We start from the raw sequence: 141886 nt of genomic DNA on the forward strand, positions 1-141886 counted from the left end.
ACTTAGGGACCTATATAGTCATGTGTTCATGCCATTATTTAATTGTACATAAAATCTTTTGAAACTTTTTTATTCATTGTTCTAGCCCATAAAGTAAAGGTTTTAAATGCAGTATTTTTATTAAAAAAAAAAATCTTCACCCTAAATTTATTTTGTATAATCTTGTGAATATTAACCTTTTTTGGAGTCAGGATACTCTGATTATTTGATTTTATTATTTTATAACTACTCCCTCATGGAAAATTACATATTTTTAAAATAAAAATGCAATTAATTTAGTTTTGAGAATTTTCCTATAATAATTGGAGTCTCTGGAGTCTGAAAGTGGTGATTGGTAATCACTTATATTTTGACTTTAAACACATGATGCAGTCAGTTACCTTCATTTCATAAAATGTAATAGTAAAAATGCATAGTCAAAGAATAACCCATAAGTCTTACAAATTTTTACCTGCCTTACCATCACGGACAGTCATTTTTTTCCCCATCTTTATACTGATTTATCAACAGTTAATTCAGGAAAAAGTGTAATGAGTTAAAATATGTGTAACACTGGTGCAGTTGTTTTCCATCACTAATTCCTTTCCAGTAAGAAATGGTAAATTTTTCTAGCCACCAGGGGCTGGAGGCAAATTGGGGCAGGAAAATTTTTTAAAGGAGAGGTTTACAAGAAGTGATTTATTTATTTTATTTTTTTTGTATTTTAAAAAAGTAACAAGCTTACATGTTTTTTGTTTGTTTTTTACTTTTAAGATAACAGAAACCTCTAAAAACACAAAGAGCAAACACTTTAAGAAGACATGTTTTTGTATTACAATAAGATCATCTATTGTCTTTAAAATAAATTGATATAGGAAAAAGTATTACTCATTCGTTGTGTTGTATCTCCACCCTCCCTCCATCTTACTTATTTTAAGCTGGATTACTGTGCAAGCTTGAAGAATCTTGAAACCATTTCTAACAAACAAAACTACAAATTTATACAGGTATGAAAGTTTCTTATAATTATATAATTGTTATACTGTACCTCTTTAGTGGTTCAGACATATCTTCCTACTTTACAAACTTGTGAAATATGGGTTTGGAAAGCATGCTAATTAAAGATCTTTTCAGTTTCCTGTAGTACCACATGATGTAGAGAATACTACTTTTATATTGATACCATATATAAAGTTACATGTGCTTTTTGTTGCCGTGGCAGATCTGTGAGTAGCTGATTGAATTTACATACATGGTTTGTGATTTTTAGGTCCTCACTATCTTTCTTAATAAGGCCTTGCTGGGATTTACAAGACTGGTATAAAGTGGGGTGTGACTCAGGCCAGCAACAGCCAAAAAGGCTACCATACAGCCCATGGGATAGTTTTCTCCCATGAAAGTTGATTGATTGGCTCTGGAAGACCGATTCTTACTAACCACCCTTAGAAGAGTTTAAAGTATAAACCAGAGAGCCAGGTTATTAATTTGCAAACGGAAATTTTAATGTCAGCTATTTGTTTTATGATTTGTGGGTTTTTTAAAAAAGTAATTCTAGAAACTCTCTTTTTAACCACAAATCTCAAAGAATATACTAAGCAAATATTTCATAATTCTCTTCTTCCGTATGAAAGTGTTTCCTTCTGTCACCAAAGAATTGTTGAGAATACATACTTTTAGAAATAAATATATATGTAACATCAAAAGTACTCGTAAGTTTACTTAATTGTGATTAAATACATTTTTCAAAATGTCATTCCAGTTCTTGCACTTACTTTAAATGTATTTCAGTAATGGTTATCTTAAACTTTTAAAAATATGTTTAAAATTTTTCCTGTTAGCATAGTGACCTTAGATTGTCAAGAATGTTGTCATTTTTTTCCTTCCGGTTTTTGTAAGTCCTTTATATATTCTGGATTCAAGCCTTTTACCACTACCTTTTTTCAATCTGTGGTTTGCCTTTTCACTTTCTTAATGATATCCTTTAATCTTATTGGTAGTTGGGGCTCAATAAAATACTATTTCAGACATTTATTTGCAAAATAATATTTTAATTTGGATATCTTATATTCTTGGATGCTGGAGAAATTCATCATTACTGTATTTGACCCCTTGGTTGAATTTTCAAGATATTCTCTATTAAACTTGGGGGGGGGGATTAATTCTTCTTACCGTTTTTTGTTGTTGTTCATATAGTAAAATGGTTCTTATAAATGGGAATACTCATTCAAACTTAGTTTTTTCATGTTTGCTTCTGATATAGGGTGACATATGTGATTCTCACTTTGTGAAACTGCTTTTTGAAACAGAGAAAATAGATATTGTACTACATTTTGCTGCACAAACACATGTAGGTAAGCATTGTTTTATGTTACAGTTATGATGGGCAAATTTTTATTTCCAGTGGCTGACTAGCCTAAATCAAAGTCCAGTAATGGAGTTGAATGGGGTTGGTACTTAATATATGTCTTTGAAAGAGCATATACCATGCTCTACCAGAAAAACAAGCCTGTGGTCATTCTGTCATCAAAATACTTGGAGCTTTTTGGGTCACTGTTATTCATGTGGGTTGGAATGTAACCTTGGGTGCTGTTTTAAAACTTTGAGTTTAACCAAATTCAGAATAGTGATTTCTGCTTTCTTCTGAGGAGATGAATGTATTTAAAATGTATTTTTTATGTTGTTTTGCTTAAGCTGGCTCTTGGCTACAAGGTGGAACATTATATTATTATATGTATTGTTTTGTCCATCTGATACTTTAACATTTTATATTGTGCAATATAACATATATTCAGAAGAATTTAGAAGTAAAGTTAAATGAATGCTGATACTGTGAATAACCATGTAACCATCACGTAAACAAAAGATAGAATGTTGCTGAACACTCTTTAGTAGCAGTAGTATTACTACTGCCTTAACCTAATTTTTTTTTTTTTTTAAGATTTTTTTATTGGGGAAGGGGTACAGGACTTTATTGGGGAACAGTGTGTACTTCCAGGACTTTTTTCCAAGTCAAGTTGTTGTCCTTTCAATCTTAGTGGTGTCAATCTTAGTTGTGGAGGGCGCAACTCAGCTCCAGGTCCAGTTGCAGGGGGCACAGCCCACCATCCCTTGTGGGAGTCAAACCGGCAACCTTGTGGTTGAGAGGACACGCTCCAGCCAACTGAGCCGTCCAGGAGGCAGCTCAGCTCAAGGTGCTGTGTTCAATTTTAGTTGCAGGGGGCGCTGCCCACCATCCCTTGCGGGAGTCGAGGAATTGAACTGGCAACCTTGTGGTTGAGAGCCCACTGGCCCAATCCAACCGGCAGCCTTCGGAGTTAGGAGCATGGAGCTCTAACCACCTGAGCCACCGGGCTGGCCCCCTTAACCTAATTTTGAAGTTACAATTTCCTTTCGTGTAATCTACAGTTTCACTGTCTATATATAGTATTTATCCCTAAACAGTATAAGTTAATTTTACCTGTTTTTATATTTTATAAAAATGTATATGTAACGTGTAGGTTTTTTGGTGTTGCTTTTCATCCATATAGATTCATCCATGTAGTTGGGTATAGGTATGATTTGTTCATTGTGACATACAATATTCCATTCCAAGTATATACCACAATTTGTGCAGCAGTTTTACTCTTGATGGACATTTGGATTGTTTACACTTTAAGCGCTTGTGAACAACACTACCATGAACATTCTTTCACATGTGTCATGGTACACATAAGCATACATTTCTCTGAGTATATTACTAGAATCATAAGATTTGCACACTTCAACATTGAGATAACGTCCAACTATTTTCTAAAGTGATTGTACCAGTTTCTATTCCTCTAAGGGTATCAGATACCTGTTGCTCCAGATCTCACCAAAGCTTAGTTTTCTCAGACTTTTCCATTTTTGTCAGTCTGTGTGTAGCGCTATCTCATTGTGGTTTTAATTTGATTTCTCTGATTACTATTGAAGCAGTGTACCTTTTCTATGTATATTGGCAATTTAGATTTCCTCTTTTGTAACACGCTGTTGAAATCTTTTGCTCTTTTTTAAAAATTGGGTTATTTACTTTTTTTCTCATTGATTTGTAGCAGTTTTGTATATATATTCTGGATACCAGTCCTTTGTTATGTGTGTTACATATATCTTCTCCCACTCTGTGGCTTATCTTTTCATGTTTTTTTCTAGTGTGTTTTGATGAACAGGTGTTCTTAATTTTCATGTAGTTGAATTTATATATTAGGTTGGTGCAAAAATAATTGCAGTTTTGCAATTATTTTTAACCTTTCAAACTGCAATTACTTTTGCACCAAACTAATATCTTTTCCTTTATGTTATGGTTAATGGTTCTTGGGTCTTAAGAAATTCTCTGTTGTCCCAAGGTCATGAAGATAATCTCCTATATTATCTTTGAAAAGCTTGATAGTTTTGCTTTTCACATTTAGATTTGTAATGCATCTGAAATTGATTTTTATATACAGTATGAGATAGGAGTCCAGTTTCTCATCTGGAGTCAGACATGCTTCCCTTGCGCCACAACGTGCCTGATAGGAATCCAATTTCATTTTTTTCTATTTGGATACCAGTTGGACCTCTACCACTTATGGAAAAGTTCGCCAGTTTCCACTGCCCAATCATATATCAAGTATCTTTATATGAGTATCTGTTGAGTCTTTATCTGTTTGTTTCTACCTTTGCTGATTACACAATTTATGGATTACTAATATGGTGCTTTGAAATCTGGTAGAGCAAATCCATCTACTTGGTTGATGATAAAATAGTTGTATATTCCTCCTAGCAATTATGAACTGCTTACCAACGTTTGCTATTGTTAATATTTTGTGGTTTTGTTTTATTTTTCCCTGATTACAAATGAGGTTAAAAACTTTGTTTATTGGACTATTCTCCCCCTTTTCTAATTTGTATGTCTTCTTTGGAAAGTTTCTATTTAAGTCTCTTCACCGTTTTCTAGTGGGTTGTCATTTTTATCCTCAGAGTTTTTGTAAGTCCTTTATGTATTCTGGGTTCAAGCCTTTTGCCATTACCTTTTTCCAATCTGTGGTTTGCCTTTTCACTTTTTTGGGGGGAAAGGTATGGGGTGGGGAATAAAATCTTTATTGGCTCCATATGAAATTACATAAACTCTACTCCCCTACATACTTAACAGCTTAATGTTCCTTATGTTTCATTTCTTCAAATACATCTTAAGTTGCTTATTTACACAATAAAAACAATGTCCCACATCAAAAGACATACTTCTCTAGTTTAAAACTATTGGAATTAGTCTCAGAAGAGCTCACTTAATTGAACTTGATATTAGATCTTTCTCAGATTATTCTGTGGCATCTCCCAATTTTGCATGATACTTGCAGTACCCTTAAGCTGTCGATCAGTTCTTCTGGTCTTTATTTAAGGTCCAAAGAAAGAAGATGGAAATGGACTGAGATAAAAAGGATAGTTTTATATATGTTCATGTAGTGGATACATTCAAGACATAAATGTGAGAGAAAAAGTATCTCTGCAACAAACTGTCTCTGCTCTGGGTTATTAGCTCACCTCTCTGAGCCTTGATTTTCTTATCTCTAAGACAGACACATCCTAGAATCTTTCTGGCTCTCTTTTTATTCCTATGTTCTACAGTTTGGTTTTAATTTAAGATGCACAACCTGAAATGCCTTTTCACTTTCCTAATGGTGTCTTTTATTCAATTGAAGTTCATTTCGATGAAGTAAGGCTTATCAACCTTTTTCTTTAGGATTAGTGCTCTTTCCTACCTCCAAGATCATGGAGAGATTCTCTTTTATTCTCTTCACATAAAAGTTACAGTTTTGTCTTTTACATTCAGATTTCTTCTCCATATCAGTATAAGTTTGACTCAACACCATTTATTGAAATATTCAACCTTTCCCCCGCCCCCTTTATTGTGGATGGAGTGCCCATTGACTCATGGTTCTATTTCTGGGCTCCTGTTCTGTTCCACTGGTTTTTGTCTGTCCTTACGCCATTACCACACTGTGTTAATTACTGTAACTTTATAATAATGCTTGATACAAGCAAAGCAAACCCACCTTTTTGTTGTTACAGAAAATATCTTTGACTTTGTTGATCTTTTCTATTATATGCTTGTTTTCAACATAATGAATTTCTACTCTTAAAACTTCATTGTTTCATTATTTCTAGTTCATTTAGATTTTTTCTCTATCTTCTTGTGATAATATTTCACTTATTTTCAGCTTTTCTCTAATACATACATTTTAGACTACAAATTTACTTCTAAATACCACTTTATCTGAAGCCCACAAGTTTCATGTGCATTATTTTCATTTTTTTTTTTTTTTAGGAATTGATTTCTTTTTCAATCCATGGGTTTTGTAGAAGTGTATATCTTAATTTCCAAACACGTATGAATTTTCTTGTTACCTTTTTATATTGATTTCTAGCTTAATTATAATGCTTAGATAACATACTGTATGATTTCAGTTCTCTGTGCTGCAACTTGCTTTTTGGCTTAATGTATGGTCAATTTCTGTAAATATTCCATGTGTGTTGTAAAGTATGTGTACTCTGCAAATGTTGGGTATGTTGTTTTTTACACATACATTAGGTTAAATAAAGTTGGTTAATTGTGTTCTTTAAATCTCCTGTATATTTCTGGTGAATTGAACCTTATGAAGTGATCTTTCTTCCTTGGTGATGTGTGCTGCCTTGCAGTCCATTTTGTTTGACATTCATATAGCTGTGTTGTTTGGTTTTTTTTATGAAATGTCTTTTTCTGTAGTTTTATTTCCAACCTCTCCCTGGCTTTATGGTTTAGCTGTGTGTCTTATAAACAACCTGTGTTTGGAATTTCTTTTTTTTTTAATCCAGTCTAACCATCCCTGATATTTACCCTAAGCATTGAGTTTGTTGATATAGTTGGATTTATTTCTACCATCTTACTATGTTGTTTCTATTTTTCTCACCTGTTCTGTTTCTTTAAAAAAATTAAAAAAAAAAAATCTTTCTTGCCTTTTAAAAAAATTCCTTTTAAAAAAATCCTTGCTTGCTTTTCTAAGGGCTTGACTAAGGAACTTTTCTTATTCAATTTTTCTTCTACTAGTTTGGAAGCTATATATTCTGTTTGTATTCTTTCAGTGGTTACCCTAGATATTATTACAAGCATAATTAGCTTATCAAAGTCTAAAGTCCACAAAACCATTGCCTTCTTCCAAAATGATTTCAAGGATCTTAGACACTTTAACTCCACTTATCTATTCCCAACTCCTTTTATCTAGAATTTGAAGTCTGTCTTGTTTATTTTCTGTTCCACTGGAAATCATGATTTCTATTTTATATAGTCAATATTAATTTGTATTAGGGGTTTGCAAAAATGATGCTATTCTAATTATGTGATACATTCTTCATTTATTAGCTGGAATCCCTAATAAAAGCAAATTTTCCTTATAAATTGTTGGGTTACCCTGAAATTGAATTGATGCAGAAAAACCAGGTAAAATGCTTGATGCTTTTTGTTTACTTACTAAGTTTTATTATAACAAACTGGTTTCCTAGCATCCCTTTTCTTTTTTTTTTTAGTATCATTATGAATTCATAGATTTTTACACATTTAATCTATTGTGGTTATTGTTATTTATGTCCAAATTGACCCGCTATTGGCCATTGAGAACCTCTTCTAGTGGTTTCCTAAGTCCTTGGGGACCCAGCCTTAATCGTCTTTGATAGTCGTCTTATTCTCTGGTGTGGCAGGTGGCTCATCTTCAATTTTTCTTCCCCGGATCTGGTATCAGCCCCTTCTCTACAGAACCCTAGCTCCTTTTTGGTGGGAAATGCTATTTACATTATAAACGCTTGTTACCTCTTATTGGACATAGTTTCTAGGCTTTTTCAGTGGACAGAACTAGGCACTCTGTATTTATTTGTTTATTTATTTAAGATGAACTATATCGTGAGTTTATATAGAGAGATCCAATTCATATTCAGTTTTTTTAACCTCATTGACCTTAACATTTATATCTTTTTTCCCTTACCCTAAAAACTGTGATACTCGATAGCACCATCATAAGTACTTATTTTACTTTATCCCACAACACACACAGTAGTACACGAATGACAATACCAACATTATGTCTAGCTAATTTTTTTTTTTAACTGAAAATCCTTTCGAGAATTGCAGGGAAGTGGGGGGTTGTTCTTAAGTAGTTTCCCACCAGGTATATGGTCAAAATAGTTTGTTTTAAAGTAACTTGAAATACTTCTTCTCTGCATGGTTATATAACCAAATAAATACACAGCTTTATTTGTCTCTTTTTGCTTCTGATTTTTAGAATTGCTTTTCTTCTTCTTGATTTAACTTTTTTAATTATGCAAAATACGTACATAGTTCTAAAGTTAAATTTACCAAACAAGGTATATTTAGAAGAGTCTAGTTTTTGTCCCTGTCCTTTCCACTGTGTTCTCCTCCTTTTTCCCCTATAGATAATTTTAAATGCTTTATTTTACAGTTTGTCTTTCTTTTTAAAAAAGATGTATAATCTACTGCCCTTCTAAGAGAAAGGTAGCCTACTATACACATCTTTGTCCATCTTTCTATATAATACAGTATATCTTAGGAGATCATTCCATAACAGAATGTAGAGATACTCCACGTTCTTTTTTCTTTTCATCTTACTCCATTGTGTGGATGTATGATAATTGGGCTGATTTCCTACAGTTTGCTATTTTAAATAGTGCTGTAGTGGATAGGTTTGTGGGTGTCTTTTTGTATTTTTTTCAGTTGTTGTTGGGAGAGATTTCTAGAAGTGCGATTGCAGGGCATATTTGTTTGCTAGTGCAGCCATTACAAGATACCGCAGACTGGGGGCTTAAACAGCAGACATTTATTTCTCAGTTTTAGAGGCTGGAAGTCCAAGATTAAGGTGCCAGCAAGGTTGGCTCTTTTCTCAGGCTTCTCGCCTTGGATTGCAGATGGCCATCTTCTCATTGTGACCTTATATGGTCTCTGTGTGTCCCTAGTTTCTCTTTTTGTGTCTAAATTTCCTCTTTTTTTAAAGGGCACCAGTCACATTGGGTTAGGACCCACCCTAATGGCCTTATTTTAACTTAATCACCTAATTAAAGGCCCTGTCAATATATATCCACATTCTGAGCTACTGGGGGTTAGGGCTCCAACATGAATTTTGAGGGAACTCAATTCAACCCCGTTACCTTGGGTTAACGGGTAAAAGCATATGTAATTTGCCGAGATATTGGGAAATTTTCTTCCTTAGGGTTTGTAAACATTTTGTATTTTTACTTCCAACATATAAAATATTTTTTTCCTCGTAGCCTCACAATAGAATGTGTCAATTTTCTTTTTGTTTTTTTAATTTTTGCCAATCTGATATGTAAGAAGTGGCATCTATGAGTTTCTAATTTGGATTTTTCTTATGATCAGTATTAGCATCTTAAGCTTAAGGAACTGTGTATTTCTTGTCTAAACTATTTGTTTATGTCTCCTAACATTTTCCTATAGGGTTGTTCCTTTTTATTTTTTATAACTTCTTTATAGATTGACTATATTAACCCTTTGTTTCTGAAAAATTCAAATATTTTTCCGTTTGTCATTTGTCTTTTTACTTTGTAGTTTTTGTCTGTGTGGTTTTCTTTCTTTTTTTTTTTAACCATGCAAGAACTTTTATGTAGTCAAATTTATCAATTTCTTTTCTTTTGCTTCTGTATTATGAGCCATAGTTAGGAAAGTTCCCTTCATTCCAAGATTTTATAGAATTGATTCTTTAAAGTGAATTTATTTTACAGTAATTTAACAACAGTTATTATTGTTTTCAGCAATAACAGATTGAGTTGAAAAGCCTAGCACCCTATTAGCAGAAACTGGAAGTTTCAAAATTTTTTAAATTTAGGAACATTTTAAATTTAGAGGTATCATTTGTTTTTTCCTTCATAGAATTAAAAGTGTTTCCTACAGATTTAGCACTGATAGTTTTCTAGATTCTAAGAATTTCCATGTACTGTGTAATTTAGGCTTAAATAAATCATAAATAGCAATGTGTTTTTATGTTATTTTAAAAACTTGCAGTTATGAATGAAGAGAAGTGAACAGAGCTTTCCTTAATCCTGAGTCTACCCTTAGGTATTTGTTTTGTCCCTTGGGTGGAATTGTTCTAGTTTTTTTCTCCTTTTTTCAGATCTTTCCTTTGTACGAGCCTTCGAATTTACGTATGTTAATGTTTATGGCACTCACGTTTTGGTAAGTGCCGCTCATGAAGCCAAAGTGGAGAAATTTATTTACGTTAGCACAGACGAAGTATATGGAGGCAGTCTTGATAAGGTAAGCTTTAAAAGAATGTCTATTTCACTTACTTAACCATAGACCACGTAGCAAATCTGTCTTATTAAAACCAATAAAAAATCAAGTAGTTTGCAAGCAACTTACATTGAGGAAAAGCTGACCCTGACCCCTTCTCTTCAATCTGCAATCCCCACTTCTGAGAATCAGCCATTTGCAATTCTCTTTGCCGTTTTTATGAGGTTAACTTCTTTCTTCTTGTACCCCTGTCACCCTACTGTGTCAGACATGACACAGCCAGAGTGATTTTTAAAAACATTCCTGAGGCCTGCAGTCCCAGAAGCAGAGAACGCGTGCAGCAGAGGTCACACTGTGGGGAATATCTCTCCTCCCCATGTGATCAAGAAATTACAACCAACAAAAACATACTAGAGAGAGAAAACTGAAAAGTGTAATCTGGAGAGTGAAACGATCCGGGAAGAATCTCTCTTTAGTTCTTTGGAAGAAGGTGGAAAAAAGAAACGTCTTTAAAAATGGCAGTGGTATCAATTCCTCAAGTGGGCATGGTTTATTGAAAAAGAAGAGCAGGAATACCTTAAAACTGAAAGGAGAAAGGTCACCCCAGGTCCGCAAGTGGGCTCCTATCCTGGCCACAGTCCATCCTCGGATGTTGCTGCCGTGCCTAAAACAATAACAAGTAAATAAAGGTGTGAATGAAGCAACCATCACTGATGTTCTGACTAGGAGAAACAATGCACACCGTCACCAGATCAAAGTAGCATGTGTCCAGGAAAAAGGCAAGCCCCTGGATGAAGCTCTGAAGAAAGCCCTTCCAGGTCACCGCAAGGACTTTCCTTCGGCTCTGCTAAATACTCCAGCCCGGTTGGATGCTCATGAACTTTGTGCTGCCTTGATTTAAATGAAGTGAAAATAGAAATATAGTATGCATATGGAAAAATTAGGAAATTCAAGACAATTTCAGAAATAAGGATAAAAATAACAAAGTCTCTGTTTTGAGCTTCACAGACATAATGTAGGTTAACAGTATATAATGGGAACTTTTTTTGTTTGATAAAATAGAAATTTCATATATTCCCTCTCCCCCAAACCCCACAAAAAAAAATGTGAGATCATGAGATTATTCTTCGCAAAGCCTGTTAATGTCTGGACAGTGGCCTTGACATGTGGACAGGTTCCACACGTCTCTGGCCTCCCTCCCTCAACCTCACCTCCCATTTCTCTTCCCTCTCACGAAGCTTCTTGTAGCTCCTTTGAACACACTTCTGTCTCTGGGCCTTTGCACTTGCTGTTCCTCTCTGCCTCCTGCCTTAGAGGGTTGTTGTAAACTTTAAAGAAGTTACTACATATAAAGTGCTTAGAAAAATGCTAGGCACATAGTTGGGGTTTAATAAATGTCTTGTTTTTTAAATGTGATTAAGATTTTAAGTTTGTAATGTTTTCTGACTTTTCTACTTAGAAAGTGCTATGCATAATGCTTACTTTTTTTTAAATTTATCTTTTTTAAATTAGGAATTTGACGAATCTTCACCCAAACAACCTACAAATCCTTATGCATCATCTAAGGCAGCTGCTGAGTGTTTTGTACAGTCTTATTGGGAACGATATAAAGTAAGAACTGATTTTTAAAAAAATTGAGTCATTTTTCTTTGGACTTAGGTGTTAAAATTCCAAGTTAGCATTAGCTACATTTCATTTTTTTGAGTAGAAGACATAGATTGAGAATAGTTATCTATTAAGGAATTTAAAAAAAAAACTGATTTCCTATAGTGTGTGGACAACGTAGGACCTACTTCTTGTTGAGTTCATCATTTGAAGGAATGCTTTGTGTGGATATTTTTCCTACTTCAGTAACATGTAGAGTGTTAACAGCTGTTGTGAGAAGCCCTGTTGGAATATCCTGGTTCCCAGGAATCGTCTGAGTGAAGGAAGTCAGGGAGGGCAGATTCCCTTGTCTGCTGCGCACGCCCCTCTGTGTGAGTCAGCTCTCTTGGCTCTCATGAATGGGAGGTAGACGTCCCCAGGTGGCTCCCACAGTGTCAGTGCGGGAGTCTTACCCAGCCTGACTCATCACCTCGAATCCCCTGGAATTGGCTTCCCATTGATCTTCTTTTCGAGTTACTAGAGACTGGGTCAGAAAGACCAGCCTAAGAATGACTTACGATTCTCTTGACTTTTGTGTTCCAGTAGCATTGGTCCCTTTCTCTTTCATTAAGTCTTTTTATTTGTAAGGATTGGTACAGTAGAGAAAGCCAACTTGAAGTTTAACATCTAACCAAACCCAGAGTCCTAGAGGTGGTCTCTGAAATAGTCAGGTGGAAATTTCCTTAATTTTCTTCTATCAAGCCTACAAACCTGCCTACATCTATATTTATCCTCCTCTTATCCCAATAAAGAAAAAATTCCTCTTCTTCCTTTTGGAGCCTCTGCCTTTATCTGAATCCCATCCTCTCCTGTCTTTTCAGGAACTTTACATTAGAAAAAAAAAAAAATCCCTTTGCTTCTTTTCTTAAGGTGTGTGGAATTGTTTAACCAGAAGTGCCCATATTTTAAAACTGCTTATCTTTAGATAATCATTATTATTGGACCTTTCCATTGTCTCACTATCGGATACTCTTTAAGTTTCCAGTTGTCATCACAAGAAGCAGTAATGTTTATGGACCACATCAATATCCTGAAAAGGTACATTTTACTTCTGAATTTGTAGGATGTTTTCATGATTGTAATTTATTATTTAAAATAATCTCTCTTCAGTTATTTGTCCAACGTTTATGTTGTAATTATACAAAATTTATAAATGCTATATTGGCCACAGGCAAATCTCTTCTGGTTTAGAGATTGAAGGCTTGAGCTCACGTCTCAACCTGGTAATTCACCAGCCGGCATGACCTTAGCCCTTTCAGCATCATTTTTAAATTGAGGAGTAATGACAATATTAGAAAGGATTGTGAAGGATCCAGTGAGATGATATATGTGAAAATGCCTGGTCCTTTGCAGGATTCTCAGGCACTATGGAGTACTCCCTTCACTACTGTCACGCTGCAGTTTAGACTCCTGCTTTGCAGTCAGACCAGTATGTCAGACTATACAGAAATGTAAAAGCTAGTTAGAGAGTGATGCAGGAAGCTTGTGCAGAAATTTGTCTTACAGTCAGCTGGCTAATGGTTCCTTAGCTCCTCTTTATTGTTGCAGGCTTGAATGTCTTCCAGAAAGTAGTACAAGTAGTGAATAAAGAAATGCACTGAAAAGCCTGAAATTGCCTTTTGGTTGGTTCTGTATCATTAGGCCTAGTTTTAAGTAACTATTTCTCTCTCTCTCTCTCTCTCTCTCTCTCTCTCTCTCTCTCTCTTTCTCTCATTTTTTGGAATATCTTGAACAGGTTTACTATAAATGTAGTAACTTACCTTGCCCTGTTTAACATAAATTTTCTTTGAATCCAGTGGCACTGGAATTTGCTTTTTATTAATTTCACCAGCACTTACTGGTTAGGTATTATATGTAAAGCAATAAGTAAGATAAGATTCCTGTCCATATAAAATCAAGACAGAGATAAGATTTGTGATGAAAGCAAATTGTTCACAAAGACTTTTTCTGAATGTTCCCACTGTTTATATTGTTTTATTTTCATATTTTTCTAGCTGATAACTTGTTTTTGTGAAATAGGAAGATATCGTAGAGTTCTTTTACTTATCCAAGTTCTAATAGGTTTTTTTCTTGAAATCCTGATAAGAATTGGAATATATCCATATGTATAGTTCTTAACAATAATAATGTAACCTTATAAATTCAGATTCATATTAATGAGCAAAGTTCCAACGTCTGAAATTGTATTTAAATATTCTTTTAGGTTATTCCAAAATTTATATCTCTACTACAACACAACAGGAAATGGTATGTTATTATTTACCTTTGTACCCATGTTTGTCTGGTATGTTCATAGTATTTGGTGACAGTCTTTCTTGACCATCGTAAAGTCTTAGAGTTGGAGGCCATAGAATTGAATGTCTCAACAAATTTAAGAACTCCTTGTATAATCGATGTAATAGTTTTTTAAAGTAATTATAATCTATTTCATCTTTATAATTTACTTACTAAGATAATTTTAATTCTTAAATGATTTATTCTAAAACTTTGAGATATAGCATGAAATTTACCATCTATCTTTATATAACTGCTTTTTCAAAGGATTTATTTAATTCAAAGAACTATAGATATTTCCTCAAAATGAATTTAAGATATAAAATTGATGAATTAAGTATTTCTCAGGGTCACTTACATGTTTGCTATGTTCCTACTAAGTACCTGCAGGAGGCTTGGAGGTCATTCAGGAACTATGGATGAAATTTAGAAAAGTCATGAGAACTTGTGTTTTCAGTAAATATTTCTAGGATTGCCATGGGAATTGGCTTCTCTGGAGTTGTACCCATTTGTTGTGTTACCCTGGCTTGGGAGAACTTACTTTTTTACATTTTATGATTCCCTTTTATTTAATCTTTTTAAAGCTGCATTCATGGATCAGGGCTTCAAACAAGAAATTTTCTTTATGCTACTGATGTAGTGGAAGCATTTCTCACTGTCCTCAAAAAGGGGAAACCAGGTGAAATTTATAACATTGGAACCAATTTTGAAATGTCAGTTCTCCAGCTTGCCAAAGAACTAATACAACTGGTATGTATATGTTGTGAAAGGATAGTATTTTCAAAATTATCACTAAATTAGTGACAGTCATCACTAATTTAGTCAAAGTTAACAATTTACAGCTTAGTGAATTGAAGTGAATGAGGAATAAATAAAATTCGTAATTATGTATACAATATATATGCCATTTATGTCACTTGAAATTACATCACTCATTTAGTAACAGTTTTTCAGGAAAAAAATCCTAATACATTAAATGTACATACCTAATAAATGACACACCTCAATTTCAGAAATGTAAAGTATGTCTAGAATCAAGGAACAATGATATATAAATAATTATAGTTATGAGTGTATGTATATATTAGTGAACATCAATTATACATTCCAGGATTTAGTAGAAAGGGAGACTGAGTGTGTGAAAAAACTTTTGTTTTCCTTTACACTACTCTCAGAATACTCTACTCCAAATGTGTCGATTTTCCACACCAAGCAATTCTCAGACACCAGCTGGGTGTCCTACAATTTAACTGAATTTTCATACTATCTACCTGGAGATAGCATCAGATCCCAGAGGTTAAGGGATCAGTCCCACAGACTGCCCTCGCTTCACATGCCAATTTTAAGACCTGCTCATTACCTGTGCTTCTGACCAACCAGCTCTAAATCAGGTAATTTGCGAGAGTTGCTCACAGAACTCAGGGAAGCAGTTTAATTTCCGGCTTACCAGTTTATTACACAGGGTATAACTCAGCAGCAGCCCGATGGTATGAGGGAAGGGGTGTGGCATGTCTGGGCCCTCTCCGGGCATGCCATTCTCCCAGCATCTCCATGTGTTCAGCAGAAGTTCTTCAAACCATGTCCTCTTGGGTTTTTATGGAGGCTTCTTTAAGTAGACATGATTGATGAACTCATTGGCCATTGGTGATTAATTCTACCTTCAGCCCCTCTCTCCTTTCCCCTCCCCAGCTCTCACATGATTAGTTCCCCTGTCAACCAGCCCCGATCCTTAGGGGCTTTCCAAAATCTCTTAACGTAAACTCTGGTGTGGTTGAAAGGGGCTTGTTTCATATAGCAAAAGACACCTTTGTCTCTCATCACTTAGGAAATTCCAAGGGTTTTAGGAACTCTGCGCTAGGAACAGGGATGATGACTAAATATATATCTTATTATACATCACAGTATCACAATGAGTAATAACCAAAAGCCAAAAAACTTATTTTCTGCCACAGTGTACAATGTGTATTCTTTTTGAACTTCAGATAGAATTTGGGTTACATAGTATAGAACGTGTTACTAAAATGCTGTTCATTTTAGCTGTCTTCCCCACTTTGAGGAGGTTGGTTGTCTTATCTTTTGAATCAGCTATTGAATGTCATTGTTATTCTCTGGTCCCATTTTATCATTTGACTCAAAAGCCTTCTCCATGTTGACAGATCAAAGAGACCAATTCAGAATCTGAAATGGAAAACTGGGTTGATTATGTTAATGATAGGTGAGTAACAAGTTAAAACACTGGGGAAAGATTGTAAAATCTTAGATACTTATAAAATTATCAGATATATGGACTTAACAAGAAACTACTTTATCAATTTTGAGTTTTCTGCGAAAATATTTTTTCCTAATTATAAATGTCATAAGAATAAAATGTAGCATTTTTACTTACTAGCTGTGTGACTTAAAGTTATTGACCCTTTCCAAGGCTGAGGCATCTTTGAGAAATAATATCTTCCTTTTAAAAAGTATTTTATGGTTTAATTGTAATGCATATAAAGTACCCAGCCCAGGGTGTAGAGCACAAGAGTCTTAATAAGTTTATGTGTATTCATTTATTCATTCATTAAACATTTAGGTGTGATGTGCTGCATTCATACCTAGATTGTGGCTGAAATAAGAAAAGGATAAACCACACAGAGGGTTCGGCATCTGGGATGATAGATGATTTTTAAAAAATATACACTTTATTTTATAAATTTTCTGTAATCATGTTGTCAGGGAGAATTTTTTAAAGGAAAACTTGAATTATGGTAAAGATGAATGGACACACATTTTTTTCTTAGTATTTAAATCTGTAAATAGGTATCCACAATGTCGTTTCAAATCTATTTTGTTTTCCAAGACCTACCAATGATATGAGATATCCAATGAAGTCAGAAAAAATACATGGCTTAGGATGGAGACCTAAAGTGCCTTGGGAAGAAGGAATAAAGAAAACAAGTATGTAGTGAATTGGTCATTTGGTAGGGGGGTTCAGAAAAAGTTAAAGCACACTTTTATTTTCAGAACACTACAAATTCAGCAGAATAGTGTGATAAATCATTTTTACTTTTCAAATTGTTACATTTAATATAGTTCTAGCAATAGTAATATATTTCCTAAGCATCTTGAATTTCATAGACTAACTTCTGATCAGTCTTCCTATATCTTATTAGCATTTATCAGATACCTATTTCATTTATTCTCAGATGCACATTGTTTTACTCTTTTCATATCCTTGAAAAGTATGTATTTTATAATCCCTAGTATCTTAAAATTTTATGCAGCTTTATTCTTTTTTAGTGGTACGTTAAATAATAATCCATCTTAAGATCAGTGGCATCTTAGATATGATGAAATATAGACAGTTTCAGTCTTTGAGTGTCTTGAGTCTTTTTATATTGAAACAAACAAGTAGAAAGCAAACTGACTATGTACAGAAATATTTATTAAAATAAGTGTCTGTACAATCTCTGTATCTGTTAAAGTTCTATTTAGAAATGTATTCATGAGAAAAAATATGCCCAAACATAGAAAAAAAGTCCTGATTCACAGCTTAAAATGTAAAATACTAGTGTTGAATTTTAAAAAGCATATTCAAAGATAATTTATATTTGATTTTGCAAATAAAATAATTTCACGTTAACAGAAGGAAACACATCATCTCACTATGCCTATAATGCAGTATTGCTACGTTTACATGAATAAAATATTATGCTTATTTTCTATAACTTTAAAACCAGTGCAAATCCTTTCCCCCTAAATTCCTTAAAATCAGAGTGTCTTTTTTTTAAAATTTTTTTAAATTGGGAAATATTGGGGAACAGTGTGTCTTTCCAGAACCCATCAGCTCTATGTCAAGTTGTTGTTTTCAATCTAGTTGTGGAGGGTGCAGCTCACTGGCCCATGTGGGAATCAAACCGGTGAGCTTGGTGTTATGAGCACTGAGCTCTAACCACTGAGACAACCAGTGGCCCTAAAATCAGAATGTCTTAAACACTTATACTAGCAAATTCAATATGAAAAAGAAAAAACAGTTGATTTTAAAATCTGAATTAAAATTTAATTAATGGATGTTTAGTGTTTTATTTTTGATTTTTGTCTTCTGTTTTTTCCTTTCAGTTGAATGGTATAGAGAGAATTTTCACAACTGGAAGAATGTGGAAAAAGCATTAGAACCCTTTCCAGTACAGCCACCATTTGTATAGTCAGGACAGTTTTTGGAAAAAGAAGAAAATTTTCCTACCTCGACAAGTGATGTATCATCAAGGGACCAAATGAAGTGTCTTTTCATTTGGAATTACATTTGTGACTTTTTGTACAAAGTCCAAATGCAATATGCCTCAATATTTAGAAGAGTTTTAGTATTGGCATAGAATTTAAATGTCAAAATTCTTTCAAAAACCTTTTCTCCTGACAATGTGGAACCAGTAGAAATAGAAAGACTCTTCCATAGGAGTAGACCAGGAAGGGGGAAATCTCCTGGTTCTCAGAACAAGGACAAATAATAGCTCTGGGCAGCTGACAGCTTTGCTGGCATTGAACTCAGCTTCCCAACCTTTCCCGTTGCCTGGAAGGTCTCTAAGTTTTCATTTTTAGGCGACATAGGAAGAGCCTTATGGCCTCATTCATCTTTTTAGAAGGTATGGTATTGTGCTACAATTGCTTTAAAAATGGAACAAAGTCAGAGCACTTTTTAACTTTTGATAATTTTGTAAAACCGATTAAGTTAAATTTTTTTTAAAGAAGGACATTGTTTTTGTATTTTCAAAATCAGTCATTTAACTATGTATAACCTCGTATCAGAGAAATTCCATCATGTATTTACTGTTTAAAATGATTTTATTTATAAAATTATCAGTATTTTAATGTATTTAATATAGATTATGGCTTTTTTTTAGTAATGTATGTTTTCATTTCACTGTAGAAAAAGTTTTAAAATACTTGATTATATAGTTTGAAATCCTCTTTCCCCTAAAGAGTTTAAGACGATTTGAAAAAGTAACTGATAGGATACTGCATTGAGAAATGTAAAAGAGACAAAGATTATGCCCAGCTTTCTGGCTTCAGAGCATGACTGATGGCTTGTTTTCTCTGTAAAGTGGGAAGCAAGGTCAGTAACTCAGGGGTGGTTGAGGGAGGGGATGGCAGTAGAGTAAGGATCTTGAGGCTGTGGAGATTGGGAAAAGAGTAAGCAGATCCAAAATTAGAGGATGTGCCAAACAGGAATGAAGCGCAAACTGAACTTGAACACTGTAACTTCAAAATTCTGAGATGTAGTAAAAATAGTCTAGATTGAGCTAGAATTGGACATAGTGTGCATCAGGAGGGACAGAAGGACTAGAGGGTGAGATTAACTAAAACGGTGCTCCATTGGTCTTAGTTGTGCAGGGAAGAAAATGCCTCTTGGAGGTAGCCTGTAGCTCTAGAGAAAATGGAGACGGGGAGTGGGCATAAGGGAGGGCAGGGGAGAGCTCCGGGAGGCTAGGAAGTTACAGGCAGAAAATGGGACCAACTGAGAGCAAATGGTCTTTGGTGGAATTTGGTCATTGAAGTTAGATGACAAAATAAAAACACTCTATGTCATTTGTTCTGTGTCATATTTTTGGGTACACTTTTATTTCCAATTTTAATATACTGTATGATTTACCTTTATTGTTAGACTGATCTCAGGAGATGATCTTGACAGGCATTAGGAACATATGGAAAACCAGTTTGTTAAAAAAACAAAACAAAAAAAACACAACTTTATGCAAAAAATATATATATATAAAAATAATGGGGCACAGGGAAATGTAAATTAGAACAACAGTGAGATACCACTACACACCTATTAGGAAAGCCAAAATCTGGAACACTGACACCACCAAATGCTGAAAGAATGTACAGCAACAGGAATTCACATGCATTGCTGGTGGGAATGCAAAATGGTACAGCCACTTTAGAAGACAGTTTGGCGAGTTTTTACAAAGCTAAACATGCCATACAATCCAGCAATCGCATGCCTTGGCATGTACCTAAAGGAGTTGAAACTACGTCCACACAAAAACCTGCACAAAGATATTTATAGCAGCTTTATTCATAATTGCCAAAATTGGAAGCAACCAAGATGTCCTTCAGTAGGTGGATGGATAAACAAACTGGTCCATCCAGACAATAGAGTACTTACTAAGCTCTGAAAAGAAATGAGCTGTCAAGCCATGAAAAGACAAGAAGGAAATGTAAATGCATATTACTTAATGGAAGAAGCCAATCTGAAAAAGCTACTTACTGTGTGATTCCAATACTCTAGACAAGGCAAAACTATGGAGACAATAAAAAGATCAATGGTGGCCAGGGGTGGGGAGGGAAGATGAAGAGATAGGGCACAAAGGAATGTTAGGGCAGTGAAAATACCCTGTATGATGATATAATGATGGATATATGTCATCATACATTTGTCCAAGCCCATAGAGTGTACAACACCAAAAATGAACCCTAATGTAAACTATGAACTTGGGGTGATTATGATGTGTCAATGTGGGTTCATCCTTGGTAAAAAAAAAAAAAAAAGTACCACCCTTTTGAGTGATGATAATGAGGGAGTCCATGAATGTGTGGGGACAGGGAATATATGGGAAATTTCTATCTCCCTTTCAATTTAGTGGTAAACCTCAAACTGCTCTAAAAAAATAGTTTAAAATAAAAATTAAGAGCAACCTTAGAAATAAAGAAGGTTGAGTTATAGTGAAAGTTTTGGTCTCAAAGAGGCCTTTGAAAGCTAGCTCTCTCATCACTTGCTTTATACTCAACTTGCTGCTATATGGCTTCCATTCCACCTCTACTGCAGGAGTTCTCCCTATTGTCACCAGTGTCAAAGACCTGTCCTGAGAAATGTCATCTAATACCAGGGCTTCAGTTACCACCTTTTTTTTTTTTTTAACTTCAATTTTCTTTTTAATCTCCAGCCAAGATCTCTTTTCTGAGCTAATCTCCAGTTTAAAAATCTCATATATCCAATAGCCTACTCGATATTTGCAAATTGATGCCTTTGGAGCACTTCAGTCTCAATATGATTCTAACCCCTGGTGGTTCCTGTTTTAATAAATGAAACCTGGTAGTCATTCTTGGTATTTTCGTCTTCTTCATAGCCTTTTTTTCCATCATCCTAGCCCCTCCCCCATTCTGGCTTATCCTTTTGTTTTTAAATGGCACGCTTGTATTGCTTTTATTATAAACTTCTTGTAATAGGTGAGGATTTAGCTCTCTTGCATACCCCCTCAACTTTCCGTTCTCTTCCAATACTCCCAAAGCATTTAAACATCATTGAATTTTAATTAATTAACAGTATTTTATGTTTTTTGCATTATAGAGTCAAGAAGTGTGCTATGATGATAATTCCTATCTCGTAAAATTTTGTTTTTTCCTGGAGTTAGTAACTGTCTCATTTTTCTTTTCACTGCTTTATGTGCTATCCTTAATTTTTCCATCAGGTCTCTCATATTATTATATTCCTTCCTAAAGGCTCAAATATTTCAGATAATCTATGGATTTCATTTTATTCTTAGGGGCTTAACTCTCGGAGCCCTATATCCTCCAATCTGACTGATCAAATTTAATTGATACCAACATCCACACTTCTGCACTATTCAACATTTCTGAAATCAGGAAATCTATAATGGTTTAGGATAATTTTTAGTGTGTTTTTCCTTTGGTGGTTTGTAAAATAATTGTACTGCTTCAAACTGATGGTGTCATATATTTGATAGAATACAGCAGTTGCATTTTAGGCCTGGTGTAGAGCTGTTACGTAACCGGCATATCATTAGTGCCACAAAATCCCGCGCTGGACAGAAATGTCAGGTGCCCTTTGTGCTCAGTCATGGGCTGGAGGCTGCTCAGAAAGCACTGAAGTGAATCCTGAAGACTCTGCAGGCAGATGCTGTGAGTTAACTGCACTCTTGGCAGCTGAATGGCAAGCTCAATCTTTTTTTTTTTTTTAAATTAAATTTATTGGGGTGACAATTGTTAGTAAAATTACATAGATTTCAGGTGTACCATTCTGTATTACATCATCTATAAATCCCATTGTGTGTTCATCACCCAGAGTCAGTTCTCCTTCCATCACCATATATTCGATCCCCCTTACCCTCATCTCCCACCCCCCACCCCCACCCTCCTTACCCTCTGGCAACCACCAAACCATTGTCTGTGTCTATGAGTTTCTGTTTCTCATTTGTTTGTCTTGTTCTTTTGTTGTTTTTGGTTTATATACCACATATCAGTGAAATCACATGGTTCTCTGCTTTTTCTGTCTGACTTGTTTCGCTCAGCATTACTCTCTCAAGATCCATCCATGTTGTCACAAATGTTCCTATATCATCTTTTCTTACTGCCGAATAGTATTCCATTATGTATATATACCACAACTTCTTTATCCATTCATCTATCGAAGGACATTTTGGTTGTTTCCATGTCTTGGCCACAGTAAACAAAGCTGCAATGAACATTGGAGCACACGTGTCTTTATCTCTAAATGTTTTCAGATTTTTTGGGTAGATACCCAGGAGAGGGATTGCGGGGTCATATGGCAATTCTATTCGTAATTCTTTGAGGAACCTCCACACTGCCTTCCATAACGGCTGCACCAGTCTGCATTCCCACCAACAGTGTATGAGGGTTCCTTTTTCTCCACAGCCTCTCCAACATTTGTTACTATTTGTCTTGTTGATGATACCCATTCTGACTGGGGTGAGGTGATATCTCATTGTGGTTTTGATTTGCATTTCTCTGATGATTAGTGATGTTGAGCATTTTTTCATATGTCTATTTGCCATTTGTATGTCCTCTTTGGAGAAATGTCTCTTTAAGTCCTCTGCCCATTTTTCAATTGGGTTGTTTGTTTTTTTGTTGTTGAGTTGCATGAGTTCCTTGTATATTCTGGATACTAGCCCCTTATCGGAGGCACTGTTTGCAAAAATCTTCTCCCATTCAGTTGGTGGCCTCTTTATTTTGTCAATGGTTTCTTTTGCTGTGCAGAAGGGCAAGCTCAATCTTGAAGGGGAAATCCAAGTGGTGGGACCTCTGTAGCTTCCACTTGGCTGTTTGCCATGGGGGAGGGGGTATTGGAGCTCATCAGCTCCTTGTACGGACTTCAGACCAAATCACTTGCTTTTCGTCCAATGTCTCACTCTCCCCACGCCCCAGGCCCACCTTCCATAGAGGTACCTGGTACTGCTGAGTCTCTTAGGGCTTCTGGGAGGTCAACTAGCCCAACCTAGAGGTTCTGAGAAGACTTTTCTGGAGATGACGTTTGAATTGTGTCTTATATGGTGAGTCAGAGTAAGTAGAGGAAACAGGACGATTCCAGGTAGAGAGAATAGCAGAGTGAAAGCACCAAGTCTTAAATAATACTGTGTTCAGGGCACTACAGGTCATTATTATTACTCTAGTCATTCTCACAATGCATCCCCTGTCTGTTAGGGAAAAGCAAATAAAAACTATAATGAGATACCACTTCACACCCATTAGGATGACTATTATTTTAAAAAGTAGAAAATAACAAGTGTTGGTAAGGATGTGGAGAAATTGAACCCCTCATGCATTTCTGGGAGGAATGCAAAATGAGGCAGCCACTGTGGAAAACAGTATGGGTCCTCAAAAAGTTAAACATAGAATTACCATATGATCCAGCAATTCCACTTCTAGGTATATACCCACAAAAAATTGAGAGCAGGATCTCAAACAGATTCTTGTACAGCAATGTTCATAGTAGTGTTATTCATAATAGCCAGCAGGTGGAAACAACCCAAATGTACGTGTACAGATAGATAAGATGCGGTATATACAAACAATGGAATGGTTAGATTCCACTTATATGAGGTTCCTCGAGTAGGGAAATTCATACACACAGAAAGTAGAATAGAGGTTTACCAGGGGGTGGGTGGAAGGGGGCAGTGGGTGTTACTGTTTAATGGGTACAAAGTTTGGGATGATGAAAAAATTCTGAAAGTAATGTGATAGTTGCACAACATTGTGAATGTACGTAATGCCACTGAATAGTACACTTAAAAATAGTTAACATGGTCAGTTTTTTGTTACGTACATTTTTTCACAATAATAACTTTTAAAAATGTGTCCCCAGACCAACAGTATTGGCATCAGTTGTTAGAAATGCAAATTCCTGGACCCCACCCCAGACTTACAGAATCAGAAACTGTGGGTGGGGCTCACAGGTTCTGATGCACCCTAAAGTTTGAGAACCACTGCTCTATAACATCCAACTGGGAGATTAAGCTAGAGAGGAATGTGGTAGCCAGGTTACGGAGACCTTGTCCACCGTGGAAAAAAAATGCTTGGACTTCGTCCTGCCAGCAGAGAGCTACCTCAAGATTTTACAGAAGAAATTGATATTGTTAGATTTGTGGGTTTTATCTATTTCCCGATTACAATAATAATATGTGCTCATGGAAAACTAAATCAATTAAAAAAAGAAAATCACCTACGATCTACCACTGGAAGATAGCCCCTATGAATATTTAGATGGATGTTCTTCATTTCATTTCCTGGCACGTATACATACATTTAAATAAAACAATTATGAGATCATAATGGGCATACTCTTTTACAGTCTGCTTTTTTTCACTAAACAATATATCGTGGATGTTTTTAAAGGTTATGAGATCTTTTGCCATTTTTATTGACTGAATTTAAGGAAGATGAATTTAAGGAAGGCAAGAATGAGCTCCCGCAGGGATCCAACTTATGAAACTGTTGCAGTCAAACAGGCTGTTGATGACAAGGCCTAAAGCACAGCAGTGCAAACGGGCAGTCGCGGGGACAGATGTGAGAACTCTTTAGATTAAAGAACTTGATTGATTATATGTGGGACGTGCACTTTCTTGACTTGGGTGGTATTTTAAGGTTTCAAATGTTGCATTGGAAAGAGTGGAGAAGGGTAAATTACACTTGGGAGATATTGAGCATTAGAAATCTGTGGGATACCCAAGGGAGACATCTAACAACAGGCAAACATATGAGTCTGAAGCTCAAATTGGGGGCACGGCTCGAGATCTTCAGATACACATATAGGAGTTAAATATGGCTATTAAATAATGGCTATTAAAATCCTGAGAGTGGATTAAAAGCTTCCAAAGATCACCCAAAATGACATCATTGATGGTGGGGGGTCATGATTCACAGACAAGCCATGGGAAACACCAAGGTTTAAGTTCCAGGCAGAAGAGCCAGTGGGAAGTTTAAGAACAAATGTTTTTTGTTTGTTTGTTTGTTTGTTCTTTTTTAAATGGTCAGAAGGGTGAAAGAGAACTACAGGGGGAAATAATACCACAGCAGCCAAAAGGATAGACATTCAATAACAAGCAGGTGGCCCTCTGAAGTTCAGTAAGTGAAAGATTTTAAAAGCATCTGTTGGTTTTGGCAATATCCAGGCAAAGTTTCTAGAACCATTTTAGTGGAGTGTGGTTGAGTAGGGCTTAGGGATCTAGAAATGAAGTGTGGACAAAAACAGGGGCCATGTACTAAACCTGACAAGCTCAGGGGAGGCCAGTATGGTGGGTCTTATAAGCTCAGAGGCTGACAATAACCACATAGGATGGTCTGAACAAGAAAATTCCTAACTAAAAGTGGGTCATGGCAGGTAGTCACATCCTGCGCCTGTAGCTTCCTTGACAGAGGTCAATCTGTGCCTTAAGTGAGCCTGTCTGTTGTCTTTCTGTATCTAAGATAACAAACCTTTGGAATGTCAGAGTAATCTTCTTTTCCAGACCCCTCATGTCACAACTGCCTGAACAGTGCAAGCAACCACAGAACCCCTCACTGTTATTTTTTTCCCTACATCCCATCTCTATGTGGTATAAATGTTAATTATTAACTATACTGTACCCTCCAATGGAAAATAAGTGTTTTTCTATTTTGCCTTTTTATCCAATCCTAGAGGTCCCCCCTACCTTAGCTTTCTCCCGCCCCTTTAATCTACCGCCAGTGGATTTCATGTAACCCTCCTTATGTCTCTTCCTTTGATTTTAATATATAAAATAAGCCATAAAACTGCCATTCTCTGGGGCATTTTCTTAATCTGTTGAGATTTTGCTTTCTGGAAAGGGTCATAGTTTTGGCTCAAATAAACTCATTCAAATTCTCTACAGGTTTGAATGTTTCTTATATCAACACTATTCTAAATCGAAGACTGGGCAATAGAGAAGGAAAGATTGATGATGGTCAGGCGTGGGTCCTGCAAAGTACTGGCTTTGGTGGAATGGAATGGGTAAGGTTCACCTCATCCTCTTGGACCAACAAAGGCAGGAACTGGGATGAGTTTGGATATAGAGACTTTGGGGAAGGAACATGAGGGAATTCACCATGGCCTTAATTTCTTCTTGAGTGGTGGGGGTGACAACTGAGGAGGAAGTGAGAGTTTTGAAGAGTCACAGAGGAATATGAAAGCAAAACTTGACTACTGCCAAAGTGCAGACACAACCAAGCCTGAAGGCCATGAATTAATAGTGGCATCTGTTATAGCTATTGAAAAAAACTGCTGCATTGAACGTCTCTGAATGTACCTAGCTGCACATTCTTGCAGATCTGTGTTTCCCCCTGGTAAGTTTCTCTACACCCTGAAGAAATTCCTTTAGCATTTCTTATGGAGCAGATCTACTGACTATGTATTCTCTTGGTTTTCCTTTGTTTGAGAATCTCCTTATTTCATCTTCATTCCTGAAGGATATTTTTATTTGAGATACAATTCTGGGTTGATAGTAATGTTCTTTCAGTACTTTAAAGATGTTGCTGCTATCTTCTTGCTTCTCTGGTTTCCGATGAGGAATCTGTAGTCATTTCACTTTCACTTTTCTGTGTTTAATTTGTCAGTTTTCTCTAGATGTTTCAAGATTTTTCTCCCTTATCTTTGGTTTTCAGCAGTTTTGTTATGATGTCTCAAAGTGTGGTTTTCTTTGTGTTTATCCTTTTTGGAGATACTGATCTTTCTTGGGGGTGGGAACACGGATCTTGAATCTATAAATTTATGTTTTCACCCAGTATGGGAATTTTTCAGCTATTATTTCTTCAAATATTTTTTCTGCTCCATTCCCTTTCCTTTGTTAATCTTGAACTCCAATTACATGTTAGACCTTTTATTATTGTCCCTCAGGTTTTTGGTGCTCTTTTTTTTAAATCTTTTTTTTTTTCTGTATTTTCTTTAGAAGGGATAATTTCTAGTGTTCTATATTTATCTATATACTTCCTTTGTCATTTCTATTCTGTTGCTGAGCCCATTAGTGAAGTTCTTTTTTCAGATATTATATTTTTCTGTTTAAAATTCTTTCCTTTTGGTCTTTCTTTTCTTTTTCAAATAGTTTCCACTTCTTTGGGAAGAATTTTTATGCTTTGTTTATTTCAAATGTATTTTACCTCATGGAACACAGTTATGGAAACTATTTTCAAGTCTTCGGTAATTCCAACATTTGGATCACATTTCTGAGGGATTGATATCCATAAATGCTATTTTTGGGGCTAAAAGCACATGCACTTAAAATTGGGAAGATGTGGCTAAAACTACCTGCACTGTAAACAGTTATGGATCTTAATAGCCCCGTAATCTGTGCCAGATTGAAAGATGCAAACATTCTATGGAATTATTGCACTTCTATAAGCTTTAGCTGGCTTAAGTCTCTCTGTGTATGATTACTAATATTGGTCACTTGTGTTTGTTTATCTCTGAATTGCCTGTTTATACTGTTGCTATTTTTTTAACTGGGGTGTTTGAAGCAGATCTTTTTAATAACATGATTCAACATTAATTGGAGCATCCCCTTTGATGTCATCTCCCCCAAAATGAGCTTCAGGGTCCATCCAATCTACTTCCACCTAAGGCCCCAATCAGATCAGGCTCAATGGTTTATCTCTCCTCATTCTCAACTTGGCTTCACTACTCTTCCCATTCATTCTGGACCTCAATGGTCCGAAAAGGTACAAACTTATCCCCGGTACTCTTAATTCTGCTACCCACTCTCTTGCTGATTCGTTCGTTCGTTCATTCGTTCATTCATTCATCATTCATTCATTCTACATTATTGACTACCTACTGTGTTGCAAGCGCTATCCTTACCTAGCCCAACCTTAAATGAACCTAACCTTTCCCTTTCTCTGATTCTGTGCATATATTATAGAATATTGCTGAAGAAAATTTCAATGGTTTGCATATTGGTACCACCAACATAAACAGTCCCTGAAAACTGTAAGCAATGCTTTCACTTGTTCCTGCTTAGCTCCCTTTTATATGCCACAGGGAAAGAACTCTCAATTTTTTTTTTAATTTTTTTTTTTATCACACTGTTAAGTGCCTGACTCCATTCTGGTCTCACTCACTCTCAGTCCATTCTCCTGCAACTATTATAGGACGTGAAAGGATGTAATGATAAAAACTGAGCACCGGAGTTGTGTTTGCTGGGCCAAAGCAAACGTGAAAACTAGTGCTCAGCTTTGAAAATTCTTGACCAAACCCTTTAGTAGATGTGCTCATGGTCACAAAATCCTAGATCCCTAGATCCCTAGGTCCTATGGATTTCCACCATTCCCTGACTGAGGAAATTCCGGAAGAGGATCAGCTAAGATGAGTACCATGCCAACCATATCCAGATAGATTTCCTGCCAGCCTGTCTCTTGGTTGGAGAGACTGAGCAAGGAATTAATCACCCAGAATCCTATAGCTGGTGATTTCTTCCAGAAGTATAAACCCACCTTTCTTAACCTAGAATGGACAACTAGAGGAACCTAGTATGATTTTTCAGCCACTTGCTGAGAATGAATAAAAAGTGATTATGGGATCAGGTAACATTATAAGCCTACTGGGACCATTTTCTCCAGCTTTGGAGGCTACCTTTGGCTATCAGGCTGGGCAGCAGCAGCGTCTGCACAGGGCACCATGATTCACCCTCCAGCTTAGGAGAGCTGCCTAACACTTCAAGTCCAAAGCCCAGTTCACCACTTTCTGCCTTGTGATCTTCACAGGTCTCCAACTGGGACTCAATATCCTTCTTTGTAAAATGGAAACTGTAGTTATTGTGAATTTTAAATAAACTGATGTATGTAAAGCATTCAGGCAGTGCCTGGTTCATAAATAACACATGTTCAATAAATGCTAGTTTGTTTTTATTTCACAGGAAAAAAAAATAAAACCAGAGTCTCCTCACCTTAAACACAAAATTATTCCTTACCTCTTATGTCTTTAATCTATTTACCAACAAACTCTTGAAGGAGTGTCCCAATTCAGTGTCCCATGTCCTCACCAACCGATCTCAGCACCTTGTTATAACCTGACTTCTGCCCGGTTTTTTACTAAGTCTGTTTTCACCGCTGTCATTCATAATCTCCTAAATGCGAAAGCCAAAGGCCAATTTTCTTCCTCGTTCCCCGGTAGCATTTGATCCTGGTCATGCCCTGTTTGTTAAATTGTTTTCTTCCCTTGCCTTCTCTCTCCCATCTCACTCACCATTTCTGCCTCCACACCTTCCGCCCCACACCCCTTGCTGGCGTCTTATTCTTCTGCCCATTCCCTAAATTGACATTTTGGGCTGGATAATTCTTGGTTGTAGGGGACTGTCCTGTGCATTGCAGAAGGTTTAATGGCATCCCTGGCCTCTACCCCCTCCCCCAGTCGTGACAACTAAAAGTGCCTGCAGGCTTTCCAAATATCACTGGGGAGCAAAATAGGCTCCGTTGAGAATCATGACCCTAAGTGATGATGTTTTTCCCAGCATTCCAGCCTCCCTTACTCACATGCTTTCTCTCGGTGATGTCATTCATTCCTGTATCCTTAACTCCCATCCTCATGAGGGCCATAAAACCCATATTTCACATTCCCAGCACCTACCTTTTCTTTCTGGATTCTAGACTCAAGGTGCCTATTGCATACGGGGACTGCTCATGTACATTCCAAAAGATGCCTCAACTTTTATAGATATGTAACAGGACTCATCTCCTCCACAGCCCCACATTATTGTGCTTCCTGTATTCTCAGTCTTGAGAAAGATTTTATCGTCCCTTTCCGAAGCTGGCCACTTTGAGGCCATTCTTGACTCTTCTGTCTCTGTTTGCCCAGATCTGTTTTATGAAACCTTACGGATTCCTCCTTAACCATCTCTGAAATCTGGAATCTTCTTCAGTCCTTACTGCCACTGTCTTAGTAATTATAGTGACATTCTTCCGCCAGTTTCCCTGCCTCCAGACCCTCTCCACTCAGATATTTCTTTCATATTTTCCAGGACTTATATTTTTATAAATCAAACAACTCCCTGACATAGGAAATATATTTTGGTTCCCTGTTGCCTAATGCGTCATACTACAAATGGTGACCCATACCCAGTTTCCCTCCTTCCTTTCAGTTCCATCCACAGCTGCCTTTACATACAGGCACCCTGGCCTTCTCAGTACACCAGGCCCTTCCAGGCCTTTTGAAGAACCTCTACCTCTGCACAGTTGTTCATCTTGCCAGAAATGCACTTCCTCTTCTTTGTCTGAAGAACTCCTGGTCAACCTTCAAAACCCAACCCAAATGTCACTTATTCACCAAAGTTGTCCTCACCTACCGATGTTGAGATTCTGCCCTCTATATTACCATCCCACTCTACTCGTGTGATTCATCTGTTTATAGGTTTGTGTGCCCCCCTGGACTTGCTGCTCCTGGGAGTGTAATCATCTCTCTACCCCAGGACCTAGACACTCAGCATCTCTATTCATTTGTGGGGTTTTAAAGGAGCAGATTCTTTGTTGCTGTCTTTTTGTCTCTCTGGGTTTCTCTCTTCCCCTCTCTCCATACACACATCTGCTCTCCACTCCACCCCAGGCAGAACTTGCTTTTTCACACACCACTGACCACATAAATCACGCTTTCTTCCTTGAACCTCACACTTTAAGAAAGAAGGTAAACCAGTTTCACAAGTCTTGTGCTTGCTACTGATTTCACTTAACATTTTGTTGTTGTATAGAAGGGCTGATCTTTTATCCTCACTTCGGTGCTTCTTTGTAGAAACTTCTTTGAATAATGTTCTTTGATCTTTTCTTACTTTAATAGTCAGTGTTCCTAATATTGGTGTGTTTATAGCTAAACTCACTATGTTTAATTGAAACACTCTTAAAAAATTAAGTTTTACCCAATGGTGGAAACTATCTTATTTTACCAATGTAATCTTTCTATCCTAAGTCCAGAAAGTAGGAAACCCCTTTTTCATCATCCTGATTTTATTAGGTTAATTTTGTGGAGCAAAAAAAGCAATTCTAATTCATGGTCTTCTTCTCGGCCCTAAACTGCTAGAAAACCCTCCATTGAAATATATGTTCTAAAAACAGTTCTATGCTTAATCTTTCATCACTAACTTGGAATGAAAATGTTGCTCACTTAAGGAAGATAGTTGTGAGAACAAACTGTAGGAGTAGGAGAGGAGAGAAAGCACATTTTCAGGTGAATGTGATGAATAAAAATTACACAGATAAGAAATATTAAATAAAATAAGCCCAATAAGCCCTTGAGAAACATCTTTCTATTTCTAGCAAATTTAGAAATTTTGATTAATGCTTCTGCAGTTCTGCCTTTCACATTTTTTTAAATAGAAAAACTTAGGTGAAAATATAAAGCAATTTTTCTTTGCTCAGAAAAAAGCCTCCGCAGTAAAATGTTCATTATAGATTATTTGGATGTTACAGATCAAGTGAAAATTCTGTGTGTTAATATTTAGAAAATACACATTTCCCTAAGATTAATGTGCTAATCTTCAGGTTTTCCTTTTGCTCTCGTAACATTATAAATAAATAGGCTGCCTCTGACTTACCCTGCAAATATTTCAGCTATTATAAAAAATAAATAGTGTACCACATAGCTAAAATTAAATCAGTTTAAAATTCTCAGGACTTGAAATTGTGGTTGCTTAAGTTAACGGACTAATCAAACCATAGTTTTAAATGGTGTTTCTGCAATATTCTAATTACTGCAATCTGATTTTCCTTAGTAATTGTGAAGGTCAAAACTGAAAGCCTGATTCAAAAAGGAAATTAAAAGTTGAGAATAAAAGACAAAGAAGACATTTCATTCCCAACATATGTCATGATAGATTATTAAGTTGACCTTGTAAAGTTAAAGAAAGATTTTGCTGTAAATCACATTGAAGTTGACTACAACGTATGGAAATTGTGTTCCAAATCTTCTTGAAACAGCATGCTTTCATTTAATTGTGTTATTTTTCCATAAAGAGGATTCATTATATATTAAACAAGCAAAAATCATATCTACACACATTTTGATTTTTATGACTTGTAAGGCTTTCATGTGAGCAAAAACAGAAGTAAGGAAAAACATCATTTGTCAGACCGCATGTCCTGATTTAGTGATTCTAAAAATATATAGGTATGTAAAGGACAAACCTTAGCAATAGACAAAGGGACGACTTAGACTGATTATTGATTTGGGGAAGAACCTCTCTATTCTCACAAAATATATCCCTAGTCACATTCTGATGCCTAAAAACACATTGATAAGGCACAAAGTTCTTCAATCTTTAGTGAAAAATAGCATTAAAATCCAGAAATTTCTAGGGTCTGTAAGATAAGACTAATGTTTATCTTTTTTCAAATTTTTTAATATGAAAAAATTAAAACATGCAGAAAAATGGAGAGATGTATTTCTCCACCTAGATTCAACAATTGTTAACATATTGCTGTATTAATTTTATTTGTATGTATATGTGTATGTGTGTATGTTTGAGACATTTGAAAGTAAGTTGTTGACATCATGATGCTTTGACACCAAACACTTAAGCATACATCTCCTAAAAGCTATAGCATTTTTCTACATAATTACAATACCATTTTCATACTTGAGAAAACTGATAGCCATTTCCTAATTATATATATGTATATATATATGTATATATATATATATATATATATGTATATATATGTATATATACATATATATATATATATATTATATGTGTATATATATTGTGTATATATATATATTTAGATGGCTCAATATTTTCCTGAAAGTTAACAGAATATGTCACCCTAAACACTTTGACATAAGGGTTATTTTGAGCTGAAGGCAACTGAGAAGAAGATGCCAGAAAAGCTCTCTGCCTTCCCCTATTTGCCTAAAAGCAGGAGATAAATGTGTAAAGGTGTCCTCCCTCTCTTCTCTACCAGGGTGGAGAGCAGTTCCTCACCAGAGACAACTGTACACTCTGATCAGCTCACAAATGGCAACAGAGGAATCTATGTTACACACTTTACTAACTAGCCTTCATTAGTTTCTCCGTATATTTATCTTCCCACAATTTGCCACCCTGGAAACTGTCTTTTCCCTTTGTCTTGACACTTGTCTACAAATTTATTGTTGTTTTTTAAGATGCTATATAAGCCCAAGTTCTAATCACCCCACTGAGTTACTTATCACTAAGAACTTCCACATGTATGTGCAATGCACAGGTTAATAAATATCTGCTTGTTTTTCTCTTGCTAATCTGTCTTTTGTCAGTCTAATCTTTAGGCCCCCAGCCAGAGAAACTAAGATGGGTAGAAGGAAAACAGATTTTCCTCTCTAATATACCCCCCCAAATCTCTTATTTATTATAGCTTTTTAATTTTATTCTAAAATCAGAATCCAATAAGGGTTCACATATTACTTTTGTTGTAACTTTTTAGTCTCTTAAATATAGAGCTGTCTTCTCACCTCTTAGACGTTTTTATTTAGATGTTTTTCCATGACATTGATATTTTGAGGATAGTGGGACAGATGACTTTGAGAAGGTCTCACTCTGGACTTGTCTAGTTATTTCTTCATGGTGTCACCTAACTTATCTCTCCATTTTCTAAATTTCATATAAACTGGAAGTTAGGTCTACCTAGAGACCAGAGTGGTGTCAGGCCAAACATTTTTAGCAACTAACGTGATGTTATGCACGTTATGTTACAGACCCATAAAAATGGTTGGAAGGACTCTATTTACACTGAAGTTAAATGATTCCTAGCAGGTCCTTTTCTAAACCCAGATTTTTATTAGAGGGAGAGAATTGAAATTAGCTAGGCCTCAAGATTCTAGGAGCAACGTTGGCATAAAGTTTCTTCATGTGCTAGGCGATTGAGCCAGGTTCGTGTAAGCAGCAAGATTCCGTGCTGAGTGAGGTCAAAACACCATTTGCCTCAGAACTTGAAGTCCCCAAAGTGCATGTGGATCACAGATTTAAAGGAACTGCTGTGTTTCAATGAGGCTGGTCTAATACCGGGACAAGCGTGGTGCACCATGACGGCTCTGGCCTGAGAGCTGAGACCTAAGTCCTAGTCCCACATTTGTCTCTAAAGAACTGTGTGACACTGGGAATCGTTCACTACTCTGGCCTTTCATTGACTCACACATGGTGTACAGGCCATTGTCCCAGTTACTCGGAGGTCGTTCTATAAATATTACATGGGCACCGATGCGATTGAATGTCAGTGTTTACTTCTTATTGAAACAACACTCTGATTTTATTTTTTGCATTCCTTATGGGGCAAGCAGGGAAGCATTAGTCATTCCCAAATCAAAGCATTCCTCCTTGTGCAATCATTCAGACAATCATTATTAAGAGGGGAATATGTGCAGGCGGAACAGGGAGCTCCTGCCCGCCTATCAGGGAAGTGGGCAATCAATGCAAAAGGATGTGGAATGATGGCGTAGAGCTGCAGCCTCTTCTGAATCATATGCAGCCTACATGGTTGGGGAAAACTGGGTGCAGTCAGCTTTTTCAATTGCTAATGGTGGGAATGGGCTGGAGAGCCAAGCGGAAGAATCTGGGATCAGGGCCCTGCTTTCTGTCCCTCTTGTTTAGGAGAACGCTGGAAATGTGCCCGGACAGTCTCAACTGCAGGACAGAGGAAATCCAATCTGATGAGGTTTCTGCCTCACACTGTGGAGTCCTGCCTGAGTCCTGACCACAGGAAGCAGCGAAGCTCCACTACTGCTTCCTCTCACCGCTTCCGTCCACTAAAGTCCTCCAGAAAAACTGTGGCCTATGTGTGCAAGGAAGACAGGGAGGAAGGGTAGAGAAGAGCAGACTTGTCACCAAGACTATTGAGTAAAAATGAGGTAGGTCAGGAATTGGCCAATGGTGCATAGAGTTGGGGGTGTAAGGATACCAAAACAACAACAACAAAAAACACACACACAAAAAACAGGACTAGAAAAGTGGATGAAAGCAATGAAGACTCAAGAATTCAAGGCTTCTGGGAGGTTCAAGGGGACTCGGGGCCTAATAGCACAGGTGCTTCTTTGTCCTGGCCTTCTTTTCTGAGTCTCTGGTCAATTAATACCATCTTGGGCATCTTCATTGGGGCAACGGAAGAGACTGATTTACTTCTTGTTTCTGGCATAAAAAAAGATTATCAAGGGTATAGGAAGCTCTTGTGTTAAATTTACTTTGTCTTATTTCTTTTGCTGAATAATCAGGGCTTATCCCTTATACAATTGGGAGGCTGGCCCACTTCAACAAAAAAGAGAGACAAGTAATTAAGCTGACAAGTATTTAAAGAGTGCACAAGCCTCTGAAACTCAAGCTCTGGAATCCAAGTTTTCTGGCCTTTAGGCCATTGTGCAAAATCCACATGGTTAGTTAGACGTTTGCTTGATGGATGTGGGAGGATTGGATTAGAACATGTGAAATACCGGTAGGTTGTTCTTGAGTATAATTTACTTAATTGTTTCTGGCCTGGTAAGTATACCCAGAGGCTCTATAGTGACGTATGTGATTCAACAAAAACAAAAAACAATAAAGTCTTTATTGACTTGTGGTTTAATGGCTTTAAATAAATTAACTTCTTTTGGATCAATTCAGCACACTGATGATTTTGCAATCTATTAACTTTTTTATACTTCTCCTCTAAGTTACAATTTTAGTACATAACTTTGGAGAAATAGCTTTATATCCATCAAGCAAAGGTATTATTTTCTACACAGAGAACTTCAGAATGCATAGACATGCCCATAAAAAAAGATCTACAAGAAAAAGCTGACACTAGATTCCAGTTATGGATTTAGACTTTTATGCCAATTTTTAATTGAAATAAGGTGTTTATTTTTTTAAAAAAATGCATATTAAGAGCATTTGGTGCAAGCTAAAGAATATGTTCTATAGGTTAGCAGTCAGTTCTGCTCCAAATTGTGTCACTGCTATGGACTGAATTGTACCCTCCCCCCCACCACCCGCCGATTGATATGTTGAAGCCCTAACTCCCAATGTGACTGAATTGGAGATGGGGCTTCTAGCAGGTAATAAAGGTTAAGGAGGTCATAAGGACAGGGTTCTAATCTGATAGGGTTGGTGGCTTAATAAGAAGGGAGAGAGAGAGAGAGAGAGAGAGAGAGAGAGAGAGAGAGAGAGAGAGAGAGAGAATCTCTTTCCATGCACATGCACCAAGGAAAGGCCATGTGAGCAGTGAGAAGACAGCCATCTGCAAGCCAGGAGAGAGTTCTCACAAGGAACCTGATCAGCTGGCACCTTGATCTTGGGTTTCCCAGCCTCCAAACTGTGAGAAAATAAATTTTCGTTTTTTAAGCACCGCCCTCCCCTCCTCCAAACATTTATGGTGCTTTGTTATGGCAGCCCAAGCAGACTAAGACAGTAACGTTAAGCGTTATTTACAGTATCTCTGGGCCTTAGTTTCCTGATATGTAAAATTTGTGGGTCAGGCTAAATAAACCCTAAATTCTCTTCCATCTCTAGCATTACTTTGATTCTAACTGAAATTGTCGGGTTCCAGAAGAGCATCAAAAATTAATTTTTTTTAATTCTGACTTTCCAATTTTCATAAAAGTTACATAAAATGTTACAGAGAAGTCCCATATATCTTTTACCCAGATTCACCAATTTTTAATATTCTTTCCATTTACTTTTTATTATTCTCTCTTTGTTGTTCTCTTTATGTATTTGCACACACATTGTTTTATTTTTCTGAACCACTTGAGAGTAGATTGCAGATATGATATCTCTCTATCCTTGAATATTCCAGTATGTATTTCCTAAAAACAAGGACATTTTCTTACCTAACTATGGTTGCTAGCTTCAGGAAATTTAACACCGACAGCCCATATTCTAATTTCTTCAGTTGTCTCAACCATATTCTTTAAAGCATTTACTCTCCCAAATAGAAACCAGTCCAGGATCACACATTGCACTAGGCTGTCATGTCTCTTTAGCCTCCTTCCATCTGGAACAATTCCTCAGCTCTTTGTTTTTATGATCTTAATGGTTTTGAGAATACAGGACACTTATTTCCTAGCATGACCTTTATTTTGGATTGTTTAATGTTGTCTCCTGATTAAATTCAGGTTATGCATCCTTGGCTAGACCACTACATAAGGGACAAGGTGTGTCCTTTCCAGAGAATCCCATTAGGAGGCACATGATGTCTGAGTGTCCTTCACTGGTGACGTTAATCTTGATGACCAGGGTAAGGTATTGTCCTGTTTCTCCACTGTATGGATTCTATTAATATTTCCTCCCTTGCAACTATTAAGTAATCTGTGGAGAGACACTTTGAGACCATGCAATGATCCTGCTCGTTACACAACTTTCCCCTCAGAGTTAGCATCCACTGATGATTCTTGACTGAGCCAGTCTTTACTTTGATGCTTTGAAAATGGTGATTTCCAATGCCCCATGTCCTTCACTGGTTTCAGTAGGTGCAAGTCACTCACCTATAAGCCGAAATCCTAATGTCCCTCTCTCTAGTATTGTACTCACGAAGTTTTATTTTATTCAAGGGTAAATAATCTATTGCTCTTCTTATTTATTTTGATGCTCAGATTGTTCCAGATTTGGCCAGTGGGAGCACCTTTAAACTGGCTCCTGTTTTCTTTTCATAGTCCCATCGTGTTTAACATTTTTGAGAAATACTGATTAAAGTCAGAGGCAAATCAAAAGAAGTGCTATTTTTTGTGCTGTGGGGTTTCAGAAGCAAAGTTAAGGACAGATTATCGGTTGACAGCCGTTCAAAAATTTACTAGATGTTATAACTATATACAACATATTCTCTTTAGTTGTTTTATTCTTAGGTCTTCTCATAATTAGTTTTCATAGTTATCATAGGTAATTAGACTGGAGTTGGCCAAAATCCATGGACTAATTTGGAAGACAGGGCTGCAGCCTACACAAAACTTCTTTTCAATGTAGTCTTCAACATCTTTCTCCTCATTTGAATGCCAACTTCTTTATCATCTGCTCCTTACTGTGACTTGTGTGCAGATTTTCACTTCACTTTCGCCTTTGGCACAGGGCCTCTGTGGGTGTTTGGATGGCTCTTCTTGCCTCTACAATCTTACTGAGCAAAGCCGTATTTTCTCCCAAGCTCAGTAATAATTTTCATTTCTGTTATCCACACTAAGGCACCAAGCTAGAGGTTTCTAAATGTTCTCTGTTTATAATGCTCTTGGTGTCTCAATAATTTTTTCCAATGCCCTAGGCCAAAAGAAATACCGAACAGTTCCTTTTAGGAAGTGTTCAGGCCCAAACAACGTATTAAGTATTTATGTCCAACAACTTTGTAACTTTGGAAAAAAATATACACAGAAATTGAAAGAGAAGTTCTATTTTTATTTCATTCATAAACACTCATCATTACTTATCAATGGGATGTGTGCACCTGTTGGGTAGTACACAATTTCTCAAATCTTGGAAGCAGACTGGACACTGCCATTCTTATTTCCTGTTACAAATGTATTGTTATGGGCAATTGCTTTTTATGACAACTGTTGAAAACCTAGCCTCGCAAAGAGATGATGTCATTGAAAGAAATATGTAGTGATCTATTGCTGAAACTATGAACTACCTAGTAGTTTGTGCCATGTCCCACAGATGTTCAATATCACTGTTTCCTTCAAAAAATATAAATATTCACCACTACAGTCCCACGGCACTTAGTTGCACAATTTGGGAACTATGACACTAAGTCTGGGAAGCTTTCGGTCTCCTTTGTAAAACAGCAACAACAAATATTGAGGTGATGCTAAAAATCTTTTCACTAATGGTGAAACTAGTAGAGTTCATTGTGTAGCACCAAGCTATGGCTCTTTTCCACAGCTTCTAAATTGGGGGATCACATTGTTTATTTCCCAATCATTCCAGGATACTTTTAAGAGTGAACCGGTACTACCACGACAGGATTCTGAGACAACAGAGGTAAATAAGGACTGTCCTGGGCAAACCAGGTTGTGGGGCCACCCCGTTAATCAATGATATACATCACAACACTTAAATTCTGAAAGCCACCTTTACTCGACAAATGATCACTATTACAGTAAGTTTCTATTGTCTTGTAATTTGCCAAAGGATCTTATCACATTAAACTGTGAGACACAAAGTTAGTTGGTTGTATCCTTCCTTCTCTTATCTCTCCTATCTTTTTTCCTCCATTTCCCCTCAGACCCTGGACCTTTCCTTCTCCTCCTACCCCCATTCCAAATACCATCAAAATTTACTTGCCACTTTCCTAGTCACTCAGGTTCAAGTCTTTCTTGCAGTGTTTTGAGAATGTGAAAGGAGAATGTGCCATTCACGCCACGCAAGAAAGCCTGTAAAAGTCCTCTTTTCTCATCTCGTTTGTTATATGTGACCCGCACAAGGCAGATGCTTCAAATTTCTCCTTCTTCCACTCCAAACCCCCCAAAGCCTTCATAGATCAATATCTACCCTCAAGTTCTCCTTGGTCTCTTTTCCCTCCTTAGCCAGTGACTTTTTAAAAATCTCAAGCTCTTTTGTTATCTGGATTTGATACAACAAAGGAACTCAGAAAATGACTTTCCACCTTAGCGATTGCAAACACTTGCAAATATTCAGTCTTTTTTTTTTTTTTCACGTTCAAATCCATACATGCATCCGTCCACCCCTATAAATTGGCTGTGAAGTATGTACTTAAATGAAAAGCTCTAAGGAGCAAGCTGAAAGGGCAGTAACATAATCATCCTTGCCTTCAGAGAATTACAATTTAATTGGAGAGAGAGAGAGAAAAAAAAAGGATGTTTGGGCACTGCAGAATGTCTGTGCTTGGCGCGTAGCAGAAGTTTCAAAAACATTTGTCTACTGGTATGGGAAGTAGTATTGACAAAGGATAATTGTCCTTAATGAGCATGCCAAGCTTTCACCGAGCTCCTGAAGTGTGTCAGGCTGGCTCCGTGCATAGTGGTGGTAGGTTAAGGGGGCATTTCGAGGACCCAGGATCACAAGGAGGCTGGATAAACAATTGAGAAAGGACAGAATGGACGGACAAGAGGAGTTCGGTAATGTCATACTCTAAAAGGACACAAAAGGGCGCCGAAATAGCTCAGTTGGGAGAGCGTTAGACTGAAGATCTAAAGGTCCCTGGTTCGATCCCGGGTTTCGGCAGGGCTTTCTCCTTTTTCTTAATCCGAAGGGATTCCAATTTCGTAGGATTCCCCTGTCATTAATAAACTGGCTCATTAATGCCTGCTCGGGTGAAAACTGGGACTTAGAAGGTGAGGGACGAGTGGATACCGCCATTCTCAGTCACTTTTAGGGAGGCAGTCGTCAGACACTGCCACGTCCGGAGTCCCTCCCGGGCGGTGACAGAGGCTCTGCTGCGCGTGCGCAGCGCGGAGTTTGTGGGCTGGGGAAGCCCGGCTCCACCCCAGGGGCGGGGAAGTCCCACGATCTCCGGTCCCACCCACGTCCTGAGGGCCCCTCCTGGTGATGAGAAGGTGCAGCGTGCTGGTAGCGGAGCAGCACCACCTTGAGGGCTACTGTGAGAAAGAAGTCGATCTGTCTGGGGTTGGGAGGCGAGAGAGACAACTATATCCCAAATTTCGTTCCCTAAAGCATCTCAAGTTTGAAAAGCAAAAACCCTGCTGTTTTTTAATCAGATGGCTCCCATTTGGCCTTAAGGGTGTAGGGAATCGGATGGTTGCGTATTTCTGGTTAGAGGAGCGCGCAGGGCAGCTCGGGTGGCATAGCCAGGGTTACTTGCCTAAAGGCGTGGCAGCTATACAGCTATGTAAAATTAATCAGTTTGCTCTTAAAGAAACTTATTTTGCCTCTAGAACAGTGGTTCTCAAAGTGTGGTCCGGGAACCAGCATCCTCGTCTTCACCTGGTTAGATGTGTAAATTCTGAACCCCACCCCCCAGACTGACTTACTGAGTCAGAAACTCTTGTTTCCAACACTAAGTGTTTTAACAAGCCCTCCAAGTGGGATACTGAAGCAACTGAAATTTGAGATCCATCCATTTATCTAGACATTCCTTTCTATTTCTAAAAGGGCCCTTTATTAAGACTGTTTTTGGGAACAAGCTTTTTCTTCTGCTTTCTTTTGTTAAGCAAGTGTGTTGTAAAACTTTGACGTGATCAGAATCAATTTTTCTGAGAATTTTTGCCTTCATGGTGTGTGCGTGTGTGCGTGTGTGTATGTGTGTGTTAGGGGTGGGCTATGCAGGGGCATCACCTTTCCTACCTACTTGTGGAAGCCCACCCTACACCTAAATTAGGTAGTGAGGAGTAAAGGAAATGGAGGCCTAAGTGCCTGATCTATGTTGTGTGGCTCTTGGTTGCTGAGTCAGGACTCAGGGGGTAGAAGTTGCAGGGATGTAGATTTGAATTAAAGGAGGAACAAATTCCAATCTATTAGAGTCACTAGAAAATGGAATATACAGTTTAGGCGGTGGTGAATTGCTGGTCTCCAGATGAAAGACAGCCACTTGTTGGATTTCCACATTCAGTCTTGTAGATCTCCTATTTCTATTGGTTTGAGAGGGAAAGGCAACTCACATTTATGTGCTCTCAGGTTATTAATTGATTCAACCATTGGACATTAATTATTGACCTCTCACTATCTGCCAGGCATTATTTGATCTTCCTAACTATCTTATGAAGTATATATCGTTATCTTCTTTTACATATAACAGTTCTTGTAGTATTGCAAGGATTAAATATTGTGTATGTTAGGCATCTAGCATCTATTATCTCCTAAAGGTTAATATATATGAATACAGTATTTATTGAAATGTTTGGTTAAGACATGTGCATAAAAATAAAAGTGATTGGAGGAGGACACTAAAACATTTGCTGGTTGATCAGAAACAGCTCCATGAGGAAGTAGGTCTTGACTGGGCTCTCAGAGGAAGATTTCTTGGCTAGGGAGAAAGTGCCTGCAGTGCTGGGGGACTTGGGTGGGGCGGGACCCAGTGGAGCTCACCAGGCCAATCAGGTTCAGATTTGGCCATGGTGGGGGCGGGCTCAACCCAGTTAAGATGGCAGCTGCCTGGCAGCTGCCTGCCGGCTGCACGGGAAAAGGACCCCACACACAGTTTCTCCAGCCCTAGCCTTGAAACTGCACACCTCAGTCTGCCTCACCTTATGCTTGGATGTCTCTCAAGTCACCGTTCCTTTGCCAGAGCTCAAGGTGAATGCCTGTGAGTAAGTCAGTGACTCTGTGCTTCAGCCCTTTAAGAGGATTTCCCACAGCCTTTGTCCCACCCAGATGGTTATAATCCCCACCGTTTTTCACAACCAGATGTTGTGGAGGGCTCATCTTCCAGGCACAAGTACTCCGGGCTGGGGAGGCTGGGGTGGGACTGGGGTCCCTTGCTTCTCTGGAGGGAACCTCTGTGGCCAAGATGTCCCTCCTGATTTTCAACCATCTCAGGAGGTTTGGGGCCAGCCCTTTTTGTGTCTCTGCCCCTCCTACCAGGCTCGATGTGGCTTCTTCTTTATATTTTTAATTATAAAACTTGTTCAGATGGTTCTCCAGGTTGATTTTTCTATAATTTAGTTATAATTTTTATGTGTTCATGGAAGGAAGCATGCACAGTGTTTATCTACTCTGCCATCTTGGATCTAGGCATTTTGTTCAGTTTTGACTAATTCAAGAAGAAAGTGTTAGCAAAGAACAAAAACATGATAAGGAACGAGATTTATTTTAAAAATGACAATAAAAGAATATGAAATAAATTTGTTAAGGTAAAAGAAAGCTAAGTGTAGGGTAACTTCCAATTTTAGTATATGTGCTGCCGAAGCGAGCACAAGCTAAGCGTAACTTGATTACTGTCTTTAAATTATTGTTTCTGAGGAATATATAATTTCCAGGGAGATGGCACAAGAAGAAATGGGTTTAGATGAAGGCAGAAGAGATTTCTGTTAGATAAAGAGAAGAGTTGTGATAAAATATTTGACTTAGTTTTGTGCTAGAGAAGCATCTGGCCAACATTGGATAATCCAGAGAATTGCTGTTAAATAGATTTATCTGTGTTAAGAGGAGACTATCCAACTTTGGTATATAGGGGAGGAGGAAACTTTTCCCCACTAACTTCTCCTAGGTTCTTGGTTGGGGCGTTGTAAATTAGACTGACAAAAGGCAGATTAACAAGAGAAAAATGAAGTTTATTAACACGTGCACCATGGATACACATGGGCATACTCAGTGATGAGAGTGGTTAGAAATTTGGGCTTATACAGCAGCTTAACAAAAGAACAATAAATTGGTAGAGAAGTGACACGACAAAGGAAAAAGGACTTTTTGTTTCTAGGATGACAAATAATGGGAAGGAAGATATATGGAGGGAAATAATGGAAAATAAGGGCTCGTTAGTCACGTTTGTTATGTAGATTTTTCTGGTGCCATCTCTGGGCTGATTAAGGTCTAGAGTTTTCTCTGGTAATTAACGTCTGTCCTTTCTGGTAGAGAGGGGAGAGGGAACACATTTACAAAATTATGTTCTGCTTTTAGGCAAATAGGGGAGGGCAGAGAGCATTTCTTATATCTGCTTCTTCTCAATTGCCTTGAGCTCAAAATAAACCTTACATGAAAATAACATGTTTGGGTTGGCATATTCTGCCACCCTTCAGACACTTCCAAAAAATCTACTAATTTGTGGTTTCTTTGTGGTTGTTACTGCTGACAGTTTTGGAAGGAAGGGGGTAGGATAGGGTGGGGGGTGGACATTGCTGGTAGAAACCATAAAAAGGGTGATTGAGATGGATTCTATTATTTCTTAACATTAAGTATGTCTAGAAGGCATCTGACCCTGTGTCTGTGATAAATTAGTGTGCATGTCACAATTATGAAAGAAAACATTTTCAAAAGCGCTCAGCCTCCTGAGACAAACCAAGACAGCCTCTTCCCCCAGAGGAGCCCCATATCTAGTTTGCGTCCTCCTAACCAATGAAGACATGAGCCTTTCCTGAAAGTTACTTTGCATCAAAGATAATTTTATCCATGATAATTTCAATGTTGATATCTGAAGATATGTGGTGACTTTTGTAGATAAAAATACTGCGGCAAAATTGCTCTTTTCCCACCATACACAGACTAACTGTAAACTTGGTAATGTTGCTCGTCTTGTGTGTAGATTGTGGGTGTGTTTGATTTTTGGAGGGTTTATTTCAGAGTTTCTTGTCCTTTTAAAACTTGGACTCGCTTATTAAACGTCTTTGCAAGTAAATGATTTTAGTTTTCTAAATGCTTTTCTCAGAGCAAATGTCTGCTTAAAGATGGACTCAATGTTAGAAAAGTGAAAAATCTGGGTTTTTCAGTAGAGTTCCAGGCAAATTGAAATGTGTGGAGGTGAATACATGAAGCAGTATATGGTAAGAATTCAGAAAATTGCCATTCCATTCTTGATGGCCTTGAATGAAAGGGAGAGAATAGGTATGTAAAGATGGAATGCCCAAGAATTCTTGGTCAGTATGAAGACCTGACTTAAGGTTTAAAATGCTTACACAGTAATGCACACACTGATATGACACTGATGTGTCCTGTTAAAGGGGAGGTGAGCATCCTGTCAGTCTGTTTCATGTAAGTTTCATGTTACCTGCAGGGAAATTTGATAGGTAAGCAGTATTCTCTGAAATTAATTATTTAGGAAATGAACATTGATATAGTTATATACATTTACTTGTGTGAAGGCAAAAGTAGGGGCAGGTGATTTCCTAAAATCCAGAGTTCGGCCTCTGGAGTACCTGCACAGTGCAATGGCCCATGTGTAGAGACAGGGTAGAGCCCCATTCTTTCCACATTAGTGTGGTTCTCTTTGAAATCTGAATCTTCCCAGAGTCTTTCTCATTTCACAAAGTCTACATAGCCATTGACCCTACTTTTCTATTGGTCTCTTTTCTGGGGAGCCCAGTCCCAGGGAAAATGTCTTTTAAACACGAGGCCAATGTGACCAGTTTTGTTTTCTTTCTGCATCCCTTAGTTCCCAGAGCATAGCATCTATTCCACAACTCCTGTTTCCTTTTTTTCTTCCCATACTGTCTTCTTTTTCACTCCCTCTCTCCCAACTCAGAGAGTCTATTCTCTCATTTAAGAAGTTGAAATTTGAGAAAATGTTAAAAGTTTTTAAATTTCTTTTTTAGACTTGATAAATGAAACAGATGGTGAAAAATTCAAATAGAGTAAAAGGTATACAATGAAAAATATGTTTCCATTTTAGTTCTGTGCCTAGTTACCCTCTATAGAGATGGCCATTGTTTGTAGCTTCGAGTGTATTCTTCGGTCAATAATTTTTGTATAAACACACACATATGTCTATATAACTCATTTTATACAAATAGTATTGTTATTATGCACACTGTCATAAGTATTTTTTCTAAAGATGTACATTCTTCTTTTCACACACCATACTTTCCTTTTTTCCTTTAACTGATTATAAATCTGAGCTGAACTTTTAAACCATGTTTAGTATCCTGTAAAGTATTGAGAGATAAACTCACCCAACAACGTTTATATTCCCTAATTGAATCAGAGTCTAAAGATGTGATTGTAAAGGACTTGAATATTAAATCTATAAACTGTATCTAAATTTGAATGGTCTGAGCTCCTATTCTAGGAATAATTATTAACAGAAATGTGATTTTGTTCTTTTTGCAAAATGAAGGCCTGATTTGTTGAGTAGGTTCAGCTATTGACAAGAATGAAATACAGATATACAACAGAATAAAAACATTTCCCTTTTCAGCATTTTCTTATGTCAAGTTGGTAAATTGCTCAGAGAAAAATACAATCAGATGCCTGTTTATTTCAAATCTTATTCCTTTAGTGTCTTCTCAATTCACACCCATCGTTCAAGTTCTCTCTCAAGTTTTGCCTCCTCATGAAACCTTCTCCCATTCTTTAAGCTAATATTGATCTCTCCCCATTTTGACCTCCCAAAGAGCTCACTACTATGCATTGGGCATGTGATTCTGTCCCATCTTTCATTTTGTTTTGAATGTGTGTTTTTTTCCTGTGGTAAAATGCTACCTCCTCAGAAAAGGTGGCATTGGCTTTAGGGAAGGTACTTCAGAGTTTCCAGGTTCTAGTGGGAAAAAAAAAATGCAAGTATTATTGAATATTGGTGCACTGAAAGAGATCATGTGACCTGGAATAGCTAGAGGAGTGTGGACTGAATATCTCTTGAAGGTGGAGTAGTACTTGGGCTCTCAGAACAAAAGGAAAAGGGCAAAGACAGCAAGGAAAAGAAAAGCAGGCAGGCAGGAAGGAGCAGGGGCAGTCAGACCCTTTCCCCTGCAGTGGTAGGGGTGAGCGTGGAGAAGCAGATGGGAGGCTGGGACAATTGATCTAGCTGTTAAGGCGGGAATCCTCAGAAAAGGGTTTTTATCCCAGACATAGAGAGCAATTTCAAGAGAGTCTTAATGCAACTTGATTTCTTTTAAATCTAAATTCTCATTTGCTTTCGTGACAGGCAGTGGAGTGCCTGTAACCCTTAGTCAACCTGGCTGAAGAATCTGAGGTGAGGCTCATTGAACTCACATAGTGAAAAAAAAAAAAAAAAAAAAAAAAGGAGGGAGGGTGCAACAAAGCGATTTTTAGACTGCAGTGGACCAAGAGGAGGAAATTCGGGACAGCAGGAGGCAGCGAAGGTGCCATTGCTACGTGTAGACATGCGCATACGGCAGGGGGCGTGGTCAGGAGCCGAGCCCTGGCGGCGGGCTGGGGAGCTGAGCTCTGATGCCCCCTATTGGCTGTGTGATGTTCTTCAATTTTGTAAAGTCAGTTTCAGTCTTTTCATCTGTAAAACGGAGAAGAGGAAAAACACTTATTTTATAGGGCTATTGTGAGAATTAACCGAGAGAATCTGTGAAATGTGCTCAGTGTGTCATGTCAGGCACATAATGCGTGCTCGGGAAGTGCCCCGGGCACGCTGCTCTCTTCCTTCGGGATGCAGTTTAAGCATCAGCTGCTCCTGGCCCCCCAGGAACGCTTAGATGTTCCTTCCACTCTGTGACTCCTGCCCCTTATTCACATGTCCATCTAGATAATATTTGCTTGTATTTCACAGGTCCTTTTTCATGACTGCTGCTACTATCTCCTTAAAATCATGATCATGTGCATAGCAGAGGGTACAAGTACATGCTCAATGCATATTTAGTCGATGAATAATAATACATCTCCTCCCTTTTGATCCTCCTGGGGGTGGCTCACCTCCATGTCACAGTCCCTGGCTGGGCTTGTTTTTATTACATTCTTTCTCTAACAAGAGAATTATTAATTCTTCGGAGGGTCTGCACTGAGAGTCCTATTCCTTTTCTATGTAGTATATCACATAGCCCTGTGCCAGAAACATTTTAGGTTCTCAGGAAATACTTCACATCTATTGATTTCAAAATAAGCTACACTTTCAGAAGAACTGAAAGGATTGTACGGCTAATTTAAGATTATAGGTGATTTTCACTGTTTTCTTTTTGTTTGTCTGTATTTAAAATTTTTTCTCACTTGCATAATTAGAAAAAAAAAGAGGGGAGACAAAAGGTTCTAGCTCTTCCTCAACAGAGCAGAACAGGAGAGCAGGGCGTTGAATCTCTGTTAGTGCTCCACAAAGAGCATGGGTTTATCTTAGTCTGACAGAGACAAGTTGAGTCATTTTGGGGTCCAGGATCTGCCAGGGCACTAACCCAGGTGAATCTAGGTTATAAACCCATGAGCTAGGATCATAGTCACACATTACATGGCAGACGTTCAATAAATGTCTTCACAACAACAAAAATACTCTCTCCACCTTTCAAGTTACTTAAGATGTTCTGACTGCTATTTTTAAATGTAAGATTTAAATAACTTTCTAGACAAACAGGTTTTAGAAAACCTTCCAGATGTAACTGAGAGATTAAAAGTTAAGTAAAAGTTTTGTGTTCAGAGGGATAAACAGAAAGCAAACAGTACAACAGAAATAGAAACATGTCTTAATGATGTAAACATTTTACCTACTCTATCAATTATAAGTTCATTCATTCACTGTGCAGGTGTTGGTCTTCAGTAGGTGTGCTTGGGAGGTCCCCTTTGAAGAACAACTGCTGGACATCACAGGCCCTGACAGCCTCTAGCATATCATTCTGTCCAATGTCAATGTTAAATCATCAGGTCCACGCCTTATAGTATGCGGCATCCTTGAGGGTTAAACTTATCTACCCTGGTTCCATGATTGTATCTACCACTGGCCCTTGGTAGCTGCCATATTCCTGTACACATTCTTTGGTCCAATGGGCCTTAAATGAAAGGGTTCACTTTGTCTAGATGTGGAAGGGTTTTGTGTCACTTACTTGCTTCTGAGCTGGTTCTTGAGACCATTTTGGAAGCACAGCCCAACTTTTCCCTGAGGGTTATACTATTTCCAGCTAACACTTTTTGAGATGTCTGATGAGGAGCTGGAATGACTTCAGTTTTCTGCAGAGCCTCTGTGGGGTGGCGGGAGGTGTTTTCCTTTTAAGAGGGCAACCTAGGCTGGGCTATGCCATTTCAAAGCACTGATATATTACTAGTACTTATTTGCGATTCCCAACCAACCTTAGGGTATAGATGTGGTCATGGTATTAGTATTAACTCAGAGTTTTCTGACTTTTTTGCCCCAACTATTTATTGAGGATCTCAGCAGCTGGAAAGAATCTCACCTACACCTTCCCGGGGTGTTTCATGTATTTTCACAAAGCAGTCTCAGCATGCCAGGCACCACCATTGGAACTCTGGTCTACCAGGCTTCTCTCTATCCCTACTTGGCGTCATGGGTGCTGACATGTATACATTAATGCCCTGGATACATTGATGACACGGATACATTAAGGTGCTGAGCGTCTCTGTGTTCTTCATAGGAGAGATGCTGGGGGCTCTTGAAATGCCCTTGTCTGATAGATCTTTATAAAAACAGCTCCTTCAGTTTCTGCCAGAGTCCCTTTCCATGGGGATGAGTGGAGTGACAGACACTATTTTCATTTCAATTCTCTATATTATCTTCCTAGGACTCATAGCTATAATGCTTCCTCCTTATTTAAGCCAAGACCGAAATTTCCTTTGTGATTCTTCTCACGCAAATGACTTGCCTTGGGTCTGTTCTACCACTTAATCAAGTACCTCCATGTATCCTTAACCTCAGTAATATACATAACTAAAATTGTCTGCATAAAAACAGGTACAAAGAATGTGTTCTAGATTGTATGTATTGACAAGCTGAAGCCAAATCCTCTAAGCAGAGTCAGACATTGGAGCATTCCAGGCAGCTTAATAATGTGAGGAAGATCTGGACCCTCCAAAATGCTGTTTTAAAATATTTATTCAACATTTATTTGGATGACATGGGGGAAAGATGGTGGATGTGACAGTAAACGGCAACTCCCAGCTTTGATCTTGGACAGATTATCTTCTCCCTTCAAATTTTCCTACCTCACTCAAATAAGAGTGTGGGGGCAGAGCCCCAGAAAGCAGTTTCCAGGCTCTCGGCCTCACATAGACAGGTGCCTGGCTCAGGTAGTAAATGGCCATCAACTGTGATTGCATGGCCATCAGCTGTGGCTAGTTGGCCGTCAGCTGTAACCAGTGAGCCATTGGCCACTAATATAACTACGCTACGCTAGCAGAAGAGAAGAAGAATGGGGCTAGCAAGAAGATGGTGGCTGGGCTGGCAAGTGTGGATGGCGGTTTGCGGACAGTGTGGATCCAGCCTCCAGTGAGAGTATAGTGCCGCCAGAGAGAATATAGTGGTATGACTCCCCTACCTATGGCTCCGTGGGTGTTCCTTTTTGGCCTCACCATATCCTGCGTTCTTGTATGGGGAGCGGGAGCAGAGACCCCGCAGGCCGCCCAGCACGACAAAGAGCGTTTAAATTAATTCTACCCACCACCCTTAGAAGGTACTTCAGCAACTTTCAGATGTTGTTTGAGAATGTTCTTTGAAGATCTCACTTCCCCACCCAGAGCAGCTATTGCAGTATAGTAGAACCTGTCTTGATAGACTTCCACTTATCTGATTAGCCTATGCTTTCCACTACTTTGAAACAGATCACCTGATGATCACGGCCCACTGAAAGCTCATGGCCAGTTGGTTACTCTCTAGTATCCCAGTACTTTGCTCCGACCAGTTGAGCTGTATACTTGCCAAAATTCATTTTATTGCTGTTCTTGTTCCCAAGTGTGTTCATGACAGTTGCATTTATTACTGCATAGTGTGAAAAGCAAAAGACAAAGAAATAATTGGTGTTTCTAAAGAAAATGAAGTTGAATTCTTTTGAAAGATTTAATAAAATCAAGTCACCAGCTGAAAGACATCATAAGCCTGTAAGGCTCCGCCCCCCAGACCTGTTGTAATTTCCATGCAATTTGACCTGAGAACTTAACAATTGTTCCTTTAAGGAGACACCAGCCTTTGACTTAAAGGGAAACTTATTCTATTACTTTGTCTTTGTTGGAGAGCTGGACATTATGGGGTGGCTGATAAAGAGAGATAAAAGATCGGGGCAAATTATGAATATAGAAAGAGGTTACATTCAACTTGTTTCGTAAGAATTATGATGACCTCGCTCCACTGGAAATCATGGGGGGTGCATCACGATGTAATGAAAGTAAAAATGTTAATCATCCATCTTATATTCAAAGAAGGTATACATGCATCAAAAGATTAGTAAATGAATGAATGGTTAAGTGTTTTAAGGTAAAATAAGGTGTTTTGGGTGTCTATGTCCTTTTTTTCATGATTTCCTACTTTAATCAACTTTTTCAGTGACTCAATCAACTGACCAGCTCCCGTTCAATTGATAAGAGGACATGTACTCATTTCTTTCACCCAGGGAATTCTCTTGTAAGATGTAGTAATTACGTTTTCTCCCGCTGGTCACCTTTCCAGTGGTGTTTGGCCTGCCTCAGGGGATTGGCACTGCCTGGTTAGCACATCCCATAATACTGCCTGCACCTGAGATTAAAAAAAAATTCCCGGTAAATATTTTAGGTAAGATGTTAATAAGCATTCTTTGAAGACAGAGATTTCCATAGTCTAATAACTTTGCAAATAGCTGGGTCAAACAAATAAAATACTTCTTTGTTTGTTTATTTTTTTCCTGCCAACATTTCGGATCCATCTGTGCTATAATTGGGAGAGAGGGAAGGGGTTTGGGGAGATGGTCCATAGTATTTATCATTTCCCAAACTTAGTTTGCCATGGAGGCCCTTTTCCGAGCATTGCCTTTTAAATATCTCAGAATAATGGTGTTACTCACACAAAGTTAAGGACATTCTTTGTGCTGGATTTTTAATGTCTTTCATCTGGATTTTTAATTCCTTGAGGATAGGAATTCTGCGATATTCGTCGTTGCATTCTCAGGGGCTCCCACAGAGCCTGACTCACATGTTACTTCAGTAAATGTGTGCTAGCTAAAGCAGTGAGTACAGAGTGAGTGTCCCATTTGGTTCTTGCCACGACAGTTCTCACAGTCGGGACCCACAAACCACATGCCCCATAGTTCTGTCAAGTTATGAACAGGTTATCGTGCTCCGTGAGCCACAGCCTTGAAGATGATACATGTGGCCAGAATTTAGTGCCAACATTAAGTTGCACTGGGAACGAAGGTGAGCTGACCACTCATAGCTATAATTGTCACAGCCTTTAGGTTCAGGTTAAGAGGAGTTTACAGAGGCGACAAGTTTACATGGGCAAGCTAAGCATTTGCAGCGTCACCTGAGCAGACACAAGCTCCTGGGTAGCAGGATTCATGGCCTCATGATCCTGTGGTATCCTAGAAGCTGAGTCTTTCCCTACATAAAGGGAGTCATTCAAAACTTGAGGATTCTGGGAGGAAGAAAGCATATTTGTAAAGCTATACAAAAAGTGTACAGGCTGAGAACAACGCCTGGCAAGCAGAGAGTGTTTGGAGACACTTGGTGGGGTTCAGTAAGGCACACACAGCGGTGGAGCAGCCACGCCCAGGGGCCCCAGTTCTGCAAGTCCTGTGGCATAAAATTACCCACTGGGGCCGGAATGGATATGTGCCATTATCCCATTTCCAGGACACTGGGCTGCCCCGTAGGGGACAGGCACTACTGCTACCTAGAATGATGAACCATAATCAAAACCCACACTAAGACTACTAATTTTGCTTGGGAGATGCTGTCTAGCGTAGTGGTTCAGAGCATAGATTCTTCTGCCAGACTGCAGCCTGGCTTTGAACCTGGCTCTGTTACTGACCTTGTGGGAATCATTCAGTTTCTTCTTGCCTCAGTTTCCTCACCTGTAAAACGGGGGGGGGGGGAGTGATAATAATATTAGGTTAGTGCAAAAGTCATTGCAGTTTAAAAAGTTAAAAACAATTTCAAAAACTGCACTTACTTTTGCACCATCCTAACAGTATCTCCCTAATAGGATTTTTGTGATCATTAAATTGCTAATCTATGTAAGCAAAACAGAGTCTGCCATATACTGAACACTAAAAAGGTGTTTGCTGTATTACTGTGTCAATTATTTGCCATATGAAAACATTCTCATCTTCTTGAAAATGCAGTACAAAGAGGTAAGTGAGTGAATTTATTAAAAGGAAACATCTTTTTAGTATTCTCAGCTCTGTGCAGGTCCCTAGAATTGCATTTAATGTCACACACTCCTTCTTGGCACAAACTCCTGGGAAAGGAAAGTGAGCACCGCTCCCCTTGAAGTGAGGCCACAGTGAAAAAGTTAGGTCTCCCTGTGACATGACGGAAGGCTGTGAGATGAGACCTAATTCCAAAAACGGAGGGAAGGAGCCTGTATTAGTTTGCTAGGGCTTCTGTAATAATGCACCACAAACTTGGTGGCTATTGTCTCAGTTCTAGAGGCTAGAAGCCCAAGATCAAGGTGTTTGCACTGTTGGCTCCTTCCGAAGGCTCTGAGGGAGATTCTGTTCCGTGCCTTTCACCCAGCGACGCTTGCGGCCTACTGGCAATCGTCGGTGTTCCTAGGTGTGTAGAAGCCTGCGTCTTCACAGAGCATTTTCCCTGTGGGTGTCTGTGTCTACTCTTCTCCTTTTACAAGGACACCAGTCATGTTGGGGTACGGCCCACTCTAATGACTCCATCTTAACTAATTACACCTACAACAACCCTTTTTCCAACCAAAGCCACATTCTGAGGTACTGGAAGATAGGACTTCAACATAATGAATTTGGGGGGAACACAATTTCAATCCATAACAAAGCCCTGCTGGGGTTCTCCAGAAGCAACTGCTGAGGGTGAACCAAGATAAAGTTCTATTATTTCTCAGAGGGAGAAAGCAAGTGACTCTGCACAGGAGCTTCACATGGAACAAAATCTTTCTCTCTTCACCAAAGGAAAAGGTCAACACAGTACTGCTGGCTCAGCTTGTACTGTTCCAACTCAGTGCACAGGACTCTGAGTCTACCTGCCTGAGGGGTCCCAAGGCCAGCGGCAAATGGCACCAGTGAGGGTCCAGGCTGATGGGGGATGGCTGAGAGCTGGCAGGCCTTGCTGATGGTCAAATTCTCTGCGGTCACACATCCTTCCCTTCTGAGCAGACAGAAGGTCATACACACAGCAGCTCCCTGGCATCCTGCCATGTTTTGCATGATGTTGCTTTTTAATTATGGAGCCATTCTGAGGGCGCTACAGCCCACTGAGCTTTCTGGTGAGGAGCTTTGCTGGGTGGATCACAGCTTCTGAGAAAGGTGGAGCAACTGATAGTTCTCCAGTGCAGATTCCGACCTTATATGCCCCAGTCACAGCTGATTTTGAGTTTTGCAGCTGAGGGTCTTTCCTGGATGGAACAGTCTGGAAGGAGATCATCTTGTCCACATATAAAAGGGGAGGTACTAGCTCATTATACTGAATTTAAATCCAATGATGGACTCTGAAACCCTTTTCTTTCTCTCCCTCCCCCTCTCCTAAAGTTTTTCAGATATTGTATACACATCTGTACATACTCGAGTTAGGTACACAAATGGTTACTGTAAATAAATCACCTTGGTTTGGACTTGGGAGAAATGAAAAATGATTAAAAAATGAAGTTCTCAGAATGTCTCTGAAAACTAGAGTAATTTGGGGTTATTTCTCTTAGCCCAGGGAGCAGGAAAATTTAAGTAATAAGAGGGAGCAGGCTATTTTATATGTTTGCAGGAAGGCGTAGAGGGTTCAACTAGAGGTTTAAATACAGAAAAAGGAGCTGATCTCTCCCCCATGAGGCCAGGGCGAATGTGTGTCTGATCACAACGGTGCTGCTGAGGAATGGTGTAGTTGTAAAACCTCAAATAGGGACTTAGCCAGGGGGATACGAGCGTAGAACATTTAACAGAGAAACTGTTTTGCTTCCTCAGGAATGGGTCAACTCCAGCAGAAGCAAATACTTTTGCTTTGAAGTTGGTAACCAAGATCCCCTACCTCCAGTTATCTAGTTGCTGGGGACTGCATTTTAGGGGCAAACAGAGGTCACAGAAAAGAGCTTTTATCTCCTCTCAGCTCCCTCCAAGACACAAAATGTGTATCTTAGTGCTGTGGATTTTCACACACTCTTTACTGTAGATTTTCACACGTCATCAATTGTATCAGGAAAAATATGGGACTTGACTCAGAAGGGCTGAGTTTGAGTCTCAGCTTTGACGATAACCACATGGCTATATAATCGTTGCTAAAACTGCTAACTTCCTTGAACTCATCCATAAAATGTAAAACTACCCACCATCCAGGATTGTTGTGAGCTGCAAATAAAGTCACTTGTATTCAAATGAAATCATGTACGTAAACACACCCAGAAGGCTAGAAAGCACCTGTATGTGGATGAAGGCTGGTAGTAGGTGTTATTATGCTTTTATTATTTAGCATTGGATTTACAATTACTCTACCAGGGGAGCATAGCAATGGATAAGCAAAATGTAGCATACCCATACAGTAGAACATTATTCAACCATAAAAAATGAATAGTGTCCTGATAGAGGCTATAGCATGTATAAACCTTGAAAACATTATAGAAAGTAAGATAATGTATTACTCAAAATAGGTAAATCTATAGAGACAGAAAGTCGATTACGGGTTGCCTAGGGCTGGGAGAAACTGAGAGATTGGGGAATGATAGCTAATGGATGTGGGTTTTTTTAAAAAAAATATTCTAAAACTGATTGGGGTGATGGTTGCACATCTCTGTGAATATATTAAAAACCGTGGAAGGGGACATTTTAAATGGGTTAATTGTATAGTATGGGGATTATATCTTAATAAATCTGTTACCCGAAAAACAAACAGCAGCAATTGGAATTACCAAAGTGCTCTTAAAATGAAACAGTATCTTTCTCACTTTGTGTTCATTAAAGATATTTGGGTTCCTCTATTGACAATAATAATTTTAAGCATTTGTGAAGTGCCAGGGACTGGGCTAAGCATGTTATAAGTATTCTGTTTCATTCTCACAGCACAGATTTTTGTTCCCATTTTAGAGATATATAACCAAAGCTCAGAGAGGTTAAGTACCTTGCTCTAGATCACACAGCAAGTATGTTGCCAAGCTGGGGCTTGACAGCAGGCAGAAGTACTCTACAGCCTCCATCCTATCTGTTACCTCCTCATGTCTTCATTGATAGCATGTTGAAATGTCTTGAACTCACTCTATTCTGTCTCTATGAGCTCTCATTAAGTTTAAATGGTTATGGATAATCGTACCGTGTAACTTATGATTAGGGAAAAGAAAAGCAGATTTGCCTTTTTGAGAGCAAAATTATTCTAGAAAGGTCTAAACTCAGTTCCAGCAACTCCATCTGACTTTACTGCCAGGTGTATGTTTTGATCTTGAGATAATGTCCAGAAGGTGTGCATTTCTCAGTATTTTCTTCTTTTACCCACCTTGCTAGAAAGTCAGAGCTTTACGCATTATTTAGAGCCTAGGTGCGTACCTAATTTCAGAGGCAAAAGGAAGGTAGGTTAGACTGATTAATTCTGGGGAACCATTGAACATTTTTGTAAGATTTGGGGGGCCCAATTTGGTTTCGTGATACACTTGGCGTGACTACAAAAGGCTGTACACACAGCGAACCCGCAGTGTCTCCACGCACTCCCAATTGCCTCCCCCTTTGACGTAGGGTCGTCGGCTGTTTTCCAGCACTATGGCAGGCCTCACCACGAGAATTGATTAATTTTGTCATTACCCTTTCTCAATTCCTGTCTTTGACCAGAAAGAAGAGGTTAATTGTGTGCCATTTCTCAGGAGAATGAGGTATCAGCATTTTAATTCCTGGTATTTTATGAATTGTGGGCAGCTAATTAAAACTTAAAGATTAGAGGAGCTATTTGCGCTAAGAGGCCATTTGCAGGATTGTGAAATGAAGAGAACAAAAGGTTGTCTTTTCTTTTTATTCCTATAGCTTAAATGAAACTTCATGCTGAAATAGAGCCTTGAATTGTTTTACATACTGAGTATTCATTGCATTGATTTTAATTTCAATTTTGCAGCAAGAGGTGCAATATCTGAAAGCTTTTGAGGGGTTAATATTGAGATTATTGGGAATGTTAAAAAGCAAGATTTGTGTTTGGAGGCTCCATTTGACCCTTCTTGACTTCAGAGAGACATCTTAAAGTCAGATAGGGACGACTTACAGATTATATTAGGTGTCCTTAATTAGCATTTCAGAGCTCTATATGTATTTAGATTTTCTCTCCTGTTCTCCCTCACAGTTAACTGTTTGGGTTGCTCCATAGTAGATTTATGGACCTGCCACGAGTGTTGGGCTTTTTCTTGGTTCCTTTACTACCTAGTTGACTCCCAGGCTATTCCTCTGCGTTGGACACCGGAAATCACCAAGGGCCCGCATCTTTGGGATGTGAATCAAGGCAACCACTAGCTTCTACCCTACTCAGCAAATTAGAAAAAAGGCACATCTTTAGTTGATGTAGTCCCCACAGACACATTGCTTGGAAAGTCAAGCATGGATGGATTTTAGCTCCTACCCACTTCCTGATTATGCAGGACCCTGAGTAGGGCAGAATCCATCCAACAGTTGATGGTGGCCATGATTCAAACCGTTCTTCCCACCCATTTCTTAGTCATGTGTCTCAATATGCTTCCTGACTGTGAAATACTTCCTTCTTTCTAAGATGGGATTAAGTTAGATGGGATTTGAACAAGTATCCCAATGCAAACTCCTTGGGTGCAAAACCAGGCTTTGCTCGTCTTTTATAGCCCCAAGTTCCTAGGTTTTTTCTTTTTTCTTTTTTAATTTATTTTTTAAATTTATTGGGGTGACAATTGTTACTAAAATTATATAGATTTCAGGTGTACAATTCTGTATTACATCATCTATAAATCCCATTGTGTGTTCACCACCCAGAGTCAGTTCTCCTTCCATCACCATATATTTGATCCCCCTTACCCTCATCTCCCACCCCCCACCCCCCTTAACCTCTGGTAACCACTAAACTATTGTCCGTGTCTATGAGTTTCTGTGATATGTGGTATATAAACCAAAAACAACAAAAGAACAAGACAAACAAATGAGAAACAGAAACTCATAGGTTTTTTCCTTCCATCTAAAATTGCATAAGCACCTACTAGGGCCCAGGAACTGTTCTAGGTGCTGGAGGTCCACCAGTAATGCCATAGACAATGCTCCAGATCCTATGGGAGTTACAATCTAGTAAGATATAGTAAACAAATAATTTAGTGCTTTTTACCTAGCTATGTGCTGTGAAGGAATAGTATAGGGGGATTTAGGAGGATATAATTAGCAAATCTGACAGAGACAAGGATGTCAGGAAAAGTTTCCTTGAGAAGATGACATTTATTTAAAAGATAAGAAATAATCAGATTGGGGAGGGAGTGACAATGGGGTAAGGAGAAAGTACACTCCATCCAAATAGAAGATTGTGGGCAAAGAATCTGAAGCTGGAAAGAATTTGGTGCATTCTGAAAATTGAAATAAGGCCAACATGACTGAAGCTTAGGGATAAAGGGGAAAGAGAAGAGGGCAGAGAGAAAGCAAATGAGCCAAGACGCTGGCAGTCCCATAAGACTAAGGTAATATTAGGTAATAAATAAAGGCAACAAACATAAATGAGGTGACATTTACAGGTCCCAGGGCTTGGGACCTAAAACCTTTGGCGGCCATTATTCAGCATATTGCAGAGTACTTGAGCAAGGAAGCAGGAAGGATGGGAAGTTGTCATCACAGGATTGGGGTAAGTGTACGATTTTACTCCCTCACCTCTAAAATTACATCGAGTTGTCATTTTTAGAAGTGAAACGGTTTCAGATGACGTTGAAGTCAAGGACAGGACCATACGTGTGGTATCTAAGGTAGAGGAAAGGAGGAATTTATTGAATATGAGGTCAAGGAGATGAGAGCCCACATATTGGATGGCGTTTCACATGGACTTTGAGGTCACATTGGACAGTGGCAGAAATCGCAGTGGTCAGTTGTCGAAGTCTTCAGAGAATGAGAAAAAGCGATTAGAAGTTAGAACAGGGCAGAAAAGGAGTAGATGTTGGTGGGTGGAATAAAACTCAAAGAGCAGAAGAAAAATTGTCTGAAAACTGTTTCCAACCGACTCCATTCTCTTCAATCTCCTACTTCATCTCTTACCCTCTTGTCATTTAGCAAATAATTACATTTTGGGGGGAAATTTTAGAAACTACATTATTAGTATGCCTTGCGATAGTTTTATTTGTAATGGTGAATCTTTGTACAAACTTTGGTTTTTAGAACACACTGTGCTATTTATTCACTTTGCCTTTTCTTGAATGATCTTATAAATTACTTGGTTGGTAAACATGGGTTGCCTTTTAAAGATTTATTCTTTTGAAAAAAAAATTTTTTTAAAGATTTTATTGGGTAAGGGGAACAGGACTTTATTGGGGAACAGTGTGTACTTCCAGGCCTTTTTTTTCCAAGTCAAGTTGTTGTCCTTTCAATCTTAGTTGTGGAGGGTGCCGTTCAGCTACTGAGCCATCCGGGAACTCAGCGGCCGCTCAGCTCACGGTGCCGTGTTCAATCTTAGTTGCAGGGGCAGAGCCCACCATTCCTTGCGGGACTCGAGGACTTGAACTGGCAACCTTGTGGTTGAGAGCCCACTGGCCCATGTGGGAATCGAACCGGCAGCCTTTGGAGTTAGGAGCATGGAGCTCTAACCCCTGAGCCACCGGGCTGGCCCCTATTCTTTGGAAAATTTTTTTCTCTTCCATTACAGATGAGGCAAACCATGAACTCTTTAGCACAAGCAGCATTACTTAGTTTACTTAATTTGAATCATGTGGGTTTCATCAGACATATTTCTCATTTGGGCAGCAGTTACAGAAGGGTTTAAATTTAATGTAGAAAATGGCCTACCCAGTTTTTCCTCAAACCCTAATTCTGCCAGTTTCCCACACTTGACTATCGTCTCTTCTTACTTTGAGCTAATCCGGGCTCACAATACCTGCCAGGCACACTAAATCAGCAGATCCTTTTCCATACACAGGCCTGGACAATAGTACTGGGGAGTTGCTGGGACCAACTGAATCTGGTTCCCATGTCTTGCTCTGTTAGATGAAGGTGTTTCTATAGTTAGAGAAAGTGGGTGGGCAGCATCAAGAAGCTTAAGTTGCTACTTATCGTTGCTGTATGGTTTGACCCACCACAGATTGAACACAGTTTGAATCTATCCCATCCTCTTCATTCCCCATTGTTGCAAACTTGGTTTAGAACAATATTTATTCAGTAATTGGATTATTACTAGGAGGCAATAGCCTCTTAACCGATTTTCCTGCCTTCTGTATCCCCTTGAACTCACATTTTCCCACACTGTTGCCATATTAGTATTTCTAAAATACAGCTCCGATTATGTTACATCCCAGCCTAAAATCCCTCAAGCTCCTCACTGCCTTCAGTATAACACCCATACCCTGCTTGCCACACAAGGCAATCTATACCATTCATTCCTAGGTCTCTACTGGTATCTTTTGTTCTCCCCACTCATACCCTGTACTCCAGCCACACTGAAAGTCTTGAAATCACGAGCCTTTCTCATTTACTTCTGTTCTCTGTGTTCTTCCCTTTGCCTATTTACTCCCTGCTCTGCGTGGTTAACGCCGATTTATCTTCTCCAAGTAAGCACAGGCTCTCCTGAAACTGCCCTGAAGTCTGGGTAACTCGTTGTGCTGCTGTAGCCCCAGGAACACGAAGAACCTTCCAGTGACTCAACCAAGTGGCCTCCAGGGGGCTAGCCACTAACTTTGCTTACCTGGCTCAGACGCTGCAGTGGTCAGTACAGCCTCGGTAGACAGGCAGGGAAACGAGAGTGTGGTTCAGATAGCCAACTTGAATTCAAATGTGAGGAGCCCTACCCACTCCTCCTGTTTTGGTGGTCCAGCCTGAGCGCTCGCTAGTTTGTCATGACATGTATATTTTACCATCTCCTCTAATAGGTAAGGGCTGACCAGGCCATCAGGTTCACAAAGGCAAGTCTTTCACATTTCAGACCTCGCACAGGTTTCTCTTGGCTCCAAAAGATGCCGGCATGAATCCACCAGTTGTCTAAATTGGTCTGTTATCCCTAAACACCTATTCAGTTTGCTTCTCACACTGAACATGTAAGCAAACAAGAGCTATGCCACCAGGAGCGAGGTGCTGGAAAGTGCTGTCTCTCAGAAGGGTCTGATCCAGAGGCAAAGCGGAAGCTGATTTAAAAGGTCATCTAATTTAAGTACCAATCTCCTGCTTTTATCTTTCTTTGAGAGTTGGTTACCCAGCCACCTCCAACACCTCTTAGGACCAGTTCACCAAGTCCTCAGGCAACTTTGCCTGTAACTGGATTTCCCGGTTAGTGTTTCTTGATAATGAGTTGAAACGCATCTCTAAATTTTCTTCACAGGACACACACAATTTTGATCCCTCTTTCTCAAAACAGCCCTTTGCGGTTTTAAAGATAGCTTTCATGTCCCCCTCTGAATCTCTCCTTCAGTTTGAAACTTTTCTAGTTTAAAACACACCAAAGCGAAAGCTCCATGTTTGTATAATTGAGATTCTTCATACAATTTGACATGGCTCTTGCCTTTCTCTCTTCCTTCCCTCCCTCCCTCCATTCCTCCACTCCTTCTCCCCTAATGCCAATGTTAACAGAATGATCTAATTGAAAAGAGATAAATAAAAGGGACTGATCAAATAGTTGACAGGGCCTGTGGCAACTCAGTCACTTCCCCAGCACAGAACTTCCATGGGGCTCAGGGCGTGTCCACTCAGCTCTTTGTCTGAAGCTGCATATTGCTAGTGAATGTGTTTGCGGCCTCATCTGTGCTTACTTCATAGGTCTACTGAAAGATTAAAGGAAATAATCCATAAAGTGGTCTGCTCAATGCCTGGCATACAGGAAGAATAGAATGTTAGTTATTGCGATAGTAATTAGGACAATATTAGCTTCTACTACCAACATAATACACATAATGGTTAGTGATCACGTTTTCCTCATATCATTATGAAATGCAGCGTGCTATGTACCTTCTGGACATATTTGCAGATAACTGAGGTTTGACTTTGTAAGTTGTGTGAAAAACATGTAAAAGCATGAGTAAAGAGCAGTATATATGGGCCTTGATGTGCCTTTTTTTTTTTTTTTTCTAATGATTTGAATGAGCAAGTCCGTCTATCATTAATGATGTGAAGGACAGATACTAAAACCTGTAGACTCTTGACTCTATAAAGTTAGAAGGGATTAATTAAAACTGAGCTAATGTCTTATAAGGGTTTAAATAAAAATAGTCAATATAGCAGAAATGCAAACTCCACCTGTTGTTCAAAAGCAAGATGTCCTTTGATATGGGTTGATAAAAATCTACCAAGGAGAGATTCTTTTGTAGCTCAGATCAAAGGTCTTATACCCGTTAAATTGCGTTGTGAGGCTGAAATCCCATCAGAACTCCAAAATTAGAATACCAGGTGGAGGTTTTTTTTGTAAACATTTAATTTTGAAATAACCTTAGACTTGCAAAAAAGTCATAAAAAATAGTAGAGAGACTTCTCACATACCCAGCCTATCTTTACATTACTATCTTGTATAACCATAGTATGATTATCAAAACCAAGAAATTAATATTGATACAATGACATTAACTAATTTAAAGATCTTACTTGAATTTTAGCAGTGTTTTCTGATGTCCCTCTTCTGATCCCATGTGGTATTTAGTTGTCATGTGTCTAGTCTCCTCTGATTTGTGAAAATGCTGTCTTTCTTTATCTTCTATGACTTTGAGACTTTTGTTTAAGAAGACTGGTCAGCCCAACCCCCTTATTTTTCAGATAAAGAAATCAAGACACAGAGAGTTCCATATAGTAAAATAATAGTGAAACAGTCAATGTACATCTGTCTGATTTTTTTTTTTTTCATGAGTAGATTGAAGTTAGCCATTTTTTGCAAGAATACCACCAAAGTGATTCTGTGTCCTTCTCAGTGCATGATATCAGGAGCTGAATGATGTTTTTATGTTATGTCTTACTGTGGGTGATGTTAAATTTGACCATTTGGTTTAGGTGGTATCTTGCAGGTTTTTCCAGTTTTTTTCCCTTTATAATTTATAGATATCTAATTTTCAGACTGCCGAAATATACCATCTCTCATCATAAAACCACGATGTGGGATTTGTCTATAGTTATTTTCTATTTGTATATTTTTTTCTATGTTTATGAATTAAATTCCACTAGGCCTTCTCCCATGCTTAGTTATTTATGTCAGTATAGATCCATGAATATTTATTTTATTTTGTGGGTTATTATTCATCACTATCATTTATTTTCTGACATACCCCATCATTTTTTGAGCACTTTCTTACTTTCTGTCACCACAAAACGTTTTGAGCTCTGCTTTTGTTTCTTTTGTTTTCCTTCTCCAACCCTGGAATAAACTATTTCCTTAAGAGCTCTACTTCATTTTAATAAACTGAGATTGGATGGTAGGTGACCAAATGGAGTTGTAATCAACAAAGTAAGCACCAGAGGGGAGAATAAAAGATAGTTATTTGTACTTAGACTCTATGGTGTCAGGTAACAAACTATATGTGAGTTCTTGATACCAAGTATTATATATTAGTTATCTATTGCTGTGTAACAAATTGCCCCAAACTTTAGCAGCTTAAAAATGCATACGTTTATTATCTCACAGTTTCTGTGGGTCAGGAAATCCAGGCATGACTTAAACTGGGTCCTCTGTTTCAGGGTTTCTCACAGGATACAATCAGGTGTGGACTAGAGAAGGATTTATTTTCAAGCTCACGTTGTTGTCAAGATATGCTTCCTTGTGGGGTGTTGGACTAAGGGCCTTAGTTACCTGCTAACTGTTGACTGGAGATTGCTCCCAATTTCTTGCCATATTGTCCTTGCCAATAAGGCAGCTTGCTTCATAAAATTGTTCAAGCCAAGAAGGCAATAGATAGAGTTTGCTAGCAAGATGGAAGTCAGCCTTTTATAACTGAATCACAAAGTGACATCTCATCACTGCTGTATTCTCCTTTCCACTTTTGTGCCATACTTATTCTCTTTCAACTCTGATTGCATAAAACATCTCTTTGTATGCTTTCCCTCTTCCCCCAGGAATGACAAGAAAGATATTCTGCCATGGAAACCAAGATGACACATGTCCACATATATATTCTAGAACTAGCTATATTTGTTTCCCTTTTTGCCTTACCCAGTTTCACTCATCAAACTGAATTGAGCACCTACAAATGACTGTTTGGCCAAATCTAGACTCTGATAGTGAATAAGACATTGACTGCTGTTAGAAGATTAGTAGACAATCTGGAAATTGTTCGCCCTTGGCAATAGAGCTATATAGTGTCTAATTTTTTTGTGCTATTATATTTATTTAACCAAGAAACAGAATTTTCGAAGCTGAATAAAACCTCAGAATAATACAGACCAAAGTCTAACTCCTCTTATTTTCCAGATAGATAAACCAAGACCTGGTAAGATAACAGTAGAGCCCACATGTCAAGAAGCCTAGGCCAGGATACCAAGTACTGTGCTCTTTCCCCAAGACTGAACCAGAGCACACAGGATAACAAAGAGTATTTCTGTAACAAAAGGGATGATTTGTTCTTATTAACATTTTTCTAAACTTTTTGGCTTACCAAGTTTCACTCATCAAACTGAATTGAGCACCCATTCTGTTCCTGACATGTGCTGGAGATATAAAGATGGATGAAGCACTGTCTCAATTCTGATATAACATAGACTCTATGGGAAGATGAACATGTGAATACACAGTCCAATGAGAAAAAGATGTAAGGGAGTTATGCATAAGGTACCTTGGTTACAAATGGAGGAAGCCAATGCAAGGCACTTTTGATTATTTTTCATACATCTAAAGACATACGGCATTTCTTTGGCATGTTACAATTGTTGCATTGAAAATCCATAGTAGAAATTTTACACTGTGGTGCTTATGGGCATTTTGAGTGGGATAGCCTTGGCTACTGCCCATTGAGTTCCAGTAACTAGCACCCCCCAGATCAAAATAAATGCCCCAGCATTGCCAAGGATATGCATTGTGTAGGTTGAGAAGCTCTGCCTAAGCTAACAGACAACAAGTGTCTACCTGCAGTAAAGCTGCTAAGCTTACTCTAAGAAACAAACAGAAGCAGAACGGTGCTTTCTAAACAGTTTGAAGCATTGAAAATAGAGCATAAATTTGGAACAGATGAGTTTTGGCTGATGATTAATTACATTAGCCAAACATAAGCACCACATTCTATAAAAATAGCAAAGGTTGTACCATTTACAGTAGCATCTTCTTAATACCACATCTTGCAAATTTGGCTTTGGATTAGGATAGGCTAATGCATATTTTTGCTTTGAGTTTGCTAATGAGTTCCCCAAGGAAAGATGAACAAACAAGAGAGAAAGAAAATATTTACCTCACTTATGCACAATCAACACCACTCATCTCACAGGTGAAAACCAAACCTACAAGAGAGAAACTCATCAGTGACTCTAATACTAGCTCAGAAAGCTCATCAGTGACTCTAATACTAGCTCAGAAAGTCAGGGCCTCCCTTTGATAATTATGTGAGTAGTTTTAAAAAAGAGAATAACAGATATGTTCCTAAGGCTGCCATAATAAATGGCCACCAACTGGGTGGCTTAGAACAACAGAAATGTATTCTGTCACAGTTGTGGAGGCCAGAGGTCTGAGATCAAAGTGTCGGCAGGTTGTCCTTACCTGGAGACTCTAGGGGAGAATCCCTCCTTATCTCTGCCCGCGTCCAGTGGCTCCAGCCTCGTTCTTCACAAACTTTTTCCTTCTTGAACTCAGTGCGTCAGCCACATTTTGATGATTTGTCTCAGGGCCTTTGCAAGCTTGGGACACTCCACCTCACTCCTCTCCTCCCCGTTTTGGAGTTCTCATCATGTGTTCCCACAGCCCTGCCACTTTCTCTATTTCAATGTGTCCACGTGTGGTGAATGCAGGAACCGTGGCTCTCGTCTTCCTCCTTATTATGAGGCTGGTGTCTAGTACAGTACCTGGCATGCAGAAGGTGCTTAACAAACAATTTTGTTTTTCAATGCATGAATGGGTAAGGAAGGCAGAAAGTAAAGAAGGGAGGAAGGACAGATGGAGGGTAGGAAGGTCAAGTTACTTTCTATGTACTAGGTGTGCTAACTTGTACAACTTTCCCAACGACTTGGTCAGATTGTATTATGAACACCTTCTTCATTTTATGAGTGGTGAAAATGGAGGCTCAGAGAGACAATGGTGCCCAAACTGCTTTAAAGCCTTTTTGGAACAATAATTTAGAAAGAAAGAAACAGAAAATAGGGTGTATGAGGTTGGCCGTGGTAGAAAAATCTTGAAGGAGACACCAAGGGTTAATGGGGTTGTCTCTTGAGAGGTGGATTGTGCTGTTCAGTGTTTGTTCTTCTTGCTAATCTGAATAACTCTTAAAATGGAAATATATTTAAAAAGTGCAGGGCAGCTGTGTTTGGGGCTGGAGGACAATGGGGGTGTAGCCATCTTCTATGGGAAGGTGAAGGTCTGGAACACAGCATGGCCAGGCTTATAAGGGGGAGGTTAGTTTAATAATTGCCATGTCTTAGAACGTGAGGTTAGACCCAGGAGTCAAATGATTTCTAACTTCATTTTTTGTTTGTGGTGCAAATTTGGACTGATGTGTAGCCCCTGACAGCACACTTGGCTTACATGTCGAATAATTATCAGAGATGTTCTGTGTATTTGAAGTTAGGCTGTCTAATTCATGCAGCCAATTTTGAACATCTTGAGAGAAAGAATATTATTCTCTCTGTTATATTGCCATCAGCAGCCACTGTTTAGTGCTTCAGGGGGGAAAACAATCCTCAGTGCTCTTGCTGCTTCTGGAATGGGAATAAATATCTTTATGCTTTTAGTTTTCTTTATGTTAGATTTTATTCATGAGAGTAAGTGTAAAGTTCCCAAAGGTTTTCTGTTTGGCTCTCATGTATTTATTTATGTTTCTTTGACAATTTTAACTATGGGATTGAACAAAGAATCAGCAAAGTCCCCTGTTATCCTGGGTTTACCTGTGTTCTCTCAATGATGGATTAGGAAGGGTGCTTGGTGTCTGGTGGAGTTCTATGTACATTTTACTGACATGCAGCCCTTGATACACTGTCCTCTGGGGGGGAGGGGCTGACTCACCTAACATTATTCTCTTCCTGGAATAAAAGGAGATTTATGATTCTGTCTTGCTGTTGTTTTTAATCCTGTGTTTGCTTCCTGAGGACAGCAGCTCTTATTTAGACCCCAAAATGTTGTCTTGTTCTTACAATTTTGCAATCTTCTTCACTGAAAAGGACAGAGTGGGTATATTACTGTGTTTCCCTGTAAATAAGACCTAACCGGAAAAGAAGCCCTAGCATGATTTTTCAGGATGCCATCCCCTGAACATAAGCCCTAATGCGTCTTTTGGAGCAACAATTAATATAAGACCTGGTCTTATTTTCGGGGAAACATGGTAGAGCTTATTTTATATTACGAGTATCCTGAAAAATCATGCTAGGGCTTATTTTCCGGTTAGGTCTTATTTTCAGGGAAACATGGTAGTCAGAGTTCTCCAGAGAAACAGAACCAATGATTGTGTGTGTGTGTGTGTGTGTGTGTGTGTGTGTGTGTGTGTGGTGCCAAAAAAAGTACACATTTTAAGAGAGGTTATCTATGTATTACTTTTTGAAGTTGAATTGAATTACGGTAGCAACGTGTAGTACGACATTCACTCAAAAGATGGCGTTAATCAAATGAATGCTGGCATCATTCACTGTATTACAATTTTAATACAGTTTTTTCCTTTCTTAAAATGTGTATACATTTTTTTGGGCACTGTGGGGTGTGTGTGTGTGTGTGTGTGTGTGTGTGTGTGTGTGTGGAGAGAGAGAGAGGGAGAGAAAGGTATTGATTTTAAGTACTTGGCTCATGTGATTCATGGGGCTGGAAGCCTACAATCTGCAGGGTGGGCAGGCAGCTGGAGACCAGAAAAGAGCTGATGTTGTAGTTCAAGTACGAAGGCCATCTGCCGACAGAATTCCTTCTTGCTCAGGGGAGGTCTGTTTCTGTTCTGTTAAGGCCTTCAACTGATTGGATGAAGCTTACCCACATTATGAAGGATAATCTGCTTTATTCAAAATCCATAGATTTAGGGGCCGGCCCGGTGGCTCAGGCGGTTGGAGCTCCATGCTCCTAATTCTGAAGGCTGCCGGTTCGATTCCCACATGGGCCAGTGGGCTCTCAACAACAAGGTTGCCAGTTCAATGCCTCGAGTCTCACAAGGAATGGTGGGCAGTGCCCCCTGCAACTAAAATTGAACACAGCACCTTGAGCTGAGCTGCCTCCTGGATGGCTCAGTTGGTTGGAGCATGGGCTCTCAACCACAAGGTTGTCAGTTTTATTCCTTGAGTCCCGCAAGGGATGGTGGGCAGTGCCCCCTGCAACTAAGATTGAACACAGCACCTTGAGCTGAGCTGCCACTGAGCTCCCGAATGGCTCAGTCGGTTGGAGCACATCCTCTCAACCACAAGGTTGCTGGTTTCGACTCCCACAAGGGATGGTGGGCTGTGCCCCCTGCAACTAGCAACGGCAACTGGACCTGGAGCTGAGCTGCGCCCTCCACAACTAAGACTGAAAGGACAACAACTTGAAGCTGAACGGCACCCTCCACAACTAAGATTGAAAGGACAACAACTTGACTTGGAAAAAAGTCCAGGAGGTACACACTGTTCCCCAATAAAGTCCTGTTCCCCTTCCCCAGTAAAATCTTAAAAAAAAAAATCCTTAGATTTAAATGCTAATCTCATTCAAAAAACATCCTCACACAAATATCCAGAATAATGTTTGACCAAATATTTGGGCACTCAGTCAAGCTGACAAATAAAATTAATAACCACAGCAGGTTTTCCAGAGGCCAGACTGAAGAGCATTCATGAGATACAACCCAGTTCCATACCGAGTGTGTTCCTGTGGGTCTCAAAGGGGGCCCTGGACTGGGGTGGTGACAGACAGGTGCACTGAGGTGTAAGGACGTACAATAAACTGAGCATATTTCAAGCCTAAAATTTAATGAGTTTTCACATTCTGATACACCAGTGAAGCCAGTGCCAAAATCAAGATAATGAATGTATCTACAACCCCCCAATTTCCTTATACCCCTTTGTATTCACTTCCTCACACTCTTACCTGCCACCCTGTCCCCAGGCAAACACTATGCTTTCTGGACCTGGAGATTAGTTTGCATTTCCTAAAGGTTTATATAAATGGAATCATGCAGTATGAACCCCCTTGTCTGGATTCTTTCACTCATCACAAGGGGGACTATGCATTTCCCCTGGATTCTGCAGAAGCCTATACTTCAACAAGCTCTTAAGTCTCCTGAGGATGGTTCCCAATAAGATGGGGCCAGAGATTTGCTCTAATTTTAAATATCCCCTCATCAAATATCCCCTTATATGCTATATTAGTTATGAAAATAGCCCAAACTTTTTTTTCTGCAGAGTCATGTTGCGGAGTCTCCATTCTCCCTAGTACAGACACGCTGCATTTCACACTCTGATATGATGAGCCTTCCTAGCACAGTGGGCCTTTGGATGCCACCACACCCTCTGATGACCATGTTTTGATACAGCTGCTTTTGACATGGTTTTGATTGAGTGAAACGTTCAGCTTTCCTCTGCTCTCTCCTTGGACAACTGCAAATTATGACAAAGTATCTTCAGTATATAATTAAATGGAGGATAAAAGTAGATTATAAGAATATGTGTACTATAATTCCAATTTAATTAAAAAGACTATTGAAGAAATGAGTAATTACGTTTATCTGGAATGACAAACAGCAAAAGATTAATTAGAATTGTTTCTCAATGAGATTATGAGTGATTTTAGATTTTCTTCTCCATACATTTCAGTTTTTCACATTTCCTTAAATCAATGTGTGTATCATTATCAGAAATAGTATGAACAATTTATATTAAACCTCAATTTTGGGCTTTTGATTTGCAAGAAATTATCAAGTTATTTGAAATAGTTCCCATCCCCAACTATCCCCAAATACAAAATAGTTTCCATCCCCAAATACAAAACTGAGAGGCAATGATGGTCATTGTTTGTCATTCATCAGTCATTGATTCACTTCAGCAAACATTTATTATTCAGTTACTAGGTACCAGACTCTGTGTTAGATGTTGGATGTAAAGATGAACAGAATAGCAATTCCCCTCTTTTGGAAAGATCTCTACAGTCAATCAGTTATCCAGGTCAGTTTAGGGACATGAAGGGATCAGTCAAGGGGGCTTCAGATTTCAACTAGGACGTGGGCTTCGAAAGAGAAGGAAAAATGTACTGCTCTTCGTTTTCAAGGATGTAGAACCCATTCCAATGACAAATGTCATTCTGCATAATTGCATCAGTGCTTCCATTAGTGAAATGCAAAAACAAGGAAGGGCTTTTAAGTGCTTCAATGCAGTGGCGACTGCTGTCTATCAGGGTGCTTGCTGACTCCATTCTTCCAGACATTTATTTTTAAGTTAACTGTTTGCGATAATTGTTGATTCACATGCAGTTATTAAGGAATAATACAGAGGGGTTCCATGTGCCCTTTATCCAATTTCTCCTAATGGTAACATCTTGCAAAACTATAGTACAATATCATGTATTCTATAAATTTTAACACCTAGGAAAAGGGAAAAGAGACAGCTTCAGCTCCTTATCAAGCTTTGTATATAACCAGTACCTCTCCCTTTCTTGGCAAGGTTCTGCCACATTGGCTCTTTCCCTCACACTCTAATAAATGCTTCCCTCAGGATAAGTTTTTCTTTACATTTTAAAATATTTAAATATTTCCTTAAAGAGTTATATGGCAATCACCTTAAATCTGGATTGTTTTCTTGGGTGAAGTTAATATACAAATGTGAAGGAACAGTTTCTAGTCAGGTTGTGGGGAATTTGTAGACAGAAAAACTTAATCATATTTACTGTGATCAGTAAACATACTTGTAGGGGTGGGAGGAAGATTCATGGAAGGAATATTTCTGAAAGAGACCATTCAGCAATGCACAATCTCAAAGGAGCTGTGACAGGGCAACCAGAAGTGAGTGCAGTTTCCAGCCACAACCAGCCCTGGTGTCATACAGAAGGAGGCTTTGCTTTCTCCTGCAAGAAGAGGGGCAGACATACTTGGAGACTCTAAAGAGTTCAGTTCGAAGGAAATATCTAGAAAGGGAAGAGAGGAAAGTTTTCCCAGGAGGAGCCCAACCCCCTTCCACTCAGAAGGAAGCGAAGGAGCTCTTGGATCTTTCCATAGAGAAGGAGGGGCAAGTAAGTCAGAAGGCCACCTGGACGCTCAGCTGGAGAGCTTATCCTTATAACATAGTGCTTCCCTGTTCTCATTCATAAATTCATTTAATAACTTTATTGAGCACTGTTTATCTGTCCATCGCTAACTGTTGAGTTGGCAGAGGGATGAAAATTGAATGACTTTTAAATATGAGATCATTGAGACAAAAATGAGAGGCAAAAAGTATCCCTATCAGGAAAGTGATTATCTCATATTTCACTCCTCCTGGTTGCCTAAGATTACGAAAGAGCACTCTTCTGTGAATTAGGAGACTGGATCTCTGTCACTAACTAGCTTTGAGTGCTTGGGTAAGTTATTTGGTCAAAATGATTTTTTAACTTCTCATCCAGATCTATAATTTATGAGATGTTATGATTTAAAGAGACCACAGCTAGAACTAACTAGAAAAATGGCAGCTGCTAGTACTGCCTGACAAATACTAATCGTTACAGAAGTAGGCTCCCCTCCACCAAATTTGGAATTTCCAATGATTTTAAGCAGAATTCTTTGTTTCACCAGAAAGTAGCTAAGGCTTATGAAGGTGTCTCCCTGACTTCTCTTCAGTGTTTCTTCCCCACCCACGCGACCCACACCAACACTTCTTTTAAACCCAAAAGTTTGAGGATAACTTGAAGGTGACCTGGTTGTGAAAAGAGAATGAGCTTATGAGTTTTGATGCCAAGTTTCACCATTTACCACCTGTTATGAGGGGAATTGTGTCCCCCATACTGAATTTGTATGTTAAAATCGTAATCCCGGTTCCTCAGAATGCAACCCTATTTGGAAATAGGGTTGTTGTAGATCTAATTAGAGGTAAGATGAGGTCATGCTGGAGTACAGGGTGGGTGCCAAAACCAATATACTGATGTCTTCATGAAAAGGGAAATTTGGACACACACACACACACACACACAGAGAATGCTATGTGAAGATTGGAGTTATCTTACCACAAACCAAAGACATACCAGAAGCTGGAAGAGAGACCTGGAACAGATCGTTCCCTATTAATTTCAGAGGGAGCATGGCCCTGCCAACACCCTGATCTTGGACTTTCAGCCCCCAGAACTGTGAGATTTCTATTGTTTAAGCCATTCAGTTTGTGGTACTTTATGTTAAAGTAGTCAATCAAGGAGGCCACTGGTCTGAGGTGATGCTATGCCTGGGTCGCCTACATAAGCAAACCAAAACCTAAGCCAGAGTGAATTGCTGTCAAAGCCTCCAGGTTAAGAACAACCAATCACCAACAGCCAAGTAAGCTTTCCCCAAAAATACAACTGCTTAAGCTATAGCCAATCAACTAATGTCCTTGCTTTGCTTCCACGTCTTTTGCATAAAAACCTCTCCCTGGCTCCTGTTGGTGGTGCACTCCTAACTTCCTGTTTGGGGCTACCCAATGCAAATCAATGTTTGCTCAAATAAACTCTTAAAAATTTTAGTGTGCTTCAGTTTATCTTTTAACAGTTCCTTATGACAGCAAACTAATATAACATCTGTACAATCTTGGGCAACTCAGACAAATTCGTGAGTTCACATTAACTCAGTAGAAACTGCAGACATACAGGAAGGTTTATTTTATTTTTTTAAATGTGCATTACTCTTTAACTCTTCACTATCCATAGTCCCCAGTCCCCACATGCACTGTGACTTTGCTTGTTCACTTACCTTTATATTTCCTCGGGTCTTTAGTGAGGACAAACATGTTTCCTCCAAGAAGACTGCTCACTCTCCATCATTTCTGCATCTTCTGCTGAGTTCTGACCTGGCCTTCCAACCATCCCCCTCAAGATGAAATCTATTTTCATGGCATAAATAGATAGCTGGTGTTCATAAATTCAATTGATTTTGTGACTATAAAAATATCATGTTATTATAAGCTTCTCTTATAACTGAAGCTAAACCAAAACCTTCCAGAAATTATTTTGTTTTATCTGTTTATCTTATTCTAGAATGCTTTTTCGAAATGAAAAATTCATAAGAGTAAAATTTACATTTAGTAAATGTTTGCTATGATTTGTAAGAACAAATTTCTATAGCTTATAAAATGAATTGGAGGTTTAGAGTTATTCTTTTGGTGTGTGTGTGTGTGTGTGTGTGTGTGTGTGTGTGTGTGCACTTGGCCTATTAAAAGTAACTGAATTAGTGCAGATGGGATTAAATGAGAAGGAGTCATTTTCAAAGAGATGTGTCAGACAGACACCATGGTTAGATGCTTTTTGATAGCAGTTATAAAATAATGAGCTTGGTAAAAAGCATCAGATTCAGGTCAAGTATTTCTTGAAGAATATTTATTTTATTTTATTTTTTTATTTTTAATGATAGAATTTATTTTGGTCAGTTGTTGAAATTAATGAATGGTTTCAAATTGTGTTTACTTATAGTTTCTGTGACTTATTTAAACTTGTTCCCACACATATTTGTTATAATTAATGGTGGAGATTCATTTTTTTTTTAATTCAAATTTATTGGGGTGACAATGGTTAGTAAAATTACATAGGTTTCAAGTGTACAAATCTATAATACATCATCTATATATCACATTGTGTGTTCGCCAACCAGAGTCAGTTCTCCTTCTATCATCATATAGAGAGGGTATCAAAAAAATGTATACACATTTTAAGAAAGGGAAAAAAAATGTATTAAAATTATGTTTATGGTAACCACTTTGAGCATCTCTTGTAATTGCAGACGTCAAATGTGACTTATATTCATCTTTTGATATTGGTATATATTAAGTATTACAATTTTAGTAATTATTTCCTTTCTTAAAATGTGTATACTTTTTTTTGGCACCCTCTGTATTTGACCCCTGTTGCCCTGTTCTACAACCCCCTTCCCGTTTACCCTCTGGTAACCACTAAACTATTTATTGTCTGTATCTATGAGTTTTTGTTTCTTTATTTGCTTGTCATGTTCCTTTGTTGTTTTTAGTTTTATATCCCACTTGTCAGTGAAGTCATATGGTTCTCGACTTTTTCTGATTTATTTTGCTCAGCATAATAATCTCAAGATCCATCCATGTTGTCGCAAATGCACTATTTCATCTTTTCTTATGGCAGAGTAGTATTCCTATTCAAACTCTTCCAAAAAATGGAAGAAGAGACAATACCTCCTAACTCATTTTATGAGGTCAACATTACGCTTATACCAAAACCTGGTAATGATAACACAAAGAAAGAAAATTACGGACCAGTATCTCTGATAAATACAGGTGCAAAATTCTAGCAAATCAGATATAACAATGCATTAAAGAGATTATACATCACGATCAAGTGGGAGATTCTTAAATTCCAAGGCTAAGAGAATAGCACACATCTAAATAATATATCATGATTTAATTAATCTCTCAGAATCTAAGAAAGAGCAGTCCCTGTAATTTCTGGGTGGTAATATTGCATTATGGGTAAGAATATTTTCCGTATGCTGAGGTTAGAAGCACGATTTAGTTTCCAGAAGAAAAAATGCTATAAAAAATACTTATAAACTCTCGGTGGCGGTGAAGCTGGAGAGATCCTGGTTGCGCAAAGACATGGGATCTCATTGTCCATCTGGCCCTTCGACCCTCCCCCGAAGGCCCTCAATAAAATGGTTTGATCCCACCCTCTCCAAAAAGTACTTATACTTAGATTCCTGGATTGGATGAGTGTATATGTATAAGTATGATTGTGTGTGTGTGTGTGTGTGTGTGTGTGTGTGTGTGTGTGTGTTAATTAGCAAGTCCTGGAATAAAGATTCGGTGGGAAGGATTTTTCAGTATCCTAGTGGGATTTCCCTCCTCTCTCTTCCTGGTTGTCTAGTGAAATAGAGGCTGTAAGGGCTATTGATTAAGAACATAATGGTTCTCCAAACAAACAAAAAAAAATGACATAATGGGTCAGACCAATTATTTGCCAGTACAGAAATTTTAAAGGCTGATAATGGTATCAGTGGAATATTTTACGGAGATAATAATAATTATAGTAACTCTTTGCTGAGTACCTATGGTGTGTGAGGTACTGCTAAGCCATTCATATAAGGTCTAAAAATTAAGTTCGAGAACTCATCCTAGAAAAAGTGCTACATACCTCATTGCTGAATATCACTGTGGTCACCTTTAAAGTACTCCCCTTGGGAAGCTATGCACTGATGCCAAGGCCTAGTCCACCCTTCAAAGCAATTTGGAACTCTTTTCTGGAATGGCCGTCAGAGCTGTTATCATATTACCCTTGATGTCCTGAATGTCATCCAAATGTCTTTCTTTCAATATTTCCTTTATCTTCAGGTAAAGAAAGAAGTCATTGGGGGCCAGATCAGGTGAGAAGGGAGGGTGTTCCAATACAGTTATTTGTTTACTGGCTAAAAACTCCCTCACAGACAGTGCTGTGTGAGCTGGTGCACTGTTGTGATGCAAGAGCCATGAATTGTTGGTGAAAAGTTCAGGTCATTTTTGTCTAACTTTTACACACAGCCTTTTCAGCACTTCCAAATAGTAAACTTGATTAATTGTTTGTCCAGTTGGTACAAATTCATAAGAAATAATCCCTCTGATATAAAAAAAAGTTAGCAACAGCATTACAACAAGTTCGCGAACTTAATTGTCAGACCTCGTATATGGTGTGGTATTTAATCTTTACAGTTAAACTTAGATATTATCATCTCAAATTCATAGCTGTGGAAACTGAGAATGGAAGAGGATAACCACATTGTCCAATGGAAGTAGAAGGGTCAAGATTGATAAACCAAATCCGTGTGGTGTCAAAGCCGTAGTGCTTTTACTACTTGCAGGAATTTCTTCTATATAATGTCATACTCACAAGTATCCATCATTCTAAATTTTTTTAACTTAAACATTTATATTTATGATTAAAAAGTAACTACTATATGTCCATGATTCAAAATTCAAAATGTACAAAAATATAGAATGAAAATAAATATCCTTTCCTCTATGGTTCCCTAGCCCTTTAGGCCCCTTTCCCAGCAACAGCCCCTCAAACAGTTTCTTGTTTATATTCTGTACATTCACACACACAAACATATAGGCACAGCCTCTCTCTCTCTCTCTCTCTCTCTCTCTCTCTCTCTCTCTCTCTCTCTCTCTCTCTCTCTCTCCCTCTTTCCCCATCCCAACTCCTTCACACAGAAGTGTTAGCATAGTGAATCCACAATTACATACATTATATTTTTCACTTGACAATATATTTTGGTAATCCTTCCAGACCCTGAACAGTTTTAATTGAACATTTATAAACACTGATCAATCTGTTAGTACTAAAAAAGTTTGTCTAGAGAAGTTTACATTTTCAGCCTGTACAACCTTTTGCAAAAGTATAATGTCGTATTTGCTGGGTTTGATCAGAAGTGGGCAGAAAAGGGAGTGAATCACTTCTTTCTCAGATTCACATTTTAAAGCAGGAGTAGCTTTATGTCCCCCAGCACACATAAAAAAATCGAAGTTGAATACCCATGACCAGGATGAATTATTAAAAAACAAAATGATAAAATAAGAATTGGAGAGCACAAGTGTGCATAACAAAGACCTGAGATGAATACAATGATGAGTGATGCAAAATCTGAAATTAATAAGTGTGTTTGATGTGTAAACACAGCCTTAAGGATAGACTATCAAAAATGCATTCAGGAGGGATAAAATGCATCCAACTGAAATACCAGAAACCACACAGCTCCTTCCTAACCTGTAATTTCTCTGAAGAACAATTCACACCACCAAGAAAATAAAAACTCTTAGATGTAGAAAGCAAAACCCTTACCAGTACAGATGTCCAGCATTTAGGAAACAGTTTGGACACGGGGGAAAAATGTAATCTCTTTTCCCCATGATGTGGCAGCAGAGAATAGATCAAAAAGCATACGACAGAGGAGTCCAGCAGGGACTACAAACGGGGAGGATTTTCACATTCGGAGGCACGGAGAAAAGAACAGGCAACTCATTCACAAGCAGAAGAAAAATGCAGATAATTTCTCTATATTAATCTTAGCAGTGCCTCTGAAATATTTAGCACCCCATTTGGTTGCTTACCAGACTTTGAGCTATTTCTTCCTCCTTTAAATGTAGGAAAAGCATGGACTGGCATTCTATGTGCAAAGTTTTGCATGCCCACCCTGCGTCATTCACAGATTCTCTCAAGTATCTAATTGAATTCATTTCCGTGAACAGGCATTGGGTCCTTCTTGTGGGCAAGATGGTGTTAGGAGCTAAAATGCAAAATGAAAGTACACAGAACGTCTCTTTTCATTCAGATTCTTGTCTTGACTGCGAAAAGACAGGGTAAAATGAGTTGCTTTCTAATTAAGCACTTTTCTACACTCAGATTATTTATTTAGCTCGGTGATACTCAGCAGCCTGTCTTTACTGGGTTCCAGAACATCCCTTAGAATATTCTGATTTTATAGCTTCTATTGGCAACAAATGGTCTCAATACACCCATGAAATATCTCCTTTTGGATTTGGTATTCAGGTTCTAACGAAGCCTTTACCTTTGTAAATAAGGCGGTGTTTCATTTCAGCCACGCTCATGATCTGAGATCTCCTTGGCTTATGTCCTTAGATCTGTGATTCCTTACACAACTTCTCAGGAATTCATCTTGAATTATCTAAGCCCTGACTTTCTCACAAACAATAACTTGGGTGGGTGTTTATCACCTTTGGACTTACACAGAAATATGTGTGGATGTATATATCTCTCTGCCTCCTTTCTCAAGAAATTTGAGATAGGCTGGAGAAAGACCAAAATTTGCAAAAGGGTAAGACAGGAAATCCAGAATCCAGGAACGTGAGGGAAGGACAATATCAAACTAGATACTGTGTGAATCAGTTGCTTGACATGGGGGCTGCAAATGTGGCTCTAAGTTTCATAACTGGCCAAGGCAAAGAAAGAAACACTGTCCTAAGATTCACAGGCTCTAAAAGTTCAGGATAAGCTAGTTGCTGTGAGGAAGCACAGCTCTTCTTGGTAGTGAGCCCTGAGAGAAATTTCTCCCCTGTATCCTCATAAAATGACACTGTGAAGTATATTAGATGATATAAAACCACCTTAGAAGTTTCACCTGACGTTTTCCCATAACACGCCTTAACGTAGGAGGATGGCTGATACCAAAAGGAAATTCAGTTAATGTATGGCTGGGAGGGGCCATACATTCTCAACTTCAACCAGTTTCCTCTGTCAGAATGGGGACTTCTTAATTTTATTCTGACCTGCCTAGGGCTTCCATCTAGGGTAGCAATGTTAAAACAATTCATTGAAATTAGTGGCATTTAAATTACAAGCAGCATTTCATGGTAATTTAGATGGGATAACATAGGTAAAGAAAGCAAGCCTAGCACCGAACCTGGCATAGAGTAGGAGATAAAGAAATATAAGTTTGCATCAGCCTCTTAGCATGAAGCACTTCCGTGGAGAAGGTGATAAATTTGGTAATGCAGCGTAATGAAAAGACAATGACCTTGGAGTCAGGAAAACACAGCTCAGTCATAGGATTTGTTACCTGGGGTCCTGCAGCCTCCACTTTCTCTTCTGTGAAACGAGAATAATATCCAATGAACAAATAGCCCAAAACAATATATATGGAGCTCCTAGCCTAGTGCCTGGAGCAGAGCAAAGACTGAATACATTCAGCTACTTACTTACTCCTAAAATCACAGAATCAAATAACACATAGGAACTCAAAAGGACCACCAAATCCAATGACTTTGAAGGAATCACAACATATGCATAATCTGTAGCCATATTGGATCAAATCCAAAGTAAATCTTTTCATCTTTTTAAAAATCATTCAATCACTCCCTAGTAATTCTATTCCAGGTTGAATAATCTATATTCTTCCTACTCTTTGTCATCTGTCAAGCACTAGTATTATCTTCCCTGGTGCATGTTGTTTCCTCTGCTCTCTTTCAAGGTATGGAACCTCAAACTTGATGTTTCCATGGGATAAGTAAAGAGTATCCTGCCTTTATGGGGTGGAGGTGGGGAATGATTGTGAATTTGGGGAGGACACCACAGATGAGGGCTTATTTATTCAAGTAATATTTTTAAAGTGCTTATGATGTGCCAAACTATATTTCTGCAAGGCTGATTCATTTGCAGCTTTGTTTAAACCCCCCAAATTCATAAGTTGAAATAAACCCCAGTACCCCAAGATCTGACTGTATGTGGAGATAGGGACTTAAAAGTGGTGAATAAGTTAAAATCAGGCTGTTAGGAGACAGAAAAATTTTACTTTGAACATGTTAAGTGAGAAATGTCTGGACTACTAAGGAGAGGTCATGGAAGGTAGATATATGAGTTTGGGGCTCACAGCTGAAGTCAGGGCTAGCATTGAATTTTGGGAGTCATGATAGCCTACATCTAAAGTCACAGACTAGATGAGTTATGTAGCAAGTGTTATGAAAGAAAAGAGACCCCAGGACCTAGACTTGGGGGCCTTCAGACATGAGAGTTGATCTCTGTCAATATCCATCAGTGTCAATATCCAAGAGCTTTGAATATTTATGGGACCAGGGCATCATTAAATGAAATGAAATCTCAAAGTGTCGCACGGTTGGTATGAAGTGGGTCAAAAAATAAAAATGGAATGAGTGAACGAGCTCTGAAACACCCTTCCAACACTGAGATACTACAATTCTAGTATGATTCAAGGCTCATATCCATGGCACAGTGGGTTGAATAGTGGCTTCCAAGAATTATGTTCATGCCCGGAATCTATGAATGAGATCTTATTTGGTAAAAGAGTCTTTGCAAATGTAAATAGGTTAAGAATCTCAAGATGAGATCATCCTGGAATATCCAGCTGGGCCCTAAATTCAATGACAAGTGTCCTTATAAGATACAGAGAGCGGAGAGACACAGAGCAAAGAAGAGGAGGTAGTGAGTGTAGCAGAGATTGGAGTGATGCCACCTCAAACCTAGGAAGCTGAGGCATGGCGGCGGTCCCCAGAAGCTCGAAGGGGTAAGAAGGGTACACTCCAGGGCCTTCAGAGGGAGCGCAACCCTATAGACACATCGATTTTGGGTTTGGGCCTCAGAATTGTGACAGACTAAATTTCTGTTATTCTAAGACACCTAATTTGTGGTAATATATTAGGGCAGCCTGGGGACACTAACACACACGGAATCTTTCAGCTGACTTTATTCCACCATTTCCTTTGCAGCTGTGCTGATCCAGTGATTCTCCACTCTGAGTGCCCATTAGAATGGTGTAGAGAACTTATAAAAACTGCTGAAGTCTAGGCCACATGCCCAGAGATTCTGCTTCCATGGGCTTAGGGTACTGGCGGGCATTGGTGTACAATCCGAGTTGAGAACTGCCATTTAATTAATCACAACAACTTAATATCATGGGGTGACACAGAAGTACATGGGATGGGAACAGCTATGTCAATTTTGTTTTAACTTGAGGAATTTTCTTTGGAACATGACAGTCTGTATCTCTAGGCCCTACTGTAAAGTATTCTTAGGAACTGTTTGAACTGGTTTCACATCAGCGGTCTGTACAGACCCTTTGACGCACAGACAGGCCTGTTTCCACCACGAAGACGTAAGCGGATGTTCTGACAAGTCTAGGCACCCCCCTTGCTGTCCCCAGGGGAGGCATTGCCTTCTAGATTGACAGTGCGTAACTTGAACATAAATCAAAAGATGTCACTTGCATGCCCTTGCTTCGAATTGTCCCGCTGCCTTCCTTACAATCAGATAATGACAATTTTGAATTTCTGGTGCCGTGGTGCTTCATGTAATTAAAAAAAAATCTGCTGCCTGGCTTTGCTGAATAGGAGAATAGTACGTTATTATGTGGAGGGAAGAGGGTCCCTAATTGTGGAACAAAGCAATGCCTTGTACGTCAGCTCTAAATAAATGTTTCTTTATTTCTGCAGTTGTGTGACCTCCTGTAGTGGTCTTTCTAGCACGTCAGGGAGCAGTCAGGAGTGAATTGTAGTTAGCAATGAACGGTTGTCTGCAAAGGGCCTTTGACAACGGGCTCACTGCTTCTATTGACTCCCTGGGAAATCTGAGGTCACAAGCTTGACTGGAGCACATGAGCCCAGATAATGAAGATGGTTTTACCCGCTTGAAGCAAAGCCAGAAACTTTATCTACTTCATTGTGCACTTTGGGTCATGTGCTAACCATGAGGATTTCTCTAACACTAATTCCTCTAATGATGGCTTCTCCCAGCCTTTACACAAACCCCATAAAGCCCCGTGGCTTGGCAAGCCAGACAGAATAAAGGCAGCCCGGTGTTTGGCTTTTGAACTGAGTTCAAGGCAATTAAAGTCATGGGCTAAGTAGGAAAGGAGGGGGTTTAGAAATACCAGCATAATAAGTAGTATGACTGGAGTGATCTGCAAATTAACTCAATTAGACAAAGCCTGATTTAACGGGGGAAAGATGGTGAGAAGTGCCACCCTCATTAAATCTGGTTGTTAGAGGTGCTTCTAATGGAATTAAATTTGTCTTAGTTGTTTGGATCACATAAAATAGTCTGTGCATGTGCATGTATACGCGTGCACATGCGTGGGTTCTATGATTTTGTGGGTATTTTTTAATGAGGAGAGGAATAGAATGTAAAACAAAAAAAAATACCCCAAAATACCCCCAAAAACAAAAATCAAAAACTGAGTGAATTTTCAAGAGCTCAAGAGTGGAAGACAAGAAGAAAACCGGAGAGCAGTAAGGAGTGCGCAGCGCGAGGGTGTTCTCCGATTACAAAGCCATGGGCCCCCTTCCGTGGGGGCTTCTGCTCTGTTGCCTGGGCTGTGGAATCCTGCCTGGGGTCTGGGCGCAGTTCCCCCGGGTCTGCATGACAGTGGACAATTTGCTGTCCAAGGAGTGCTGCCCGCCACTGGGTGTGGAGCCGGCCAACGTCTGTGGCTCTCGGATGGGCCGGGGCCAGTGCATGGAGGTGCAAGCCGACACCAGGCCCTGGGGTGGTCCTTACATCCTGCGAAACCAGGATGACCGGGAACGGTGGCCACGGAAGTTCTTCAACCGGACCTGCAAATGCACAGGTGAGGGAGGCCCCTGCCGAGAGACCTGGCCTGCTCCAAGCCTAGTGGGGCGGGCCCAGCTGGGAAAGGAGCTCCTTCTAAGGAAGAGATGAGACTCATGAGACTGTTAGCCTGAATTTTGAAAGACAAACCGAGTTTGTTTTTCAGAGGCAGCGAATTGAGGAAGGCCAATGTTTTGGTTATATTCTTCACACCTTCGAGTACATCTAGTTATGGAAACTAAATAAATATTACATGGGCCAAGCCTGGCTATATGAACTCATGCCAACATACCATTGGCTTGTTTGTTGGAAGGGGAAACTAAAGAGCTCCAGAGTTAGCTTTGAAACCCAGAGCAAGTCCTTTCAAGATGGATTCAGGGCCTTCTCCTGAAATGGGTTCGCACTTGTTGAAGAGGGGGTTGGGTGAGGCTTGGCATCCAAGGAAGACATGCTGTATTCCTAGTGTCAGCATTTCTAGTGATTTGAACAGGTCTCAAGCAGGGTACGTCTTCCTTGTTAAGGTTATACCTGCGTTGTAACTGCCAGAGTTGGAAAGATGTGGCAGGAGAAAGCTTTCTTAGTGAGCTGGGGAAGGGATGGTTGTTATTAGATAACAATGGCTTTTTTTCACTCTTTTCTGGGTTTGATGTGGGCATTTCAAAATTTGCTCAGTGTCCCTCTTTTAAGCCTTGGTCTCTCTTATGACCCATTTCTTTGAAATCTCTGTGCACTTCTTATTCTCTGGCCCTTCTGTGCCCTCTCAGATCCTCCAGAGCAGGGCTCCCCTCCAGTGCTGAGCAGCCATACACAGCGGTGATAAATTCTCAAAGGCTGGCAGGGCATTTGAAACACAAAAAACATAAGTGGCAACTTTAGCCAAGCCCTTGGACACTGTTTTACAGTGTCCGGCTGCATAGGAGTTTTTCCTTCTTAAATTATGTTTTTTTTTAATGTTCTTAGAGAATGCGGCAACATAAGAAAATACAGATAATTGAGCTATGTAGGGTATAAAAAGTAAAACTAAGGGAATGTACAAAAAACTGTGAGGTTAATGTAGGAATAATGTTAGACTTTTTTTAAACTTAAAAAAAAATTCGGTTTTATAGTCATTTTGTTGTCATATTGTTAATTCAGTGATTCAAAGGAACTGTTAGTTTTGCCTTGGGTATTAATTGTGACAAGAAGTTTTTAATAACATATTGAATGTATACTATCCATTTTTTTCTAAGCCAGTTGAGCATTTGCTTCTACACATGTTATTGTGTAGATTCTCATGGCTTTTCAGTCTAATGAGAACCAGCAGGTTTTTTATTACTTGTGTGATTGGAAATCATATAACACACTAACTTCTTTGTCCGTGACTCAAAAATTCTTCTAGAACACTTATTTCCAGGTCAATCAATAGTCGAGTGCCACAACTTACAAAGGTTGAAAAATCTCTGTTTTGTAGAATCCTGTGACAGACTATATTAGGAAACCAGATACAACTGTTAACTCTTCTTATCACCACCTACATACTTTATCTTTTTGATCTGGGTACCAAGTCTTTTTTGTTTGTTTTTTTTAAGTGGGGGTGGAAAGAATAGAGAATGGCAGAACAGAAGGTACAATTGCAATCTCCCTTTCCTCAGGGAATGCTTATAAATATTTCTCTAGAAGTGACAATAATTTAGGGTCACAGTGACCTCTTTCAAAACATGAAAAAGGACCCTCTACTCTGAGGAGGATAAACATACCTAAGAGGCAATGGATCAGAAACAAGACCTGTCCTGTAAGCCCAGGCTGTAAGGACATCCCATGTGCATAAGCCAATCAAAGGAAGCAGGGCTTCCTCAGGATGTATGGTCTCTATCTCCAGCCATTGTCAAGGTCATGATTTCCCCTGAGACGCACTACCAGGCTATAGCTCACCTTTCTCCATGATTTGATCTGTCTAGACTAATTCAAGACCATAGTTCTTTCCATCCCAACTTGGATAGCTCCACTTGTGGTGGCTAGATGGTCTTTTTCTTTGAGTCTTAGGGCATCAGACTAAGTCCTTAGTGACTGAGCTGGGAAGATCTTTAGTGTACATAATAATCACTGTGATGTGTCATATGTCCCAAAGCAAGACACATATCTTTCAGTTTATTCTCTCTAATGAGTGAGTTGCTTGCTTTCCTAGGGGAGCTTTTTCATGGTTTAAGAGGCAGTCATCAGATTTTAAACCTGATCTTGAGTGCCTCAAAGCCTTTCTGGTAGCCTCGTCATTTTTTGGCAAATAGGACCCCTGGGATTTTTCTGAGGTCAACCAAAATCTATTAAGACAGAGGTGTACATTAGCTCCTAGTAACCAGACTATTGATAACCTTGAATTTTGTTCAAATAGTGAAAAAATAAACGTACCATTCATTTAGACATTTAGGTTGTTTCTACATCCTGGCTATTGGGAATAGTGCTGCAATGAACATGGGGATGCTAGTATCTCTTTGAGATTCTGATTTTAATTCTTTTAGATAACTACCCAGAAGTGGAATTGCTAGGTCATATGATAGTTCTATTTCTAAGTTTTTGAGGAACCTCCATAATATTTTTCATAGCAGCTACACAATTTTGCTTTCCCACCCATAGTGTAAAAGGATGGGTTCCCTTTTCTCCACATCCTAGCCAAGGGGTATGTGCAACTGAATACTATTTCAAAGGACTTTAAAAAGAAGGAAATCCTGCAATATGGGACAACGTGGGTTAACCTTGAACACAGTATGTTAATGAAATAAGTCAGTCACAGAAAGACACATACTGCATGACTCCACTTATAGGAAGTATCTAAATTAGTCAAATTCACAGAATCAGGGGAATGGTGGTTACCAGAGACCAGGGCAAGAGGAAAATGGAGAGTTACTAATAAGCCAGCATAAAGTTTCAGTTCAGCAAGATTAGTTCTAGAGTTTTGTATCTGCAATAATGTACTGTACACTTAAAAATGTGTAAAGAGGGTAGACTTCATGTTAAGTGTTCTTACCACAATAAAATAAAATTAAAAAAACAAGAACAACAGACCATAATCTCCACGATCTTGAAGTTGGTACAAGATTGTAGTCTATTAAACCGAAATAAATGCAAACTTTGAGGGGGGAAAATTCCTAAATTATGTGCTCAAATTCTCTACAGAGAACTTTTCCATTCTCTGTGGGGATAAACTGAAACTAAAAATTACTGAACTTAATTTTCAGAAAGAGCTGAATTTCAGGAGACAGCCATTCATTTTACAAGTCTTACCTGTCAGTTGGGATTTCTGAGAATAACCAGTTCCAGCTGTACCTTCGGACTTTTGAAAAACATGTGCACCAAATAGTTTTTGAACAGTTGTCTGAGAACATCTTGTTTGTACAAGTGACTAAATGCCTCCATTTTCCAATCTCTGAAATAGGGATGATGATGAAACCACACTTGTAAAATCCTTTTGAGCTCTGTAGATGAAAGGCCCTATGTGAGTATAAAGTATTGTTATTAAAATAATAGAATCTCTAATTAAAAGGAATAGACTACTTAGAGCTCCTTGTAAATTCACTAATCAGTGGTCTTTAAGCTTATTTAGTCTAACAGCCTTCTGAGGTTGAGCTGATGCAGTTCGTGTAGAAACGTGCATTGTTTGATTGTTCTCACTCTCTTCCCATTTTTGTCTCAGCCCTAAGTAGGTATTGGATTTTGTCTTTGTAAATTTAATTTTTCTCAAAGACGTACTCAATGGTAGATAGATTGGTATCTAAGGATCCTTTATTTTTTCTCTCTCCATTTTCCAGTGAGATAATGCAATTCTTTTTAAAAGGGCCTTCTTATATTTTTTGCTGCTGCTTGCTATTGGTGGATTAAGAGAAAAAAGTTAACTCATGTTACAGCAGTGTAAGGAACTGCTAGGAAATCTAAATTAAAACAATAAACATTTTGGGTGCTAGGCTTTCACTTTGTTGCACTTTTCAGTTGTCTTCAGCATTCTAACAAATTTTTTAAACCAGGTTTAGAAGCTAAAAAATGAAAAAGATCTGACTGCAGAGCTTTTGCGTATTTTCTCTGACACATGCTGGAAAAGCAATTTTTTTTTTTTATTGAATACATTTCTGGGTCACAGGTGAGTTCAAATCCAGACAAATGCTTTCTTATTACTTCTACATTGATTTTCAGGGGCAACTCTGGCTTTGTGGAAAGAGACATTCTACATGATTGTGAAGTATCTCTGGTCTTCTGAGTCAGAATAATCATTTTGTCTTTTGTCGTTGATGATGTTTGGCTGATTCCTCTGTTTTCACCTTCTCCACAGTTAGACTTGCGTTGGTATTTCATCTGCCCTAGATGAAGGCACTGTGCCTTATTTATGTTTGTATCCTCTAGTGCTTAATGCCTTTATTCAATTATTCATAGAGTCCTTCATCACACACCCAACCAATGTTTATTTAGCACCAATTATATTAGGCCCTTGAGATACAAAGGGAAAAAAAAAAAAACCTAACATGATTTTTAATGTGTCCAAAGTGTAGCGGATGATAAGACATATAAAAACAAGTACTTATATGATACTACTGGATAAGAGGTATTTAGTAATACTAGTAATAATAACAATGTAGAACTTACTATGTACCAGACACTGTTCTAAGTTCTCTAATATATATTCATGTGCTTATCACATGTGACAGTCTCTGAGAGGTGAAATCCAAAGTTACCAAGTGTGGCAGTCTGTGAATGTACGTACAGTTGTGGGAGCACAGCGGGAGGCATATTTGGTTTTGACTGCCTTTTAGGTAGTAGGTGTTAATAACTTATTTGCTGAATAAACAAATGAGGGAGATAATGAGATATTGGTAATTTCATTTCTAGCAACCAAGAAGAACTGTGGTAAAGAAAGAGCAAGAATCTTAAAACTCATGATGAATTACTCAGTTTCAACAACGAGACCCCAAAATTCAAAGACAATTTTTACGCTTTTAAATGTGTAAATGTATTGAGTTTATTATTATAAAACTTAGGGATGCTGTTTCTTAGCATTTTGAAGGAAGGAATTACTTTCTTATTGTAGAGCTGTAACTATGCATTCATCTCCAGTCATCTGGCTGTCAGTTAATAGCTGGAAGTTTGGGTGTTTACTATCCTTCAGGTGCGTTTTATTCAATCACTCCTCAAAAAAATATTCTTATAAAAGCTGCCAGAGTAGGTGATGCATTCTAATCAAATTGTTTTAAAAGTAGTTATGATACGATTTCAGTTGATACCCTGAGGGAAAATAAATAACTCCAAGCTCCATGAAGACTTAAGCACCTTGCATAGCATCTGATACTGTAGTAGCTACTCAACAAATTTTGTTAAATAATTTGTATTTAATAGTTTCACTCCAATAATCAATATAAATTTTAATATTTAACTCAAACTATTCTAAAATATGATTTTCTGTCTTGGAACTAGTAGAAATTTTCCTTTTAAGTATTTTTTACTTATGTTCTCATATGGTATTGGAACATAGTTGAGCTATGTAAGGATAGATAGAATATTTTGCATGTGACAAAGAGCATAGAACCCAAATAACCAATTACTTTTGAAAAAATTCTTCCTATTTATGATATTTTAAAGGACAGTTTCTTTAACCATAAAAAAATTCATTGGGTTAATAGAAAAGGATGCTTGTACATTTTATTTCCATAGTACAAATGCTATAGTTTTGTTTACATGCTACTGGAAATTTTTCTTTTTCTTTAAAATCCAAATAAGCTTCTCTCTAATATGGCTTTAGTACTTTTTTATTTACCTCTATTTTGGTACTTATTGTGTATCAAAACTATTTACAGGGCCAGCTTTTCCTTCTAATCCACCAAGAATAGGGAGAGAAAGGAAGAAGAAAATATACATTTACTGAATTATGTACTACATGCTTTATACTCCTTTCTTTTTAAAATTATACTTGACATACTTCTTTCTTTTTTAAATTATTATTATTATTATTATTGAAATTTCAGCTTTATTGAGGCATAATTGACAAGTATAAGGTATTTAAAGTGTGTATCATGGTGATTTGGCTTTATATTTCTTGAATTCATTCGACGAACACTCATTTTTCCAAGGCCAAGCACAGGCCTTGCAGCAGGGTAACTGTCTTGCAGTTTGTCTTCAGCTTGCTTTGACTTTTCCCATCCTAGCCATGAGTACTTTGAAAACATTCTTCCTATTTATGATATTTATGAGCTGAGACAAGTAGAATTCCACAGTCAGTGTGATAAACTCAGGGGAAGTGGCATAGGCGGTACCATGGAGCACAGCATGGGAACATCGGCCTCTGGCGTGTAGAATCGAGGATGTTGTTGTAGACGACCCATGGTGAAGTTTAAAGGAGAAGTGGGTAACCCAGGCAATGACAGAAAGAAGAAGAGCCAGGAAAAAGGTCTGGGAGCATGCGATGGAGAAGGAGGAGGAGGGGAGCCCTGGACCTGGTCACCTGTGTTAAATGCTTTACGTAACCTCTCTCATCCCCTGGGAGATATGCATTATTATCCCCTTTTGTTTCAACATTTCAGTCCGATAATATTTAAATATTTATTCTCCCACTTATCACCATCTAAGGAATGAGGTGCTTACCATATCAAACGCAATACTCATGGCTAGGATGGGAAAAGTCAAAGCGAGCTGAAATACTAAACTTTGGCGTTAGTCAGAAAGATGCTGAGAGCCTGGAACGGCCACTCCTCCTTCTTTGGGTTGATAGAGCAGAGACATCTGTGCAACCACAGGAAGCCGGCAGTGATTTGCACTTCCAGACACCATGGCAGCTAACTCACCTTTATGACCTGCCAGCCTCCATTGATTTTGCCTTAACTCTGTCTCCTTTGTGACATAAACCAGCTTTTTAAATGTTAGATTTCACCTGAATATCTGGAAATCAGCTGATTTACTTTGGTTCTGCCTTTAGCTTGGTGTATATTCTTCTCCTTCTCTAAATCAGGCTTTTAGTCTGTGCCATAGGACAGCAGGCTTGGCAGTGTGGACACGGAGTCTGCTCCTTAGTCCCAGGTGGGGATGCGGAGAGGACGTAGGAAGGGACACCCTGCACGAGCCGTGAGAGGAAGGAGAGTGTGGAAGACAACGCGGGATCAGTTGGCTAGCTACCATAACACTGTACCACTGACCGGGGGACCAACAAAATTCATTCTCTCGCTGTTCTGGAGGCCTGAAGTCCAAGATCAAGGTGTTGGCAGGCTTGGCGTTCTTCGCCCTGTGTCATAATGTCTTTGTCCAAATTTCCTGTTCTTGTAAGGACACCAGTCCTACTGGATTAGAGGCCACCCTAATGACTTCATTTTAACTTAATTATCTCTTTTACAGACCCTATCTCTAAATATAGTCACATCCTGAGGTAGTGAGGTTTAGAATTTCAACATATGAATTTTGGGGGAGACATTTCAGACCATAACAGCATCTAATGCATTTCACAACCTGTTTCTTTGAAGGAAACATTTCTAGGGAGCTTTCTAATGTTCAGTTCACTTTGAGATGTAAATTTTTCAAGAGGAGATTAAGTGAAGGAAATTGGCTTCTTTTGCCCTCTTGTAAGGACCTTCACCTTGTCTTTCATTCTACCCCAAAGTTCAAATTCAGAAATTGCTTCCAAACTACATAAACTTATTTCTTCTTCTGTCTCCCTCCCCACCCCCATCTTTTTAACATACTCTAGGAAACTTTACTGGCTACAACTGTGGAGACTGCAAGTTTGGCTGGACTGGCCCCAACTGTGATCAGAAGAAACCACCAGTTGTTCGAAAGAACATCCATTCCTTGACTCCCCAGGAAAGGGAGCAGTTCTTGGGTGCCTTAGACCTCGCAAAGAACACTACACACCCCGACTACGTGATCACTACGCAACACTGGCTGAGCCTGCTTGGGCCCAACGGGACCCAGCCACAGTTCACCAACTGCAGCATTTATGATTTCTTTGTGTGGCTCCATTATTATTCTGTTAGAGATACATTATTAGGTGAGTTTTTCCCTTAGATTAATGTATGTTATTATAGGTTTGGGTTTGGGGGTAGATGGGTGAGAAGTAATTTCAGGCAGTTAATTAACAAGAGAACAACCTGAAGGAAGGGTTTGGCTTGTGAAAGTCAGACAATTATCAAATGCTGTGTAAAGTGAGGATGGAGCATTTTCTTCCTGTGCATTAGTTGCAAACATTGGACACTGTTCTCTCCTGTAGTTTGGGTTTTGGGTTCAAAGTCTAATCTCTTCTCCATGAAGCTCGTCATCCTCAAAGACAAGAAAGAGTTGGTGAAGTAAAGGCAAATTACTTTTGATTCCAGAAGAAAACATGTCTAAATCTGGCCATGGAAACCCTCTCTGACCTTTTCTTCAAATTAGAGGAATTAACTGAACGTGTGCTGAAGCACATGAAACTTCTTTGGGCAGAGTTAGAGTGTTTGTGTTGGAAGTGTGTACCTCATGAAACTCACAGGTACTACTCTTTAGTCTTTCAGGTCATCGTTTATGGTGCCTATGCACTGCTGGGATCCTCAGGGTTGTTTGGGAGTTGTTTTGTCAAGAAAAGGCATAAGCTGAGCCACAGCAATGTAGAATTCATCCTGGCTTTGCCCTTTGAAATCACAGTGATGTCTGATGCTTGAGAAAATGGTGGCCTGCCCTTCTAACTCCCCCAAATTGGGGCCTGGTAGGACTTCGAATGGTGGTGGTGGTGGTGGTGGGGTTGTCTATTAGGAACTTCATTAATCTAGTAGGTCCAGCTTTGTCCTCAGTTATTTTTCAGTCAGGGTGAAGCCCTGATGGAAATGTTTATTCCCAGACATCTTGACTCCAGTTCAGATTCTGCTCAGTGCAGTTCTGAACCCTTGGCTACCCCTGAAATTCCCTCTACGTTGGGGGCTCCTTGGGGGAGTCAGGGTGAATGAGAACATCAAGCTCACTTCAAATAGTCCATTTGCTTTTAGAATTGTCTGTCCTTGTGTTTATCTCTGGGTCCCCATCACTTGATTCTCCCTCATCATTGTTTTTAAACTTGCTTTTTATTTTTAATTAAAAAAAATCAATTGCAGTTGACATACAATATTATTCTCCCTCATCAGTTTGTTTTGAGAACTTTAAACTTTGTTCTGGATTAAAACATTTTAAAAGGGCCGTCCAACAGCAGCAACAGCAGTTCTTTCCTCAGTGTGAGTCTTTTAAAAACTTGCCTCTCAGGTAAGCATCTGTCTTTCTTTGTTGGTAGATAAGGAGGCACGTCTAGCTATAAACCTTTATAGCTTTCCTGTCATGACTCTAAGGAATTTTTGCTTTATGAAAGGCTACTCTCTCAAGAGGAAAAGAAAACTACAGTTTCTGGTCGTATCTGGGAATTAAATTTATATTCATGTCTGTTCAGCTCTCTGAAGTTATTATAGGTACTTTGAAAAAGAACTAAAGTTAGCTAAAGTTTCTACATAACCATCAAAAGCTGTTATGAAAGGGGGAAGAAGGATGAAATAGGCAGTAAGGAGGTCATTAAATTGCCCAAAGCTTTCCACTAAAATTGGCAGTTCCAGTGGCCAGCCAAATTGGTTTGAATGTATTTTTCTCTCTTCTAGTCTCGGTGACCATGGTTGTCAGCTAGTAGTTGAAACTGATTGATGGCTGAGGCAAAAAACCATGAAAGTTCTTTTTGGTTATATAAATGCTGAATTAGAATTAAGTGCAGTAGACGTTGCTTTATTCTTAATTAGGCCTTCCCTTATAAATGTGTGAGTTTGTAAGGAATAAGTTAGAAAAATGTCTTTGAAAAATATATTTCATTTAGGTCTTAATGATCTATTCGTTTAGATAGTTTGATTTCATCTTAATGAAATATTGCTTAAAATTAAATATATAACAGGGGCTCTTAATTCTGAAAATGATCTGAATTTCTCTGGGTTTCTGTTGACAATCAAAATGTCAAGAGATGAAGGAAAATTATCCTAAAAGTGATAGTTGTTTCTGAAATTGTTTTATTGTTGATGTTGCTTTCAAAGAGATAAATGACCAAAACTACTACTTCTTCTTCTTTTTTTCTGTTTTCTTTTTAATAAACACTGTTGGCGTACTGAGTTTGCAGATACATCTCAGGTAAGGTTTAACATTGAAAAAACTCTATTCTGTGATATCTAATTAGTTTCCCAATTGTTTTAGGACCAGGGCGCCCATATAAGGCCATTGATTTCTCACACCAAGGACCCGCCTTTGTCACCTGGCACCGGTACCATTTGTTGTGGCTGGAAAGAGATCTCCAGGTTGGTGAAAACTATACCGTTGGTTCTTTAAATTTTGCTATACATTTGGTGAAGACCCATGTCAGTGTTTGCTTTGTATGCTTTCATGTTGTATCTGATGGCATGAGTGAAATGACTAGGCATGCCTTTTGCTTTTAGCGACTTATTGGCAATGAGTCCTTTGCTTTGCCCTACTGGAACTTTGCCACGGGGAGGAACGAGTGTGACGTGTGTACAGACCAACTGCTTGGGGCAGCAAGACAAGATGATCCGATGCTGATTAGTCAGAACTCAAGATTCTCCAGCTGGGGAATTATCTGTGATAGGTAATCACGTCTGTACCTGGAATGGAAATCCAGAGACCTTATTTTCTTTTGTCTGAGAGATGGAGAGTCGCTTTACATTTCTGTTTCTAATGCATGTTGGGTTCTGTTTTCATGTTTCTGAAAATGATTTTCCTGGGGGAGATGGGATTTTTAAAAATTCTAAGCCCTTTACTAAAAGAATAGAGGTATGAAAATCACATCTGTGAGTTGAATATGCTTGGTCATCATTTTGAGATCACCTATTTTGAAATTAGTAGTTCCTGCATTCAGCCAACGTTGGTTAAGCCCCAGTCATATTCTAAACAGTGTAATAGTGTTGGGAATACAAGGATGAATATATTATAGCTTCCCTTTTGAATATTTTATATTTACAAAGGTAGATGGCTTGTAAACAAATCATAATACACCCTGAGATGGATCATAATAGATACATGTGTAAAGCCAAGCAGAGAGTCAGGGAAAGGCTCTAAGAGGTGGAGACAATTATTCTGAGCCTTTAAGGGGGCACAGACCTCAACCAGGTAGGGGAGCATGTTGAGTACGTCCTAGGTGGAGGGAACATTGTATATATGAAGCTAGAAAAGCAGTGTGGTATGGCTGAACCCCAGCATGCTGGCGGTTGAGAGGAACAAGGGATGGGGCCGTGGGAGAATGCTAAGTACAGAAGGACACAGAAGCAGGTGGGCAGCCCGCCGCCCGTGAAGAATTCCGTCCTCAGCGATTCCTTGAATGTGTTTCTCTTTCGTGGCACATGTCTCAGAAAAAGATTCCCCAAGAAGATCCTTTGCCTTCCTTTATTCATCTGTTTCCTCCAAAATCCTGTTTTTAACCCGAGTGCGCTAGCTCTCCTGTCCTGTTTTTCGACTACTCCATGGCACAGAGCTTCATTGTCACACACCTGAGGCTGGGCACGTGTGTGTTTTCAGAGATCTAGGCCTAGCTAGCTAGGACCCCCACCTTCTACATCCTAAGCTTTTCCTACAGTCCTCGGACAGCTCCACACTACGTAGAGACCTAACAAGTGCTTTTTACGTGACTTAGCATAATTCCCTAAAGCCCCATTTCTTATCGTGCCTTGAGGTATTACTATGTGGTATGTGAAATATGATCAAATACACTTAGGGAATGCTGAGTTAAACAGTTTATCTATGTATTTATTTTTTTAGAAGCACTCAGGTCATTTCTTATGTAAACATATTATTATTCTTCAAGAGGGGCCTAAACTTATCTGATCTTGGCACCTTTATTTCACAGATCGTCTCACTTGAACACACTTGGGAAAGGCTGCCTTGGAGATCTTTTTTCTTTGCCTAGTTTTAGGTACTGGCCTCTTTCATCCTCATGTGTGTGCTGATTCTATTCTCACATGCCCGGTACTGCCCCTTCCCCGTTAAAACACACAGAAACAGCTTTAAAATTTTATCCCTACCAATGAAAGAATGCCCTGATGGTGGAGTTTCAGGCCACAGTAGGCATGTAGAATATAATCTTTTATGGGCATGGGATTTTCTCAGCCTCCATGTTTACTATATAACCATCCCCACAGCCTTAGAACATTTTCTAATACAGCATTTGTCCTAATACCTCCACTCCTTATTGTTTTACCTGTTTTCACTCTGATTGCCTCCGTTTGCCTTCAATTTTCCTAAAATGCTTTCCTAGCTTTACATAGGCCCTTCCGCCCAGACTGGCTTAGCTCAGTAGAATATGGGTCACTGTATTTTCTCTTCCGTTACTCAAGATTCAATGCACATAATAGGAGTTACCATCTTGCCTGTAAATCCTCTTAATGTCTGTACAGTGGAATGGTAATTGTTATGCATATTTATTCATATGTCATATTTTTGCATCTATGATTTTGAAACTCTTTAATCCATAATTACTTTTGGAGGTAGTACTTTGACCACATATTTTTGCCCTGTAAGGTAACTGTAATAAATTTTATCACAAGTATGACTGATTGGTTTTTTTGGCCCCAAGTTATGATACTATCTACACATTAAGACATATATTTTTAATCCCCTTCAAATCTTAGCTTAGATGATTACAACCGCCAGGTCACCCTGTGTAATGGAACCTATGAAGGCTTGTTGAGAAGAAATCAAGTGGGAAGAAACGGTGAGAAATTGCCAACCCTGAAAGACGTGCAAGACTGTCTGTCTCTCAAGGAGTTTGACAATCCTCCTTTCTTCCAGAACTCTACCTTCAGCTTCAGGTTGGTGCTCTGAGTTCTGCTAGGCTGGAACTTTATAACACTTTTAGATTTTCATGCCTGTGGTCATAATGAACTAGAAGGAAATCCAGGTGTTGGGAGACATTTACAAAGCTAAGTCTTTTGATAAGAGAGGATAACAAGGGATCAATGTGAGTGAGGAAAGTCATCATCCGTGTGCTATAATTAACAGTGAAGTTTTAATCTCTCCTGACTCAGCTATTTATAACCATATTTTGTATTTCGAATTTCTGCACATATGTAGGTACAGTGTTCAGAACCAAGGTACCTCTTTAAATTTAGGATTCAAAAAATATTTTCTCATGCGCTTTCTTTTACTTTTCTGTCTTTTTAAAAAATTTTATCAGCCATAGATCTTAATATTAGGGTCTGAGATCTCAGAGGAGTTTTACAGACTAAATGCAACTCAAATTACAACACAGCAACTACATTGCAATGCTTGAAATTTAAAGGCCGGCTGATAATTCTCTCCCTCTAAAAAGACTTGAAGAATTAAGAGAAATATGTATGGATATAAATAAGGTTTTAAACAAAGGTGGATGGGACTCCAAAACGAAATGGTGATAGATTCCTGGTCTTCTCCAAAACTGGATTCTTTCTCTCTTATCTGTTTGTGAATTATACAACTGATGGATTATTTGGGGCCAGAAGCAGGATAGACTAACCTTAAATGCAGAGGTTGTACTAAGAATAGCAGGGTTCAGGGTCTGTATTGGGGTTGGACACAGCCCTTAGAGTCGGGTCAAAGGTGAGGTAAAGGGCAACATTTAAGATTGTCTTGAAAAGAAACATGCTTTAGTTTTTCATTGTGATAAAAATGCTGTTGACACAGATTGCATTCCATATAGATTTAAGGCAGTGGTTCTCAAAGTGTGATGCCCAGACAACCGTAATTGGCATCACTTAGGGGTTGGTTAGAATTACAAATTCTTAGGACCCAGCCTACATCTACTGAATCAGAAACTCTAGAAGTGGGACATGAATTACGTGGTTTTTTTTCTAGAGATTCTGCTGTGTTCTTAAATTTGAGGATCAAACTGGGTTAGGGTATGGAAAGTTAGAATTTCCTGAAAATGGGGAGGGGGAGAAAGAAAAGGGGAATTTGGGGCTATCTTTAGGATGTTGACTATATTACAGTCGAGCTGTAGGTCGATTTAGTTGAGAAATAGGAATATAAGATTATATGCTAATTCAAAAAATATTTATTGATCATAGTCCATGTGCTGGGCATGGTGTTGAGACTTGGAAATAAAAATCTGAAGAAGACCGCCCTCTAGGAGTTCATGGTCTGTCATGGGAGACAGATACGAAGGTGAAAAATTGTCATATGGTACACAAAAGAGATATAATCCAGCTGAGCAGGTGCAGAAGTAGCACTGATTAAGAATTCCCTCCCCTTATAGAAGATCATCATTAAAGGTCAGGGCTAGTTCTTAGTTAATGAGCCATGACAGAGCTTCCCATTTCCTTACCCAGTTTCAAATGAGAAGACTATTATTTAGGCTGGAACAAATTAAAAAAACCTTTGTCAATCTGTGACTATTGTTGTTGACATACTGATTTCTCTCAGGAATGCCCTGGAAGGGTTTGATAAAGCAGACGGGACCCTGGACTCTCAAGTGGTGAGCCTTCATAATTTGGTTCATTCCTTCCTGAACGGGACAAATGCTTTGCCGCATTCTGCCGCCAATGATCCCATTTTTGTGGTAGGTTCAAAGACTCAGAATGGATGAAAAATTTTCTAGATAATATGTTGGATTTATTTTCTTTTCCATAATGTTAAAGTTTGGTATGTGCGTTATTCTCTGTGTGATCAATGGGATGTATGTGTATGTAAATTAATTGAATCTGCACCATAGGAGTGAGTAGATAGCGTCCTTCAGTCCCCTCATCAGAAACTTGTGCTTTGGAGATGGTTAACTTTGGAATCACCCTAGATAAGGGTTTACAGTCCACAGTTGAATTCATCAATTAGCATAATGATATTATATCATAATTTAGCGTAATGTATATCATACATTAGCATAATGATAAATGATTTTTAATTGGTGAGATGAGTGGTGTTGAAGACAAGTGGTGGGCTACAAGGACTTTGCAGACACGGTGAGCCTGGCACGAAGCCCAGCAATCTGGCATCTTTGAAGCAGCACATGAAGTCCAAACTTCTGCTTGGTGTTTGGTCCTGGCCCCCTCACTTCATGAAAGATTCTGCTTCAAAATCAACTCCTCCTGTTGTCAGAATACCGTTGTGTCCACATTGGAGTGAATCTGCCATGGAGACACTTGTCAGAGGAGAGTGTGGCCTTCCCTGGGGGTACAAGAACAGGTTCTTTCACTCCTTCTGTATCTATTTGCTAATAAGTGCTTGCAGGTTCACCGGAATTTGATCTTATACTTGCTTTTCTGGTTACACACCACTTAGCAACAACTTTACTTGAGATGAGAGGACATATGGTCACTACCCACCCCCAACTGCAGGAGGCTTCTGATATGTAAAACAGCCTGGTAGTGCTGAAGGGACAAATTGGGCTGAGTCAGTTTGCAAACTTGAAGATATATTTGGTCCTGTCACTTTTGTTTGCAAATGAACAGAGATTCAACTCAAACTCATTTAGGGTAAAAAAAAACTTAATTTTTTGGCTTAAAATAACTGGAAAATTCAGGACTGCTGCTGGATTCAAGCATCGCTGACTCTCGAGACTCACTTGATGTCTGCTCTTTGTCTCTGTCTTCTTAGATGGCTTCTCTCTATGTGGTAGGTGGGATGTCCCTAAGCAGTCACATATGCTACCAGCTTAGCATATGGCATAAAGAAGTCATGTTTCCATTGCAGCAGGAGAAGAGCCCCAGGATTGGCCAGGCCTGGTTACCTGCCTTCCCTGAACCAATCATTGTGGCAAGGGGAATGAGGTCTTCTGATTGGCCAGACAAAGGTCACATGTTCATCCCCATTGTAGGAGCGTGTGAATCCCCCACCCTCAGCCCCTTACACCACCTTTAGTGACTTCTGTGCAGGATAAAATAAGTCCTGTTAGTCAGAAGAGAGAGATGAGTGGAGGATGGGTGCTAGACAGACAAAAATGACCATGCTTTCAATTAATACAAAACCTCACATTTGATGTTGCTTACTTGGTTATCAGCCAGTGGGGAGAGTTGCTATGACTATGTAGGAGCCTCACAGTTCTTACAAATTCAAAATGTGATTAACTCCCTTGGTATATTTGAGCCTTATTTCTGTCTCACTTTAAAACAAAAGGATAAACAGAAGGGATCATGACAACAAGATTGTAGATATTAGACTCCAAGCTTTACTAGCTTAAAAGATATGTTCACCAAGGGGCTCTGTTGAGACAACCAACATGGGAGAAGGGCAAGTCAGGGCCACGTTATCCCAGGTGCCCTCAGTCAGTGGCCTCCAGCCCAAGACCACTAGGAATACACCTGTAGTGGAACACGAAAGGTTTACTGCTTGGTGCAGGGACAGAGTAGGGAACTGTGGAGTGTCTCAGGCATCAGAAAAGACTGGAAGGATTTGGGCTTGTGCTTGATGAATTTGGGAGGGTTTAAAGTAGCACGGTTTTGGTCTGGATTAGATGCTGTCACGAAGCAGGGGTAATTCTGTGATTGAGTGTCACAACAATCCTTTCTCTAGGGAAGGCAGACCCTAACTTTCAAAGCAATGGCAGTCCCTTGTATTGGTCCCAAAGAGCTAATGTTCCATGTTAGGCATTTTGTGACTTGGGCAATGTTCATGTTTTGTCTGTGCTCACACGTGATTATGGAGCTGTGTTGTTTTTGTCCTGATCCATCTGTCAGAGTGACCTTGTCGGTGTTGATATTCCATGAAATTGTTTATGTCCAACGAGAGAAGACCAAGACCTCAGTGATAGTACCAGGCAGCTCCTGGGTGTCAAGTGCTCCTACACCCCCCCCACCCCCCCCACGTACAGCTCATCACAGTTGGCTTTAGACAGTATAAACATGTGTATTTCAGCTACTGAAACCCCAAAATGCCTCTGTTTTACAGACAATTAACTCACTATCCACTATTTTAACACTGTCTTCAGGGTACTATGTCTTGGATAGATGGTTTCAGAGCAGTCACAGAAGAAATTTCACCACTGGTCCTTTTTTATTTTTTCAGTATTTTGAGTTTATATTATTATCCAGTTTAGATTGTGTACCATAGTAAACAAACACTATATATATATTTTTTCCCCAGAATTTTCCTCACCTTAATGTTAATTTTTAACAGTGTGCTTTAGTCTTTTCAGGTGACCACAACAACATAGCACAAACAGGGTGGCCTAAACAACAGAAATTTATATCTTACAGTTCTGGAGGCTGGGAAATCTAAGGTCAAGGTGCTTGTTGATTTGGTTCCTGGTGAAAGTGCTCTTCCTATTGCAGAATGCTGCCTTCTTGCTGTGTCCTTACATGGCAGATGAAAGAGGGCATGAGCTCTCCCTTGTGTCTTCTTCTAAGAACACTAATGCTGTCACTCTTATGATCTCATTTAACCTTAATTACATCTTTATATGTCCCCATCTCCAAATAAAATCACTTTAGGGATTAAGGCATCAACATATGAATTTGGGAGCAAGGGACACAAGTCAGTCTGTAGCACAGTGCATCCTGAGACCACCAGTTTATGACAGTTTGTTTTTCTGGACTTCTGGGAGGCCAGGACATAGTCAAAAGAGTGCAGGATTACAAGTCAAATCAGTCCTGACATGCAGTCTGAGGAGCCTCATCGAATTACGTGGAGCCTCTGTTCCCCACTACAAAGTGAGGGTCACAGGTCCCATCTGGCGCTGGGGAAATGATGTGCTCATTGGAGCAACTCATAATAAATCAGGATATTAGGAAGCTAGTCAAGAGATGGTCAAGTACAACACAAATGTTATAAAAATATCAATGTGTTTTATAGTAGTTGGTGGGAAAGAATTAGAGAACTGTGTGGCATTTGACTTTCTGAACCTTTAATGAAGGTTCGACGTTCTCCGTAGCAAACAGTTGTGCCCTAAAGCGAGTTGCTGACAATCACGAAGTGAGAGATTCTTCAAAGATGATTATTAGTTTTACTCCACCAAGGGTACAAAACAAGAAGCTATGAAGAGGGAGGGTAAAAGTATAGGTCCCGTGGACTCTCAGCTGGCCAGGTGGTGTGAAGGCTGAGGGGGCTTTCTGGACTCCCAGATAGAGGAATGCATGGTAAGAGTGAGCTGTAAGAAATCCTGAGATGGGAACAGTTGGTGGAGCTGTTCTTTTTAAAAACTGTTTCTCCCTTCACATTGGTGTGGTAGAAACAAATGAAGGGATTGTCAGAAATGTGGGCTATTGGCCTCAACCTCTAATAAGGTAGAGGGCTTCCCTGTCAGGTCTCCATAGTCACCTTTCTCTTCTGTAGCAAGCTTGCCTGGTTCTATGATTCTAACATGATATTTCACATAATTTTCTGGCTATCATCCAAGCCATCAGCTTGTGCCAAGCATTTCTCTGCTGTGTAGCTATACCTCTATTTATCTTTTCTATATATCTCTAAGTAAGTTTTTATTAAAAACGTACATTTTCAACTGCACAATTTATACACACAATGCATATTCATACGGAAAAATGTCACAGTACCCCTTATCCAGTACTCCAAAATATTATGAGCAGAACATCAGAATCCTTTGACAAATTGAGAATTATACCCCAAACCTTTGTCTCTTACTAAAGGGAATAATGGTGATGTTAATAATACGGTTTTCAGCACCCTAAGTCTCGAAGACCACTATGTCTTATCTCCTCCTTTTGAAGAAGCCCACTAAGTGTTCATGGCTTGGCAACATTTTGCTCTGAATGGCCAGATAGCCAGTATTTTAGGCTTTGCAAGCCAGACATTATGAAGTCTCTATTCACCACCAACTCTCACCTATCCACTATTATTTTCTCTATTCTTCCAGATATATTTTATAAATATACAAGCACATAGGTTTACATGTATGCCACCACTTTTTTTATCCAAATGGTGGCATACTGTAGACACTTCTGTGAATTTGTGGTCTCGTTATTTCTTTATTTTTCACTTATTCGAAATCACTCCATATCAGTTTATAAAGGGCTTTCTTATTCCTTTTTCTAAGGGCTGTATGGTATTCTATAGTATGGATTTATCCTGAAATTTTAAACTAGTCTCCTATTGATGGGCCTTTAAGTGGTTTATAACCTTTTATAACCTTTTGCTTTATAAACAATGCTGCAATCAGTGAACGTGTAGGGTAAGTTGAGAGAATAGAATCACCAGGTCAAAGGTTAAAGACATGCATTTGAAATTTTGATAGATACTGTCAAATTGTCCTTTAGAAGTTTGAATGATTTTCCCTCCTACCAGTTATGTAGCAGAATAACAATTCTCTTTCTCATTAATACAGTGTATTATTTCACTTTTTTATGTGTGCCAATTTGATAGGTTCAAATGATATTTCAGTGAGTTTAATTTTTACTTCTTTTTATAAATGGAATTCAGTATCTTTTGATATATTTAAAGAACCATTTGCATTTCTCTATCTGTGATCTGTTTATGTAGGATAACGACTTCCGGGAAGAAAAAACCTAGTTTCATAACAGAATTAGTGAAAGTGTCTGTTCCTTATGTAACGAGATAACATCCTTTTTCCCACTGATATTTCACTTGTTTGAAAAACTGATACTGTGTTCATATAACAATGTGTTTTCTATTTTTTACTTGCTTATCATTGACCTCATACCCAACCAGTAGAACAGTGACTGACACTTAAGTAAAGGCTCAATAAATTTTTGTTAGGATATTTTAAAGCATCTATTAACGTATCCCTTTAGTAGATGTCCTGCAAACACAATCTTTTAACTTCACAAATTTTTTTATGACAAATTCCTCTCCTTATTTTACATATGGGGAAAATAAAGTTCAGGGGGCTAAGGAATGAGTACAAGGTCATGTGAGCTAGAAAGTGGCCGAGCAGAGAGTATGAGAAAAGTTTCCTACTCAAAAATTTCCCCGTCATGTCTCCAGCTACAGTTTTGCCTTTTGTCAATTTAGACAATTATTAATTTAATCCTTTCACAATTGCTTTCATTATAGCTGAGGAAATGTAGTCCTGAGGAAACATAGTCCTGTTAGATCATGTTAATAGGAATTAACACTAATTGGTGAAGGGCAGGGCTGAATAATTTTGCTTGACTTTTGAAAAAATAGGGCATTGGTTACATCGTAAGTATTCATGTTTTTAAAATGCCACATTTACTTATTAAATATATGTATTTTAAGTACTAAAATATAATCATGTATCTCTGTAGCAGATATAAGGCAACAACAGGATACTTATACTTTACTTTTGAATTTATTTAATACCCTCGAATTACATTTGGCCTTTAGAGATATTAACTAAGCTCATTTTCATCTTGTGTCTAACAAAGTTATTATTAGTTTCTCAAGAGCAATTCAAGGTATTTTGTTTAGGAACAATGCTCACAACTTTAACAAAAATACCTATTCTATAGGTTGCACTACTTTTCTTTCTAGCCTGTGGATATATTATTGCTGCCAGCATTTTGTTTATTGCATTCTTTGCATATTCTTGGCACACACTAGCCTTTCTTTTTTAAAATACCATCTGTAAATTGGATACTCTGTATAGAGTTCCTACCAGAGCATTTATTGTATAATGTTTTATAGCCCTTCTGAGAACTATAATCTTTCCTTATTACTTCCCTCTGTCCTTTTATCCCTCCAAACTACGAATTGTTTTAGAGTCTTGTCCCCTCCTTAGTTATTTGCACTTTGCACTGGATGAATTCGGATTCTTTCCAAAAGTTATTTGCCCCTGGCAGCACTGAATCTGGACCTTTCTATGTCCTGAGAGTCTCTTGCCTTTTTCTAGTCACAATTTGATCTCTGACTTGAATTCAGACAGTATCTAACAGTTCAAGAAATGTTGTGTGGCCTTCTTTGGAAAATTCATTCTGTACGGCCCTAGATACTTTCCCTGTGTATCACTTACGGTTAGTTCAGCTGCTTAGAGCAGAAAACCCAAATTACAGGAGCTTAAACAAAAAAGAGGTTTATTTTTCTCTTTATGTGAAAGAACTCCTGTGGCAGACAGTCCAAGCTGGTCTAGTATCATCAAGGACACTCCTGTCTTTTTCTCTACTGTCCTTGGTGAGTGGCTTCTTTTCTTAACTTTGCCTGTTGGCTGTTAAGATGGTTGCTGCTGCTCTAGCCATGATATCCATGTTCCAGGATGCAGCAAGGACAAATGAAAAGGGAAAAGGCAACACTATTAAGCTGAAGCAGCCACCTTTAAAGAGCGTCCCTAGAAGTCCTAGCTAATGACTTCCAGTTAAATCTCAAAATATGAAGAAAGTTACTGAGGAAAAAGAGGAGAATGGATATTGGGTAAGCAATCAACAGGGCTTGCCATCCTTAGACATTCTACCTCTATTACTTGGACTCCACATGTGAGGCCAACATCTATGTGAGGCTGGCAGGCTCCCCAGGACACACCTGGAGGAAGAAGCACACCTTCCCTCTTTGGGAACCTTCTAACCTTACCAGGAGTTGCCAGGATATAGGACATGTGATACCTTTTTCGGGGATATACACCAACAACAAATGCTTTCTCCAGGGCTGATGACTCTTCTCAAACATGGCTTTTTAAAAACTCTCCTTGTGGGAAACATTGATCACTTACTTGCACTATCAAGTATTCTTTCAAAGTTGCCGCTTTTGCAGTAAACTATGCCTTTAATCTCTTTGGAGCTTAAATTTTGTTACTCAAAGCCAAGACTTTAGAATTCAAAACTCTTTCATCCCTCTGAAAGCCCAGGTTTTATCATTTGATTTTTTTTAATTAAAATTTATTGGAGTGACAATGATTAATAAAATTACACAGGTTTCAAATGTACATTTCTATAATACATCATCTATGTATCATATTGTGTATTCACCACCCAGAGTCAGTTCTTCTTCCCTCACCATATATTTGACCCGTTTACCCTCCTACTATCTCCTTGGTTTTTGAGATGATTGTCTCTGCTGTAAACTTTAAAAATCCATTCAGGACAAAAAACTCCCTTCGGTAAATGACTAGATTCCTGTTACTATCCTGAAAGCAGCCACTTGAGAAAATAGAGAGAGAAAACTTTCACTGTTGCCTGAGCAGGGGCAAGTGACTACGAGGAACCTCAGGTACACTGTGAAAATGTTCTCTATTCAGTAAACAACTGTAATACAAACCAGAAGAGCGATGTAATTAAAGGGGTCAAGAAGTGCACAAAGCAAAGAATTCAGACTCAGAGCAATCAGGGAAGATGTCTCAGGTCAAGGGACAACTGAGTTTGTCTTTAAAAGCCTCTGGTGCCAGAAAACAGAAGGCACAACTTTGCAGATTAAAGAAACATTATCAGCTAGAAAAAGGGCCTGTTTGGATAAATTGTATACAAAAATAAAACGGCTTTGCATGGCACCGTCATCAGCCAACAGATACTTATGAAGCATCGACTCTGTCCAGGTTACATGCTAAGCTTGAGGCTTCAAAGGTAAAAAGACCTTGTTTCTGATGTTTAGGAGTTAGGGTCTTATTAGTGGAAGTAGACAAATAAATAACAAATTAGAGCACAATTTGACCAGTGCTGTATTTAGGGTATAAGGAATAGTGGTGAATGAATGAATGAATTCATTAATAAGTGTTGAAATAAGTATCTCCCTGTTGCCATGTGATAGGCCCTGGGGTGACAGGTGCTGGGGACAGAGCGGACAAGAAAAGCAGACAGTGTCTCTGAGCTCCTTGAACTTGAGTCTAGGATTAAAGAAGAACTCAAATGATCAAGGAAAAAGCCTTAGCTGAACTCTCAGATTTACATCTTGTGAAATTGGGGGCTATACATGTGAAATTGTGCCGTTAATATTTTAAAACATGTAATGATTGCTGTATTTGAAAAGGACTTTAGCAGCTTTTGTGAGAAAATAAAAATAAGTACTATGCACATTACAAAAATTTAGGCTTTGTTTTGCTGGCATAAGACTGAAAATCCAAATGACAGTGTTATAAAATGAGTACACAGAAGGATATTCCTGGTGAGAAAAACTTGAAAACCCATGTTGGATATTTTCCTTTTTTTAACTGTCCATTTGTGTTGTAATACTGGTAAACACAACCTCTTTTTTCTCTCCTGTTAAAGTCAAAGCATCTGAAAATTGACTGGAATATGTATTTTGTGACACTTACCTTTATTCCTGAACTTAATAATTAGCCTGCACTCGTTGAGGCCTCACATATTCCCAAGCCAATATTAAATCTACAATAGAACTTTCATTTGTTCACTTGACAAAGGGGTTTATAATCCTGTTTGGACAGACACGTCATACATCCTTGGAAACTTAATTTAAAATGCCAGTAGGTATGTCATTAAGGTTAGACTGGGTATACAGAAGTTCCTCATGTCAAGAAGAGCCCCCTTCCATTTTAGAGAAAGCTCCAGTCTCCAGTTAGATTGATCTAATTGAAATAATCCAATAAACATTAAACATCACATTCAACTGCCTTTCAGGTCCTTCATTGCTTTACCGATGCAATTTTTGATGAGTGGATGAAAAGATTTAATCCTTCTGCGGATGCCTGGCCTCAGGAACTGGCACCTATTGGTCACAATCGGATGTATAACATGGTTCCTTTCTTCCCTCCGGTGACTAATGAGGAATTCTTTTTAACCGCAGACCAACTTGGCTACAGCTATGCCATTGATCTGCCAGGTAACTAATACAACTTCTAAATGGGTGAATCATTCATTTTTTAAAGGAGCTTTCTACTCTCTTGCTCTCTCTCTCTCTAAATGTAAACCAAGCCCTTAAATTGAAGCATTCATGTCTCATTTATTGGCAATTTTCTAGAATGTATGTATTTAGCAAAATGAGCCTTTAAACTACCAATTAAACATCAGAAAGGGAGTTATTGGCTGACTGTTTCAGAAAACAAAGTTGTTAAGAGACTTTATTCCACAGAGGAAGTACCGTGTTTCGGTGAAAATAAGACCTAGCTGGACCATTAGCTCTAATGTGTCTTTTGGAGCAAAAATTAATGTAAGACCCGGTATTCTATTCTATTCTATTCTATTCTATTCTATTCTATTCTATTCTATTCTATTCTATTCTATTCTATTCTATTAATATTATACCCGGTATTATGTTATAGTACTATATTATATTATACCAGGTATTCTATTCTATTCTATTCTATTCTATTCTATTCTATTCTATTCTATTCTATTATTTTATTCTATTCTAAAGACCCAGTCTTATATTAAAATAAGACCGAGTCTTATATTAATTTTTGCTCCAAAAGACGCATTAGAGCTGATGGTCCAGCTAGGTCTTATTTTCGGGGAAACACGGTATCTACTCCCACACTTGATTTCACAATTCTATCTGAATTAATTGAAAACTGGCCCAGTGGTTTGAAGTGTCTAACCACTAAAGTCACAAAGCACTAGCCACCTGAGGACAAGGACTTACAGCACATAGAGATCATTGTTTGGAGGCAAGGCTGCATTTAGGGTGAGGCAAGTGCAGCGCTTGTCTCCAGTGCAAAGTTCAAGTGGAGGCCAAAAAATTTAGTGATGGAGATAAGTAATAATATAATTCTATATTTAAAAAAATTAATGCAAAAAATTTACGTTGAATTTGCTATAAAAATTTTAAAGAAAGACAGGCTGTTGTTTGTTTTCCACCTCTGCATTATTTTGTAACTAGACGAATTGTTTTCCAATTAGCCCATCCTACCCCTGCCAAGTTTGTGACGTTGACATGAGGTGTTAACAGATTGGGCTGCATGGGACTTCATGCGTGTGTTTTATAAATTTAATGCTTTTAAAGTCATTTTAAATTGTAGATTTTTTATTAGCTTTTCCCACTTGGTTCAAAATATGGAAGGATATTTTGATACGTGTATATAGAGGCACACACATTTTTTTTTTTAAATTTGCCCATGTCCCAAGATAGCTCCACATGCTATTTAAAAAATCTTAGTTTGAAATATATACAAACAGTAAGTCATGTTGTACACCTGAAACAAATACGATGTTGTATGTCAATTATACCTCATTTAACAAAAGTCTTATAAACAGGTTGAGAAAGGAAAGATAAAACAATAAAAAGTATCTTCATTTGTCAAGAAGCTAAAAAACACACAGCCCATCTGCTGGTGGCTTTTCCCCATTTGTGTCTATTTCATTTTAACTTCAGCCTACAAAGTAATCAAAACAATTTTTGAGCTCACCTCTCTCTCTCTCTCTCTCTCTCTCTCTCTCTCTCTCTCTCTCTCTCTCTCTCTCTCTGTGACTTTAGAGTCTTTCAGGCCCTGGAATCTGTCCTCTGCTTTTTCGTCTAATTGTGCAACTACTGCTGCTTATTCTCCTTACTGAAGTTTCATGTCTTTGGCAGCTGAGAATATCTCTTTGAAACTTCTTTTTCTTTTCTCTGGGATTGAACATAATAATAATAATAATAAAAGTTTGCAATGTGCATGTGCATTTTGACCATATTTCTACCTCCTCTGAAGTCAGCCAATTAATAGGTATAGACTGAGAGTCTAAATATGCCCAGAATGCAGTAACCCACTAGAAGATGCAAATTCATATTCATTTATTGGTTTGACAAAGAAATTTACAATCCTATCTGGGGAGACATAACTGTAACCAAAAGTTAGAGATGGAAGTGAGGGATTTGGGAAAGGAGGTAATTCTTGATCTAGGTTCAAAGAGATGGTAGATCTTAGGTAGGTGAGGAGGAAAAAGGGAACATTTTAGACTGGAGAAGGGCAGGGAACAGAACTGCAAAAGGCAGACGTAGTCTATACCGAGAGGACTGTGAGAAGGAAGCCTGGTTGTAGTAGAAGGCTTAGGTAGAAGATTAATGTGAATTAAAGTTGGATCTGTGAGAAGGGCCTGATTACCAAGGGCCTTAATAGCTAGGCAGAAACCATAAGAGATACCACTTTATGTCCTTTAGGATGGCGACTATCAAAAACGCAGGAAATAGCAAGGGTTGACGAGGATTAGAACCCTTGTTCACTGCTGGTCAGAATGTAAAATGGTATAGCTTCTGTGGAAAACAGTACGGTAGTTCCTCAAAAAATTAAACATAGACTTATCATATGATCTAGCAATTCCACTTCTGGGTATATACCCCAGTGAGTTGAAAGCAAGTACTCAAATAGATATGTGTACACCTCTGTTCATAGCAGCATGATTCACAACAGATAAAAGGTGGAAGCTACTCAAGTGACCATTAATGGATGAAAGGATACACAAAATGTGGTGTATCCACACAATGGAGTATTAATCAGAAATCTTGTCACATGCTACAACATAGATGAGTCTTGAAGACATTATACGAGGTTAAATAAACAGTCATGAATGGACAAAAACTGTATGATTCCACTTCTGTGAGTTACCTAGAGTAGTCACATTCACAGAGACAGGAAGTAGAATGGTGGTAGCCAGGATTTAGGGAGATGGAAGAATGGTGAGTTACCATTTCAGTCTTGCAAGATGAAAAAGTTCTGTGGATGGATCGGGGTGGTAGTTACACAACAATGTGAATGTACTTCATGTCACAGAACTGTACACCAAAAAATGGTTATGATGGTGAAATATATGTATTATACCACAGTTTAAAAAATAATAATTAAAAACAAGAAGCTAGGCAGATGAGTTTGGATAATAACAAAGGTAATCATTTTTGGTTCCTGAACAAAGCAATAGCAGAATAAAAATCTGTGTTTTAAAAAGATTTTAAACAGATGCTGCTGGATTGTAGTAGGAGGAGACAAATTTAAATCCTCTTGGAGGAATCCAATCAGGATGGGTCAGAGCCCTCTGTGGGATTGGAGGAAAAGAACTAGAAGGAGAAACTTACATTTTGATTAAGTGTAGAGTATAGAACTCATTTGAGAGAAAACTGAATTTAAGAACAGCTGGCCAAGGATAAGATAATTTCTAAAGAAATGACAAATAGTTATACATATACTAAAAATGAAATAATGTTAATTTTGTAGAAGAGTGCTTCCAAAATATATTTGAGTAGAGGATTGGTTTATCATGTGGAAGATTCAGATTTTATTTATAACTATCTAAATGGGTACAAATTTCATCTGATCCTGCTGTTGGATGTCTTGTTATAATAGCCAGTCTGATCTGTCTTACACATTTATCATCCTATAAAAAAGGTAGGGATAACAGCAGAATTTCTCTACCTGAGGGTTTTATATTTTGCAGTCCTCCAGATACCATTTTAGAACATTCTTTTCCAAATGAATTTCTAACTCACAAAAGTAGTTATATACTTCCTCAGAGAGTTTATTCTGCGTAAGTATTTATTGTAAGAAAAATTTTAAATACAACAAGCTATATTTAGATAATGGAATGCCATTTCCCACATTCTCAAGACAAACAATTGTGGATATGGGAAATAGTTGGTGAGAAAGGAGAAGATAAATTTTATTCCCTGTAGTTTTAGCTTTATCAACAAAAATGCATGTGAAATGCAAATGGATTGTTTCATTCCTTCTTGAAGAGTATTCAGCTGATGAAAATCCCAATCATAACCTTTTTTTCTGCTTTAATTTCAGTTGAAGAAACTCCAAGTTGGACCACAACCCCCTCAGTGGTTGTGGGAATACTGGTGGCTTTGGTTGGTCTTTTTATGCTGCTGGCTTTCCTTCAGTATAGAAGACTTCGAAAAGGATACACACCGCTAATGGAGACACATTTAAGCAGCAAGAGGTACACAGAAGAAGCCTAGTGCTCACGCCTTACCCGGAGAAGAGGCTGGCGAAACTGGAGTTGGGACCCTGACAATGAACAAACTAATCCTCACTGTTTTTCCTTTAGTTGGAGATCTTTGGCACTGCTACTCTGGTGGTGAAGAGCCCAACCACAGAAGACACTTCGCTGTAGTTCCTAGTTTGCTTTTTTGTGTAACAAACTCAGGCTAAAGTGCTGGAGGCTGTCTCTGCCATTAAACAAAGGTAGAGCTTATGATTTGTGGTCTCCCATAATAATTCCCCGTATTGATTAAGCCTCCTCATGTTTTGAGAGCTCCAACAAAAATTGATAGAGTGGTTTTATTGTAATTTTCAGGTCAGTGTAATTTGAGTCTTGGACAAGATTATGGTTCAATCTCTCTCAGCCCAAGTATCTTCATTAGTAGCGGGGTGGGGTTAGGGGATGGCAGTTACTGCATGAGTCTCCAAGATCCCTTTTAGTTACAAACATCTATATTTTTAGTGCCTTTCTGATTGTCTTCATGGGGCTTATTTTCCTCTTTAGCCTTTAAAACTCTCTTGAGGATGAAAAGCCTTTAAAACTCTCTTGAGGATGAAACTCAGCCTTATTTTCCAAGTAGGATGGAGAATGAATAATAATTTGGGTCTCTTTTTGCAAATTAGACTTTGAAGAATTTATCAAAAGTTTGCAGTCCTTTAACAGTAGACATATCATAAAATTCAATAGCTGGATACACATGGATCTTATAGTGATAAGTAAATAGATGAAAGATTAAATTATAGAGCTTTCTAGTTGATTAATACACTGTTTTAAATCTATTACCAAGCATAGAATCCCTCTTTCCAGGAAAGGCTGACTGGGGCTACAATCCTGAACATGAGACAATTTGATTCGGGTTCCATTGCTCTGAGGTCTCATTTGGCTGATCCTGAGCCAATTCCTTTACTAGGTATCCTCAGAGGAAAAAATTTTCACATAAAATGCATTTGGCATGTTTTTAAGAGTTGCCTTTAGATTCATTAATGTACTGAGAGTTACTTACGAATGCTAATCAATTAAGTCTTACCATTTAAAAGCAAACCATCCATACAAAATATAATAATACAGAATTAAGTGGTTATTTTCCACTAAACAATTATCAGATTATGAGAGATAAGAATGAGGCAGTCTTTACTAAGATGTTTAGACTTACCAAGATGATCCCTGCTTCTGAGAAGTTAACAGTTGTTGAGATTTAAAGGCAAATTTAATCTGCTTGTATCTCTGGTACCTGTGCATCAGGAGTGAGGCCAAAGTTCTAGAAGGCGGCCCATCGGTCTGCTCATTTCAAGTCCCTCTCTGTGGATTGGATGTCTGTCAAGAATGGGTGTTAAGAGCGCCCTGAAGCTGCCTTCTATAGATGGGGGGCCTAGAGTGTGCAAGATTCACAAATACCCAGTTTCTCCCCCTGGAACAAAGCTGCGAAAGCCAGAGAAATGGAAAAGCCCAGTCTGAACCGAGTGAGTCTCATAAAACTATAGGTATATTTGCGAGTAGGCTCAAGCAAGTGAGAGTCAAGAGAGCCCAGAGTCCTTCCTGGGGGTGAAGCCCCGCTTGGACTTTTTTAGCCACAGCCACAGGTGCCGGTCTCAAGTCCTGCCTTTAACAGTATTCATGGAAAATTCAACAGCGTTTCATTAACATGCTCTGCCCTGGAAAGTTTATGCTCTCCACTTATGGTTGTTGGAGAATACATTTTTACATCCAAATTTTAAATCAAGTGAGAAATATATTAAAATGAATATATAATTGTGTATGGTAGGTATGTCTCTGAAAAGTTGTATGTAAATCACTTACACATTAAAAGCACCAGGGGAAATTACTTTCTATAGATGAATTATTATGAATAATTCTATAAAGCAAATAACCACTTCTAGCTTATCTTTCAGGTATATCAGATTTTTCACACATCATATTCTCATAAAATTTGTTTAAAGCAAGATCTGTCTGAGGTAGAAATAAAGAACAGTCATTTATACTTAGCTACTTCTATCTATAGTGCTTGAAACTTTTTATAAATATTGTATTTAATAATGTCTTCCTAAGAGAAATAATTTCCTAATTTTATAGTTCACATAAGGAATAAAATTTTTCCAACATTTTCCAGCATTACAATAAATCAATGATGAATGCTTTTTAACAAATTTAAAGGTAGAACAAACTCATAAAATAAAAATGTTGGTATTCACTTACATTGAATATTATGCAAATAAACTCAGAAAATATCACCAAGCATTGTAGGGCTATGCTTCTCAATGGTAGGGGAAAAAATTCAACCTTGAAGAAAATGAATAGATAACTTTATATGCTTATATCTTCAGTGTTACAAAAATTATATGTATATGAATTATGATTTCAAAAGAAATGTTTTTATAAAACTAACATTCATTAATATCCAATAACATCTTTCTTTTGGGAATTAAATTCTCTTCAAATTCTAAAATTCTTTGACATGAATTTGTGTCTTGCTTAGGATTTAACACTATTAATTACGATAATCATAATAAATAATTTTAATCTCACATTAGCAAGAAATAGAAAACTTATTAAAGAGGAAAATAAAAATAAATATGTTTTGGAGATTATTATTCATCTGTTGGGAGTTATTGTGTTTTAATTTGTGACCATCAATTCCCATCTTTTTATATGTAAGTCTATAAGTATATATAATACATTACAACTACTACTTCACATTTTGAAAATATGAAATACATAATAGCCATTTCACTTTTGAAAATAAGTTCTTAAACTGATGTTTCTACCTTCTTTTGAGTTTCTAAGTAATTGCTACTTCCTAGGTCTCTATTATACAGGTAGGTAAAGGAGACACCAGCCTTTTCCCAGGTGAAGAATAGCTATTGAGGTCCCCACAATCTAATGACTGAACTTGGGGTGGGAGTGTGATAAAGTGGCTCCTTCAAGTCACTGACCTAGGAGGACCCCTGCAGCAGCTAACTCTGATCCTCCTGGAAAGCCTTCCAGGTCAGTCAACTTTTTGGAGATCCAAGAAGAAGAAAGTTAGAGCCAAAGAGGTAATGCTTATGTCGTGTTTGCTTCTACATCTAGACTTGAAGCTTCTAGAGGCCAGGTTGTACAACTCTCTGTGCAGCTCCAATGCTGTAGTATCAAAGCACTTTAAGTACTCAGAAAATGTGGTTAATTGACACAGGCACACAAAAGAACGAATTCACCTCCTAATGGGAGATAATTGCTCTCCTCAATGCAATGATAAAACTCAAGGTTGCACTCTATTAATTTCTACAGTGCTTTGCTTATCCTGAATGTTCTATAAATATTTTTTATGAATAAATAAATCTCAAAGTAAAACTTGAACCATAAAATAACAGTGTATCTTCCAGATTTTCAGTTGGACCTATGGTAGGTGGAATTTTACTCCATACAACCTAATACAAGGGTACACTTTTCAGACATATTTTCTTCTTGTGCATATCCTCTCCCTAACATTTGTAGGGACAGGATAGAAAGTTGAGGCCTCACAGTGTCATGTTAGGGCTCTCTACTACCTGAAGTTTTAGAAACCTGTTTCGGTGGAAGGAGTTTGTTGGCAAAACCAGTGCCTGGTGTGCCCAACATATTTTTTTAGTAATTTTCCAAAGATGACATGATACTTTGACTTTAGCTATAATGGCTGTTCAAGCTGAAAATAATCTTTGCAAATTTAATAATGCTTTGGCAGGTAGTTTAACGAAATCTTGAAACAACACACCAAATTGTGAGCAACTGGATAAGTTAAAGTTTTCTAAAAGTAAACAAACAAGCACAAAACACAAGGTTCCTATTCAAGGCCTGTATGCTCTATATATTTTTGCCAAGACTGTCTTTGTTTGGTAGAAACTCTTAACCCATATTTGTTATTTGCCACATTGACTCAAATCAGACTTCTGGGATATAATATGACTGAATTTGGTCCTTTTTTCTTCTAGCCATTTTCTGCTCCTTCCGAGGTTTATAAACATAAGCTAAAACTATGACAGTGTCTCTCAAATATAATTGTTCTCTGTGTTGTAAACAATGCCTCATAGAAAGGCTTAAACTTGTCCTTCTTTATTAAAATACCAGAGATTTGCTGCCAGAGCACACACTCTGATTACTCATTCACTGTGTTATGTTATTGAGTGTTTCTGAATATGTAATTAGCACAATGACCTTCCTGGGTAACAGCATGGCTCAACTGGGCTTACAATAAAGCAAAACCTGCCCTCTTGTGTTTTATTAGAACATTGCACAATGTGGTCAAGTTCTTAGGGCTATTTTCCTCTGTTGTGGTTCATTGCCTGGGTCAGAGAAAAAATGAAATGCTGGAAGATTTGCTATGAAAACAGAAATCGGAACAAATAAAGCACAATATTTAGAAGGAAATGATTTCCTGTGCAGGCAAGGGAATCATATAATTAAGGCTCTTAGAATTTCCTTTTTAATGTATTTTGAAATGCTAAATGTTCACCAGCAAGCCATAAAAATTTCAGGAAACATTGCAGGTCACTGGCAAAAAACTCTTTTATGCTTGTCAAATACACACCGGGTATAATTTAATTAAATATTATTTATATGATCATACTGCAGCTGGAGGTTGCGGGGGGTCCCCCTTTTTTTTTTTTCAATTAAAAACGGTTATCGAGAAGCTAATACATTTTGGGAAAGTTTTTAGAAAAAACACTGGACCAGCAAATGGAAACCAGATCTAACTATCTGAATACAGGTGTGGGTGTGAACGGTGTCAGATCCTGTCTTTCTCTGTGGAAAGTTCACTTTTCAAGACTGGACTATTGGCAAGATGGTGCCGAAAACAAGTATTTATTTGTGTGTCTACAGTAGCTTGCTTATCTTATATTAGGTGGTAGAGAAAGAGACTCAAATAACAAAGAAAACATGGTTTCTAGCTAGTTTTTTTGTAAAGCTTTTCCTTCTAGTACCCAAGTAAAGATTAAAGGGGAAAAGCACGGGCAGGGCATTTGTTTGCCCTGAGAAATTCTAAGTGAAAAAGTTGGGGCTCAAAATTTCCAGCTGACTCCACTGCTAGTCTCCTTCTCTTTTAATGGGGATTCCAGACATGGTGACAATAGCTGTTCTTACAGAGAGTAGGGAAAAGGCAACCCATCCCCTCCCCCTGAAAAAACCCCCCAAAACAAAAAATTAGAAAGTGAGGAGCCAGATTTGAAACAGGTAGAATGCTGCCAGAAGACTCAGTCTTCCCTGGGGGAGAATCATTAATTAACTCCCTATTGATAAATGTGTTACTATATGGCACACTTGGCTGAAAACTTAATTTCCTAAGCAGCAAATTTATTATTTATGTTTCTATCTATGTCTCATCGCTGATATTTTTCCTTCTTTAAAAAGCAAATTTTGTCTTGACTACTGACACCAATCAGTTTTTTTCTTCTTAAAAGAATATTTGTATTTCAAATTCTTGCATTTCACACCAAAGAGGCATGCTCAGCTAAAAGGCACCTGTTGGAGTTTTCAGTCACAGTCACAGTCACAGGCCTCCTTACGCAAGCCTTGCAAATGGAAATGTAATCTAAGTCATAATCCGTGTAGTTATCTATTGTACCTCTTTCTCTTCTTCCGTTGTGGCAAGCATACAACTTCCAACCGTTTCAGCTCTGAAACTCTCATTTGAGTTGCACGTTTTCTTTTCTCATTTCAGGCATTTTACAATTCTGAGGCTTGTAACATTTTATAGACTCAAGGTCGTTTTCTTTCTTTCTGTTCATTTTTCTCCTCAGCGATGTCCTCTTATCAAGATGCAAGCTTCTTTGCGTTTTTAACACTTCTGCTTGAGATAGTCCCAACTCTTTGATCCTCTGCTGACTCTAAATCGTGTGCTGTCAGCCGCCCAGAGAGGAGATCTGGTGCATCTGGGGGCGCTGCCTGCCAGCACTTGACAGCATCGTCAGGCCTCTCCAACAATCAAAGCGCTCTTCCAACCCAGAAACATGCAAATTTGTTCAGTCTGTCACAGCTCACATTTTCCAGCTTAGCTGCACAAAAGCAGGCATGATAAAATCATTCCTCAATTGACACTGGGTGTCATGGATGTAGATTCATTGTTTTTAAACAACCGCTACTCAGAACATCAAATCACTGTGAACTCACCTGGCAGCTAGATGGCTGCCTTGGACCTAGTTTTCTGCTTGCTGGAGCAATGATGCAGCTGAGTGGCTTTTATCACAGAGCAATCTGTGCTGTAGCTGTCAGAAGGAAAGAACTCTGTGCACTCAGGGAGAGTTCACCCAGACTTCTCAGTATGTACCTAACTATACATAGTCACAGGAGAAAACAAAGATGCCCCAGCTCAGTTCCTGTTTCTGTCAGTTTCCCCCTGCTAGAACTTTCCGCCTTCCTCTATACACTAAAAATGCCACTAGAAAATATTCATTAAAAAAACACCTATTTCTTTTTCCATTCAAATCACCAATAAGTGATTTGACCTTAATTATGTCCCTGTGTGAAATCGCTGGCAGTCTAGATAAGGGTGCTCGGCTCCCATGAATCACACTGTATTTCCTGAGCCTGATCACAAGTCAGCATTCAAAACAACCTGAACAGAATTCTCTGTTGACAATTGGCAGGTTTCTTTTCATGCCCGTTGGTCCTGGCATTGGTTCAGTGGTTATGGAGGGCTCCCAAAGTCTACTTTTAATGGCAAAGGGGCACTTTGGGGATAAAATATTGGCTTTTGCTGGCATGGAGGTGAAATGTGTTCAGAATGTTGTTTTAAATTTTACTTTTTAAATTGCTTTAGATTTTTTTTTGTAGCAAGGCATATAATATAGTTTGTCGCTATACCCGTCTTAAGTGTACAACTCAATGGCATTGACTACATTCACAGTGTTGTATACCATCACCACCGTCTTTCTTCAGAACTTTTTCATCATCCTAAACAGAAACTCTGTACTCATTAAACTATAATTTCCCATTCTCTCCTCTCCCCAGTAACCTCTAACAAGGCTTTGGGAAGTCTTTCCCACATCCATCCTGAGGTCCTAGTTCTGTGATTTGGGTGGGAACCTAATTGTCTTAAACCGATTACTCAGTTCCATACCCTGGCAGCAGTGTTTCAGCCACAAATGTAAAACTGAAAACCAAAACATGGAAAGGGATCTTTACTGAGGACTCTAGGAAATAAAGCCAAAAGATATGGTCTAATCCCAGAGTGATATGGTATGAAGATGTGAGGCGTAGTATCATAGCAACCATTTTGCCTCCTTGAGGAACAGTTGAAGCAACTTGAGCTACCCCACCTTTAAAATAAATTTAGGCCAGTTTGACTTGGGGTCATCTTACAACATGAGGAATCCTAACAGATAAACTCATCTTCAGGGAATTTAAAAATAAAGAAAGGAGCAGAGGAGCTGGTTTATTTATGTATTTCCAGAGATCATAATCTATGCCTTCAATTGAGAAAAAAAATTATTGTTCCTTAAAGATTGAAAGAGAGACATCAGTGCCCACGAAGGGCTCGAGTGTGGGACAGTAGAGTGCAGTGGTTCAGTATACGGCCTCTGGAGGCAGAACACAGGCATTTCAATTCCAGCTCAATCACTTATTTGCCACCGAATCTTTTCCTTTTTCCATTTTAGTTTTTTAACTGCTCTGGACTTTAGTTTCTTTGTCTGCAGCAATAATAATAATAATAATAATAATAATTAATAATAATAATAATAATAATGTTCTTCCTTCTCGGTAAACACACAGGTTGATGTAAGAATGAATTGAATTCATACATGTAACTTCTTCAGAACACTGTCTGTGTATTAGACTGGGTAGTTTCAACAATAGAAATTAATTTTCTCATAGCTCTGGAGTCTGGAAGACCAACATCCACATGCTGGCAGGGTTGGTTTTCTCTGACGCCTTTTTGGCTTTCAGATGACCCCCCTCTTGCTGCCTCTTTTCATGGTCTTTCCTCCATGCAGTCGCATTCCTGGTGTCTTCTTATGTATCTGAATTTCCTCTTGTATAAGGGCACCAACCAGATTGAATTCGGGCCCACACTAACAGCCTCATTTGAACTTAATCACCCCTTTAAAGGCACTCTCTCCAAATAATGTTATATTCTGAGGTACTCGGGATTGGGATTTCAATGTATGAATTTTGAGAGGCCAACAAAATTCACATTTGGGGCACATAATTCAACCTGGCACAGAGAAGTTGCTCAATAAATGTTAATAGTATCTGTCAAATCTCTTTAGAATGCCTGGTGTGTGACACCAGTGCTGCAGGTTAAATCCCATTGATTAAGATAAGCAATCGCAGCTCAAAAACTCAAAATAGGCTCTTCAGAGTAGGCAAAAAAACTAAGCAGGGCTCTGCTGTAGGATCATTGCTCTTTTACTCATGATGGAAGAAACTGTGAGGTCTCATGATGCTCAGGTGGGTGGGAGTGTCACTGAGCCACAGATGGTTTCACTTGGCGTGAAGACTTCTCACCACTGAGTGAGGAAAAAAGGGAAGGGAGGGAATGACAGAGAGAGGTACTTTAAGGAAAGCCAACCATCCTGTTAAGCCCCAAAGGGCACCACTGCCTTTTTCACTTGGTAGAGAGAGAACTGGATTGTAAATGGTGTGTGAAATGTTAAATGTGAGTGAACTTTAAGCAATTGACATGGTGCTTCTGCTTCATTACCAATTTCATTTTTTTCTGCTAGGGAAGCCAGAGAAAATGTTCCCAGTTTCTAGTTCTTTCTAAGAGACTAAGAACTTTAATGGCTGTGTCAGCTTGGCTTTACCACATGTCACACGGGATCTCTGGTCCTGCTCCCCACATAAGAACGCAGGATATGGCGAGGCCAAAAAGGAACACCAACCGGAGCCATGGATGGGGGGTTCATACCCTCTACAGGATCGCTGGCATCTGGATTGGAGATACAGGAAGCAGGTTCCACACGATCTGCAATCCTTCTTCCGCTTCTCTGCCAACCAACCCCCTAGCGTAGCTACAGCAGTTATATCAGTGGCTAATGGCTAACAGGTAACAGCCGATGGCAAACTAGTCACAGCTGATGGCCATCTACTACCTGAGCCAGCAGCTTTCCACGTGAGGCCGACACCTTGGAAACTGCTATCTGGGACTCTGTCCCCACATCACAGATTTATCCTGCCTTTCCCTTAATTTTCATCCCTTGGTTTGGTTTTGAAGTAAGAGAGAGAGAAACAGAATGGGATTGGATGATCGGGAGGGAAAGGGTTGACTGACTCTCCACCTCTCTCAATTTGGAACGTGAGCTATTTATTACTTCACAGAACAGGCAAGAGAAATGGAAAGATTTCCCCCTGCTTAGCCACATGCCCCCTACTTAGCACATGCCTAGATATACTTTAAGGCAGGGGTGTCCAAACTGCGGCCCGCGGGCCAACTGCGGCCCGCAATCCATTTTTAATTGGCCCGCAGCAAATTCCAAAAATATATTTAGTTTACTTAAATAAACAAGGTGAGGCAATACTTACTTCACCTCGAGTGAGTGTCCCAGCTGTTTGTGTATTTTACTGCCTATGGCCCTTGGTAAAAAACGTTGAAAAACGTTTGGACACCCCTGCTTTAAGGCTTCAATTTATAATTTTAACGTTCCAGGGATCTAATTTTGTCTTTGCATACTTTATCTGTAGTCTTTCCCATACTTGACTGTGGTAGAACATATTCTTCCAAAAATTATGCATTGAAACCCTTAGATTGCCTTACAAATTTATATATTGGATTTGCATATGTCATCAAACCAATGAAAATTGTGAGCTATACTGCACAGGGTGCCACCTGCCAGGCAACTGCTCAGTTTCAGCAGTGTTATTAGTTTTTTGTTTTTCCTCCACAATATTTATATATTTATTTGAGTATTTAATTTCATGTTTACTCTAATATTTTAGAAAAGTGACTGAAAAAATGAAGCAAGAAAAGATTAATACTAGTGATATGTTTCACAAACTTAATATATTTGTAACAAAGATGGAAATCAAGTGGGGGTAGATTTAACCTCAATGTAATGTAAACTGGTTAACTGTGGGTTCAATTGCCAAGAAAAAGAATAGGAAAAATAATAAAAATCCTGAGAAAATATCAGAGATTATATGGGAATGATGAGATGTAATTAAAATGTTTAAAATATTTTTTTCATCCTCTGGGAATATATATTGGTTGTTGGGCTTCAAACTTCAAAGTCTTTGGATATTTACTAGCATTAGAATTAGAATTGGCTGCTGTCAGGTAAATGGTATTTGGCCAAGGCTAATTTTAATCTGTAGTCTCAGTCTCAACTATTCTTTTTCTTTTTCTTTTTTTAAAAAATTTATTGGGGTGACAATTGTTAGTAAAATTACATAGATTTCAGGTGCACAATTCTGTATTACATCATCTAGAAATCCCATTGTGTTGTCATGCTGGGGACCCTGCTCGCTGCGCCATTTGTCGTGCAGGGTGTCATGCAGAGCGGCCTGCGGGGTCTCTGCTCCCACTCCCCACACAAGAACGCAGGATATGGTGAGGCCAAAAAGGAACACCCACGGAGCCATAGGTAGGGGAGTCATACCACTATATTCTCTCTGGCGGCACTATACTCTCACTGGAGGCTGGATCCACACTGTCCGCAAACCGCCATCCACGCTTGCCAGCCCAGCCGCCATCTTCTTGCTAGCCCCCATTCTCTTTTCTCCTCCTTCTCCTAGCGTAGCCACAGCAGTTATATTAGTGGCGAATGGCTCACTGGTTACAGCTGACGGCCAACTAGCCACAGCTGATGGCCATGCAATCACAGTTGGCCATTTACTACCTGAGCCAGCACCTGTCTATGTGAGGCCGAGAGCCTGGAAACTTCTTTCTGGGGCTCTGCCCCCACAGTGTGTTCACCACCCAGAGTCAGTTCTCCTTCCATCACCATATATTTGATACCCCTTACCCTCATCTCCCACCCCCCAGCCCCCTTACCCTCTGGTATCAACTATTCTTTTTCATTAGGCCATCAAACATATCAAAATAGTGTCTATTTATTTAAACTGTTAAACCTAAGCAAAATGAACTACATTTCCCCCATTAGTACATAGAAGCCAGTTAGTAAATATTGGTTAAATAATTGAATGAATAAATAACAGTTTTGACTATTTGAATTAGTGACCTTCAGAAAATTAAAAATGCAAATTGGCATTCAGGAGCAAGCTCAGAGCTGAAATTACTGGTTTGGGAACTCATCTGTAGGATGTTGTCATCAAACTGTTAAAGGTGATGAGATCTGCAACATAGCATTAGAGGTCAGGAAAATGGGAAAGATTAAATAAAAAGAGCATGGGAAGAATCACAATTGTGTGTGGGTCTGGAGATGAGAGATTGGGGACATCTAATCCCAAGTTTTCCATCTGCTGGCACAATGATCTTGGGTAATCAGTTTGACCTCTCCCAGCTCCATTTTGCCCATCTATAAAATTAAGGGGTTGGGCATGAAATGATTTTCAAGATTCCACTAAGGTAAAGACGAGAAACTATGTAACATAACAGAAAGAAGACTAAACTAAGAAGCAGAAAGCTGGGTCTAAATTCTTTTCCTAACATTTGCTAGTTCTAGACCTTGGACAAATTATACATGTTTTCTGAACCTCAAGTTTCTTTTATAAAGCAATGATAGTACCTTCATAGGTGAGTTGCAAGTATAGAGCAAGGTAACATGTATGCAGACACTGAAAATGGTGCTGGCACACAGAAGGCGTTCTGTAATGATTCACTGAATCTCAGCTAACGAATCTGAGGTTCATGTTTTGTGACTATAAAAAGGACTAGAAGGCCGTTTCATTTCCATAGGATTTTTGCCTTACTTATCTTCAAAAACTTTGGCTGACGAAAGTAAATAAAATGTAAAATGGGATAGTTTAAGATATCAAAAGGACAAAAAGGAAGCAAAAGGAGAAGTGGAATTGATAATAGTTTGTTCCTGACATAATTTAATTACAGCGCAGGACACCAAATCTAGCTCTGAGTTTCTTAGCAGCTGATTGAAACCTAGGAATACATTGGCTTTTATAATTAGCAGGAGAGCCTCCAAGAAAGCACACATGCTCAATTGTAGAGAGCTCAAGAGAACATTATAGTGAACACGTGGCCCTTGTGAGCCTGGGACCTGTGCGACTGTACAGGTCACACAACCACAAAGCTGTACCCCACCTTTTTATTTTATAGTGTGCCTGATACATTATGTAGCTGTGCCTCCTGGGGGTATTGACTGAGGTAGGAGATTTCACTGTGTTCTACAAAGGCATATAAGGCATCAGTGGAGTTCCCAGGTCAGCAAAAATCTAGAAGAAGCCTTCCAAATATGCCTTGTAATAGTTTATTTCAAGATGTCTTATTCCTTAAAGCTGAGTTATAGATGAGAGATTATAAGCAATTTGTAGTCAAGACGATTTTCTCAGCCCTTAGGGCTGTGGGCAGGGCCAAAGCTGGTCAGAACCCCAGGCAGAACCCCTGCCCTGGTTTTCACCCTTCCCCTCCGCAGGACCTGAGGAAACTGACAGTGGGACGCTAATTTTACCCCGTTTTAAAGGCTAAACGTCCTATTTCCTTTTCAACTGTGGCTTGGCCACAATATAAGTTTGATAATGGCGAATCCTGGAACTCTTGACCTTGATATTCTCTGAGATTTAGACAACCTTCTCTGCCTGGCGGGGTAAATGGAGTGAGGTCCCCTACCTCCTGGCTTTCTTTGAGCTGTGACGGGACTTGTTGCATTTCCCACCTAAGGGCAGACCACACCTTTTGGGTTTAGTTTCAGCCTCTTCTGCTCCCCCTGCTCCAGAGTCCTCACCCCCGAATCCCGATCCAGATCTTTTTGACCCCCCTGATTTTCTTCTCCTCCCCGACCTCCGCTGTTTCAAAACCCCCCACCGTATCAACCTGCTGCTTCTGTGTCACCACCGGATACTTCCTCTTCCTCCTCTGCTGCCCCATCAGCTCCCAACTTTCTTCCCCATCCTCATACCGGATCCGGGCAGCCTTATACGCCCCCAGCCACCCAGATGCCTCTCAGGGAAGTGGCAGGCGCTGAAGGCCCTGTTAGGGTCCATATCCCTTTCTCGAGGACGGACCTGAGACAGATTGAACCTAAGCTAGGCTCCTTTTCTTCTAGTCCCTCCCGCTTTACTAAATAATTTGAATACCTCACCCTTAGCTATGACCTTACTTGGCGGGACATCTATATTATTCTCTCCACGTGTACCAACTCTGATGAAGAGGATCGTATCATTCAAGAAGCTAGGGAAATAGCAGACTCCATGGATTGCTAAAATAATAACACCCATTCCCCTGGGGAGATGGCCCTTCCTACCCAGGATCCTAACTGGAATTACCAGACTCGCCCCCAGCCCAATCCCGACCACCTAAAGAGAGACCATATGGGTAATTATCTCCTTCAGGGCATGAAGGCAGCCATTCAGAAAGCTGTCAATTATGAAAAAATGACGGAATCTACCAGGACCACCCTGAGAACCCAGCTGTTTTTCTCTCCCGCCTTACAGAGTCCCTACAAACCTACACTAACATTAATCCTGACTCTCCGGATGGCAGAGCTGTTTTAGCCATGCATTTCATCTCCCAGTCTCTCCCTGATATTTGCAGGAAGCTTCAGAAACTAGAGAAGGGTCCTCACCACCACCCCCAAACAGATCTTTTAGAACTGGCCTTTAAGGTATGCAATAATCGAGATAAGCCCATACTCAGGCCTTACAGATGGTTGCCACAGCAATTTCCCAGGCTGTCAGGCCAGGACGGCCCCAAAGGAAAGAACTGGGGCCCCAATCCTCTATGCAGCCTAATCACCTGGGTGCCTGCTTTAAATGTGACCTCCCGGGACACAGGAGCTGCTCTTGTCTCCTACTAAGCCTTGCCCCCTCTGCAGCCGTGGTGGCCACTGGACACTGGATTGTCCTCGAGCCCCTCGAGGCTCAGGAACATCCACTTCCTGGCCCCACAAAACACCACGCCGGCTCGGCACCAGCAGATGGGAATAATCTTTCCCTCCTGGGATGAAGATTGAAGGGGTCGGGTCTCATCACAGGCCTCCACCTCCACCATATGCATGACGGAACCATGGATAACCCCTTTTATGTTCCCTAGAGGGACACCCTTTTACTCATTCCTTCCTAGTCCTGCCTTGTTGTCCCACTCCTATTTTAGGGAGGGACATCCTCTCCAAATTTCATTCCACTATTACTCTATGTACCCCTTCTTCCGCTACCACTTGTCTTGGTTTACTAGCAGAATCATCCCCAGAACCCACCCCTTCTTCCCCTTCTAATCCACCTGACAATGACCACTCAATATGGGATACCTCCCAACCCATAGTCCCCAATCACCACCCATCTCTTTTTCTGTCACTCAGAGATCCCACTCACTTTCCCGCTAAAGCTCAATATCCTATTCCTCAACAAGGCCTCCTTGGACTCAAACCTCTAATTTCTAAGTTCCTCCAGGTGAAGATACTCCACCCTGCTTCTTCCCCTTACGATACTCCCATTCTCCCAGTCAAGAAGCCGGATAGGACATACTGATTCATTCAAGACCTTCGAATTATAGATGAGACGGTTATTCCCCTCCACACCCTGTAGTTCACAATCCATATGCCCTTTTATCCCTCATACCTCCTGACACTCAATATTTTACTGCCCATCACCTTAAGGATGCTTTCTTTTCTATTCCTTTATATCCCTATTCCCAGGACCTGCTCGCCTTTACCTGGACTGATCCTGATACCAACTTTTGTCAACATTAACCTGGACAATCCTCCCTCAGGGCTTTAGGGATAGCCCCATCTTTTTGACCAGGCCTTAGCTCGAGACCTAACCTCCCTTTCCCTTCCTGGCTCTACGATTCTCCACTACATCGATGATCTCCTCCTTTGTAGCCCTACACATAATATCTCCACTTTCCATACCCGCCTGCTCCTTAATTATCTGGTTTCCCTAGGTTATTGTGTCTCCTGCCATAAGGCCCAACTCTCCACCTCAACTGTCACCTACCTTGGATTTTGCCTTTCCCCAGGTCACCAGGAAATCACTACAAAACACAAAACGGTCATTTGCTTTATCCCCTTCCCGTCCACTGAACAGGATCTTCTCTCTTTCCTTGGCTTGGTTAGATATTTTCACATCTGAATCCCCAATTTTGGCCTCATCACCAAACCCCTTTACCAGGCCACCGCTGGTCCCCTCCAGGAACCTCTTGTGCCTACTTCAAATATCTCCTTTTCTTTTTCTCAACTCCAGATGGCTCTCATTTCCACCCGTGCCCTTGCTTTAACTCACCTGACTAAGCCTTTCTTCCTATATACCCATGAATCTCGGGGGCTCGAGCCAGACCTCTTGGGTCAGAATCTGGGGCCCGATCTCAAAGCTGTCACTTACCTATGCAAACAACTAGACCCCACTGCCCAGGGCTGGCCCGCCCTGCCTCCGTGCCCTCGCCGCCTCTGCCCTCCTCACTTTAGAGGCTTCCAAACTTACTTGCTCTCAACTTATCATATCAATGTTTTTTCTCTCCATTTTGTCCTTAATCTTCTTAATAATAAGGCCCTTTCCTTTCTTAGCTCTTCTCGCCTTACTCATTATCAACTTCTTCTGACCTCTTACCACATTACTCTTCTCCAGCTCCCTGCCCTCAATCCCTCCACACTTTTTCCTACTTCCACCTCTGTGTCTCATTCCTGCATTGAGGAGCTCAAATCTTCCCGACTTCTTCACCCTGACCTTTCTCACAACCCCCTTCCTGATCCTAACTACACCTGGTTTGTTGACGGGTCCAGTTACGAAAGCAACGGAGAGCACTATTCAGGCTATGCTGTTACCTCTGCCTATGAACTCATAGACTCTTCCCCTCTCCCTTCCAACACTTCTGCTCAGAAGGCTGAACTTACTGCCCCTTACCCATGCCCTAACCCTAGCCAAAGGATGCTCTGTCAACATTTATACAGATTCCAAATATGCCTTTCATATTATCCATTGACATGCTGCAACCTGGGCAGAATGCAGCCTCCTTACTTCCCGAGGTTCCCCTGTAGCCCATGGCCCCTTAATCCTCAAGCTTATCAAGGCTCTCCAACTCCCTGCTCGTGTTTCTGTTATACACTGCAGGGGCCACCAAAGGGGCTCTGGCCTTGTTGCCATTGGCAACAACAAGGCTGATAGGGAGGCATGCCTGGCCGCCCTCCTCGGCTCTGGAGAGCCTGTTACCCAACTCCTTGCCATCCCGAACCTTCAGCCCACCTGCACTCCCAATGAAATTACTTCCCTTACCAGTCAGGAAGCCATTTGGGAGGGTCCCCGGCTTACCTCTGCCAGCAAATTAATCCTGCCCGTTAGCCAGGCTTTAGATATCCTTATGGCTTTCCACAGCTCTCTTCACATTGGACATAGACCCTACTCACTTTCTTATGTCCCTTGATCACTCACCCACACGTTTCTTCCCTTTTAGCTCACGTCACCCAGGCTTGCTCTATGTGCTGCCTCTCTAACCCCCAGCGGGCCATTTGGCCTCCCACATCTTTCCCGGTACATCAGGACTGCGGCCACATCTCTGGCCAAGATTGGCAAATTGATTTCGCTCATATGCCGCGCACCCACCGAAACCACTATCCCCTCACCTTCCTGAATACTTCCTACGGATGGCTAGAAGCCTTCCCCGCCACATCTGAAAGAGCCTCTACAGTTGCACAAGCCCTTCTCCACCACATTATCCCCTGTTTTGGCCTCCATTCAACCATCCAGAGCGACAATGGTCCTAATTTTATTTCCCAAATCACCCAACAAGTTGCCACCTCTCTTGGTATTCAATGCAACTGCACATCCCGTATCGTCCCCAATCTTCTGGAAAAGTAGAAAGGGCTCACCTTTCCCTCAAAACTCAGTTAACCAAGCTGTCCTCAGAGCTCCATCAGGATTGGATTTCCCTCCTCCCTATTGCCCTTTCCCACCTCCACACTGCCCCCTGCACTCCAGCTTTCCTCAGCCCATTTGAATTTATGTATGGTTGCCCTTTCCTCCTTGGCAACCTTCCCTTCCTCTTCACCCCTCCTGGGTGATGACCTCCCTACCGTTTCTCTCACCCAGCACCTCCTCCCCGACCATGCTGATACTTTCCTCCCCAAAACTCAGGCTGGAATTGAAATTCCAGCACCTCCTCTAGAACCGGGAGATTGGGTCTTCTTGAAGGTGCTCCCAGGCCATGTCCGTCCCTTCTATCCCAAATGGGAAGGACCCTATCAAGTCATCCTAACGACCCCCACAGCAGCCAAACTGTTAGGAGTACCTTCTTGGATTCACCTATCTAGGCTTAAAAGGGCCCTGGACTCAGCAACCCCAGGCATAGACCAACAAAAACAACAGAAGCTGGACCAGCCAGGTACCTCTCCAGACATTTATACCTGCACTCGGACTGGGGACTCTAAGGTGACAATACATAAACAATAGACCACATGAGTAATAAGACCTCACAGGTACGTGCTGGACAAGTTTGTGATATCATCTTAGAGGATCTGACTTGAATGCCCCCAGATAGTTTAAGGGACTTAACCGACACACAAGTAGAAAAACTGATCTGGGAACTGGCCTTTGACAAACTGTTACAGGGGGATTTTATGAACTATACACTACACCAACTGAGCTTCAGGACTACTTGGAACTCTCACTATAATCCCCAAACCTTTTATTCTGGCCTGTCAGAATGCACCATCACCCTCCCTTATCATCCCTAGGTTTACTCCTTTACCTCACCTTCTCTGCTATCTCCCTTCCCCTGGACATGGGGACTGGGAAGACAATTTTTTTTTTAAAAGATTTTATTGGGGAAGGGGAACAGGGCTTTATTGGGAAACAGTGTGGACTTTCAGGACTTTTTTCCAAGTCAAGTTGTTGTCCTTTCGATCTTAATTGTGGAGGATGCCGTTCAGCTTCAAGTTGTTGTCCTTTCAGTCTTAGTTGTGGAGGGTGCAGCTCAGCTCCATGTCCGTTGCTAGTTGCAGGGGGCGCAGCCCACCATTCTTTGCAGGAGTCCAACCAGCAACCTTGTGGTTGAGAGGACGTGCTCCAACCAACTGAGCCATCCAGGAGCTCAGCGGCAGCTCAGCTCAAGGTGCTGTGTTCAATCTTAGTTGTGGGGGGCGGAACCCACCATCCCTTGCAGGAGTCGAGGAGTCAAACCAACAACCTTGTGGTTGAGAGCCCACTGGCTCATGTTGGAAGCGAACCGGCAGCCTTCGGAGTTAGGAGCACGGAGCTCCAACCACCTGAGCCACTGGGCTGGCCTGACAATTTTTTAATTAATGCCTCTCGCATTTTAGCTGCAGGTGAAAATTTAACTAGATGCTGGATCTGCCCTACCAACCCTGAGACACCTTCTAGGTACAATACCCAGGTTAAGGCTTATCCAATTACTAACCACTCTCTAATCCAAGCACTGAACTCCTCCCTCCAGGATGAGAGGCTTCCCTTTTCCTTGAGGGTTCATTGGGAACATAACCCATCCCTATGCTTCCCACCAACTCCCTTACAACATAGGACTTTCAACTTCTCCAAAACCTCTCTTACCTGTAATGCATCCCTAGGCTGTACTCTCTGCTTTAATAACACCCATACATCCAACATCAACCCCGTCCAGGCCCTTGGCTCCTCACCACAGGATGGCTCGGCTGACTTAACTGGCAACATCCTAAAGCCTCTCAGTTGGTCTCACCTCCTCTGTCAACCTATCTTTACTCAACCCTGCACCCCTAATGACACCCATTGTTGTCCTGAGACTATTACAACCTTGTAATGAGCCAATTCAACCAGCTGCAGACCATGGTGTCATGCCGGGTCTCAGCTCCCGTTCCATGCACGAGAATGCAGGATATGGTGAGGCCAAAAAGGAAGACCCACGGAGCCATGGATACCACTATATTCTTGCTGGCAGCTGGGTTGGAAATACAGGAAGCAGGAGCCACATGATCGGCAATCCGCAGTCCACTTCTCTGCCAATCAACCAACTCCCTTACCAGCATAGCCATGGCAGTTATATTAGTGGCTAATGGCTAACCGGTAACAGCTGATTGCCAACTAGTCACAGCTGATGGCCATCTACTACCCAAGCCAGCACCTTTCCACATGAGGCCGACAGCCTGGAAACTGCTCTCTGGGACTCTGTCCCCACACATGGAAACTGGGCAAATCCCTACAGGGGACTTTACCCAGCTTTAACCCACCTCTGTCTTCCCCCTACACATCTAAGCTTGCCAGCCTAGGTCCTTTCAAATCTTGTATCTCCCCTCCATCCTATATCCTCCTTAGCCAATATAACTCTACCAATAACACTCTTATCCCCACCCCACCAGGCCCGATGTGGCTAAGTGGGACCCCTAACAACTGGCTCACTACCCAGCAGGAGCCCCTTGAGGCCATAGCCCACTCCCACCTTGATAATTCCCTGCGCGGGGGAGACTGCACCCTTGGCCTCACAGGGCCGTACCATTCTAAACCCCACCCAGAGCCCACCTCTACATAGACAGAAGAGGGGCTTCAGACTTGTGGTAGTGGGGGCGGCTGCAGCGATAGCAGCCGCTGTCCCTTGGGGAGGTTTTGCCCATCATGAACACACTCTAAGGGAGCTCACTCAGTCCAGAGAAGACACTGCCCGGGAAGCGGCTGATGCCCTGGCAGGACTCTCCAGGGTGTTAGATTCACTAGCCAATGTTGTCTTCGGCAACCGCCTTGCTCTAAGGCTACCTCCTAGCAGACCAACGGGGTGTTTATGCGGTCATTAACAAGACCTGCTGTACCTACATTAATAATTCAGGACAAGTTGAAACCAATATCAAAAAGGTTTATGAACAGGCTGAATGGCTGCACAAATACAACAGTCAAGGGGCGACTAGTTCCTTGATCTCCTGGCTCCCGAGCCTCTCTTGGTTACTCCCACTCACAGGCCCCTTAATCACCTTGTTGCTCCTCTTACTTTTTGGCCCCTTCTTGCTTGGCCTGCTCATTAACTTTATACAGAAAACCATAGCCGAAGTTGCCAGCAACGAATAGCTCTCACCAAACTCTTACAAGAGGACAACTACAGCCCCCTTCTAATTAGGGACACTGATCGTCACCCCCGCTCATCAGGAAGCAGTTACAGAAGACTGACCACCAACCCTTTTCCTAAGAATAGTTACCAAACCCAAAGCGGGGATTTGTTAGGCCATTGTTAGGCCAGGAGCAGAAACCTTCTTATCTTAAAAGCCATCTTGTCTTGCTTTGTACCTTGTACCTGACGGCTTGTGTTTGCCTTAGACCTGGAGAAGCTGCCTGGAATGTAGAGATCATCTTATCCTAAAAGCCATCTTGTCTTGCTTTGTGCTTTGTATCTGCTGGCTTGTGTTTATCTCCTAGGGGCTTATGTTCAGTGGGCCAGGGTGGTCCAGACTGCGACCTGGGGGCTGTAATGTAGAACCAGAGGGCTCAGTCATGCCCCAAAACCCTTTGTTGCAAGAGACAATGTACTGAAACCCCCCTGAAGCTTTGAAGGGGGCACAGCCTTGAGTACCCCTCTTATAAAACTGCACACCCCTTTTTGCTCCAGAAGTTATGGTCTTTTCTAGCCTGACCTCCTGCAGCTCAAACATGCCAAATATATTCTAATAGACCAAAATAAATAAATAAATAAATAAAATCACCTCATTTGAAATGGATTTGATTTAATCTTGAGACCATCTCGAATGTTACCAGTTTTGGTTTGAGCCAGCTGACTAAGGGAGAACATGAAGTCAGCGATTTTGATGATGTTGTTGATTCTTGTTATTCACAGTAGTTATGTTCTATAAAGTTGCAGCAAACACTGAATTAGCCAATACTGAGTCATTTTCCCTGGGGGAAATATAGTGTTAGGTTCCTGCAAGCCTCTGGCCATAGCGTTTTCATCAACCGATCAATATGTAACTTTGTTTGATGTGTGTTTCTGTTTAAAGACATCTTATTTAGTATATATCAGTGATTCATTAACATTGAATTCATGGCCAAGAACACTACAACATGCCTGAACGAAGCTTACCTAACACATGTATTTTCTCTGTGAGGCACCTCACAGACTCCTTGAGTTTAGGAATGCTACCCAGTGTTTCAGCACTATGCTTGGGGGCCATTTTAAACAGCAAAATCACCACCAAAAAACACAAACATGAAAAACACAGGGCTAAATAGACTGTAAAATGGACACACGTTTATAGTAGGAGAGCTGAAATGAGAGAGCAGAGAGAACATCACCTTGTTCGAAATCAGCTGGGATGTGTGCATAAAGCAACTCATATTTTTCACTGCTCCGTGCGTGTGCATGTCTGTGAACAACTGGAAGTGCCTGAGTATTGATTTGGGTCTGCAAATACTTTTTAACTAATAGGCAAATTTGCAAATATGGAATCTGCAAATCATGAGGATTGACTGTACTGGGGGGAAAGTATGAAAACACATTTTGCATTTCATTCTTAAATACCAGTTAAGTATTTAATGTATAGTTTCAAACCAACAGACTTTCCTCTCTTCCTGGGATAAAATGTCAATGAAAGTGAAAAGATAAGCAACAGGAAGTGTGTGGGTGGCATGGTGTACTTGTATCCTCCAGTTCTTAGGAAGATGAAAATCACAATTATAATGGCAGGGCAGAAAAGAGATTTTGTTTTTGTTGCAATTGTAGCTATTTTAATAAGTTATTTCATAAAATTAACTAAGGCATGAGTAAATTTTTCACAGAGGTGACAAGAGTGTAAAACAGTGTAAACGGTTGTTCCAGAGTGAATTCCTATTGTTGATCTCAGAGCTGAACAAGCATCATAGGAAGACCTCCTAGGTCAATGGCCTGAAGAGAGAGAAGTCTGAGTTGAGGTGCTTCTCTGCAAACTCCAGATTTGCTGGCATTGAAATAACTTTCTAGGCCCAAGATAGAGCTGCTCCTGCCCGGGGTGCTACGTCAGCAAACCAAAACAGTTAACTTTTGTGTTCTTGTAAATGCTCCCCTTGACTGGGAATGCAAGCTATCTAGTCAGCCAAGCCCCCAAAGCGAAGCCAGCTCTGGGTCTTCTCACCCCAAACAAGATTGAATGGATGGCCCGAGCCAAACAGATATTTTCTATTTTTCTCTTCCTTGTTCTTTCTTCTTTACCCGATAAAAGCTTCCTGCTGTCTGCCGTATTTTACAATTCTCTAAAAGGAGACTATCCACTTCCTGAAGTATTAAATACAGTTTGTCTGTATCACTTAAATTGTCTTTAGTCATTCTTAACACCAGTAAGGACTGTGTAGGGATAATGGGTTCTAGTTTCAAAACAGTCACCAGGAAGTAGGCTTAAGGGTTTATTTAGGTGCTCACCCTTCTGGTGATTTTAAAGAGAAGTTCGCAAACTGGTTTTGGGGAACGAGATTGGTGTGCTCAGATCTGTTTTCTTTACCAGCTGCAAGCTCAATGAACACCTCAGAATCACCCCAGGAATTCCTGTAGGTGAAGTGGCCTCAAGCTCTTTAGTTACTTATAGCCACCCCTCCCCGGTCATCTGACATCTCACAGTTCTTACAATTGCATTTCCTGCTTGGTTAGTAGGACAGTTCTGCAGGCCACTCCCAGAAACCATGGGGCTAAATAATAAAGGGGTCAAAGCAAGAGCCTTCTGGCCCCACAGCCCCCTGCCTCCTTCCTCCTTCCCATCTTCTGGCCAAAGAGGCATTTGCTGATTTTTTCCTCCATTGCTCACAGTCTTGACCCTCCCTTGCATTTGGGCTTTTCCACATTTGTATCTTCTATTTTGATGTATAAGAAAAGACGTCTTAATAAGAGCAATAAGGCACATTCAGAGGAAAATTAGATGTCTAAGGATTTCCGGTACTTAACACTTTCGCTTTTTTTATGCTTTCCAATTGTGATTAACTCAGCACAGACCACCCTCACCATTTCTTATTACTTAATTAAGAAACAGCTCAGAATTTTCTCTTTATTAGTTTCAGGCAGATTAGAAGGAAAAAATATTTTAACAGATGCTAAAGAGCCTTTCCAACGGTTTGAAGATGAGGAGAATGCCTTTTATAGCGCTCCCAAAGTGTTCCCTGGCTGTTTCTGCCAGAGTTGAAAAGAATTTAGTGGCTGAGTACTTAATGAAAAGCCTAGATGTTCTGACAAAGAACTCTGGGCAACTATTACTAAGGCTCCAAATTAAATTGCAAATTAAATTTTATTTTTGTCCTTTATGATCTATATGAGGCAGTAGGTGTAACAACATGACTGAACTATTTTGTCTTACATTGTTAATAAAAGCACACATTTATTAATATATGTGTGCCAGCAGGAAATATGAAATGGTGTGCTGCAGCAGAAAAGCTGGATATTGTCTTGGCAACTTTATAGGCAAAAGGCAGGGTAAATACAATTTGAGTTTGAGGAAAGGGTAATTACTGTTGCCATCTGGTAACACATTCTTTATCTGAACTCAAACCTCTTATGTGGTTTAAGTGCTTATGGGGCATCTTGCTAGGAAACCTACTATAGGATTACTTTTTAAATGTTACCTTGAAACCTTTTCAAGATTGCCTTTGTCTAATAACACAATATCACATCTGGCATGATTGCCATCGCCGTAAAGCAAAATCTTTTAATAGTGTTTATTAAGTACTTTCCGAAGATGCATAATCACCGACATGAGTTGGTGTTAATAGAGAGCCATTAGCCAGCTCAGTTTTCAATATTTGTGGAAAAGGCAGGTTCAGCAAGACACACGTAATGAATGTCAAGCAAATACAAAACCCAACACCCCTGCAGCCTACTCAATCCCCTAATGGATAGGAACACCGCATTTCACCGTCTAGCTGCTCTGCAATTTCTGAGTACTGTCTCTAAAGTATTTGGCATGAAATATCATGAGGTAAACAAGCACAAGGAACACAGCAGCTAAAAGGAGCCTTATGGGGAGAAATGGTATTTGCTTTAATGACCATGGCTTAGGAAATTGCCATATTTCACGCTGGGTTAATAAAGGCTTAGGGCAAAGTAGCCAGTGAACAGGCGGCCTGAGACCATGGAGGAAATGTCAGGCACCTTCTTCGGGTTGTCGGTGAAAACTCTCCTCTCCACTCTGCTCCTTCTCCATCCCCACAGCCCGGAGCAGGGCTGGGTTAGAAAAGAATTGTGATTAGGGTAATTCAGCAGCTGGGAAAATATTTCCTGACAGCACTCTCGATAATGGAGTGCTGTACACAGGGTAATAAATAGGAGACTATGATTATAGAGCTGTAATTCAGTCAAGAGGTTAGATGATCTCATAAACAGCACAGGCCGCTGTGGTTTGTCTTGATGCCATCAAGACCTGAAAATTGAACCAGAATTTTGCTAGTCAATATTTTGCTTTGTTTGTTTCTTTGGAGTATAGGGAGTTGTGTGGGGGGGACCCCTGGGTTTCCATTTGATCAATTATTCTAACCTGTATATATTTATATGCATATACACATGGCTTTATGTAATATCCTCCCAGAGCTATGCATTCTCCCCATACACTAGGTTATGTATGGGAAACACAGTTTTTAAAATCTTGGCAGAGAAAAAGCATATATGGAAATGAGATGATCCTTGACTATTTTTCATGCACTTTTCCTGCAGTGGAGCCAACACTAGATCATTACTTCCAAAAGGTAGCCTGTTTTCTTCCTTTATGCTACTGAATAGCAGGGAGAATTTTGCCTCCATTCATTCAGAGCTGTGTACCTCTTTAAATAACCACAGTGTTTCCAACTCTGGTAGCGTCAGTATTTTTCTTTTCTTTCTTTCCAGCTTTATTGAGATATAATTGACATACAACATTGTGTAAGTTTAAGGTGTGCAATATGTTGATTTGATACACTTACATATTGCAAAATAATTGCCACCATAGCCTTAGCTAACATCTCCATTAAGTCGTATAACTCCCCCTTTTTTTTTTTTGTGGTGAGGACATTTAAGATTTAGTTTCTTAGCAACTTTCAAGTACATAATGCAGTATTATTTACTATAATCACTATGCTGTACATTAGATCTCCAGAACTTGGGAGTATTCATCTTATAATTGGAAGTTTATATCTTTGACAAACATCTCCCCAGTTGCCCCAACCCCCAGGCCCTGGCAACTGCCGTTTTACTCTCTGTTTTTAGGAGTTCAACTTTTTCAGATTTCACATATGTCATATTGTACAGTATTTGTTTTTCTCTAACTTATTTCACTTAGCAAAATGCTCTCAATTCCTATCTATATGATCACAAATGACAGGATTTCCTTCTTTCTCATGGCTGAATAATAGTCCACTATATATATATATATATATATATATATATATATATATATATATATATATATATATCTGTATATATATATATCTGTATATATATATTATATGTTTTATATATATGTTTTATATATATTATATATATTATATATATCACATTTTAAAAATCCATTTCTCTGTTGATGAGGACTTATGTTGTTTTCATATCTCGGCTATTCTGAATAATGATTCAGCGCTTTTCTATATCTGCTAATTTCTACCAATTTGGAGCCTTGGGTGAGTCAACTTATCTGTGCCTCTGTTTCCTCATCTGTCTACTTAGGACAATAATAGTATCTACTTTTTTTTTTGAGGCTATTTTATTTTTAGAATAATCTGAATTAATATATGGGAAGTGTTTCTAGGCATTGTGATCATTAGTGTTCCTTTTGTTATCATCTTTCAGTAGGTGGTATTGTATTCTCCTTGAGGAGGGAGCGTATGTCTTGATCAATTACATATCTTTCTAAGCATATATCATAGTATAAATACGTAAGTTAGATTTAGATCACTGCCGAGATTTTGTAAGTCTTGTATAATATTTTAAATTCTAGTAAACACCTTCATCTCTATTCCATAGACAATGCACATCTACACACTAATGTATAACATCTTTAAAGAATATCTTCAGGAATAGGTGTTCCTGCAAAAGGGAGCCTGTTGTACCCTTAAAGGGCTGAGTGATTTACAAGGAGTAAGTTTCTTTCTGTCAGGGACTTTCAATCTAAGAAGTAACTTTTTATATTTTGAATATTGAAGGATTTCAAAATGACCATCCCCAAAATGTGCCACTTTGACATGGGGACTATTTTGAGCTGAAGTCAATCAAGATGCAGCAGAATGAAAAAAAAAAACACACACAAAAAAACACACACACGAAAAACTTTTACCTTTCTCTTAACTACCTAAAAGAGTTTAGATAGGAGACCTGGCCCAGAAAGAGAGCTATTACTACAGATAACTTTTTATCTGAATGACCTATCTGTATGACAGGGCAAACGGCTAATTGCCAAGCATCTGCTCTGCTTATCATGCTGTGAATTGCCCTCCTCCTCTTTGAAGCTCCAGGCCCATATCCCATTCCTTAACTCAAGATGGCATGCAAGCCTCAATTGCCCAATTTACTCTGGAATCTCATTGTCTTTGTGGGGCTCCTGTACATACATAATTAAATTTGTTTTTCTCTGTTAATCTGCCTTATGTCAATTTAATTATTAGATCAGCCAAAAGAACCTAGAAGGGTAGAGAAAAAAAATTTCCTCCCCTACAGTATCAGCAGGTGGCACTTTTATATCACACTTTGTTCTCTTTGGAACATATCCTCCCAGATGTTAACTGGAACAACACACAGCTTTATAAATCCAATATAAGAATCAATTAGAAAGTGTTACAAGTAGTTTGTTAGAAGTAACAATTGAAAGAGTAAAATTTACGAATGCTTATCCATAAGTTGGAGTGCATTCATCATTAGCTCTTTGATAACTTCATACCCATTTGTCATGCATGGTCTCAGCTCCCGCTCCCTGCACAAGAATGCAGGATAGGGTGAGGCCAAAAAGGAACACCAACAGAGCCATAGATAGGGGAGTCATACCACTATATTCTCGCTGGCGTCTCTGTTGGAGACGGAGGAAGCAGGAGCCACACGATCTGCAACCTGCCGTCCACTTCTCTGCCAACGAACCCCACTTGCTAACTGCAATCTGTGCTTGCTAGCTCAGCCACGGAAGTTATATCAGTGGCCAATGGCTAACTGGTAACAGCTGACGGCCAACTAGTCACAGCTGGTCGCCATCTACTACCTGAGCCAGCACCTTTCCATGTGAGGTCGAGAGCCTGGAAACTGCTCTCCTGGCTCTATCCCCACACCATTTTTTTCCTGCATTCTTGCATGCCCATTTGAGTGGGGAAAAATGGGATGGGATTACATTGAATACATAGGAAATTGATGATACCACTTGATGTGAAGGTTATGTATCATGCATGCTAGATCAGGAGAAAGGTTGAGAACTCTGATATAGATGGCCAACTTAGCAACACTGGTCAAGAATTTGATCCTACACGTGACTCAAAAAACAAAAGAAAATGATTGTAGTTGTTATGGGACTGCTAAAATTGGCAAGTGAAGAAAACATGCCTCAAATCAAATCTTTCAGGCAGCAGCAAACAGAACCAAAATACAACTTGTGGGGCATCACCAACTGTCAGTGCTTTTGTTCACTGACATAACCAGCAAAAATTGCTGAAAAGCAAGAGGGGTCATGTCACCTGGGATCAAGTTCCAAGTGTAGTCAATTTTGAGATGGAAACGGGTTAGTGTCTAAAGCTTGGTATTTGTGAGTTGGGATTGCATAGTATACTTGACAATGTTTGAGTTGTTTTGGATTATTGATTCTGATTCCAGATATTTTTCAATACAACAAGTAGGCAAGGTGGATTTCAATAGGATGTTTAGTGGTGAATAACATTACCTAGTACTTCTTCAGCTGGGTGGGTATTTTGAAAAATTATAAGATTTTACATACATTTGAGTGTAAATTGATCATATGCATAGCCATTATTCATAGCTAGAGTGACCATATAATTAATCATTCAAAGCAGGGACGCTGTGGAGAATGAAAGGGGTACTATTAATAATTATGCTGGAATAACAGACATAAAAAGAACTGTTGGACAATTTGGGACATACAGACTTCCTATTTATACCTTGTCAGGGGAGAAGAGTATTTATTCATTCAATCTATCATAATTCCACTGTGATTTCTTCCCTTTCTTTTTCTTAGACCACTTCTATTTCTACAGCACCTGTTTGCCTCTTTCTTTACTCTTGTGGTGCTTGGTAGAAGCCTCTATCACAACACTTATCACAACAATTATACAGTCAGCTGTTTATGAATTTGTTCTGTAGTCACACACTAATACTAGACCCTGGACTTCTGGGGAACAGAGCCCTTTCTTTCTTTCTCCCTCCCTCTCTTCCTCCCTCCCTTGCTCTCTCCCTCCCTTTCCTTCTCCTTCTCCTTCTCCTTCTCCTTCTCCTTCTCCTTCTCCTTCTCCTTCTCCTTCTCCTTCTCCTTCTCCTTCTCCTCTCTCTCCTTTTTAAAAAAATTTATACTGTGGTGAAAACATAAAACATAAAATTTACCATCTTAACCATTTTTAATTGTACAGTACAGTAGTGTTAACTATGTGCACATTATTCTGCAATAGATCCCCAGAATTTTTACATATTGTAAAACTGAAACAGCATGTTGACCAACTCCCCTTTCCTCCTCCTCCCAGCAATCATTCAACTTTCTGTTTCTAAGAGCCTGGCAACTTTAGATACCTCATATAAGTGGAATTATGCAGTGTTTGTTTTTTTGTGACTGGTTTACTTCACTTAGCATAATATCTTCAAAGTCCCTCCATGTTGTAGAATGCATTAGAACTTCCTTTTTTAAAGGCTGAATTATTTTCCATTGTCTGTACATACCACATTTTCTTCATGCATCCATCTGTTGATGGACATCTATTTCTTGACTATTGTGAATAGTACTGCAATGAACATAGGAGTACTAATATCTCTTCAGTATCTTATTTTTAATTCTTTTGGATATATGCCCATAAGTATCGGATTGCTAGATCATATGACAATTCTATGTGTTTTTTTAAAAAAAGATTTTATTGGGGAAGGAGTACAGGACTTTATTGGGGAACAGTGTGTACTTCCAGGACTTTTTTCCAAGTCAAGTTGTTTGTCCTTTCAGTCTTAGTTGTGGAGGGTGCCGTTCAGCTTCAAGTTGTTGTCCTTTCAGTCTTAGTTGTGGGAGGGCGCAGCTCAGTTCCAGGTCCACTTGCCGTTGCTAGTTGCAGGGGTCACAGCCCACCATCCCTTGCCAGAGTCAAACCGGCAACCTTGTGGTTGAAAGGGCGCATTCCAACCAACTAAGCCATCTGGGAGCTCAGCGGCAGCTCAGCTCAAGGTGCTGTGTTCAATCTTAGTTGCAGGGGGTGCTGCCCACCATCCCTTTCGGGAGTCGAACTGGCAACCTTGTGGTTGAGAGGACCGCTCCAACCAACTGAGCCATCCGGGAGCTCAGCGGCAGCTCAGCTCAAGGTGCCGTGTTCAATCTTAGTTGTGGGGGACAGAGCCCACCATCTCTTGCGGGAGTCGAGGAATTAAACCAGCAACCTTGTGATTGAGAGCCCGCTGGCCCATGTGGGAATCGAACCGGCAGCCTTAGGAGTTAGGAGCACGGAGCTCCAACTGCTTGAGCCACTGGGCTAGCCCCTATGTTTTGTTTTTTGAGGAAACTATATTGTTTTCCACAGTGGCTGCACCATTTTGCATTCTCACTCATAGTCCACAAATGTTCCAATTTCTCTGCATCCTCACCAACACTTTTTTTTGGTTTGTTTTATTGATAGTGACCATTCTACTGACTGCGAAGTGCTATCTCACTGTGGTTTTGATTTGCATCTCCCTGATAATTAGTGATGTTGAGCACCGTTTCCTGTGCTAGTTGGCATTCTCTGTGATTTCTTCTTAAGTTTTTCATTAAGTATCATTATTTTATATTGTCTGCGTGGAGTCTTCCCTTTGAGAGGGGTCTTTCACAGTGAAGGTTCAGAAAGGCTCAAATAAGTATAGGAAACACCATGTGTTTCAAATGGCACTAGATTTATATTCTTTTGTCTTTCTCCATTTTTCTTCCTCCAGTCCAGACCTACGTAATCCTCCCTGCTCATGAGACACAAGGAGGGCAAAGATTGTAGGATTGCTCCAGAGGAAGAAAGATTTTGGTCTCAGGGAAAGTCTTTTTTATTCTTTCCCAGAGAAACCCATTTTGCTTGCACATTTCTTATGAGTCATCCTCTCTGTCTAATAATATAGTACTCAGTGTAAAGTTTCCCCTTTTTCATTTCAAGCTGAAAAATAAATACATGCACAGAACCTGGGCTGATACTTTGCCTGTATAAAAATAGTGTTAATATGGTAACTGATATGCAATGGTTCAAGCAAACAAAAACCAATGAAATCATTACTCTGTCACTAACAAGATTTTAATAAAACAGTTTGGGTGAAATTTCTTTGGCTGAATATAATTTGGGGACATCTAATTTTTCACATGCAGGCAACTCAGTATACGCTGATTCATAACGTGTGATTCACGTTATGAATCAGAAGACTGTGAGGGTATCATTCTCCCAGACCCAATTTGGAAAAATTTGATACTGGGTTCCTGTGGCTGAGCTATTGGGCTGGTTCTATAAATTAGTAAGAGGTATGTAGGAGTCAGAATGATTTACATTGAAGTTCTTAAGATTTGGATGGGCTGGGAGTGAGGGGAAGAAAAAGAAGAAAGGGAGAGAAACACAGTGAGAAACATAGTGAGAAGAACTTGGCTCCACCAGGTAGCTTCACTGATGTATAAAATAGGGACAGCAATTTCTGTCTACTTTATGGAGGTATGATGAAGATTAAGAAAGAAAATGAATTTGAAAGCTCCGTTTAGGGTGACATGTTTTATGTAAATAGAAGGCATTTTTAGATCAAGATAGAGAAATAATGTTTTGCAGACAAACCTATCTCTAACTTGATATTCACCTACCTTTCTGAAATGTCTAAAGATAACCTCTTTAACAGGGATAAACCTGTAATCAATGACCCCTGATTCTCTTAGGGAAGGAGGTCAAACCTTTTAATCGGGCATGAGATGGAATACAACAATAAAAGGGGCTTTAACTCCAGGAAGAAGAAAGGCAGAAGGGTACCTCATACTTTGGTCTAAATTTTAACTGAGAAAACCATCACCAGGGCTTCGATTTGGTTGGGTCTTTAGTGATAAGGTCATAGACTTTGCAAGATGTTGTAACAGTCAATTTAGTCAACAAAACAGCCAAACTGGTTGTCTGCTTGAATTGACTAATTGTTGTATTCTTTTGATTTATATTTTGGGTCCACTAGACCACCTGAATAGATGAATTATAAACAAGGCTCATGTATGGGAAGAGCACTGAGATTTGGGCTTAGTGCTGTGGATGATTTTCTGTCTGTGAATATGATATTTAAGCCAAATATGCCAACAGGGGGAAAGCAGATTTGATACATATGTTCCTGCCCTAGGCATCAAACTTTGATTCACAGTGGCTTTAAGATCAAAACTATGCAAGAACCCAGAATCGGTAGTTTATTTTCTTAGGGTTTTAATTTTGAAAAAACAAAAACAAAACAACAACAAAAAAACAACTTAAACAGAAAGCAACTAAATGGCACTATGGCTTGGAATACAATTTTAATACATAACCTCTGTGCAAGTAAACATCTATGGACTCCTATTCATGTACTTGTTGCCAATTCTAAGAACATCCTTGGATAATTCGATTGCATTTGTAATAAAAACCCCAAATTATCTTTAGATACTGCCACTTTTCTGCTGAGTTGTTACAGATCTCAGTTCATATCACAGCCTCGCCTATGTGACTGGGCAAGTTAATTAATCCCACTGTGCTTAAAAATGGGCATTATTATTCCTACATCATAGAGACCCTATAAAGGTGAAGCACATAAAGATATTAGTATAATTCCTTGCTAAAACATGCTTTAAAATGTTAGTAAGTGCTACCATCTGGGCTGCTGTATGAGTCCTTTCAGGGTTTTGGCTTCACCATTAAACTTAACATGGCTGTCACCATTTAGCTCTTCAACCATCTCCCACCAC

General features: G+C 39.3%; 2 protein-coding genes, 1 long non-coding RNA gene and 1 other non-coding gene across 9 annotated transcripts in view; 3 read left to right on the forward strand and 1 right to left on the reverse strand.

Moving 5' to 3' along the window:
• The window catches only part of TGDS (TDP-glucose 4,6-dehydratase), a 22226-nt gene extending 2485 nt beyond the window's left edge, over window positions 1-19741 (forward strand). For 2 of the 3 annotated variants that reach the window (XM_019737187.3, XM_019737188.3), the window contains exons 3-12: window positions 918-986; window positions 2240-2330; window positions 10143-10285; window positions 11774-11872; window positions 12884-12943; window positions 14109-14152; window positions 14764-14929; window positions 16336-16394; window positions 17019-17116; window positions 18278-19741. In XM_019737187.3, the coding sequence (XP_019592746.1) occupies window positions 918-986; window positions 2240-2330; window positions 10143-10285; window positions 11774-11872; window positions 12884-12943; window positions 14109-14152; window positions 14764-14929; window positions 16336-16394; window positions 17019-17116; window positions 18278-18363 (915 nt within the window). In that variant the 3' untranslated portion in view covers window positions 18364-19741. The remainder of the gene's footprint in view (window positions 1-917; window positions 987-2239; window positions 2331-10142; window positions 10286-11773; window positions 11873-12883; window positions 12944-14108; window positions 14153-14763; window positions 14930-16335; window positions 16395-17018; window positions 17117-18277) is intronic. The other variant, XM_019737189.3, reaches the window with a different exon arrangement.
• A 20740-nt stretch (window positions 19742-40481) lies between these two features.
• Window positions 40482-40554, forward strand: TRNAF-GAA (transfer RNA phenylalanine (anticodon GAA)). Its single transcript has one exon. It is a non-coding gene; the product is annotated as a tRNA-Phe (tRNA).
• A 1893-nt stretch (window positions 40555-42447) lies between these two features.
• DCT (dopachrome tautomerase) lies at window positions 42448-113939 on the forward strand. Of its 2 annotated transcripts, none has more exons than XM_088792856.1 (8): window positions 42448-42582; window positions 89888-90187; window positions 92362-92462; window positions 92601-92767; window positions 94803-94982; window positions 96571-96706; window positions 105573-105774; window positions 109649-113939. In XM_088792856.1, the coding sequence occupies exons 1-8, from the start codon at window positions 42537-42539 to the stop codon at window positions 109819-109821; spliced, it is 1305 nt and encodes a 434-aa protein (XP_088648982.1). In that variant the 5' UTR covers window positions 42448-42536; the 3' UTR covers window positions 109822-113939. The 2 variants fall into 2 exon arrangements, with proteins under 2 accessions (XP_088648982.1, XP_019592754.3); XM_019737195.3 differs by lacking the exon at window positions 42448-42582 and adding an exon at window positions 81430-82216.
• On the reverse strand, window positions 42867-77182 carry LOC141571013 (uncharacterized). Of its 3 annotated transcripts, XR_016019180.1 has the most exons (5): window positions 76963-77182; window positions 72881-73010; window positions 52619-52661; window positions 51257-51349; window positions 42867-47188 (listed from the first exon to the last, which is right to left on the reverse strand). It is a non-coding gene; the product is annotated as an uncharacterized LOC141571013 (long non-coding RNA). The 3 variants fall into 3 exon arrangements; XR_012495464.2 differs by lacking the exon at window positions 42867-47188 and having other exon boundaries at window positions 50124-51349; window positions 76963-77178; XR_016019181.1 differs by lacking the exons at window positions 51257-51349; window positions 52619-52661 and having other exon boundaries at window positions 76963-77173.
• Window positions 113940-141886: the final 27947 nt, after the last annotated feature.

This window comes from Rhinolophus sinicus, chromosome 16 (genome assembly GCF_057876585.1).
Source record: "Rhinolophus sinicus isolate RSI-liver-muscle chromosome 16, RSI-T2T, whole genome shotgun sequence".
Classification (NCBI taxonomy): domain Eukaryota; kingdom Metazoa; phylum Chordata; class Mammalia; order Chiroptera; family Rhinolophidae; genus Rhinolophus; species Rhinolophus sinicus.

Coding starts and splice junctions, on each gene's coding strand:
- DCT (XM_019737195.3), top strand. CDS start 81,922: ATGGGCCCCCTTCCGTGGGGGCTTCTGCTCTGTTGCCTGGGCTGTGGA. Junction 92,768..94,802: donor TGGGGAATTATCTGTGATAG/GTAATCACGTCT, acceptor TTCAAATCTTAG/CTTAGATGATTACAACCGCC. Junction 105,775..109,648: donor CTATGCCATTGATCTGCCAG/GTAACTAATACA, acceptor CTTTAATTTCAG/TTGAAGAAACTCCAAGTTGG.